Genomic DNA, 120,142 nt, shown 5'->3' with positions numbered 1-120,142 from the left:
TCACAATTCGTACACACCACTTTAACTTGACAGTACCTTTATTACTTACAATAAATATGACCCTGGGGTCCCCATTAATAGAGCCTAGTATATAACCGAGTTAACCCCTTGGTAAGAATGGAGCCATCAATTAAAGTCAGACCATGTATTAATAGAACATTTAAAACTTCTGGCGAAAGTATTCATGTTACATTATTTCACCAGCAACAAGAACTTCAATGAATTGAACATTTAATAACATGGCTAGTACAACCTTGGGGCAGAAATTAAATAAAAAACTTTCTATCAATCATCTTGAGGTATTGCTGTGGGAAATCTGTAGTATGCATCATTATGCAGGTTGGAATGTGTTACTTGAAGTAATTGATTGCCCAGGTATATCATTTCCATTATGGTATGCAAATGGAAAGCACTCTATTGAGGTAGTTGGCTGGGCATTCACATAAGCAGATTCACTGCATGATCCATTCGCTCTGATCTCTGGTTTGTTTTATAGAGTCTAAGTGCCTCATCCACATCATTGCCAATAGGAGGGATGTAATAAGGGTGGGATTTATTAACAGTATGCCAATTAAGTGTTGTGTTCCAATACACACAGTCAAACCACATTCTACACTTGGGGAATAATGAGTTGGAGCACATGGCTTTAAACCAGGCAAAACCCAAATAAGTTGTTGGTAAACTCTGCCCCCATTCCCTTCCAATGCAGTTCCCTTCCCATAGGAGTCACTCTGGCTCTGTTGAATCTTAAGGGATTGGATGAGGGAGTGTGCCCAGAAGGAAGAACCGATCCTGTTAAAAACCATGCAAAATACCACACACTTCTCATCTGCTGAGTGATGGAGTTGTAACTATCACCTGTCTATGCCGGTTTCACCATGTTAATTTAGTTTGATTTCCATTCAGTGACTAATCTTAGTAACTTACTAGCTCATATCTATGTTTTGTTTATTTGATCGCCACGCATTATTTAATTGCCGAAATGCATGTGATCACTGAATTTACAGGAGTTGTATAGCCAAAGTCTTTCAGAATGTTGGAGTGATTGGTTTGGAATCAGGAAGCAAACCCAGATCTGCTTTTTATACTAAGTTGTGATGCAAGAGTTTGTCATAAGCTAGACGTAGAAACAAAAAAAATTCCTTATTTTCAGAGAAAAAAAAAAAAGTCGAAGGAAATTGGCACACATTAATAAATCACATTGCATGCAGACATGATTTAGAAGATATTCTGTTTCAGTGTAAGGAATGAGGGTGGCATTACGTTACTGCCTGTGTGGATGATACATTGAATTAATGCTCAGTTTGATCGTTGAGCTTTCATGGGACAGACAGCCGCCATGTACAAGGATTTTATGCAGGGAGGAACGCACACACTCAGAAACTTGTGGCCTGGACCAGATAAGCCAACAGACCTTCAGATATAAAAAGGTGGTAACTTCCATATGTAAAGTTACAAAAGGTTTTCTGCCTTCATCAATTGAAACCTCTTAAAATCCAACACAATTTCCTCACACCTGGTCTTTAATTTGGAATAGGGCTCTTTAAAGATTGTTCAGTATTAACAGAGAAACTTAATAAGCTTCAAACAGAGAAACTTAATAAGTTGTGCCTGGACAGATTAGTATGTGAAGAGGAATTCTTTCACAGCCTTTGTATTTATATAAAAAAAATACCTTGTCAGAGTTCCTTCCAAAGATGTTCACACTCAAGGGATTTGAAAGCATTAAGAATTAAAGTTTTCGGGGCCTAGAATATTAGGGTTGTTTACTGGGAGGCACCTTTTCACTCAGGTGATCCATATTTATTACTCCTCAGTCATAGAACAATTACTGGATATTAATATCCCCACTAAAGCTCAATTTTGCTTACCAATACTTGTAGTCACCCAAGATCAAAAATAAATTGCAGGAATTCTTCGTTCACACAACAGATACCCAAACTCCAGATTTCAACAATTTAATCCTGGACTAGCCCGGCTATTAGCGCACAGCAAGGAATTAGCACAAGTAGCTTTATCCGCAAACACTAAGAGAACATACGAAAGAGCCATGGTCATTTTTCAGAGGTTCTCCATAGAATTCAACATTCACCATCATTCGATTCAAACCATGGTTGCATTTGCCGCCTTCATCTAAAACTTTCATACAACACTATCAAACTCTACCTACCAGGCATACAGCACCACATTTTGACAGCCATGCCAAATTACACTCCTTTTCTTTCAGCTTACCCGTAAAAAAAAAAATATATTAAAAGGGTATAAATAAATTAGATCACACTACTCAAAAACATTTACCCATAGATGGAGAGAGATTCCGGGCGTTATCAGTCTTGCTGAACACTCCATTTGAACCCCATACAAACTTGGTTATAAAAACCTCTATGTACATCGCTTTCTATGGATTCCTGAGACCTAGAGAATTCACGATTACAGCCCTACCAGGCACTCGATGTTTCATCGGGAAAGACTTAAAAAAGGTGAACGATTACTACCTCCTGTCACTCAGGTATTCTAAAACCAACCCATTATGCCGCCCTTCTACTCTACAGAGAATCACTGGTGCCCTGTTAAAGGGGAAACTCGTGGAGAGGTGGGCAGTCCTGCCCCTTTTATACCACAAACCTGTTCTAGAACAAAAGGATTAATTAAGGTTGGTCATACATCCTCTAGTATCTTTCTGCAGCCCCACAATTAAAGGTCAAAGAATGGACAGAAGTTGTTACACAACACTTAGTTTAAGATTTAAAAAAAAAAAAAAAAAAAAAAAAAAAAAACCATCCTTATACAACCTATGCCAGTTTTTCTAAATGATTTAGAGCTGAAATGCATTACCGAAAAACTCGTATTAGTCAATTTGCACGGGCTACATACTGAAACAATCTACTAAGATTTAAAAAAAAAAAAAAAAAAAAGTCATTTGTTAATCAGCCTTTTAAAAAAGAAAGATCACAAATATAGCCATAGTTACAAACTGGCATGGCTAGACATTGGAGTCCTCCCCTAGCCCTACTACAATGGTGGAAGTTTCTGATTGAATACATACAAGTTGACCACACATCAACACTGGGTTACATTTTCTTTTTTATACATCTACATATATTCTTTATAAAGCACCAGCAAGTTCAGTAGCGCTGTACAATGGCTTAACTAACAGACACGTCATTGTAAGTTGGACGCACAGGAACAAAAAGGGGTTGAGGTCTCTAGCTCATTGAGCTTACATATACTAAAGACACCGGATAGATTTTGCTATAGAATGACAGTGATTATGGTACAGATAAGCCACAATTCGCTGGTGTAAACTTTTTTCTTTTAAAACAAATGATACTTTACTACACCCCTCTGCCCCTCTTCATTGCCATCCAATTTCTACTTTCACATGCAAACAGCGAGAGTTTACACCCCTTTATAAAAATTAAAAAAAATTGACCAAAACCACTCAACTAGAAGACAAAACTAAAATTCCCTATATGCCTATCTTAATATACACTGCAAAAATCGAACTATTCTGGAGTATTCCCGCCCTAGCTATCTCCATTACTCAAACAGACTCTCTGACACTCAACCTCCCCCTTCTCCATCCTACGCACAACTAACATGTAACACGCCGTGCGGGCGTTTTTATATGTTACTTAAGGCGCACAGTAATTACGTAATCATGTAGTTTTTATGGCATCCTCTTTGCGCATGCGCGCTAGAGTCCCTTGTTATGGTCAGCGCATGTCGAGTACGTCACTGAGGCATCGCTCGGTGATTGGTTGTGTTCAGATGCTCGCTGGCGGCTCTGCCCGATGCCGAGAATTCTTACGTCATTTGTCTGCGACCGGCGTTTGGTGAAGATTAAAGATGTCGGAGCGGAAAGTATTAAATGTACGAAATGGGAGAAAGGAGTCTCAGACCGTTATGGGGTGGCTGATAATTGCTCTATTAGTGGGTTCCAATAGGAAAGCTGCTACTGCGGTTGTAACAATGACGGTGTCCCTTAAAGTGATTTTTTTTTATCTGTACCCCCTTATATTTAACCCTCTGAAACCACTCCACAGTGATAATGTATTATTGATTTGTAAAACTCCTAATTGTGTGATGTATTTTAAAAGGAATATTCCACTAATTCCTGCAAATATAGTAGTTATTACTTTAACCTCTTAAGGACCAAACTTCTGGAATAAAAGGGAATCAGGACATGTCACACATGTCATGTGTCCTTAAGGGGTTAATTGTGTGTATGCATTGTTTATTTTTAAAGAGAGAGAAGTGATGTGCCACAATGTGTGTCCCAAATATTACACATCTTACTCCTATCCTCTACCTACTGCTCTTCCTTAGATCATAACAACAGGGGTGCCCAAAAAGTAGGTTACCAGATGTTTTAACGCGAGGGTGGACTGAGAAGTCCTAAGTGGGAGCGTTAACATTAAAAAGTTAATGTTAACTCTCCCACTTAGGACTTATCAGTCCACTCTCGCATATACAGTTTATCGTGGGTTATTCCACCATCTCAGGGGAAAGTAACATAGGGCATCCTTTGGTACTGATCCACTAGCTCCCCATTACCCTGGGACTCTAGGATCAGCACCTTTTTCCTTACAAATTTTACCAGATGTTTTAAAACTACAGCTTCCATGATACTTTGTCATTCTAAGGGAATGCAAAGCATCGTCGGAGTTGTAGTTCTACATCTGGGGATCTACCTTTTGGACACTTCTGCTTTACGGAATAGCGTGTTTGTGCATTTCCTCTTTCTCCAGCTCTATGCCTACAGTGCAATGTCTTTCAGTAGTCATCTCCAAAAATATTTCTGCCACTAATCCCTCGTCCTACCTATACTTCTTCCACCTTTTTTATAGCAAGTTACTTTACCTGCCTCTTGTCTTAAACATTTATCTACTTTACACGCTATTCAGTAATAAATGTATGTCTGCAGATCTCTGGTCATTAACTTCAAACACTACCTGCAACTTTGTATCTCTTTAATTCACTATTAATACCTTTAGATTGCAAGCTCATTAACCCCTTAAGGACCAAACTTCTGTAATAAAGGGGAATCATGACATGTCACACATGTCATGTGTCCTTAAGGGGTTAATTATCTTGCTAAGCACTTTGTATAAAAGTGCTGTAATTGCTAGATCATTAGCTCATGAGCAGGGTCCATTTTGTGTTGTACATTGGTTGTTTATATTCTGTATAATTACCAATTCTGTCTTCAGAAATATTTTAAGGTATTCTGGATAAAAATGCTATATAAGAACTGTTAAATAAGAACAAAGGCATATTTCACTCAATGAATCTGTATTGTCATATAGAACATGGTCTTGCATCCCACTCTTCCGTAATCTGCCATTTAAGAGTTAAGTCACATTTATTTCTGTTTATTCTGCGATAGCTACATCTCCTCTGGCTGTGACTCACACAGCCTCCATGAACAAAAATGGTTTCATTTTCGATCAGATCTTCTAGCACAGTGTGTTTACTTTATCTCCTGCTTTGTTAATTGAACTTAAGTCACACAGAGGAGGCTGTTGCAGGCTTTTAACAGTGAAGGAGATGAGAATTTCTAAAGTAAACACCCTGCCTAATAAAAGCAGTTTAAAGATATATATTTTTTTTCTCCCAGCTGTCAGTCAATGCCGAGGCATTAGCTGACAATGGAGAGTAGAAAAGACCTCCCACAGTAGCGCATGTGGTGTGGTTGTTATGGAAACTATAGCGCTTCTAGTGCAACTCAGTTCCAACGCTGACATCAAAGCCAGCGGCACGCTGACAAGTTTTGTCAAATCAAAGAAGACTTTGGGAGGAGCGTTGGTGTTACACAAAGAGTAACACCCACGAAGCAGTGCTGGAATGGGGGGAAAAGTGAGTAAATCTTTACATTTTACATTAGATACCGTGTATCTTTATGTAATATGGGAAGCTGCATGCAGGATCATTTTGCAAACCGTGTACATACTTTTCTGGTGGAACTTTAATCTGTTATGCTTTTTTTCCCCCCCAATTTTAGAAATATTATCCCCCGGATTTCGATCCGTCTAAAATTCCAAAGTTGAAACTCCCAAAAGATCGCCAATATGTGGTTCGTCTGATGGCCCCATTTAACATGAGGTGAGTCCCGTTGCTGTTACTGTGCGTCAAACGTTTTATGTTGCCTTTCCACATTTTCCTATTTTATTGTTATAGGTGCAAGACTTGTGGAGAATATATTTACAAAGGGAAGAAGTTCAATGCTAGAAAGGAAACTGTGCAGAACGAATTGTACTTGGGACTCCCAATCTTCAGATTCTACATCAAATGCACCCGCTGCTTAGCTGAGATCACTTTTAAGGTTAAGTGAAAAAAATCCCCATTGCTTGTGTGGTTTTGTTTCTTATTTCATAACCTCAGTATTTTAGGGTTATGCTTTGTGATTAAAGGGACTCTATAGGCAACCAGACCAGTTAAGCTCATTGAAGTGGTCTGGGTACAGTGTCCCTATTGCACTTAGTGCTACAATGTAAAACATTGCAATTCCAGAGAAAATGCAATGTTTACATTGCAGCACTAAGTCTGCCTTCAGTGGCTGTCTACCAGGCAGCCACTAGAGGTGCTTCCTGGATGTTAACAGACTTTTGGTATAGTAACGGACGCTGACTGTCTACACACTCTGCATGAGGACAACTGCTATTTCTCCATAGGAAATAATTAATCCAATGCTTTCCTATGAGGAGGCCTAATGGGTGGTGTGCGGCAATCACTGTTCATGCACTGTTGTATTCCTACCACTATAGTATCTGATTGACTTGATAAAGGAGGACATTCCATATTTGTTGGCTATTTCAATCCCATATTGGTTGATTAGCAAGCATATGTGGGTTGAGGTATATTTGTCAATCTCTCACCTATGCAGCCCTCCACAAAGTGTAGAAACAGTTGTAATTAAAAAAACATAAGTAAATTGTAGTTTTTAATACGTGGAAAGTGCCTATAGAGTTAGAAAAAGATATTTGTAAACAAGATTTGGACATTAATGATATCATACATGAAGGGGAAGGTGGAGTCAAGAATGACTCAAAAGCATGCAAACTGGTTAGTTAGAGTCAATAGTAGCAGCACTGCCCGGGTCCTGCAATCCAATCCACACCACTGTTTTTCATACCTGTGCTTCATGTTCTTTCTTTTATATTTTTTTTAATGCAGACAGACCCGGAGAACACCGATTATGCCATGGAGCATGGAGCTACTCGCAATTTCCAGGCAGAGAAGTTAATTGAAGAAGAAGAGAAGAAGTTTCAGAAAGATCGGGAGGAAGAAGAGCTCAATAATCCAATGAAGGTATATTCATTTAAACCTAATTAAAAATCTGGTATTTCAGTTCACACGGCATTGCTCAATTTAACAACTGTCTACTACAATTGTGTCCATAGCGTTAAAGGAGCACTCCAATACTAGACATAAATATTATTTTTAATGTTCATGTTACCCTTTGAACTTTTACATTATGCACCCCAGGCAGTTTACTCCCAGCATCCACTCTCTGACTGTTCTGAGATTATCTGTCTGGATGATCTCTGGTCCAATCCAATGCATCAGCGGTATTGGAGATCTACTTTACATGTGCAGCAATCGCTGAGCTGAGCCGATTGGATCATTTTAAAGAGAAGCATTGAATCCATTGTCTCTCTATGAGAAACGTTTAGAGTTCTGTGGGATCATGCCCTGTGTGATGACACCAAAAACTACAAATTTAAATAATTGAAAGTCTTTAATGAGACACTGCCTCTTGTGGCTATCAGCTTGACAGTCACTAGAGGTGCGTCCCCATTTAAGACTTTCATTTTTTCATTTTTTTTTTTAATGTTCATAGTTTATATTTTTTAGCACTAGATGGTTTAGATAAGTTTACTTCTTGAAATACACAAAGCTGACCCAGTTGTGTTAGATTATCAAGCAATAACCCTTTTTTAAAACACAAAGAAAATTAATAACTGAAATTACATCAAAATATCCCACTCCACATTCTAAGCACCAACTAACTTTTCTCTGCATGTTTGTGTGTTAAGCTAAAGGTCTTTACACGTGAGTTGTAACTGTTATTGGATTATTATTGGTTTTACATACATTTAAGCGCCTTTAATTGCACAGTGCACCTTGGTTTTTTCTAAGCACCAACTAGCCCCATGCTGACCTGCACATATTTGTTGTCCCAGGTGCTTAACACACACTGCAATAAGTACTAGCCCAAACCATGAGTTTAAGAATATCCAACACACACTATAGAAAAGCTCCTAGCCTAAACCATAAATTTAAGACCATCCATTTCTAGACTGGAAAAAAGTTATTTAAAAAAAAAAAAAAAAAAAAAACTTGTTCCAAAGTACCGTATATACTCGAGTATAAGCCGAGTTTTTCAGCCCATTTTTTGGGCTGAAAAACCCCAACTCGGCTTATACTCGAGTCAGAGTCTGTATTATGGCAATTTGCATTGCCATAATACAGACTGGGGGAGAGGGGGCTGTCAGAGCTGTACTTACCTTTCCTGCAGCTCCTGTCAGCTCTCTCCTCCTCCGTGCCGTCCGTTCAGCACCTCGGTCAGCTCCCAGTGTAAGTCTCGCGAGAGCCGCGGCTCTCGCGAGACTTACACTGTGAGCTGACAGAAGAGCAGAACGGACGGCGCAGAGGAGGAGAGAGCTGACAGGAGCTGCAGGAAAGGTAAGTACAGCTCTGACAGCCCCCCTCTCCCCCCCACTGAACTGCCACTGGACCACCAGGAAAGGAGAGCCCCCCTCCCTGCCATATATCAAGCAGGGAGGGGGGACGAAAAAAAAAAATATATAAATAAAAAGAAATAAAATAATAAAAAAAAAATTAATAATAAAAAAAAAGGGGTATAAGGACCACTATGGGAGGGGGGGGGGGGTATAAGGACCACTATGGGAGGGAGGGAGGGGGTGGGTTAAGGACCACTATGGGAGGGGGGTATAAGGACCGCTATGGGAGGGAGGGGGGGGTATAAGGACCGCTATGGGAGGGAGGGGGGGGTATAAGGACCACTATGGGAGGGAGGGGGGGGGTAAGGACCACTATGGGAGGGAGGGGGGGTATAAGGACCACTATGGGAGGGAGGGGGGGATAAGGACCACTATGGGAGGGAGGGGGGGTATAAGGACCACTATGGGAGGGAGGGGGGTATAAGGACCACTATGGGAGGGAGGGGGGATAAGGACCACTATGGGAGGGAGGGGGGATAAGGACCACTATGGGAGGGAGGGGGGTATAAGGACCACTATGGGAGGGAGGGGGGGTATAAGGACCACTATGGGAGGGAGGGGGGGTATAAGGACCACTATGGGAGGGAGGGGGGTATAAGGACCATTATGGGAGGGAGGGGGGGGGGTATATGGACCACTATGGGAGGGATGGGGGGATAAGGAACACTATGGGAGGGAGAAGGGGGATAAGGACCACTATGAGAGGGAGGGGGTGGGATAAGGACCACTATGGGAGGGGAGGGGGAAGTAAGGACCACTAGGGGAGGGGAGGGTAAGGACCACTAGGGGAGGGGTGAGTCAGGACCACTGGGGGGGGGAGTGAAGGAACACGGGGGTGGGGAGGTAAGGACCACTGAGGGAGGAGGAGGGGAAGTCAGGACATATGGGGGGGGGGGGCGGCAAAAATTTTTTTGCCTACGGCGGCAAATATCCTTGCACCGGCCCTGCACACACTGCATTCACACACTGCATTCATGCACACACACACTGCATTCATGCACACACACACTGCATTCATGCACACACACACTGCACTCATACACACACTGCATTCATACACACACGCTGCACTCATACACACACACATACGCACACACTGCATTCATTATACACACACTGTAAATAAATATTCAATAAATATATTTTTTTTAGGATCTAATTTTATTTAGAAATTTACCAGTAGCTGCTGCATTTCCCACCCTAGTCTTATACTCGAGTCAATACGTTTTCCCAGTTTTTTGGGATAAAATTAGGGGCCTCGGCTTATATTTGGGTCGGCTTATACTCGAGTATATACGGTACTTAACAACTCATCTTGATTTTGACATAAACATTAATATCATGTATGTTGAACCTAGTGTTATAGTGATAGAGCCTGATGAATTAGAGAAGGATGAAAATAAAATAGCTCTCTGGTCCATCCTCTCACAATTTTCACGTTTACAAGAGACCTGTTTATAAGGGACTTAAGTCTCAAACCATCATCCTTGTTTGCAATGATACCTTTTTTGGACTAACGTAATATTTAAAGACAAGCTTTCAAGAGCTTTCCTCTCTTTCTCAGGTCTGGATCAATCTATATGTATTTTTTTTATTTTTAACTAAACATATTTACTTTTATCTTTTAGACTCATGGAATATTTTTTTTGAATCTGAATCTATTGGAAACTCCAATAGAATCTATTGTAACTCCAATAGAAACATATTATATTGTGCAGCTCTTACAGAAAACTAGGCCAGTATAATTTGACCCTGAGCGTCACGACAAGTGACCCTAACACGCAGAATATAACCCAAATAGAAAACGTATTACCGGACCTTAGAATGGCCCGGTTTAACGTAGGTAGAACAGTCAAAGAGTAGCCAAAGTCAAGGAAAACCAAAAATCAGGATAACTACAATAGCCAAGTCAGGTAACCACAAAACAGGATAAAGTCAGGATACCAGAACGAAGAATAGTCAATAAACACAAAGCAAGTAAAAATACCAAGATACACAGACAGATAAAGGATAGCACTAAAGAAAACAACCAGTGAACCACAATAGGGCACTAAACAAAAGCAAAAGGCGCTCTTTTATATTCGAGCGTCTTTTGCTTTAAATTCCCCAAAACGTCAGGGAGCGTGGAATATTTTGACTCTTCGCGGCATATCCGCTATGACGTCGGCGTCATATTCCTATAGGTTTGAGGGATATTCTGTTACTTTCACCCTTTTGATAGCTATCTGCTATGAGGAGTAGACTATTTTGTTGCATCTGGTCCTTAAGGTGACAGTTAAGCTAATAACCAAACATTCGCTATAATTAGACCTATGCCATATTATTCAAAGCAGGCATCACACTGCCAATTTATTTCAAGCTATCTTAGGGTTTGTGTGTTCCTTTAATTTTCATACTTTTGAATAAAGTTATACATGTATATAGTTTTAGTTAAAGGGCACATGTAAATAAAATTTGAACAATTGTTTCCAACTTTTCCCTCGCTCAAATACCTACCATAACCAATTAAGAGATATTTGTTGATTATTCCAATTACGTTGTTCATTTATTAAAACTACCAGCACCTTAGATCTCCCTAGTTGGAGATTACTTTCTTTTCTTACTTTATCAATTATTTGGGTCCAATCCCTTTTGGTGGAGCTGGTACCGCCATCTGACCACACTGCCTTGTACCTATCCCCTCCCCCCATTCTTCCTCAGAGTGGGGGAGTTAGTGACAAGACACCAATTTTTGTTAGAATTTTTATATAGGGTTATAATTAGTAAAACAAAGGGTTAGAGGTAGAATTGTATTGCTTTTGATCTGTAAAAAATATATTTAAATTTTTTCCCCATTTTCAACAACTTAGTCATACTTATAGAACCTCTAAATTCGCCTAAACCATTTCATCTCAGTGAAGTGGTCTTGGTGCAGTAGTCATGTATGTTTATTCCTTCCAGGTAAAAACATTGCTGTTTTTCAGAAAGTGCATAGTTTAACTTTAAGCAGGGGTCCTCAAACTGTGGCCCTCGAGATGTTGCTGAACCACAACTCCCATGATTCTTTGAATTACATAGCCAGAGAATCATGGGAGTTGTAGTTCAGCAACATCTCAGGGGCCGGAGTTTGAGGACCACTGCCCTTAAGGGTTAAACATGCCTCTAATGGCTGTCACACTAACAAGGACGCTTTCAGCCAATGAGCTCGCTCTGCATTGCAGGGCATCACCCATTAGAGCTAACAGAAGCTCCCTAAGCTTCTTCCATGCCCCTTCCCGCAGGCAGGAGGTGTGGAGAGGCACCAGGGAGACCCCAAGTAAAGAGGTCAAATCGTCAAGAAATGATTTGACTACTAACATTGGGTGGTGGGGGGACAGTAGTGGTTATTGGTTTTTTTGGTGTTCCTTCAAAATGTAAAATTGCTTTGTATTGATATTTTGCGTGTGCGTTTAGGTGTGTATATATCTGTGTATGTATGGAATACATACACTAGGATTGCAATGTCTCTTGCCAAAATTTGTCATGAAGGGGATTAACACATGAAGCTTGCCACATTAGATATTTTTCTAATATACATCAATATGCATAATTAAAATGTCTGCCATTAAAAGTCCTTGTATTGTTCTAGGTCTGCTAATTAATCACTTCACTGATTTGAAGTGACCATGGTGCCTGCAGTGTTTTCCTATGAAACTCTGCACATCCAGAGTTTAGCCCTTGTGCTGCCAAAGGTGTAACTCCACCTCTTGCAGCGCCATTGGGGTGTCAGCGGCCAGGACTGGCTAGTGTCAATTCTGTGCCACTTTCATTGCATTGGCATAGAGCAGTCAGCTCTGCATGAATGACAGCTACTGCTTGCTGCTGTGCAGAAGCTGAAAGCACATCAATGGTTTGCCCTCTTACCAGGAAACTGAATCGGGCTACTCTTTACATCAATGAACAGGATCAGCGGGCTGTGGTTGTTATGATAATTGTAGTACCCTTTAGTATGACCATTGTGAAGTATCCTCCTTTTGAGCTAAATGTACTGTATTGGATATGTGTGCTGTCAGGTTCTGGAGAACCGAACCAAGGATTCAAAGATGGAAATGGAGGTTCTGGAGAATCTACAGGAACTGAAGGAACTGAATCAGCGCCAAGCAAATGTGGACTTTGAGTCAATGCTTGGTCGTTACAGAGAGACTGAGGAGCAAATGAAAAAGAGGCAGGAAGAGGAGGATGAAAGCGAGATGAGGTAAATGGGATTATGTTGGTCAGAATGCACTTTGAATGTTAGGTTTTTGCCCTGCTTTGGAGCTGATCAACATTCTGTTTGTTTGTCTTTTTTGTATAATTGTATAATTTCTCTTAATTCAGAGCAATGATCGCCGAAGCTCAGAAGAAAAGGCTGCTAGAGGATTCTGACTCCGATGAAGAATCATCTGAGGTGAAAATTAAAGAGACCGTGAAGATAAACCCGACAGATATCCTAATCAAGGTGAGCCATCTTGCTTTTTTGACAGAATAATAATAATAATGACGATCTGGATGCTTGTTTTGCAGCCTGACAGAGTAGAACTCAGTGTTTAGGTTGTGTGGTTTGTTTTTCTTGTTTTGTAGATTTGTTTAAACTTCTCAATATTTTACCATATAAATGAATGGTAGTTGGTAATGCACAATACCTTCCATTTGCTTGTAGAAAATTACTGAGGGCAGTATTTATTGTGTAATTCTCTGTATAATACGGTTGGCTGGGATAGTGTTTCTCATGCGGTGTATGCAGATTCAACAACACAAAACGCAGTGTGTGGGCATGATTGCAATAGCACACAATGGGTGTGTGTTTGTGATTACAGCGGCTAACGATAAGTGTGTATGTGCGATTGTTGTGGTACAGGATGCAATGTGTGTGGGGTTGATTGCAACAGTTGGGGATGTATTGTGTATCTGAACCACAGTGCAGGATATAGTAACAGTGTTGTAATACCACACACAATGCAGTGTATGTGTGTGATTGCAACTGTTTAGAATGCAGTGTGTGGGGCTATGACACTGCAGAATGCACTGTGTGAGGCTACAACACTGCAGAATGCAGTGTGTGTGTGGGGGTGCAATGGCACAGGATGGATTTTTAATGTTTGGGGCAGCACAGAATGCATTGTTTGTGTGATGGTGCGATGGCAACTGATGTGTGTGTGTGTGTGTGTATATATGCGTGATGACTCAGTATGCAGCATGAGAGGATGAGATAATTAGTATTCAGCCTGTGTGTATGCTGTAATTTGAACAAAACATAAATGCAGTTTGACAGTAAAGGGTAATACAGTGAGTATGGTTTGCAAGTAATTTCAATCTGGAAAATGCATGGCACAACATCATGCACATCAAGTTACTGAGCTCTGATATACAACTTGATTGATGGACTTTATTGCAGATACAGTGCTAGACGCTATTTATTCTGTTACTAAGAAAACCTGAAACAAGATTAAGATCTGAGTACAAATTCCACAAATAAAATTGTCAAAAATTGAATAAACCTTTTAAGAGGAACTGTCACTTTCTTAATTTTAGTACACCCTGATGGCCAACTAGAAGAAGTTAGTTATTGGTTATGTAAAATTGTGTTTGTTTTGTTTTTTTAAAATTATCCGGTTATGATGTACATTCGTTCACTTGCAATGTCTTGTACATAGCACTAAGGCACAGCTGAAAAATATGCCGACTGCACATAAGCAGTGCCAAAAGCATCCGCCTTGGGGGGGGGGGGGGTGTACTCGCCCCAACATGAAAGTGCAGTGGAGGTATTTGCATTTATTTTACTTAATTTACTCCAATGCATTGTTCCGCCCAATGAATGCAGGAAAGACGCGTACTTGGCCGAAGGAACTAAAAACTCACTAGTCTGAAACTGACCGCTCCTCTTTAAATGTCACTTTAAATCTGCAGTTACTACTAAGCAGAACCACATAATCTCATAAATCTCAATACATTTTATTAGGTTGCTTTTAAAAACGTGAACCCCGTTTCATGACATTATCCCAACACTTTAGCTTGCCTGCCATGTGTGATTGTGCCATGACCTATATCACTAGGGGAAGGTCTGCCAGAATGTGTAACAGTTGTCATTCCGTGCTGGGGCTAAAATCTAGAAGCACTGAAAACCTCAGTTTTAAAATGTGTATGTGTGTGGATATGCTAAATGTGTGTGGATATGCTAAATGGGAGAGGGGAAATAACAGTTCAACAAACATGTACTAATATTTCTAAAATAACTCCAGATTTTAAACCCTTCCACATACAGGCAAATCCCATGTTGCTTATATGCTGGCTGAGTGGTTGGTCCTGGTGGTGCCAATGATCTCTGATGTTAATATAAATGATTAGTTTTTTTGTGCATGTAGTGTAAACATATAAAATATCCACAGAGTTCAGATGTGCAGAACAAAAGACAATGCAGTGAGACGTGGGAGACCAACAAAACCAAATTAAACAGCCGTCAACGGATATCGGAGCTTGTGGTCAGGAAGCGGGAAGGAGCAAAGCCTGATGTAAATGCATTACACAGTGAGGATGCCACACGTAACACTGACGTGTCACAGGGAAAGAACGCACTCTCCAACATGAATGCAAGCCATGGCACAACTGCAACGCAGACTTCTTCACATGGTAATTTTACATCGTCATAATATCAGAATGTATCAGAACATACATGATCGTCTAGTCCATTACCCTAGCCTATTATATGCAATAAACGTAAATTAAAAATATCAAGGTGTTTTTTTTTTTTTTTTTAAAGTCAAGTGATGGTTTTGCTAGAATGCTCAGCAAGGTGCTCAGTATGCAAGTTTGGCATATGTGTTAAACTTTCTTAAATTAATACTAGAGGGGTTCTTGGGGTCCCTGGAAATGATTTATCTGAATAAATGTGCATGGGGCCTTTAATTGATTACTGTGAGAAATTAGTAAGCATGCATGCTAAATTTCAACTATTTGTGAATGGAAGAACTCTCTGACGTTAATGTTCTTTCACCAGGTTGTTGTTCAAACCAATATAACTTTCATTTAAGATAACTGCAAAACAATGTTGCCTGGTATACTAAGGAGTACTGGTAAGCATGCTTTATTTAAAGGGACATGCTTAAGTACCAAAACTACTTTAACTTAATGAAGCAGTTGCAGTGCTTCTCTGCCATTTAGGAGTTTAATCACTTTTGTTTCTGTTTATGCAGCCCTAACCACATCTCCCCTGGCACCCTGCAAACACCTCCAGGGACATTGTGTGTACTTACAATAGTCAGGCAGCCTAATCCGCCCCAGAGAGTGCAGGTTACAGGGGTACACTTCTGGTACCATCACCACTAAAATAGACTGTAGTGGTTATGGTGCTTAGATTGCTTCTTCAACTTTGATATGTCTATATGGGACGTATTAAGAGTAGTGTTTCCATTCTGTTTTATATTACTCTCTACATTCTTTCCCCCTTCTCTCCTATTTATATTTTCTTCTAAAACTATTATGTTTTTTACTTATTGTGGAATGCCCATTTGCTTATTGTCTTTTGTTGCATACATAACTTGGGATTCCATTATGTAGAAGATGTCTGTCACACTTACAGAAAATTGTATAATGCTGCCTGGGTGTTACGTGATTAAGGCTGCTTAGTGTGGTTATTTCACCATTGGTGTTCTTTGTCCATTTTGGATTCAGAGCCCACTTTCTTTAAATTAAAGGGGGGGGGGGATAAAAAAACAGTTAAACTTTCTTGTAATCTAGGGTCCTTGCAGCAGATGCTCCACCATCTATGAGATCATCAGGACGACTGATGTCTGTCAAATATACTGCTTCCCATAGAGAAGCAATGGGGACATAGGGCAGATTCAGGTCAATTGTTGCACTCTGTCAGTCTAATGTTTCTCATAAGGAAGTACTGAATACAATGCTATAAGAGCAACTTATGCTATGCATGATGATACCACATGTGAAGACATCTTAAAGGGCTACCCCGAGTACTATAAAAATGGTTATGTTCTGGTACCAGAAAGTACCTGGTGCTGCTTGGCATAAGAGGTTAAACTGTTAACAGTTTAACCCCAAACTTTCAAAGACCATGCACAGTTCTATTCTGATTGGGGACCAACCCAAGTCAGAAGGCCAGGACCTTTAAATTAAGGGCAGTCACACTGTACCCGAGACAGTTGGGAGGTATCATGTTCACATCACTGTGATATGACCAGTTGAGTTTTGTTTTGTCCAGTTTTGTGTTTTAGATTGTATTAAGGGTGCTCTATACATTTGTAATGTACCTTGTGGTTCTGTGTGAATGAAATGTTAACACCTTTTGTTTTAGTGAATGTCTTTTATCCCAACAATAGAAAATCTTTTCCACTTTCAGTTCCATATTTGATTTTTATTTGATTTGAATAGTCTCAGATTTATATATACCGTGTCTTGGCATAAGCATTCATACATGTGTCTGTCTTGCAGGTGGTGTAGGAAATGAACCCAAACACACAGATGCTTCCAAATCGGGAACCTCTTCCCTGGCCCTCCTGGGTATGTACTCGGACAGCGAAGAAAGCGAGTAACCACCAACAAGCCCATAAAAGGATCTGTGGAGACAGTAGAGTTCAATGTGTGATTGCAAGTCTTGTGGAACATAACACTCTGCTATCCATATTGTTTTAAAAAGAAACCTTTTTATCGTTTGGCTGACTTACGCCAGTTTCTCTCAGGTGTTTCTTTTAATTGAGAATACAACTTCAGTATGAGTAAAGGATGCAGCAATATGTATGTAATGTTTTTAAGTATTTTTTCTTGCTCCTTTGACCCAGGTTTAACTGCATCGTAAGGAAACCCAATCTTCTGATAAAAAGATAACTAAATGTCTGTTTTCTAGTGCTCCTTTCTATACATGTCAAACTTTGTAAACTAAGAACAATGTACAAGACAAGATACCCATTTCATTGTCTGTACAGCAAATCGTACATAAACATTGCATCTATTCATTGTATGTATATAATATGTAATTTAATAAAGAAGGGATATTTTTTATGTTTGTGTATATTTATAAGGGTGTTTCACAGCATTAAACATAAGACCATTCTATCCTATTTTTATTTTATTTATTAATTCATTGTTTTGAGAAGATGCTTTGCACGTTAGACAAAGTAGAAACGGTTGCAGTAAACTACATGGCTTTGCACATACTTGCCTGTATTTACTGAATAAATGATACATTCGTAAATGGAGATAGAAATTGTGTAGCACGTGTCACGCTGGACAGAGGTTATCGGAATGTTCATCTTGTTAGAGTTTGACGCACAGTAAGTATATTTCAGTGTAGTAAAAGGCTAACTGAGCATCATACCGAGAGTTGTCCACCCATTTATCTAATCCCCAACGGCAAGGAAAAACTTAATGCTCTCCTACCCAAGAATATTTACCTGATTGCCTTCACCCTCTGCCTTTTGCAATGGGCTTACAATAAAAATAAAATTCTTACAAATGCAATGCAACTTTGAAAATGATTAGCCGATCATAAGGCTTGTTTAGTAACAGGGGAGTTGCTGTTGTTCTAGAGATGTGAGTTTAAAATTAAGCTACCCACTATTAAAAGGTTATGAAAGACACCTACCTACCTCATACCGGTTATATAGATCTATGGGAATGGGGAGCAGGTTTTGTATCTGCTGCTACTATTGGGTTGGGAAGACAGCCAAAGGTACATACAGGTGAAGTGGGGGGGGGGGGGGGGGGCTGGGAAATTACCTCACTGTATCAATAATTGTAACCCCCATCCTGTCTCCATTACAACTGGCCACAGGCTCCTCACCTGTTAAAACTCCATGATCCCACCAATATTTGTGCCAGTACCAAATCTTCCATATCCACATTAGTTGAGAATTCCCATCGTGGTGCTTTGTGTGGTTTTCACCATACTTTGTGTTAGATTACTGTCAGTGCTCATCATATTCTAATAAAGGCAAATCAAGGTTGTCCTTACTACCTGGAGGCATCTGAAATTAAGGACCCATTATGGTTGATGACTTGGCAACTTTTTAACCCGTAGAAGTCTTTATCAAGTATCTTATTGATTAAGAACTGGAAAATGTCCAAAGCTTCGATTTGGACGACTCTTGAAAACTGGATTGGAAACCACTGGTTTAAAAGAATGTATGTTTTCACTTTGATTTCCGAACCTTTAATCTTGCATTCCTTGTTAAAGCGATTTTGTTTATTTTTTATTACTGGTATGTATAAAGCACCAAACATATTCCGCAGCACTGTACAATTGGGGAAAAAGACTACAATAAGAACAGACCGATACATCCAACATACATTTCTATTAACTGAATCAAAAGAACTGTCTAGGGACCATAACCACAAAACTAATGTAATGGTTAAAGTGGCAGTAGGCTGTAGGCATCCTCACCTAGTTGTGGTTTAGTCTCATCAGCTGATGCACTTAGCCAATGAATGTCATTCAAATATGAAACTGATATTACAAATGTAGGAGTGCAACTTCCACACCACTTCAGCAGTTTGACAAAAAAAAAATGGTGAACGGTGCTTGCAGCTTAATGGCACCATAACATATAAATTAGCAAGTAGCAGATATGGTACCTACATTGCTCTGTTAAATTATGTAAGCTTTTAATATTCGGATTATAGAGTCTTTAAAAAATTTGGACTCTCTGCCCATTTCTTTAGCTTGAAATAAGTGCAAGAGGCAACTCTTGCTAGCTATCAGAAGATAATCCATTTTCATGTGTTTTCCATGCAAGATTGGAACATGCCTTTGTGAGTATCTTTCAATTCTGCTATTTTTCAATTCGGGTCCTCTTGGCAAAAATCGCCGGATCTTTACTTGTTATACCATTTATCCGTACCTCTCCTTTCCTTGACCTCAGCATTCTTGCTGACTCCTCTATTGTTAGCCCGGCCATTCTAAAGACCGGTAAACGGCTTGTCTATTTATTGTGTTATAGTCTGGATGTTTTCTTTCCACGCCGATCCTGACAGCTGGTCACAGGGAGATCCCATGTATCCTTAGATACCTGGGGCACTCGTCAGACACCTGAGGCCATATTTAGTGGCCGCAGACTGACCACTGCACTGAGTGCAGCGTTTAAAGTTGGCTCTGCATGCAGCTCTTTAAATTGGGGTTTAAACAAATCAATTGATACCTCTGGCTCCCATTTGTCAGCTGAGCACACAATTAGTGGGCCCCATACTGACCAATAAACTTTATGCAGCTGCATACAGCCCTTTAAATCTGGGTTTCACAGTATGTCTCTGGGAGACCTCCAGGGTCTACAAGCCTTTTTTTTTTTTTTAATCAGTGTTGGGCTTTGCCAAATGCCCAGCACCGATCATAGTGCAAGACCAATGCAGGCTTTTCAGCATGACAGTGTTCCCCTTGTCAAGCTGAAAATAACCAGTAGATGGCAGCAACATAACATTCTCTTTTTTATCTTACAATTCCATTTGCTAATATCATAATACCAGCTAATATTTGCTGGTTTAGGATTAGGTTTATGTTCAGGATTAGGGTTTTTTTTTAATTAAGGCCAACAAGGGAATACCTCAGCTGACAGTGTAATCCTTCTAACACTATTGCTAGGGTGAGGAAATGCTAATTGGTCACAGTGCAGCAATTGTCACTGATGCACACATTTCCAATTGGGAAGCATTGGATTGGTTCAGATCATCTGGGTAACTGCAGCAAGACTGGCACTCTAGGTGAAATAATTTTATTAATAGATGGGGCGGTAATAATCCAAATACTTAGGATAACATCTAACGCTAGGAATACATGTTTGTTTTCCTAATACTAGAGTATTCCTTTAAGGTAAATCTAAACAACTCCCCACTGCCCCCAAAAAATATTTATTTAGTAGATATACCCCTAAAGGAAATATGCATATTTTGGGGGGGTAGATGAAATCTTGCCTTGCAATAGCTGCAGAATATTTGCAGCTACTACAAGTCCTCCCATTATAACCCTGCCCATACTTTCTGTGGCTGTCCAATCACAGACTTCCAAATGCAGCTCAATGAGAAGTCTTTGCAAGGCAGGTGCTCGAGGCAATTGCTGCCTCTTGGTTTTAGCTCCACAGAGTAAAACTTCCAGGTAGTAACAGGACCAGATGTCTATAGGACAGCCATGGGGTGTAACAAGGTTAATTTACAAAAGTGCATATTTTTATTTACATCTGTACTTTTTGTAAATTGAAAAACAAGATACACTCTTTACACATAAAGCACTTCAGAAGCATTTTAGGGGTCTGGAGTGTCTCTTTTTGGACGGCGAATTATTTGAAGGGTTGTTTAGGGGGATAATATTCAAGAATTAATTGTGGACAGCAATGCCATTAGTAGTAATCAACATTTTTCTCCTGATCTCGCGATTCTTCATTCGCCATTCCCAAACGTCCTGTCATTTAGGCTAGGGCATGGAGAATTGACCGAATTTCGTCTTAACAGAACGTGGAGAGTTTGTTTCCTTTTAGAATTAATTTCGGCCTTTTTTAGGTTCGGAATTTCATTCGGGCAATGAATTTCCTATCCAGGCCAGAGCTGCATCTTGCATCCATTTAGTTGATAGCCCCGTCATTCCTAGGGGGCTATTTTCTAAAAAGCTGAAAGACCAAAATTGCTTCAAACTTTCACATCTCTCCTCTGTTCATGTAATATCATTTATCAGTGGTGAGTATACGAACGCTGCTTGTCCTCCATGGTGAATCTTCCTACCTGCTTCAGGATCTTCGGGGGGTGTCAGCAATTCTGGCAACCTTGGGTCTTCCACAAGACTCTTTTTCAAAAGCAGGGTCACGGAGGCCATTTCACTGCTGGGACCCAGAAAATATATTCCCATTTCCTTCCTCACAGAAGATAGCCCACTGGACACTTATGCAACTGTTACTACTTCAGCCCTCACTAAGATACGCTCCAAAAACTCATATTTTTCTTTTAAACCACCTTAGATTACAGCATACTGTGCCGTCCTGCAGGGCTTTAACGCTATTAGGGCGGCTTAGTATACCCCAACAGTGGGCAGCCCCCCAATATATCAATTTTCGGTTATTTTATTTTGAAGAAAGTGTTACGTTTGCAAGCTGGGGCTTCCACCACTATAGAGGTTTATAGGTTGGCTAGTGTATATATTTATTTATCCATCTCTCTCTCTCTCTATATATATATATATATATATATATATACCTCTTTAACCCTTAACCCTCCTAACCACAGCTCTTAAAAACACAGCACCTACTCTCCTACTAATGTTCTCACTTCTATTTTTCACTTTCTTTTTTTTTTTTTTTTTTTTTGTCAATCTTTCTTTTATTAAGGCATGAAAGATGGGGTACAGAAGAGAAGATGGGGGAAATGTTCAAGTGATTTTACAGTATAGGGTTGATACATCAATCAGTAATATGAGGTTACATTTCCAGAATAGCGATGCCTTATTTTTTAAATTTTTCGTTGTTAAACATCAAACTGATAACTACATGCTATGGATCAGAAGATCCGATTGGTAACTCATTATATTGTGAAAGTCAGGCAATTAGTAACACATGGATAGAACGTTAGCCCACAATTAAGAGTAAAACAGGAGTGAAATTAGATGCTGACACTAGGTAAGGGACGATAACAACCTTGCTTGGAGTGTGTTAGCATGGCTACAAGAATAAACATGTGAACATAAACAGTAGTTTATGCACAGGGTACGTGGGTAGTTACTTTTAACTCCGTAAGATGCAAGCTGTGAAAATACTGTTATAATAGGTGAACATGCAGTGCTCCCATGTCAGTGAGAGAATCAACATTCAATTTATCTGAGAGGCGCTAGACATTTGCGGCTGTGTAGTCAGGCTAGCTAAACATGTAGTCATATAGGCAGTGGGAACAATATGCCCCTGGGTATAGGCCCATGCACTGCAAAATGCGGGACCTGTAGGGTTAAAAATTATAGGTTACAAACTGAACAGAGCGAAGCTAGTAAGTCCTCGACGTCAAAAAGAAAAAATGAAAAAATAAATGGGGAGTCTCTTATCAGGCATGTCCCTGCTCTCGGTGTCGTCAGTGAGGCACCAGGAGCTCGGGGTGATGTCTCCAGTGCCCGGTCGTCCGGTCCCCGATTGCGGCAGGGGCGATACAAGTGTAGGTGAGTCCCATCGAGTGTGGACAGTGCAGTTCTTATAGCCCTTGGGACCGCTGCAGCGGAAAAACGAGGATCCTTCGTTCCATGAGGAGAATCACGGTTGGCACATTGATGGTACCGCTGAAGCGGTTCTTCTTGGGACAAAAGTCTCTGAGGTGGCCGGGTTCCAGGTGTGGGTGGCGATGGGCCTGATGGGTTGTTGTAAGGCGTCGTGAGGGAGGCCCCAGACCGTTAGGTGTCTTCTCGCCTCTGTTAGGTCGGCTATCAGGTGAGAGTCATCTCCCTTAAACACCCGTAGTTTATGGGGTGTGTGCCACTGGTATTTCAAGCCGTGTGCACGGAGTAGGGTGGTGAGCGGCCTGAGGGATGCCCGCCATGCCATCGTGCCTCTAGACAGGTCCGCATAAAAAGTGAGGGACATATCCTCAAATACGTAAGGAGTGTGGTTTCTAAGGGCGGCCATTAGGGTCGTTTTATCCTGACGCTTTTGGAATTTAATTATTGTGTCCCTGGATGCCGCCGTCGGGGCCGTTGTGGGTTTGGGTATGCGGAATGTGTGTTCAATGCAGATACCTTTGGCCTGCTTTGCGGGGAGGATCGTGCTCACCAGTCGTCGCATGAGGTGGGGCACTTCAGCGTCTGAGACTGAGTCCGCAATTCCTCTCACCTTGAGGTTGTGAGCCCTCCTCGTGTCTTCCATCACCGCCATTTTCTGCTCTGCTTGCAGTTGTTGGCGTTGTATGGAGGCTACGTCTCGTTGTAGAGCGGTGAGTTGTTGGGTATGGCTTTGGGAGTCACGTTCAGCTGCTCTCATGCGGTCCGACAGGCCCTGGATGTCTTTTTTCATACCCGCCATGTCAGCCTGGAGGCCTAGTCGTAGCTCCTTCAGCAGCTCTTTCATCTCGGCCTTCGTGACCGGAGACGCGTCCGAGGGCGTCTGAGGGTGTATCTGTGGTCGGGTATTGGGCATGGACGTCTCTTCATGGTCCGAGGTTGGGGCATCAGAGTTGGTGAGGTCGTCAGTAAAGTCCGCGTAGTCCGCCATGCGGGATTCTTGTACTTCGCATGCCCTCCGCCACAGGTCTCCAATAGTTGCACCTGGGCGAGTCCCGTCTGATTTCAGTTTTTTGTTCTTCTTCCCCATTGTCCCCTAGATCGTCGGGGTAAGCAGCGAGCTACTTTAGTCGATTTTGGGGGTGATTTTCGTAACTTTAGGCAGTAGTTTTGCTTGTACAGCGCGGAGCTCGCTGAAGTTGCGACCGCTCGCTTCGGCTGTTGGCTCCGCCCCCCTATTTTTCACTTTCTCTCTCACTTCCCTCATCATTAAAATCTCTCTATCATTTCACTTACCTGTTCCTGCTAACACCATCTTCATTGCTCCCTCCCTGCTCCCCTCATCTCTGTATTCATCACATGCACTTTACTCATATTTATCCAGCCTTTCTCCACACACCCCTCCTAAATCCCTTAAATACAAGCTCTCATCCCCAACATTTAAATCTTACTCGCACCTTCTCTTCCTTTCCATCCTACTACTCCTAGCAGCAGGTGATGTCTCTCCAAACCCTGGTCCCTCCACTACTCAGCCACCTGGTTCAAACACCAGAAACCACAACAACCTAATACCCATTCCATGTAATTCTCACTATAATTCCTCTTTTAAAGCTGCCCTCTGGAATGCACGCTCTGTGTGCAGCACCTTTAAATCTACTTCCATCCATGACCTATTTATCTCACACTCCCTAAACCTACTTGCACTAACAGAAACATGGCTCTCTCCCTCGGATACTGCTACCCCTGCCTCACTGTCCTTTGGTGGTCTTCACTTTACCCACAATCCAAGACAAGCGTAGATTAAAGGTGGCGGTGTAGGTCTTCTTCTCTCACCCCACTGCTCCTTTAAAACCCTGCCTACCCCCCCTTCCCTCTCTTTCTCATCATTCGAAATTCATTCAATTCGCCTTTTCAAACCCTTCTCTGCTAACATTGCTGTCATCTATCGTCCCCCTGGTTCCCCTCTCCTCTTCCTTGACCACTTTGCTGCCTGGCTACCCTACTTCCTCTCTTCCAACATTCCATCCCTAATTCTTGGAGACTTCAATATTCCCATTAACCCACCTTTAACCCCAGCAGCCTCTAAACTACTTTCAATTACTTCCTCCCTTGGACTATTGCAGTGGGCTAACCTTGGCATAATAAATCAACACGCTATCTGCAGAGTTGCTCCCGCTGTGCTGAACGCTCCTGGAGGAAGTCCTGCACCCAGGCAGACTATCTTCATTATAGATTCATGTTGCTTTCATACAGCGCAGCCCTTGCCCTCGCCAAACAGTCCTACTTTTCCTCTCTCATTAGTTCATGCTCCCGCAATCCCAGACGTCTCTTTGACACTTTTAATTCCCTTCTCCGCCCTGCTGTGGCCACCCCCCAAACTAACCTTACAGCTGATAGCTTTGCACATTACTTTACTGACAAGATTGAACAGCTAAGGAAACAATTCTCCCCTCCTTGCCGTTCTCTTTCTCAAACACACATAAATCATGCTTTCCCTACCCTTCAGACTTTCTCCCCAGCTACTGAACAAGAGGTGGCTGCACTTCTCCATTCCTCTCGCCCCACCACTTGCCCACTTGATCCTGTCCCATCTCACCTCATCAGATCTCTCTCCCCTTGTCTTGTGCCTATCCTAACACACATCTTTAACTGCTCTCTCTCTTCTGGCACTGTTCCTGCTGACCTTAAACATGCCACTGTAATACCTATCCTGAAAAAAACATCTCTTGACCCGTCCTCCCCCTCTAACTATCGTCCCATATCCCTGCTCCCTTACTCATCAAAGCTTTTGGAAAGACTTGTCTTTACCCGTGTGTCTAACTTCCTTAATTCCAACTCTCTCCTTGACCCTCTTCAGTCTGGCTTCCGCCCTCTCCACTCTACTGAGACCGCTCTTATCAAAGTGACTAATGACCTAATCTCCGCTAAATCCAAAGGTCACTACTCCATATTAATTCTCCTTGACCTCTCTGCTGCCTTTGACACAGTTGATCATGCTCTCCTCCTTCAAACTCTTCAATCACTCGGTCTCTGTGACTCTGTCCTCTCTTGGTTTTCCTCCTATCTCTCCCAACGCTCATATAGTGTCTCCTTTTCCAAGGATACCTCCTCCCCTCGCCCTGTCTCGGTTGGAGTTCCCCAAGGCTCTGTCCTTGGTCCCCTTCTATTTTCTCTTTATACTGCCTCTCTTGGAAAACTTATTGCCTCTTTTGGATTCAACTACCACCTGTACGCTGATGACACTCAGATATACCTCTCCTCACCGGACCTCTCCCCGTCCGTCCTGCAACGTGTCACTGCTTGCCTCTCTTCCATCTCTGATTGGATGTCGTCACGCTTTCTCAAACTTAACCTCTCTAAAACTGAACTCCTTGTCTTTCCTCCTCCTAATACTGATCCTCCTCTCTCACTCTCCCTTCAAGTCAGTGATATCCACATAAGTCCATCCCTACAAGCGCGCTGTCTTGGCGTCATACTTGACTCTGGTCTCACCTTTGAGTCTCACATCCAGTTTGTTGCCAAGTCCTGTAGGTTCCAACTCAAAAACATAGCCCGCATCCGCCCCTTTCTTACGCAAGATGCTACCAAGGAGCTTGTCCATGCTCTAGTAATTTCCCGCATGGATTACTGTAACCCTCTCCTGATTGGTCTCCCCAAAAGCCGTACTGCCCCGCTACAGTCTGTAATGAATGCTGCAGCTAGACTGATTTTCCTATCCAGTCGGTCCTCTCACACCTCGCCCCTCTGCCAGTCCTTACATTGGCTCCCTGTATCCTATAGGAGTCAATTCAAAGTGCTAACCCATACATTTAAAGCACTGAACAATTCCAGCCCCTCTTATATCTCTTCACTGATCCAGAGGTATGCCCCTCCTCGTACCCTCCGCTCTGCCCGCGACCACCTCCTGACTGCTGCTCGCACCCGTACGGCCAACTCACGCTTGCAGGACCTCTCACGGGCGGCTCCTCTCCTATGGAATAACTTGCCTACTGCCATCAGACTCTCCCCTAGTCTTCAATCATTTAAGAAGGGCCTTAAAACCCATCTCTTCAGGAAAGCGTATGGCCTCCCAGAGTAATCTCTCCCTTACATACCTGTCTCTTGCTCTCCTATGGGATAGTGCTTTGCTCTCTCCTCCAGCTCTGCTTCACTCCTACTTGATATTTCCTATCCTAATGTTTCTAATACCCCACCTCCTATAGACTGTAAGCTCATTTGAGCAGGGTCCTCTTCAACCTATTATTCCTGTAAGTTTTCTTGTAATTGTCTTATTTATTGTTACATCCCCCCTCTCAAAATATTGTAAAGCGCTACGGAATCTGTTGGCGCTATATAAATGGCAATAATAATAATAATATATATATATATATATATATATATATATATATATATATATATAAAAAATACCCATTTTGAATATCCTGGGTTGTCTACTTTTGCAAATGGCATGCCATGATGGGAGTAATTTTAATTCCTTGGCTGCCATTCGGTCTCATGGGCAACATAACCAATCATGCAAATTTCAATGTGTAAAAACTGAAATGGGCAAGCTTTTTATTTTACCCTATAACTTTCCAAAACACCTGTACCTGTTAGACATCACAGCATACAAATATATGTGTGTTTTATTGCAGTGAAGGGTATAAACAGTATTATGATATTAACAGTTAAAATGCCATGCAGAAGCTGGAAAATAAAATGTCTTAAAGGGACACTCCAGGCACCCAGACCACTTCTGCCCATTGGAGTGGTCTGGGTGTCAACTCCCAATACCCTTAACCCTGCAAGTGTAATTATTGCAGTTTTCATTGTCTAGTAGACAGCCACTAGAGGGCACTTCCTGGTTTCTAGCACAGTGCTAGAGCATGTGAGGACCTCCAGCGTCGCTCAATTCCCCATAGGAAAGCATTGCCGCTCATGCGCATTAGGTCTCCCCGGCCGGCGGCCGCACATGCGCGATCAGTCTCCCCCGCCGGATGACGTCGGCGGGGGAGGAGCGTGGGCAGACCCAAAACCACCGCCGAGGGACATCGGCGGGGTCTCAGGTAAGTCACTGAAGTGGTTTTCACCCCTTCAGCAAGCTGGGATGGGTTTGTTTTCCTGGCACTGAAGTGTCCTTTAATTTCTCACACTTTTTTATATGTTGTTCATATTAAATTGGGATTCATATATAATTATTTGATTTACAATATTACCTGAACAAAATGATATATAAGTAGGGGTACAATACAAAAAGGTAAATTATGGTTTAACAGACATAGTTCCAATTCTAGGTTTTGTTTTGGTCAGAACTTGTACAATTGCCTCGATCCTTAAAGGGTTCATTTTATAATTACTATGCTCATAGACTGATACAATCATTTCCATCCTCCCCCCTGCCCAACCCTTGTTTATAGCCTTAATAGGGTATTAAGGCTATTATCTAGCTTTTGGCCTATTGGGTCAGGTTCCATTTGAGAACCTCAAATTGTTTAACTTTTCTTTTCGACCACCTTATATTTTACTTTCATTTTATACACTTATGACCTTCCTTGTGCTTTCTGATTGCTGCATAGCTCCCCCACCAACCCCTGCTATTCAGAGGTATTCTTAACACTTGTTTTTAGTTTGTTTACTGACAATATACTGTATTGTACCCTAACATAGGTTAGCCATTTTCTCTAAAACGTCCCTCCTATTTCTGGAATTAAGGATGATGCTATTGCAGTCCTGCTAATCTTATTCGGAGGTGTCTTGGAAAATTCTTTGTTTATCTTTTATAATATAAAAACTCAGTCCATAGCCTGTTTAATATATATTTGTGAAGCTACCAGTTTACGTACAATGTAATCATTGTTGTATAGATGACTTCATTATTTGCTGTCCTGTCTATGGATTGAACAAAATAAAATAAAAAATACAAGCTGTAAGTAATTCTCAAAGGTGTAAATTGAACTGACAGTTCCTGTTTAATTCCACTCCACCACACCGCCTGTATACCTACTATTAAATCACCCATTTTTCTTTGAGAGCTAAGCTTGCTAAAGACCATTTTCTGGTTGAGCCATATGTTTATGAGGATGTCCTGGGCTGCTTCTCTTTCTAAATTAGAATTAACTGATTTTTTTAAGACGAAGATGATTCTTATTTTAACTCGATTCAGTGAACAGGATTTGCTTTAAAACACACACTTGTAAAATTGAGACATCACCTGAAAAAACGAGAGCCAGGGGTACGTACCATGGTGGTCCTGTTAGGCATATTATGACACACACGAAAATAGACAAATCAAGGATGCATTTAAACAAATGGCTCATTGCCATAACTAACTATTATACAATACATGTACATTCTATTTCATTTTAAAATACCTTCATTATTCAGTTATGAAGTATCTTGGTTGTTTCATTTTTTTCAGCTTGCTTCTTTGATTTAAAAAAAACTATTTAAAAAAAACTATTTTCTGTTTTTAAAAAATAAAATGTTAACTAAGAGACTTAACTAGCCAGGAGTCTCTCATTCTGGTCTAAGGAGCCTTATCTCATCTCATGAACACTTGTCCAGTTCTATTGAAATCTGCAATTTTTGCAAAACGAAAAAAAAAGAGGACACACTCTTCACACAAATATTTAGCAAGCTAAAGTTTTAGCGGTCTGAAGTGTCCCTTTAATACACGTAAGTAGCCATGGCTGGCTCAGGAGCTATTTAAAGCTGCATTCACAAGTTGGATTTGGACAAAGAAGGATGAAGTAAAGCTTACTGCTTTGATGTCAGTCACTGAAAAGGCAGGCTTATAGTTGCAGTGATGTTTGCAAATCAGTGCAGATATAACTGCGCCTCACAGTCAATGTAGAGAAAGCAAGAAAAAAAGAAACAATGTTTCTATTTCTTTAACTCATTTGCAATTTGTGCCCTGCAGTGCCCCTCTCCCTCCAACCCCCCATCCCATGTTGCTGAAGGGGTTAAAACCCCTTTCAGTGACTTACCTGAATCCAGTGCCGATGTCCCTCGGCGCTGGGTCAGGCTCCGCCCACGCTCCTCCTCCGCGCAGGCATTAGACCTCCCTATAGGAAAGCATTATTTATTACTTTCCTATGGGGATTCCGGCGACGCTGGAGGTCCTCATGCAGAGCGTGAGGACGTCCAGCATCGTTTAAAACACTTTTCGTGTTCTAAGAACACGGAAGTCCCTCTATTGGCTTGTCAGCCACTAGAGGAGGACTTAACCCTGCAAGGTAATTATTGCAGTTTATAAAAAACTGCAATACTTACATTTGCAGGGTTAAGGGTGGTGGGTGTTGGCACCCAGACCACTCCAATGGTCTGGATGCCTCGAGTGTCCCTTTAACGGAACTATTACTTCTTTTGTTGAATTTTTTATATACATTTATTTAAAAAACAAAAAACAAATATTAACACCAGCTAATTACAATGTTTTATTTGGTGGTGTAGTTCCCAGTGAAGTGACAGTTCCGTTATATGTTGGACTTAGTGTCCCTTTAACTCTATACATGAGAGCTGATGCCTGCAACTCGCATTATGTCCATATGTGTGTGTTCATGTAGACAGTACACTCTCTGTCTCTTCTCACTGCCCTATCCACAAAGCTTGCTGAAGTCCCTCACGTCTTTCCTTCCCCCACTTTTTTGACACTTGATGCCTCTGTTATATACATGCTTTGTAAAAGCAGCAGCTGTCTGCTGCCTCAATCTCATGCTTCCATCTATTTTCTTTCTCTAGCAAGCATCACACAAGAAGACCATTCTGACCCCTCCCTTACCACCACCCTCCTCCTTATTAAACATAACTTTAGCTGGATCCTTGTCGAATGGTGAAATAAATATTTCTTTCCTTCTCAGTAGAGGAGCAGAGGTTAAACATTCGGGATTCCATGTTTAAGGATACAGATACTTTTTAGAACTAAGTTTATAGACACAACACTTTTTGTTTTTATCTTCTATAAGCTCTCCAGTGTCTTTTTTCTTTTGTTTGACACGAACAATACATGTCTTCTTGGAGGCTGCTCCAGCTACCCACCCCCTGAACAGATGTCAGGGTGGGAATAAAACTCTTCCCTCGGGACCACTTCAGAAGGGGAGGTGAGATATTAAATTGTATGAGAAGATGTTTTGGAGTGTTTTTGGAGGATGGTAGATATATGTATCTAATTGCAATCGCTTCACTAATTACAATTCTTTCTATCTGATTATCTCATGGGTCATGCATGGTGTGGCCATCTACATGTGCTTCTCTAATGAGTAGATTGCATTTTGATGATTACTTCTTCTTTATATTCTCTTGGAACTGTGAAAGGTCTTGTACAGACGACATGTACCGCAGGATCTTATAATAACAACAGAATAGTAACAGAAAACCCAGTTCCTTGGGTAAGTACTCCTTTAATTCTTTGTCTTTAGCAGATGTGCCTTCCACACTATTCTTTTGTATCTCACATCATCTTGACTGTTCCTCTTCAGACTTCTTTTCTCTAGTCGATTGCATTCTAGTGTGTGCCATTTCTGTTTATATTATTCACTAGAGATAGATTGCATTAAGGTCACACATATATACACAGTTTGAACCTCTATGCTTTTGGAAGGACGAAGCGCAATAGACCAACAGCGTTATTCACGAAAGGTAGAATTCAAGTTGAATTCAGAATTAATTTCACATTTATGGCTAAAGTAGCTAAACTGAAGCATAGATGAGTTAGTGAATTTTTTACCTTAAATTTGAATTCTCACTTTAGCGAGTAACCCATTCCAGCTACTTCACTTGTTCATTTTAATTTCAGGGGAAGTGATAGCGGACGTCATAGAACATCTACGAATTCCATGGCGAAGTGGTTTAAAGAGTATCTTTATAGTTTTGGGAGCAGGAGATCTCCACCGCAGCCACCCAAACCAGATTACTCTGAAAGCGAAATTATCCGTGCATACAGAGCACAGAAAAATCTGGATTTTGAAGATCCATACGAGGAAAAGGAGCATGTGTTGGAACATGCAGAGTCCCCAGCTAGGGTTGCTGGGTTCCAAGTAACAATCCTGCCCCCTAGACAGAGACTTATCAAAGTGGAGCAGACAGAAAATAACTGGAGCAGGAGGCCTAGACTTGGAGCAGCCACTGAGGATGAGGACATGATGAATAAGGTTAGTGAAAGTTGCTACTGATTTTGTCGTGTAGGAAAAACACTTGTGTTAGTAGTTTTGACAGTAGTCCACCTATTGTGTTTATGATATGAACATCAAGAAAACGAAACATTGAAGTGGCTTCACAGAGCCCACTGTAGTGGTTATGGTGTCAGGAATGCCATGGCTCCATCGCACAGTGAGATGTCAAACGTGCCACATCAGTTACAGTCTTCTTCAGCAGGAGTAGCCACCATGCTATACTCCACAGAGACCTCTGGTTTCTCATGCAGTGTGTTGTAGTGGTTATGGTGATTTGAGTGTTCCTTTAACCCCTTAAGGACCAAACTTCTGGAATAAAAGGGAATCATGACATGTCACACATGTCATGTGTCCTTAAGGGGTTAAATGCATAGATAAAAAATACATATACATATTTTTTATTTTATTTTACTTATATGGAACCTGTGAGAAAGTTGTATATGCATTATGGATATGCTACAGACGCTCTGTTTTTGAGGGCTGCCAGTGTAAACACGCAGCCCCCCTTGTAAGTAGCCTGGTGCTATGATGGGGCCCTGTTATGACCTTATGCTCTCTAATTATAGTGATATCATTGGATTATATTAAAGCAGCTACAAATTACCAATCCCATAATGAGATTTTCATTGATTGTGCTTGTTTAGTGAAATCACTGAATACTTACATTTGCAGAGGTCTGACCAATTAGCACAATATGCAATATAGCAACATTGCTAAGAGTGCAATGTCTACTTGTGGAATTGGAATATCTGAGTGTGGAATGGTTTTGAATAAAGCAGATGTTTAGCTACACATATAATTGGAAATAATGCAATGCCATGTAAAATTTTCTTCGCTGGCATCGGAAGCAGTCGTTCATTTTTATTGATTTTATTACGTTTTGCTGAAACTGATCACTGTCCTCTTATTATTAACAGACAGTCATTACGTGCTGTGGCTGTTTACCTCCTAGTGAGTCATGAAATAATGTGACTTGCCGAGCAAGGTGTGAAGGACGTCCAATGCGCAATGTTCCACCAATGTCCTTCTGACTTACCGAAGATAGGCAAACACAGGAAGCCTAGATGGCGGCCTGTTACGTCCCCTCTAAATATTTCAGGTGGCGTGGGGGGAATGATTTCTGCTGGTGTCAGCGATACTATCCTGATCTGGAGACAGAATTCCATTATCCCCAGAGTCTCTCCAAGGTCTTAGCAAGTGCACATGGATGCATTTTAACCCACTCCCCCTAGAGAGAAGAAAACTTGCTCAAAATATTACGTAATGTTTGTTTGCAATTTGGTTTATAGATTGAATGATATGCATTTGTTTTTTGAACCACCTTCCTAAATTATTTTGTGAATCACAGAACAATGATAGATGATTATATTGTATTAATTATCTAATGTAAAGCAAAAAAATATTGCACTTAAATACTAAACAACACAATTAAGATGCACGGTTATAGTTACAGAGAATGAGACAGGAAAAAGAAATATCGGATGACAAATTTCTCCAAAATAAAAATAAAAAATACATATATTCACTAAACTAGGAATTGACTGGTGAATTTAAAATTTTACTCCAAAATCCACAGATTGCATTAATCCCTCGGGTCAGCTATGATTTCAGGACAGCTATGTTGTAAATAATATTTTACATTCTTTGGTCAATTCTGACAATTTACAGTTTAGTCAATAACAATAAAATCTGTTGTCACGGGTAATATATGCCTGGTTACAAAATGAAAAAAAGGACTACCACCACTTAATTATCCTCTAGCATGTAAGCTCATTGAGCAGGGCCCTCCACCTCCACCCCCTCTGTTCCTGTACGTCCAGTTGTTTAGTTACAATTACATGTCTGTTAGTCTACCCATTGTACAGCGCTATGGAATCTGATGGCGCTATATAAATTATAAAATAATAATAATAATAATAAATAGATACCATCTATTGCGGCAAGACTTTCTTTTTTTTCAGTGAGTTTCCAGAGGCTGCAATTCATTCTGCCCTCCACTGCTGCTAACACATATTTATAGCTCCAAGTGAATGTTCTTGCACTGTTTCTGTAATTGGTATGCGCTGTGGAATATGTCGGCGCTATATAAATGCTACTGATAAATAAATAATAAAATAAAACTAAATAGGATGAAGGCAGATAGAGACAGCTATTCGGTAACCCCCTTTTTGTTTGTTTATGTGCAGGTCTCAATTGGCAGTGAATATTCTGACCCATTTGATGTAAAGAATAAATGTATCTCAGAAAATGGAGAAATGGAACATTCTAGTTATATGGAACCGTATGAGAATGATGGCGAAATTGCTGGTATGTGAGATAGAACGGCTTCCGTCTTGGAATTCAAACTATCACTCTTGTCATAACAGTAAATGAATAGGAAATATTGCTCGTTATGACCTATCCTCAGATTTTCACAACAATAATATATAAATTGACTTTTGAAAGGGGAACTAATGAATTTAAATTAATAGTCGGGCCATTAGTGCAAGCCAACGGCCATAGATAAGACAGACATGGAATTAATGAGGACTCACTCAGAGATTTGTCTCCTGTAGTGTGACCTTTTAATTGCAGATTATCACTAAAGGCGCATACAGTATTGTATATTGTAAATGGGCCCTATTCAAACAGGCTTAGAGGGCTTTAGTTGTCACTTTGATGCACAGTGACAGCTTGAATAAAAATTGCAAAGACAGGAAACCAGTCCAAGGGTTTTTACTGCCCCGGGCAAAAATCAATTTTGCTATCCCTGGTGTATCCCACACCTCCCCTGAGGCTTTTTCACATTTCTTTTGTCTGTTTTTTTTTTTTCCGTCTGACAGCTTTGTGAGGTGTGACTGGATTTTGTATTTTGAGGTAATGTGTAATTGTGTGGTCGGCTGCATGTGGCTTAATGCCTAAAAAAAAAAATGTAAAAAGTTGGTTGTCTGGTAGTATGAATCAATGTGCTGGGCAGGTAACCCCACTGCAGTTCTTTGACTCATGGAGCAATGAAGCACTACAAACTGATTTTCCTTAACAATTGAAAGAGATGCTGAGCTGGTTAGTTAGGGAGATCTTCTGATCTCACTGCCAGCATGTGGAGCTGCCCAGTTTGCATTGTGGTAGTGCCGGCTTTGCATGCAGGCTCACAAATATATTTTGTGTCTATCCTGAATATATAATGACTGCCTGATAGCTGATTTATCGGACTAGGCTCCAAACGATTGGTATTTTTTATTAACAGTCTAAATCCTGCCTGGAGTTTATTTAGGTCTTTGGAAAGGATTTGGGATTTCGTGTGAGTAGAATCACTACCGTTTATTTATAATACTTAAAGAGTTATTTATTAAAGGAACACTATAGTGTCAGCAACACAAACATGTATTCCTGATACTATAGTGGTAAAATGACTATTTAGATCTCCTGGCTCCCTCTTTTTAGTTTAGAAAGGTGGTTTTACTCACGTTTTTTTTCCAGCACCGCCGCTGGTCCCACTCTGCCTTGACTCCATGGCTGAGACGATCTCAGCCAATCCAGTGCTTTCCCATAGGAAAGCACTGGGAGGTTACTGTGCAAAGCGCTGCACTATGCCAATCACCAGCTCCTCATTGAGATTATTTTAATTAATGCATCTCTATGCGGAACGTTCAGCGTATTCATGCAGAGTCTGGGCAGCACTGAGAAAGGAAGTACCTCTTGTGGCCAGCTGAGTGACTACAACTTGAGGTGGTGTTACTAGACTATAATGTAAAACCACCAAGGGAGCCTGGTGCTGGATAAAGGTAAGTAGCTGAAGGGGTTTTAACACCTTCAGCCCAGCGGGAGGGGGTGCCTGAGGGTGGGGGGACCCTAAGGATTATATAGTGTCAGGAAAACGAGTTTGTTTTCCTGACACTATAGTGATCCTTTAATAAACAATGCATAGGAGATTCAGTAGTTTAAAATGCCACACGATTTGTGAGTTCAATTAGAAAACGTCAATTGAACTCCCAATAAATAAATTAGTTCCTCTAACTGATTATGCAGACAGCAAGCATCCAGCAAAAACGGTATAAAGAAATAAGGGGGCAGCCTAGTGTCCTGCCTGGAGGGTATAGAGTACATTTAATTAGCAGGAGTAATAATCAATATTTGCCTCATATGATGTGCAATGTATTTGGAGCGATATATTTTATTCACAAAAGTGTCCTAGTTTTGTTTATTGTTTTTTTAAAAAGAATGCCTATTTAAATGCTCAGAAATAAGTATTTTATATAATAATTTAATTTTAATAATTTAATTTTACAGGTAGCAGGATTTGGACAATGTTGTTTGGGTACCCCTTTGAACTATGGATGGTGGCACAATTAGATGCTTTCGATCTCTGAGAATAGAATGGATTCCAAGGCTCCCTCATATTTAGAGGGCCGAGGGGAACACCACTAACTAATTTTAACACCTTACCTCTTGCACTATTATTGAGATAAATTTGAAGGAAATATGTGAGTGGAATAGGAGGGACTCCCAACTTAGTTGTAGCTGAACATAAATATCTTGAAGCAGAAATTAAGGTGCTGCATGAAAACTGATTGGCTGGATTTACTTAATTTGTATTTGTTCCTCAGGTCAACTGTCTTCAGCAAAAAGTGAGGTAGAGAGAGGGTTACAGTTGTATGACTGTCCTTATGAAGAACGATATCGGGGAATTTTTCAGGACAGTCGTCAGCCATCAGATGATGAGAGGCCTGCTGATGAATATGACCAGCCGTGGGAGTGGAAAAAAGAGGACATTAACAGAGCATTTGCAGGTACAGCAGGCACTAGAACAGTATTTATTTTATGTAGCCACAATAATAAATCTCAAAAACAGAATAAATAGTATTTCAGAAAAAGTAAACCATGAAAATGGACTAAAAAAATTAATCAGAATTACCACCACAAATATTCAGTGACAGTTATTTAGTGTGATCTCAAATGAATACGTAGACTTTAAAAGAATCTCAGCAAGAATCCACAGGGGGTGATGTTGTGTCAATTAATGTGAAATTATGATGTCTATTCCAGTGCAATTTGAGGGCTCGAGTTGGCAGCACAGTTCTCCCACAAGGAGACATCTGCTTCTACATTCCAAACCCAGGAGTCCAGGTTCTCACAATCTTCAAAGCACATCCACATCCTCCATCCATAGCTTTGAGAAGGAAAATGGGTCCACCTCAAAAGAAAGATTAAGTGCCTTAGGTGAGCCCAAGGACATCAGTCTGCCACTACACAGACAGGCGTGAGTATTTGTGTGGGAAGTAGTCAGTATAAGTCAAAATGTTTGTTGGTTTTTTATAGCACTGTCTCTTATTCCAGGTGGTACCACGGAGCTCTGAACCATGTAGGCGCGGAGAAACTGCTGCGTGAGGTGGATCTGGGTGCTTTTTTGTTGCGAACAGAAAATGAGAGTGTTCATTATCTCTCTATAAGGTGGGTTTCATAAACAGCATCTAACTTGTACTTGTACCCCGAGCACAAACATATTCTGATGACGCAGCTCTCAAAACCTTTCCCAATTTGCTAAAGAGGTACTCTAGGCAAAATCAAATATATTTGTATTTTTTGAGCCATTTACATTGAATTGTAATATAAAAAATGCCCAGTTTTAATTTTATATTTAAAAAAGTATAGTTTTTAAACTCACCTGCCATCCAGCACCACAATGTCCTCTTCATCATGGTTGATCCAAAAACATTAGGGTCATCAAGCTTCAAGAATAATTTTTCACTGACATGCATCTCATCGATAGCAATGAGGACACATGTGCAGGTCAGAGCACATACTGACAATCAAACATTTAATTGACAGTCTTCACACTTCCAGGCACACTCACTCTCAAGGAGTAGCATATGCGTAGTGTTGTAACCAACACAATAGATTAAGAACTAGGAAGTGTAATTCCTGGTTTGCTGACTTACATGGCTTCAGGGTCCATCTTTAAAAGACTTGTAGGGAGCATTGGAGCATCGTGAACACCCTCAATAAAATTAAGTGGTTATGATACCTAGCATGTCCATTTAAATATTGCATATTAAAATTGAATGACTGTTAATCACATATTGTTGTATATAGTTATATATTTTGTTTGTGTTCAAGGGGATTTCACAGCATCCTTCATGTTAAGGTGGCATGTATAGAAGATGGCCGTTACCAGCTCGTTGACAGTGGTCCATCCTTCCCTTGTGTTTTCGATCTGGTCCAGCATTACATCCAAAGTCCACTTGTTGTACCAGGAGAGGAAAAGTTGTGCCTTCAGTGTCCAGTGTCTGTAGTAGATAGGTGACAACAGCAGACATGCAGACAATCACAGAAAATTCCAAATTTATAATCTGACATCTGTGCCCGGTGGCTATTTCAGTTTTCCGTTTCCACTGGATTGTATAGGTGATAACCTGAAATCTCACCCAGTGAATGTCACATGGGGTTAGAGGAGAAAATGAATATATTATCACGTTGTATAAGCTTACCTTGTTAATACATTTGTCACATACTGTGAAATAAAAAAATAAAAAATACTGATCTATTAACACCGTGAAGCTTCTCATTCCATTTAGGTGGTTTTAGATTTTTTATTTTTTATTTTTTTTTATGGCGGGCTATTATGCAAATTGTTCTTATACAAATTCTGCTGTTTGCTATATGTCCCCAAACAAACTTGAGAACATTACAAATTTTCCACGTTGGCCTGAAAGGAAATCTTGGGCTGCACCGCATTCATGGATTGTGAGAATGTGTTTCCGTGTTTGTCTTTGCCATCAGGACAGGATATTCTTAGCCAGCTGTAACAGACTGAAAATTATGCATACAAAGGAATTGTGTATCACACCTTTGTGTTGCTTAATTAATTGGCAACACACGACACACAGTGATGATTGACTTCTGTTTAAATAATGCAGCTTCACAATTCATCATCCCTTTTATCAGCAAATATGTACACAATATTGGGATTCAGCTAAGAATCTACAAAGGAATAAATAAACAGCACATAGTGAAGTATATAAAAATAAAATTAATTCTGCGCTTTTAAATCTTTCTGTGAGTGCAAATTTAAAAGCGCAGAATTTATTTTATTTTTATATACCGGTACTTCACTATGTGCTGTTTATTTATTCTTTTGTAGATGTTTAGCTGAATCTCAATATTGTGTATATATTTGCTGTAAATTATACATATTTTGTATACAGGGCCGGCGCGTCCATAAGGCGGCACAGGCGGCCGCCTTAGGGTGCACCGGCTCTGGGGGCGCAAGATTTCAGTGACCGGCAGGAGGGAAGCGCTCCCTCCTGCCAGGCCATCTTCTGGACCCCGGGTCAGGGATGTATTTACCACAAGGCAAACAAGGCATTTGCCTAGGGCGGCACTTTCGGGGGGGCGCCAAAAAATGCCACCCCAAGCTCCCAGACAAATGCCTTGTTTGCCTCGTGTTCTGGGGCTGTCTACCTTACTGTGAGTGAGTGAGTGTAGCCGTCAGTGTGTATCTGTGAGTGAGAATGGGTGTGCCTGTGAGTGTGTGTATGTCAGTGAGTGTATATCAGTGCATGTATCAATGAAGGCATGTATCTGTCAGTCAAAAAAATGGTCTTGACACGAATTGGGGGGGGGGGAGGGGCAAATTTAGATTTTGGGGGTGCCCGAATTTAGTTGTGCCTAGGGCAGCACAAATCCAAAATACACCATTGCCCCGGGTGCGGCGTGCAGCAGTGCTGTGATCAGACGCGGCGAGGGAGCTCTAATCTCCCCGCTCTGCTCCCTCGCGAGCTGTCTGCTGATGCCGCGGGAGCCGGAATATGACGTCATATTCCGGCTCCCGCGGCATCAGCAGACAGTGCGCGAGGGAGCAGATCGGGGAGATTAGAGCTCCCTCGCCGCGTCTGATCACAGCACTGCTGCACGCCGCTCAGCAGCCCCACTGGACCCCAGGGAATGATTCATCATCCACATCAGCTCTCCAGGTAGGGAGGCTGGGTGGAAAATGTTTATTTATTAAAATAAATAGTGAGTGTATGTGATGTGTCTGTGTGTGAGTGTATGTGATGTGTCTGTGTGTGAGTGTATGTGATGTGTGTGTGTGTCTGTGTGTGAGTGTCTGTGTGTCTGTGAGTGAGTGTATGTGTGTCTGTGAGTGACTGTCTGTGTCTGTGAGTGTCTGTGAGTGAGTGTGTGTGTGTGTCTCTCAAATCAGTGAGAGTATCTTTGTCATTGAGTCTGTGTGTGACTATCAGTGTGTCTGTCAATGAGTGTCAATCAGTGTGTGTGTGTCAATGAATGAGTGTGTGTCAGATCAGTGAGTCTGTGTGTTTGTCATTGAGTGTGTGTGACTGTCAGTGTGTATACACCACTGAGTGTAGTGTGGCGGAGTGCAGTACAGGAGCTTCTGTTTCCTGTACTTGGCCAGACTGACCGGAGGTGCTCACTGAGAGAGCACTCCCTGTCAGTCTGGCGAGATACAGAAAATTGAAGCTCCTGTAGGGGATATCTTCCACTCTGCAATGCTAAAAGAGAGGTAGGAGGCACACCAGGAAGGGGAGTGCGACCACTAAGGGGGTGGCGGGTGCACCAAGGGACAGGGAGGGGAGGGTAGAGAAACACCAAGGGACAGGGAAAAGAGGGGGGAGGTTAGAAGAACACTAAGGGACAGGGAAGGGAGGGGACCACTAATGGACGGGGAGAGGGGCTGGTTAAGAGGCACATAAATGCAAAGTTAGCGTTCATATTTGTTTGTGTGTGAAAAAAGTGAAAAACTAAATTGAACGCTAATTTTGGCCAGTGTTTGTGACTAAGTGGTTACTAAAAAAGACTGGACATACCCCATTTGCAATACCTTGGGTTGTCTTCTTTTGCAAATGGTATTCCATCATGGGGGTAATTCTCATTCCTGGGCTACCATACGCTCTCAAAGGCAACGTAACCAACATGGCCCTTTTCAATGTAAAAATATTTGACCCATATATTTGACCCTGTAACTTTCAAAAACACTATAAAACCTGTACATGGGGGGTATACTCAGGAGACTTTGCTGAACACAAATATTAGTGTTTCAAAACTGGAAAATGTATCACAACAATTATATCATCAGTAAAAGTGCTGTTTGTGTGAAAAATGCAAAAAAAGTCACTTTCACTGACAATATCATCGCTGTGATATGTTTTACTGTTTTTAATCACTAATATTTGTATTCAGCAAAGTCTCCCGAGTAAAACAGTACCCCCCATGAACGGGTTTTAGGGTGTAGTAGAACGTTACAGGGTAAAATACAGTGCTAGCAAATTAAATTCTCTGGACTTTCGACCTGGGTTTGCAGGCAGGTCCCTCAAATTGCAATCAATAAAATTACTTGATTATGTAAAAATATTACATAAATACACACGTAGAATTTAAATATATATGCATATTTATATATTTGAAGTCTACATGTATATTTATATAATTATTTATGTAATTTTGTATATGGACATATATATATATGTATTCTTTTTATTTATTTATATATACATAGATATATATACAATTTCATTCTAAGTGTATTTTGATATAAATATATATATATTAATATCAAAATACAGTTAGAATAAAATTTCATATAGATATATAATTTTTTTTTACATTTTTATTATTATTTTTACATTTTTTTATTTAATTTAAATTACTTATTATTTGTATTTTATAATAATATATATATACAATATATATAGTTATTATATATATGATATATATACGTGTGTAATTTAATTATAAGTGTATTTTTATATTAATATATTTACATATTAATATAAAAATACACTTAGCATGACATTATATATATGATATATAGACATATATTATATAGGTATAATATATGTCTATATATCATATATATATATATACACATATATAATTATTATTATTTTTTATTAACATTGACTTTATTTTTTTTCTTCTGATTTTACACTAGCAGGGAGACTGCCTGTCAGCACAGGCAGCCCCCTGCAGGCAGAGACATGGACACCTATTGTGACCATGTGATCGCTCTGTTGAGCGATCACATGGCCCCAGGGGTCCAAATCGGCCATGGGGAGACTGTCTGGGCTGCAGACAGTCTCCCCACACTGGGAGCACCGCCGATCGCCGCTGGGGGAACGACAGCGATCGGGTAAGTAACTAAGACCGTTAGGACAGTTCAGGACCGTCACCGGTCGGCAATGCAAAAATGCCGATGACGGTCCTGAACCGTCCTCGGTCCTTAAGGGGTTAAATCACTTTGTTTCTGTTTATGCAGCCCTAGCCACACCTCCCCTGGCTATGATTGACAGAGCCTGCATGGAAAAAAAAAACTGGTTTCACTTTCAAACAGATGTAATTTACCTTAAATAATTGTATCTCAATCTCTAAATTTAACTTGAATCACATACAGAAGGCTCTTGCAGGGTCTAGCAAGCTATTAACATAGCAGGGGATAAGAAAATCTTAATTAAACAGAACTTGCAATAAAGAAAGCCTAAATAGGGCTCTCTTTACAGGAAGTGTTTATGGAAGGCTGTGCAAGTCACATGCAGGGAGGTGTGACTAGGGTTCATAAACAAAGGGATTTAACTCCTAAATGGCAGAGGATTGAGCAGTGAGGCTGCAGGGGCATGTTCTATACACCAAAACTGCTTCATTAAGCTAAAGTTGTTCAGGTGACTATAGTGTCCCTTTAAATATAAATCACACAGTTGTTATTAGTGGTAAATTTTCAAGCTGGACAAAAGTGGTAAGTGGTGTCCCTCAGGGTTCTGTTCTGAGCCCCGTTCTATTCAATATATTTATAAATGATTTAGAAATAGGCACTGAAAATCAAGTTTACAAATGATACACGACTAAGTAACGTAATACAATGTGAGCAGGATATTGCTTTTCTGCAGACGGATTTAAATTGGGGGACCGGACACTCAAATGGCAAATTACATTTTATGTAGATAAATGCAAAGTTATTTACTTTGGGGCAAATAATGCAGAAGCAACCGACACCATGAATGGCAGTGAATTAGTGATAGGAACACATGTGAAGAATTTGGGAATTCTAATAGACAGCAAGGTATTATGATGCATAAAAAGGTATTAAATCTCAGGATGAAAATATAATTTTGTCTTTCTGATCAATGATTAAACCACAACTTGAATATACCATGCAATTTTGGGCACCTTATTTAAAGAAGGCTATTATGTCATTACAAAATTAATAAGGGAAATTAAAGATTTTAGCTATGAAGAAAGACTAATAAATTTAAATGTTTAGCCTAAAAAAAATGTCACTTCAGGTGGGATATGATAACATTATACAAATATATTCGGGGCCAATACAGACCATTGTCTGGAAATCTATTCATAAGCAGGAATATTCATAGAACACGAGGTCACTCATTTAGGCTGGAAGAACAGAAGTTTAGTCAAATTAAAGGGTTCTTTGCTGTAAGAAGAATAAGGTTGTGGCATTCTCTGCCTGAAGAGGTGGTTTTATCAGAGTGTGTACAGATCTTCAAACAGCAACTGGATGCATTATTGAAAAACATAATTTTAGTGTATTAGCATGTTATATATTCACAAATGGCTCTCAGACATTGTAGTAAAATAGAACTTCTCTTTACTTCAGTACACACACATAATGACATAACACCAAAGAGACTAAACACAACAGAACAAGTGCATAACTTCACTATGCTGCCATCTACTGGAAGGTGGACTGCATAAACCTCAATACATAACACTCCTCCCCCCTAGACCTCAAAGTCTTTGAGATAACTGGGAGGTTTAATATTTCGTCTTGGGCGCCCCAAAACCGTGTTTGTAACTGCTTCACCTGGACCTTCAGTTGTGCCCATCCCTTCTTCCTGTGCTCTGTCAGATGGACCACACAGAACTGGTTCTTCAATAACAACTCCTGGAGAACTGAGACCTGTATCATCCAGTGGTTCCACATCATTTGGTATCACAGAAAACCCAGTATGACTGGGACCGGCAGCAGGCACAATCTCATCACTCCGTTCCCGAATCTGATCGACATGCCTTCGTAATATTCTACCATCAGGAATTCGTACTTTGTATGACAAAGGTCCTGTGGCCGTAAGTACTTTTGCAGGTATCCATTTAGGCCCAGAAACATAGTTCCTGACATAGACATCACTGTCAGGTGCAAATACTCTGACAGTAGAAGCATTATAGTTCTTATTGAATTGCAATTCTTGCTTCTCTTGTAACTCAGTTGTCAAATCAGGATGTAAACGATCCAAACAAGTTTTAAGACGCCGGTTCATAAGGAGCTCTGCTGGACTACTACCGGTGCTTGAGCAAGGTGTCACATGTTGTTGCAGAAGGAAATTTGCAAGTCTACGATTCCAATCTCCTTCAATAATTCTCTTTAATGAGTCTTTGGTAGTCTGAACCATACGCTCAGCTTGACCATTTGATGATGGGTGAAATGGTGCAATAGTAACATGTCAAATAAGATTACTTGCCATGAACATTTTGAATTCTGATGAGGTAAATTGTGTTCCATTGTCAGACACAATTGTATCTGGCAACCCATGTGTAGCAAACAACCTCCTTAGAATCTTTATGACTGTGACTGAGGTAGCAGATGTAACTGGAACAACTTCTAACCATTTTGAAAAGGAGTCAACAACTAAAAAAAACATCTGTCCGTGAAAAGGGCCAGCAAAATCTATATGTAAACGGGACCAAGGTGACCTAGTCACTTCCCAAGGATGTACTGAGGCTTTAGGTGGAGCATGACGAGTAGATTGGCATGGTACACAGTTCTTCACCCACTTTTCAATAACTTCATCCATTTTAGGCCACCAAACATAACTTCTGGCTAAAGCTTTCATGCGAACTATTCCAGGATGTCCTTCATGAAGAGCATGCAATACTCGAGCTTGTCCTGCATTTGGAATTACCACTCTGTTTCCCCATAATAGGCACCCTTTATAGGCAGATAATTCATGTTGGCGCACTACAAATGGTTTGAACTTGTCTTCCACTTTTGATTTTGGCCACCCCCTCCAAACCCAGTTGAGCACACGGGACAGCAAAGGATCCTTGGCAGACATACAAGCAATGTCACTTGCATGTAACGGAGGGTTTGGAATGGATTCCAACATGAGGACCTCAGACATAGGAGGAACAAGGAAGTCAGGAGAAGGCAAAGGTAATCTGCTTAATCCATCAGCATGTGTGATATCCTTGCCAGGACGATACTTGAACTCACAATCATAGGCATTCAGCAGAAGGGACCACCTGAGCATGCGTGGTGAAATTATTTGAGGAGTGGGAGTATTGCTGGTGAACTGACCCAGTAAAGGTTTGTGATCTGTTATAATAGTAAACCTCCGCCCATACAAATAGTCATGAAACTTTTTTACACCGGACACAATAGCTAAAGCCTCCTTGTCAAGTTGGGCGTAATTCCTCTCTGTAGTAGATAAAGTCCGTGAATAAAACGCAATTGGAGCCTCAACCCCATTTCTCAAAGTGTGGCTCAATACAGCCCCTATGCCATACGGAGAAGCATCACAGGTGAGGTTGAGCGGTTTCTCCAAATCATAGTGTACAAGCAAACTGTCAGAAGACAACAGTTTTTTAGCAGCGCTGAAAGCGGTAGTATGAACGTCAGTCCACTTCCATGGAGCATCTTTATCTAGTAGGCGATGCAGAGGTTCAGCAACAGTGGCTTTATCAGGCAGAAAAGAATGGTAAAAATTAAGCAACCCTAGGAAAGCTTGCAGTTCTTGTTTGTTTGTTGGAACCGGAGCTCTATGGATAGCTTCAACCTTAGAATCAGTTGGATGAATGCCCTGTGCGTCAACTCGGTAACCAAGGAAATCCACGCTGCTTACACCAAAAACACACTTTTCTTTTTTAAGTTTTAGACCAGCATCAAGAAAACGTTGTAAAACAAGTTGTAGCTGTGCAGCCAATGACTGTATAGAATCTGCTCCAATAAGAACGTCATCAAAATAAGGCACTACACCTGGAAGTCCAGATAAGAGGTCCTCCATTAAATTCTGGAATATGCCAGGAGCAATGGAAACTCCAAACTGCAAACGTCTTGCTCGGAAAGCTCCTTTGTGTGTTATTATCGTTTGTGCATCAGCAGCCTCATCATCCACAGGTAACTGCTGGTAGGCTTGAGCCATATCCAACTTGGCAAATACTTTTCCTTTTGCCAAAGTAGTAAGAATTTGATTAACAGCTGGAATTTGATAAGGATGCTCTTGCAACGCTTTATTTATTGTATATTTGTAGTCAGCACAGATTCTGACATCCCCATTTGGTTTCATGACCGGAACTATGGGTGTACACCACTTTGGGTGTGTTATGGGTTCAAGTATGCCTTGTTCCACAAGACGTGTAATCTCAGCATCTATTTTTGGTCTGAGAGCTAATGCAATTTTGCGAGGCTTCATACGAATTGGGGGTACTTTTGAATCTAATACAAAATAAACAGGAGGGCCTTTAAACATGCCAAGACCTTCTTCAAAGACTGCACTAAATTTATCAATCACATTCTGTAGAATATCTGTGGATACATTATTAACTCCAGTTAATGAAATTCCTAATGGTTCAAACCACTCTCTACCTAGCAAACTTGCTCTTTGTCCCTTAGTAATTATTAAACGTAAATGTCCTCTGAATTTACCATATTTTACTGGTATAAAACAAGCCCCTTTAACATCCACAGCCTGTTTGTTGTAGTCCACGAGATGAATATCACAAGGTACTATTGAAGGAGAATTATGAGGCCATAACAATGTAAATGTCTCTTCTGAAATCAAAGAATATGCGCACCCAGAATCTACTTCCATTTTGCACGGAACATCTTGAAGCACAATTTCAGTGTAAATCTTCAGTCCTGATGGTGAATTTTCCACTTTATTCACATAGTCATTTGAGTAAACACCTGCAGTCATTTCACTATCTGAAACGGTTTGTGGAGTATTAAAAGAGTGCGCTGTGGTTTGTATTTTATTCACATTCTTATATTTGGTCTGAATTCCACTGGCTTGACTTTGGCAAACTGTCTGTATGTGACCTGTATGTTTACATGTGTGGCAAACTGCTTTTCGAAAACGACATGTATTACGCCTGTGTTTTCCACCGCAACTATAACAAGTTCCTTTAAATGGAGCTGTGACATCAGTGTGTGGTGAACAGTGTTTTGATTTAACATCAGTCTTCTTCACTAGATTTACTTCAGGTGAGTTATCTTTGCTGGAGGATTGTATCTCTTTTGAATGGACATATGCAGCCTCATTTGCGAGCGCTTCCTCTTGTGCATTAATAAAAGTTAAATTCTGTCTTGCAAGCAGTCTCCTCTGCAGTGATTCATCTTGCACCCCACACACAAGCCTGTCCCTTAACAAGGATTCTAAGCTGGTACCAAAATTGCAATTTTCAGACAGCCTGCGCAGTTCTGCAATTTATGCTGCAATGCTTTCACCTGGTTTCTGATTTCTTCTATTGAAATGGAAACGCCTCACTGTTTCAGATGGGGTGGGTGCTAAATGATGTTTTAACAGTGCCAGTATTTCTTCAAATGAGTAGTCTTGTGGTTTAGCAGGAGATATCAGTGAGCGGACAATATCAAATGTTTTGGATCCAATAACACTCAGTAATACAGCTCTCTTCTGAATAGCATCCACCACCTTATTAGCTTCCAGGAAAAACACTAACCTGTCAGCATATGAGTCCCATGAGGCTGGATTAGCCAGATCAAATTCCTCCATGTGTCCCAGAGAAGCCATGCTGGAAATATTTGTAGATAAAAGAATTCCAAAAAAAAGTTTTACTTCCTCACTCAGGCTGATTTCATTTCCTTTATATATATTCTGCAGTGTCCATTTATTATAATCCCATCCTCGTCGCCAGTTTAGTGTATTAGCATGTTATATATTCACAAATGGCTCTCAGACATTGTAGTAAAATAGAACTTCTCTTTACTTCAGTACACACACATAATGACATAACACCAAAGAGACTAAACACAACAGAACAAGTGCATAACTTCACTATGCTGCCATCTACTGGAAGGTGGACTGCATAAACCTCAATACATAACAATAATTCATGGATATCATTTTTAATATGTCGATTCCTTGGATCAAGAATGCAGGTTCTTGCCTACCTTCCCCTCCCTCCCCTAACCCTGAGCACTCAGCTGGAGCCATGGGGGCGGGATGGGGGGTGACGCAGGAGATGCATAGCCATGAATACCCACATTGGGGAGCGGGGTGGGGGGGGGGAGCTGGAACCCCGACATGTGAAAGGAAAAAGAGGGTGGACCTAGGGACCAGATAGGCTAGCCCCAAGAAAACACAAAGGTAAGGCCCCATGGTAACGCACCAAAGAAGAGGAGCAAATAGATAACAAGCAACACTAGAGGAGGCAAGTGTCCGTAGAGTACCCGAGCATACCTGGCCCTATGCCACGCAGGTTCTGACTGACGGAGAGGGCCGGCCTTCTTGGGACCGTACCTGCATCGCTGAAGCGACGAGGGCAGAGACATGCCCGGTCTGCCAGTTACCTAACCAATGGGCGCAGTTGCTTCGTGTGGGCCGGTGTAACCCAAGATGCCCGACGAGACGAGACGGGTCACCCCTGTGTGACCCCCAAGCCAGGAAACTTTTAGGGCCACAGGCAGGTGGGCATAGACACGGCTAACCATATGCTGGCATATAGACCACTAAGCGTGGCAGAGCATGTGCAAACTCAGCTAACACTAGCACTAGCCTCTAGAGACAGCAACATAGCAGATGACACTAACCCCGAGAGTAGGGGACAACTACATAATGTAAGCTACATGAGACTACATTAATGTCAAGGAAAGTGCTTTTAACTTAGCCACTCACATAACAAAACACCACAGCTCTAACTACGACAAAGAGACGGTTAGAGGCAAAAAACCTCATAATGTCACTGTTTCGCTGAAGTTGCTTTAAATGAGACATTACGCATATCCCATGATACATGTTACACATTATATGTTGCTGTATTACCGTTCGGTATAAAACCATAAATAAAGATTGTCAGAAAAAAAAAAAAAAGAATGCAGCTTCTTGATCCAAGAAGAGATCTGAGGTTGAGAAGGATTTTTTTTTCTGTGCAATTTTAGGCATCAGTTTGTTGCAAAATTGGAAAGCTCTTCAAACTGGGTTTTTTTGCATTTTGTTTGGATCAACAGCAAAAACAGATGTGAGAAAGGATGAACTTGATTGACACAAGTCTTTTTCCAGACTATATAACTGTGCAGAGTCTCGGTACTGCAGATTAACCTGAAAATAAAAGCATGAGGATTCCAAGGTAAGTTTACCACCAAACAACACAACCCAACATAACGAATATGACTCTTGTGAGCCATGTATGCAGCAACTGGACCACATAATAGTTCAGTTCACATAGCTTAATTGTATAGTTCCTCTGCTTTGAGATAATCAGGGTGATATTATTGTACAGAACCCAATCAACACAGAGATTGCAGCAGGATTAGTACCACAATCTGTGCATGCATTATCTTCCTTGGCGTACTAAAGAGGAAATTGAAGAGGCTTTAGAAACTTCTGGTCATTTTTATTAGGTCAATTCTAAAACTTTCTCAATCTATTAAGTCTCCCATAAGTATAATCGAGGTACAGTTCAGTGTCTCCATGCAGAGGGTGAAGACAATGAATGCCAGTCACAGTGTGCAGCACTGCCCCAGGAAGCACCTCTAGCAGCCATATGAGGAGTGTCCAGTGGAGTTATCACTAGGCTGTAATGTAAACACAGCATTTTCTCTGAAAAGACAATGTTTACTGCAGATAGCCTGAAGGGAGTGATTCTACTCACCAGAACACATTCAATAAGCTGTAGTTGTTCTGGTGACTATAGTGTCCCTTTAATTGGAATAGGTTCTGTGGTAGCTGCCTTCTACCACAGCTTGTCTTACAAAATTAAACTGCAAATAAATATATACAAATCCAGCTGATCTTAATCAACCATATTACTTATGTCTGGGCTGCCATTAAAGCTATTTTATCCCCTTACGAAAGAACTGGATGGGGCCAAGTGACACTACCCAAGAAGCACTAAAGTGAACATACACATTATCTTGCATCCGTTTTTTTTTTTTTTTTTAAACCCCCCCCCCCTCCCGACTACACTACATATAATTGCCCCCCTAGTTATCCCCAAATGCCCCTAGGTTCCCTCATATTACTTTTTTTAACTTTATTTTGTGACCGTACCTAGGCCATCTTAGTGTGGGCAGATGAAGGCCCTGTGGGACACGTCAATTGCCCACACTAGATAGCGCTGTGAAATTCCCGCGTATGCCCAGTTAAACACTTGGGCATTCGGACGGAATTTTGTCCATGCATTGGTCAGAAAGATTAATAAATGAATAGAAATTTCAAACGAATGAACGAAGACCTCTCTGTTCGTTCGGTTTATTACAAGGAGGGAGCTACCGGCTCGTGGCTCCCTCCTTGTAATATGTGAAAATAGAAGCGGCAGGGAGCAGTGCTCCCTGCCACTTCCTAACTTCCCCCATGCTGCCCTGTCATTCTATGAGAGTTAATATGACCCCCATATTAGCATAAGGGAGATTAAAATCTCCCGAATGCCCCTTCTCGCTATGCCATGAGTAGGGGTATGTTTATTAAACAGTGAGCAGCCAGTGGCTGCTTACTGTTTAAAAAAAAAGACCCCCACTCCCCGAATTAAATAAAGGGGGACCTAGCACAGGTCCCCCATGGTATGGCATCTTCTAAAATAATTAACAGGGTAGGACATAGTGAGCAGCGGGTGGTGGACCTAAGTATCAATAGGGGGGGGGGAAACCTATTGTCTTCCTCCCTTTGAGCCCCATCCATGAGCAGTGGGTGGGGGCCCTAAGTAACAAAAAGGAGGGAGATCTATTGTCTGCCCCCAACCCCCACCCATGAGCGGCAGGTGGGAGCCCTAAGAAACAAAAGGGGGGTCCTATTGTCTTCCCCCTCTTCTGCTCTCAAAAAAGTGGGTAGAATGCCACTCTTTTACCAAACAATAATATTCAGATATACAACACAATATTGTTCTTGCATTCCGTGAACTCCTTGAAAAGATAGATTTAAAAGAAAAAGGAGAGTGAATTGCATCCTGGATAATTATTACAAATGCATATTTGCACCACTGGGCATTATAAGAGTGCTCAACTTACTGCAAACAACATCACTATGTAACATTCACAGACACACAGATATATATTCACGGACAAACAAAAATAAAAAAAATACACACATCAATGTACACAATATATGTGTGCAAATACACATTCATAGAATTCCTTTCTTTGTGGCGGCATTTTACTTGTGGCCTGTGGAACCAAAGTCATTGTGCACCCCAACAAAAAGAGTAGCAGAATAAAGAACAAAGAAAGTATTTTTCTGGCTTTTTCTGTCTGCTTACCCATTCATGATCCAATATGCGCCCCGCATACTTTCCATAAATTTGCATTATGAAAGAAATGGTGTAGTCCTGGGGCTTCAACAGGTCCATCCATCTGTGATGTAATCTGCATAAAAAAACTGTGATCAATTTCATCTATCGCTCTGTGGGTAATTGGGCAGCAAAATGTATTCAGAGTTGCTTATTAAAGTAAGAATTTAAATAGAATTTAAACTGAATTTCAAGTTTAAAGGGACACTATAGTCACCAGAACAACTACAGCTTATTGAATTTGTTCTGGTGAGTAGAATCATTACCGTCAGGCTTCTTGCTGTAAACACTGTCTTTTCAGAGAAAATGCAGTGTTTACATTACAGCCTAGTGATAACTTCACTGGTCACTCCTCAGATAGCTGTTAGAGATCCTTCCTGGGTCATGGCTGCCTAAAATGCATCCAAACATTCAGTATCTCCTCCCTCTGCATGCAGACACTGAACTTTCCTCATAGAGATTCATTGATTCAATTAATCTCTATGAGGAGATGCTGATTGGCCAGGGCTGTGTTTGAATCATGCTGGCTCTGCCCCTGATCTGCCTCTTTGTCAGTCTTAGCCAATCCTATGGGGAAGCACTGTGATTGGATCAGGCTACCACTTCTAATGATGTCAGCAGACTGCTTGTTTTTCTGAGACTAACAGCATGCAGAGCTACAGCTTCTGGCTTGAATACAGTAAGACTTTGCTATATTTATGGAGGCATGAGGGGCCCAGGGGGCTAGATGGTGGTGTTAACACTACAGGGTCAGGAATACATGTTTGTGTTCCTGACCCTATAGTGATCCTTTAAAGGCCAGAGTGATGACTTATAGAATGTTTCCAGCTTGGCTGTTTTGACCCTGAAGGGATTCTACAGGCATCCAAACAACTTTAACTTATATAGATCATGTCCCTGCAGTCTCAGTGCTCAATTATCTGGCATTTATTGGTTAAATCACTATAACCTTATCTATTAAGGTTTCCGCAGCCTATGCTTTGACTCTCACTGATAACCATTTTTTTTATTTCTTTAATTTGTGATTATAAAGTCCAAATCCAGAACTTTACATTTTGTACACCTTTTTGTGCTCTTTATTTGGTAAATCCATGAGTGAATAACACCTAGCATAACTATCTGTGAGCTAACATACACATTAAACTTAAAAAAAGGAAATTGACAAGCAGTTATGGAGCCAGGAGGTCAGGAGGTCCGTGGTGCTGGCTCACCTTTAGGGGTTAAGCCGTTCACCAACAATTCAACCCCAATCTGTGATCACCGGAATTTTAACCCCCGCAGGGCCGATCCTTGGCAGGTGCACCGTGCCCATGTGGCAGGACCAACATCAGCTCTCCCAAAGGTACGCCCTAAAAAAAAAATAAAGCCACAAGAAATAATATTAATTTGTGAGTGTGTATGTAAGAATGTTTGAGTGTGTGTCTGTCAGTGAGTGTGTGTGTGTGTGTCTGTCTGTCAGTGTGCGTGTCTGTGTCAGTGAGTGTGTTCCAAATCAGTGAGATTGTATATCTGTCAGTGTGTGTATCTGTCAGTGAGTGTGTCTGGGTCAGTGAATGTGTCTGTCAGTGAGTATGTATCAAATCAGTGAAATTGTGTCTGTCAGTGAGTGTTTCAAATCAGTTCATTGTGTCTGTTGTTGAGTGTGTCTGTCATTCTGTGTGTGTGTGTCTCTAATCAGTAATATTGTGTGTCTGTCATTGAGAGTGAGTGTGTGAGTTTGTGTCCGTCAGTGTGTCATATCAGTGAGTGTGTGACTGTCAGTGAGTGTGTCTGTTAGACACACACACTCACTGATTTGACAGACTGTCAGTGAAAGTGTGTCTGATTACAAAAGGGGTGGGGCTTATAGATGGAGAGGTGGAGTTGTTGCCATAGAAACATGCATGCCTGGACTGACATTTGCAAAGGGAAGGAGTTAGTAAGATGACCAGACTCACCTCGGGGCGCCAAAATGAATTCTGCACACAGGCAGAAATGTGACCCTAGGATCAGTCCTGGACAAACTGTTTGTATGCTGGAATCTGAGATAATGGAATTCTCGTGCAGCAGCAAAGCATATTGGTTTAGAGCGGTCAGCTGATGCCCTAAGTGAATCAGTAGCTCACCATTGATATAAAGGTACTGACTGGCTTAGATTGTCAGGTTTCCATCTAAGCCAATCGGCAGCACGGCACCCCTACCCGTGCCTTCCATTATCTAAAATTTAAGATAGCAGGACATGGGGAGGGCAGAGCAATCTGACAACGCAACGCATACTATGGGGTAAAACTGTTTATGCCAGGGACCTCAGGGCACTGTAACATCTTAGTTTAGATGAATGGTGCCCAAACTGGTCCTTTAATTAGTCGGGGCTTAAAGTGTGCTTTTAAGAGTTTTAAACCAAGCATTTTTATCTCTTGGTTGGAACTCCCCGATATAACTACGAGAGGCATGACACACCTGCCCAATGACAATGATGCTTAATTAGCAGTGCATCTGCATCATAATAGGACATGACAGTGGGTTCCTATATTTTATTAAAGCTCTAGACTCAGGGCCGGATTAACATAGGGGCTGATGGAGCTGCAGCTCCAGGCCCATGGAATAGGCCCATTGATTAAAAAAAAACAAAAAAACACCTTTTTTTTACTTTGTAAGTTTTTTACATTTTTATACACTATTCTTAGGTTGCCACCTGGCCGGTATTTATTTGAGGCTGCCTGGCCGGTGTCGATATTGCAGTAATACCGGGAATACATATGCCGGTATTTTTCTCAGTACAGTATAAACAGAGATTACACTGCAATACCAGCATCAGACAGTAGGGGTCGCTGTGTGTAGAGAGAAGCAGGGATAGGAAGTTACAACATATACCTGCATCTTTCTACTCACTGATCCGCAGGGGAGCAGCTACACAGCACAGAGTCCATACAGCAGCTCCCAGCCTGCAGAGACAGCCTATAGCTCAGGGAAGTGAGGGATGGGGTAAAGGCTGCAGGGAGACTTGGGGACACTGAGACACTTGGGGGCACTTGGAGACATGGGGACACAGAGAAACCTCTGGGGAAGCTGAGACACCTGGGGGCACTTGGAGACACGGGGACACAGGCACACATGGGGACACAGACACACATGGGGACACATAGACACTAAGGGATGCTGGGAGACATGAGACACAGATACACTTGGGAACACTGTCCCCATGTCTCCCAGCCAGTGTCCCTGGTGTCTCAGTGTCCCCATGTGTCCCTACTGTCTGTGTGCCCATATCCCCCAGTGTCCCTAGTGTCCCCATGTCTCCCAGTGTCCATGTCCCCATGTATCCCAATGTCCCCAAGTGTCTCAGTGTCACCAAGTGTCTCAGTGTCCCCATGTCTCTCAGTGTCCCCTAGTGACATGGGGACACAGAAACTAGGGGACATTGGGCGACATGAGGACACTGGGTAACATAGGGACACAGAGACATGGGGACACTGGGAGACATGGGGCACTGAGACAATGTGATACATAGTGACACTGTGATACATAGTCTCAGTGTCCCCCAGTGTCCCCAAGTCTCCCAGTTTCCCCAAGTGTCTCCGTGTCCCCATGTCTCTCAGTGTCCCCTAGTGACATGGGGACACAGACACTAGGGGACATTGGGTGACGTGAGGACACTGGGTAACATAGGGACACAGAGACATGGGGACACTGGGAGACATGGGGCACTGAGACAATGTGATACATAGTGACACTGTGATACATAGTCTCAGTGTCCCCCAGTGTCCCCAAGTGTCTCAGTGTCCCCATGTCTCCCAGTGCCCCTAGTGACATGGGGACACTGGGCAACATGGGGACATTGGGCGACATAGGGAGACACTGGGAGCAATCCATTTATACAGCAGAATCAAACTTTACGTAGTTTTTTGGTGATCTTACAGAATTTTCTCTTATGTCACTCCTTGTGATTTTATGTGATGTCACGCATACATAATTAGTTATGCAAATTAGTAAGGCCTGTATTTTTTTCCCAAGAAAGGTGGCAACCCTAACTACTCTTTACATACTCTTGCTTAAGTATGGAAACTTGAGGGATATATGGAAACAAAACTTGTGTGGAGTAGGGGAAATGTAGTTTGTTAAGGTAATGCTGACTTTGGTCTCTCTAACACTGTGGCATATTCCATTTCTTCTACACTCACTACATAGACCTTTTCTCTGTCTCAGACTGTATACCAGGCGCTTCTGCCTGCTAGTAAGAAGGTAAGGAGACAAGCGGACATGTAAGTGCTAGGGGACAGTCCTTAGAAAGCATAGAGCGCATCATTGGACGCATTTATGTCAAGCTCAGGATGCTGTTGGCCAGCATGCATGATTGGCAGGCAGCCTGACATGCATTCATGCCAGGCTAGCCTTCCAATTCTTTGGGCAGACACGCCTCCTTTTTGGGCATGTTCGTCCCTTTCAGGAGTTCTGGTTACATGATCCAGTTCAGTGGACCACCCTTTTACCCCGCCTATTGACTTCCTGCTTCACTGGACACCGCTGTTAGGGGGTATGGATTTACTTGAAAGATGAAAGCATGAATTAGAGAGAGATTAGCATATTTTAAGAGAAACTGAGTTTTCTCATAGCTGCATCCTAGGAGTTTCCCTCTGGTTTTAGTGTTTTTGGTCGATAGGATTCTGTACGTAGGCCCCTCATAATTGTCAGCTCCACGCCCACTGGGTTCTTAATCTGGCCCTGTCTAGACTAGACTATCTCTTTCTGTTGTACTGTGAATACGAACTCCTGGTTCATTAAATGCCAATGGCATAGACTGCCTGTGAAGGACCGGTTAACAAGTGAGGACCGTGTATTTATATTGATTTTTAAGAAAAATTATACATTTATTAGCAATTCTGACAGCACAATGTATAGATGAAATTCTCCCTTCTAGCACTTAATAAAGTTGAGTTAAACTACCTAATAATGAAAAACATAATTTCATGGCACAAAGAGAAACCATCAAGAATTAAAAAAAAAATAAGATATGTCTTAAAATGATAAAAGAAACTGGTGAATGTCAGAGAGCAAATAAAGTGTAGTTAATCACATGAAATAATTTCTTATAATATTCTCTATTTCATACTAAAATGCGGTATCCCCCTTAGTAAATTGCACGAGTATACACGCACGCCTAGTCTATAAGCAGCCGCCAGCATTTTCTAGTCACTTAGCGACCGCATTCTAGAACACCGAGCGCACGCGTGTTAGACGCGAAAATCTGCGCGTGCGCGCGGGTCGGCACGCGCACGCGCAACATTCGCGTCTAACGCGCATGTGCCGCCGCCTGGATCCTTCTGAGCATGCGCGGCACGTCCAAGGCAATCCTTGCAGACTGTGTGCATCCCATCACTGAGGACCAGAATCAGATTAAAATATTGGGATTCCTCCCACCGAAATTCTGACCGTTAGCAAGCAGGATGGGAGACCAAAAGGTGATCCTTTGTAATTATAACATTGTATCTCTTTGTATTCCAGTTTAATTTGTATTTGGGGGTTCATGCATTTCTCTACTGCTCTACTTTTGTCTCATAGGAAGAGTTAAGGACAATTATCACCACCCTGGCTTTAAAAAATGAGGAGACTCACAATTTTATCTACAGTCTGAAACAGATGTTAGAGAATGTGGAGGTAAGGTACCATCAACCATCACTATGTCTGATACCCCATTGTACAGCGCTACGGAATCTGATGGCGCTATATAAATAATATAATACCGTCCCCAGTGTTCTTTACTTTAAATTGACCTGAGGTTTCTCATACAGAATAATTCTACCAGAGCCCAGACTGAATTGGAAGGAGAATTCCAGTCCCTGTACAGCTTGTTGGATGAGCTGAAAGAGGGTATGTTGATGAAGATCAAACAGGAGCGTGCGAGCCGGACATATGAACTTCAGGTAGAAAAACTGTTTATCTTCTTCACATACTTGTATTTTATATATAGATAGATATTCGTTCATGTCTGCGTGGGATCACGTGTGCGTTCTATGCCCGAGTTGTGTACGATTTGTGAGTGTGGTGCATGTACATTTGTGTGTTTGCAAATTATAAGTGTTTTCATTATATATGTAATAGAACATTGCTTCTTGTAAGATTTTACAGGATAAATTCGTGCAGACATAAGCAGGACTGTACACCTATAACAGTAGGATGATCAAACCTACTCTGCGTGAATAATAGGAATTATATAATTAATTAACGGGACATTCTAAGCAGCATAACCACTACAGCCTGTTCTAGTGGTTGCCTGGATTGCGATTGTGCCTTCTCAGTGTAAGCAGTCGAGGTGTTTTAAGAATGGTTTGACAACATGCACTTTATTGACTGACAGATACACAGTCATGGGCACACACACTGTGTAACTAACACACACTTTCACTGACACACACACTCACTGACAGGCACACGTTCTCAGGTACACATACACTGACATATACTCACTGACAAGACACACATTCGCTGATCTGACACACACATCTTCACTGATTTGACACACTCTGATAGACACACACATTCACTCATAGACATACACAGATGCACACTAACAGCTACACACTCACTGACAGACACATGGGGGGACCACGTAGTGGAGCTGGCGAGGGAGCTGCAATTTATTTGCTCTGCTCCCTTGTACGCCGCTTAAAGAGGCCGAAGTGGTGTCATATTCCAGCTCCCGGCATCACAGGGAGGGCTCGTCGAGCACCCCAGGTGGGGCCTTAAGTGGCCAGCTGGCCAGTTCTTGGGCCCCTCATGAACAAGGCTGACAGGGCATCTGCCGGGGCATTTGGGTCCAAATTTCTTGCCGGGGCATTTGCGAACGGCATTTCTTGCCACCAAATGGAAAGTACTGCCCAAGGCAAATGCCTTGTTAACCTCAGGGAAAATATAGCCAGAGAGATAGTTCTAACTGGCCAATCCAATGCAACCTTTCTTTTTTCTCTTGGTGGACTATTACAATTACCTCCAAACAGGACTGCTGATTCCAATCCCTTTTCTCTAATTTATAACCTTAATCCCTAACACCTTACCTGTAAATTCAAAAAATAATGTCACTCATTTAGAACTACTGTTCTTGTATGAAGGTTATTGGGCAGGAGTATAATTAGCAAGTATCCAAATATTTATCCATATATTATCCATATAAGAATGTCACCTATGTGTTCTATACAAACTATGCATAAACCATCGGTAATCTACTAATGAGTCACGGTTCTAAAGTGCATTTTTGTAAATATGGTTCATAATGTAAAACAGAATGATATGTAAAATTGCAAGAAAACGTTTTTTTAACCCTTTGCGATTACTATGATTTGTATATGGATTACAATAAAAATAAATTCTCTGTCTAAGTCATAATTATGACACAGGTTGACTGAACTGATAACACACAAACAAAATTACTTTTCAAAATGTTATTGAAGATATTGAGTAATAATTCACAGTGTGGGCTAGAAGAAGGAAGTAAACCCTTGCATTTAGTAACTTGTAGATCCTCCGTGAGAAGCAATCCGCTCCACCAAACATTTCCTGACGCTGCTTGTAAGACTTGCACAACACTGAGGATGGGATTTGGATCATATCTTCCTATAAATGTGTTTCAGTTCATCAGTACTCTTGGGTTGTCTTAATTGCACAGTCCTCTTCAGGTCATGCCACCACATCTCAAATGCAATAAGGTCAGGACTCTTACTTAGTCATTTGAAAACCCCGGATCGTCTTCCTTTTCAGCCATTCTTTAGTTGATTTACTTGTGTGCTTTGGGTCATTGTCTTGTTACATCATCAAACATCTCGTAAGCGTGAGATCCTAGAATCCTGCCCTAAAATTCTCCTGTAAAATGTCTTGACACACTTTTTAGATCATTGTTCCCTCGATGATTGCAAGGCATGCAGACCCTGAGGCGGCAGAAGCAGACCCTTAAATCACGATGCTCACTCCTCTATGCTTTACATTTGGGATGAGATTGTGTTTTTGGTGTGCCGTGCCCTGTTTACGCCACATACAGAATTGTGCATTTTTGTCATTAGTTAAATTTTTGTCTCACCTGTCTACAGCACATTTTCCCAGAAGCATTGTGAGACATCCAGGTGGTTTTGGACAACGTTGATAGGTACCGCAATGTCCTTCCATAAACCCCATTCTTTTTCAGTGTTTTCCTAATGGTGGACATATCAAGAAAGACACTACTGGGGAGGGTATCAACAGTCATTCATTTTCTCAATTTGTAGACATTTTGTCTTCCCGTGAATTGACAAATCACAGGTTTTTAAGCAATGTCTATAATGTGTCTTCTAAGGTCCTGTGAAAGTTGTTGGGGTCTACTCTTGGTTCACTCTGGAGAAGAACAGATTGTCAGTAACCACCACAGTTCTACTCAGATACCCTAGGCAGATGTGATCTAGCATGTTTGTGCAGTCCATAAGATGAATTTTACAGAAAAAAGCAAACTTTCACGTTCTTGCACTTAGTACGTCTTTTGGTTTTGGCACATTGCAGAGATATGAAATGGAGCTGATTATATTACAAGTGCTCTCTGAACCTACTGAATTAGCCAAGTTTTATTTCTTCATTTGACGCAATCCATGACAATTTGTGATCACTGACTTTCTTCTCTTCATCCATAGAATCAGCTGACGGCATGCAGCAAAGCCCTTGAGAGCTCAGAGGAACTCTTGGAGACTGCTAACCACACACTGGCAGCCTGTGTAACTGATGGCTTTTCTCAGGTGACTTATGGAACATAATTATTGTCAATGGAGAAAAAATAAACTGTCGAATTTCTTCGTACATTTATAGTTTAGCGTCTTTATTAAGTATCCCCCATTCTATCCGTTATCTCCTAAATTTATCATACTGACACACCATGTAGCGGTGCTAATTGTTATAGTATATAACAAGTTGCCCCGTATAGTGTTATTTTATTATTATTGGCATTTGTATAGATGTTGTAATTTTTTGTGAAAATGGTGTATATTTTCATAACTACAAGAATATAGTTTGATGGTGTATAACATTTATAGATTGACTATATAGAAGTCTTGGTTACCTGTTACTCCCTACGTAGGGAATGACAGGCAACCAATTTGAACGTCACTTTTTCTTGTTTGCTTTATGTGATCCATTATACATACATTTATAAGATTGCTACAGAATCATTGTATACTGGAGGGGAAAGAGGAGAATTTAAAGTGGTTATGCAATTGTTTTAAAATTGAAGCAATGTTTGTTGTTTGTTCTTTTAAATCTTTATGTCTCTTGGCAGCTTCAAATACAGAGAACGCAACTCTTCACAAGTCAAATCAAATATAAATCCACGTATTCAACTAAATTAAGCTCATCAGTCGCATTTCTAACATAAATGAATAGAGAACAAAAAATGGGGATCAAACATTTTATATCACTGGTCGGAAGGGGAGGAAACGGAGAAATAAATACAAATTTTAAAAAGGGAGGAAGCCATTTATCCCTAACAGTCTCCCTACTTTATCCCTCTTCTCTCCCTACTTCTAACTCAAAATAAAACTCACTCACTCTCTCCCTACTCTGACCCCTACACATCCCTACCCTAACCCCTACTCTAACCCTAATCTATCCTATTCTATCCCTCGTAAAGAGCATAGAGGGGAAAAGCAGGAGGGAGAGAGGATCGGTAGGAAACCAAGAGGTGAGAGGGAAAAGGGAGAGAAAGAGAAAAAATATATATAAAAGAGAAAAAATAAATAAATACCGTATATACTCGAGTATAAGCCGACCCGAATATAAGCCGAGGCCCCTAATTTTTACCCCAAAAAACTATTGACTCGAGTATAAGACTAGGGTGGGAAATGCAGCAGCTACTGGTAAATTTCTAAATAAAATTAGATCCTAAAAAAATTATATTAATTGAATATTTATTTACAGTGTGTGTATATAATGAATGCAGTGTGTGTGTGTGAGTGCAGTGTGTGTGTATGTGTGCAGTGTGTATATGAGTGCAGTGTGTGTGTGTGTGTGTGTGTTGCAGAGCCTTGGTGGGGGGTGGGCATTTGTATTATTATTATTTTTTAATTATTATTTAAATTTTTTTTTGGTTATATTATTTTTATTTTATTATAATTTATATATATATTTTTTCTCGTCCCCCCTCCCTACTTGATACATGGCAGGGAGGGGGGGCTCTCACTCCCTGGTGGTCCAGTGGCATTGGCAGTTCAGTGGAGGGGGGCTGGCAGAGAGCATTTACTTACCGCTCCTGTCAGCTCCCTTCTTCTCCGCGCCGGTCCGATCAGCTCCCTCTGCAAGTCCCAGTGTAAGTCTCGCGGCTGCACTATGACCCTGCGGCTCTCGCGAGACTTACACTGGGAGCTGACAGGGGAGCTGACCGGACCGGCGCAGAGGAGGAGGGAGCTGACAGGAGCTGCAGAAGAGGTAAGTAAACGCTTCCTGCCAGCCCCCAGTCTGTATTATGGCAATGTAAGTTGCCATAATACAGACATTGACTCGAGTATAAGTCGAGTTGGAGTTTTTCAGCACAAAAAATGTGCTGAAAAACTCGACTTATACTCGAGTATATACGGTATATACGTCTCTGTCTCTTCCCCTTCCCCTTCCAAAACCATCAAAACACAGATTAATTTTGTGAGTGCATTCTCATCTTCAATACATTTCTAAAGCCAAGGTGTTTTAATCCTACACCATTTTATTTACAATCACACAGTAACTTGAGAAAGAAAGAAAGAAAGAAAGAAAGAAAAAGAAAGAGGGGGGAAAAGAAAGAGAAGATAATACCCCGATATCTTATAACTATCCCTGCTCATGCTTATATTTAAATTCAAGAATCCTGCTCCATTTCCATCCCGACCTCTGCACTGTTTTTATCTTTTATGATCTGACATTTCTTTGCAGAGTTTGACATTTTAGTATAGCTGAAATATATGCCATTATTGTACATTACATTGTGTGCAGTGTGTATGCATGTAGCAAAAACTTGTTAAATCATACAGTAGTTCTCAAAGTGGTTCTGGGATTTTAAGGGACACTATAGTCACCAGAACAACTACAGCTTATTGTATTTGTTCTGGTGAGGATAATCATTCAAAGCAAATGTAGTATGTACATTACAGCCTAGGGACAACTCCAATGACCACTTCTCAGATAGCTACTAGAGGTGCTTCCTGGGACAGTGCTGCACAGTGTGACTGACATTGAGTGTCTCCACCCTCTGCATGGAGACACTGAACTTTCCTTATAGAGATGCAGTGATTAAGTGCATCTCTATGAGGAGGTGCTGATTGGCCAGGGCTGTGTTTGGCCTGTGCTGGCTCTGCCCCTGATCAGTCTCAGCCAATCCATTGCTTTCCTATGGTAAAGCATTGTGATTGGCTTTGATCAACACTTCTGATGATGTCAGCCAAGCAGGCATGTCGGGGCAGAGCCAGCACCAGCAGACTGGAGTAAATATAAGATTTTACTATATTAAGGGGGTGGGATAGCGGACAGGGGGGGCTAGATGGTGTTTTTAATACTAGGGGTCAGGAATACATGTTTGAAATTAAAGAAACACTGTAGGTTCAGGAACACAAATATGTTTTATTGACTTTATAAAGCACTATATGCCAGATAAAGTGGATCTGTCTGTCATATTTTTTGTAGAAAAGATTATATTTATACACAGAATAGAAGAATTATCTATTTTCTACAAATCTGAGCCTGTTGATAGGGAAGCAGAAGGGTTGGGTTACTCTTTCTTTACATTCCTAAAATCTTGGTTTGTTTGAAATTAATCTAAGCACCATAACTACTACAGCTTTTTTTTTTTTTTAATATAGACCCTACATGTTTTGTTTTTTTATGATTTTTTTTTCTACACTTTGATGGATTTGGTTTGGATAATAGATAAGTAGACATTTCAGCATTTGGTTGTTTTTTTGTTTGGTTTTGTTTTAAGAGTCAAACCATCCAGAGGGAGGACATGGCAAAAATCTGTAGTGGTTATAGTGACTAGAGTTTCCCTTTAACTACCATAACTGATTCCCCGGCATTAAAAGTGGCTTTTGCTGAACTGTGTGTGTTAATCAAGGTTTCTCCTTTCTTGTTTTTTCTCTCTGTGCAAATTTGCTTCCAAGGCTGCCAAGCAAATAAAGGATAGGTACTGTAACTTTCGGCATTAATATAGATTAGGGAGAGCCAGAGAAGCATTGTGGCTAATTCAACTTACCATGTTAATTGTTCTATCAACCCATTGCATTAACCTTCACCTGTACTGTTATTTGGTTGTTTTTGTGCTTTTCCTCTGCCCATTTCTCTTGTTTATTCACACGTTGCCATTTTTGTGTCCCATTGTTAACCTTATGAGTTTGTCATTCATAACATTAGTTTTGACAAAAATAGTATATATTGCGTTAGACTTGCTAGCTGATGCACAGAAAAGATGAGATATCACATCTCCCCATGTTTTTTGTTTTTATTTTTCTGGGGAAAAGTGGTAAACGTGCTGTAATCCTGTCATTCTACACGTGAACAATACTTTAACCTATTTACTACAAACAAAAACAAATTAGCCTTTACATAGTATAAACTACTCCAAATAACATACTATGTGCCAGACTAGTTCTAAGTTAAATGATCCCTTTTCTCTATATGTCCGCATTTTCCAGCAAATCTCTCAGTACATATATATAGGTTTTTGTGTACATCACCTTTTTTGTTTTTATTTTATTGGTTTTTTTTGTGTAACCTACCTCCATCTATATTTTGAATGCCATTTACAATAAAACCTACAGGTATATTGACTATTTTATGTTATCCATTTTTTTTCAAATCATTCCCACCCTCGTTACCTTAACTTTGTTTCTTCATTCATTATGCACTTCATGTTCTTCATCTACAGCATTACCATGGCCCCGGCATTTCGTCTTTCCCTGAAGGCCAAAGTTACTGATAATATGAGTCACTTAATGGTGGATTTCACCCAGGAGAGGCGTCTGCTTCAAAATCTACGTTTCCTTCCCGGTAATATTTTCTACGTGTCAATCCCCAATGTATGTGATTAACTGTTACTCTTTTCATTGCTGTCATTTAAGTTCTAATTCTTTGTCGGATACTAGAATTCCGCAGAGCGGCTCTCTGGTCTGTCTGTATGAGACATTTGCTTCTTGTCCTAGAAAACTTTTGAAGGTGAATGGTACTAAATGTCTTTATCAGATTCACACACTTTTTTTTTAGAATACTTCTTCAAATTAAAGCAGCACTGTCACAAACTCTCCCCCCTTCCACTTTGAAAAATATCTTATAAAGATTGTAAAAACCCCCCCAAAAAGTTACCTGCGCTCTTCCCAAGTCCCTATCTATATTGAAACAAATGGAGGTTATTTAGTTACTACAATGACCATTAGAGGGATGCCCACCTGCCACGTCAAGGCAAACCTCTACACTGACTATTCACCTTGCTTCCTTCAGCTCCTGGCAAAGAAATCTCTAATGAGACAGAGAGGGGTATTTTTTATAAACCCCTACATGCTTATTAATCCTTAATAGGGAACGCATCTTATAAAGATAGAATCTTTATGAAATACTTGTATTGAGTGTGTTGACATTTCACTGAAATTCCATCACAGTCAATAGATATACTGAGACAAACTAAATACTACCTCGTCTCTGTATATTTCCTCCGCCTGACACTGAGCAAAACTACCGCCATATAGAAGTGGCAATGCCTCCCAGCCACCACCAGGGAATTGACTCTGTGGAGGGTCTTGCGGGATCTTCCATAGACCTCAGTGCTGTACTCTCGTGCATGCAGTGATGTCTGCTTTTGCTGCTGAAGGACCAGTAGCTGAAGAGGACCGACCAGAAGAAGATGGCCATGCCAACGAGGGACAGGTTCGGGTAAGTAGAACTCACCTTTACCTGCCTTTCACACCACCCACTCACCAGCCACTGGACCCACGTTGGTGATGTCACCGTCAGTGGTTTTTGCGAATTCTGCAAAGTCCCCAAACGATGACAGTGCTACTTTAAATCACTAGCTCTCCCTGTAAGCATTTAAACTAGTGGAAAGAAAAGCTAGATTTCTGTTACTTAAATTTGTTTTATGTTTTTTTTTTTTTTATAAACACTGCATCTTCCAGCTTTAATCATCAGTCTTTTCCCAACTCTCCCATTTACCTTTCACCATTATTGTTTTATCTTCTCAGTGCCCAGCACTCCAGAGATTGTCGCACCAGAGTGCCTTGTGGCCGATAACTGCGTTCACTTGGTCTGGAGAATGCCGGAGGAAGAGGAGTGCGGAATACAGCATTACCTTCTAGAATATCGTAAAACTAACTTTGCCGGACCGGCCCGTCCTAAGGAGGAACAACCATGGATGGTGGTTGAAGGCATACAGACAACTGAATACACACTGTCTTGTGAGCAAATTAACAAATGTTAATGTTTTGGGGTGTGTGAGAGTTAAAGTCAGGATTACCTGTCCGTAAAATTGAGATTCTAGTGATATGAAATTACATTTTAGAGATGAATAGGTGACATAAAGACCATTTTAGAATTTCTTTGTATATGAAAATTTCAAAAATAAATTTATGGCAGTTTTACAGAACAAAATCGTTTTTTTTTTATCTTGAAATCCAACGCGTTTTTCTTACAGGTCAACGATTCGACATGAAATATATGAACTTCAGGGTCAAAGCCTGTAACAAAGCTGTGAGTGGGGACTTTTCAGAAGTTGTCACACTGGAAACTTCAGGTATGCTGGGACATAGTTTAGGGGGTGTTAATGTTGCTGGGACATAGTTTAGGGGGTGTTAATGTTGCTGGGACATAGTTTAGGGGGTGATGTTAAACACTGAACAAGGGTAGTTACGGACGCATTTGCAGGGCTTAAAATTTCCAACCACCTTCCACGACAGAGAAACTGGAAAGTGAGTTAGGGAAAGGGAATTTTTATATTACCCAGGGGTCGGTGGCCTGCTGGATAGGAGAGAAGCTGGTGGGGATTCTGGAAGTCATTCTGTTACAGGGAAGCTCAGCTACCCAGGAGTTTATGTTGTTGTGATGTTTGACTTCACATCCATCTGAGTGAGCTTCTCCAGTAATGTGCTTGTCTATAATTAGCAGCCAGCTCTGTGTGGCCCACATCAGAAACCAGGATGAGACCTTTACCCTCTGATTAAAATAACAAAATAGGGGGTGGGGAACTCCAAAAACAGGGAGATGAAGAATCGGAGCAACGGAGACAGTATCACTTAAAGGGTCACTCTAGATGCCTAAAGCACTTTAGCTTGCTGACATGCATTATGTGTGAAGATGCTATCCTGACTTACATCTCCCTTTGATGTCAATCAGACAACCGGTTACTTCCTGGTTATTTAGCTCAATGTAGCTAAACAAGTAGGTGATTGGACAGCAACAGAAAATCTGGGCGTGCTGAAGGGGAGGGCTTGCAAAGGCTGCCAAAAAGGGATTTGCAGCTTTTGCAAACTGTTTTTAGATATACAGACTGTCCTCACTTACCGACCGGGTTCGTTCTTATGACCCAGTCATAAAACGAATTGCGGAATTCCCCCCGAACATAGACCAGTTAACTAGTGCATAGAATCCTATGAATCTATGTTCGGGGAAACTTCGTACATAGACCAGCTCTCTCTAACGTGTGGAATCCCTCGAATTGCTGCGCTATAGAGCTGGTCGCAAGTGCGAGCCATCAGAAAAAAATGTTTTTTATTTGGGCATTGGAATTACCCTATGAAGAAAAGGAGAGTGTAACAGGGAAAAAAGAGGTTCCGTAATATGTCATTTTCCAGTTGGAGGAAAGTGATTAGTGACATGGGAAGGGCCACACATACATACCCGTGCACACAAACCCCTGTTTTAACGGACATATACAGTCACCCTTTATTTACAAACACACATATACATAATTCACAAACATATTGACTCCTCATGCTTTGGGAATGTGAATAAAGATGTGTTTTTTGTGTCTAGTAACGTTTATTTATGACTGGTAGGTTGTCTTGACATTGTGAACCCTGTATTTGCATTCATGTGAATTAGTAATATGATTTATTTGGCCTGCACTGTAACATTTTGTTGTAAGGAGTTTTTCTCCTCTGGTGTCTGTTTTTTCTTCTTTGTACTCTTTGGCTTCAACCTGTATTTGTTTGTTTTGCTCTTTGCAAATTCAATATTTGCATTTTTTTTTTTTTTTATTCTTTATTTTGGTTGTGCACAGATTGAACAAACAGCCGGCGTGTGCCACAACAGCGACATCCGGTAGAGTAGGTAAACATTGGTATGACATGTTATGGCATTAGATATATAGGCACATTTTTTATATTATTTGAAAACAGTAGTTCAGGATTACGTTTGATTGTAACTATGGTAACATTTGACATGTCATGGAGAAACCGATACAGAAGAAACATATGCTGGGAACATGGCTTGTGCTTGTGAGTGTACATAGAGTGTTAAATAATAATAGGGGAAAATTAACTGGACAACGATATTCATGACTAGCGCATATATGTTAATGATTAGGGCAACTGAATATTGGGTCGCTAGGGTCAGGCACAGTTTTAAGAGGACATACAGACAGGTCTAACCACAGGCTGAGGTGAACCTATTGGGACATACTGAGTTAGTTGCATTGTGGTTCAGGCTAATACGAGTCGTCTATAGAACATTCTACAGTGTAAAACAATATACATGCCGCTACGAGCAAGAGATTGCTCAATTATTATTAGTTTACCACGTTAGTTATATGAGCAGGCTGGAACATTTTCTAGGATAGCGTACAAGGCAAGATATATTTCTTCAAAGACATAGGGACGTGGTTGATCTAACTGTGTTAACAGTAGGAGGAGCAGGCCCTAGTCGCTGAATAGCTAGTGCATTACAGTTTACATGCTATGTTTATCTAAATTGTTGTTGCAGGCACAACTATACATATTAATCTAACATTCCACTGTTGTGTGTAACTCAGCAAACATGTTGAAAACAGAGTTTTGCCATCTCAATTACAGTAGATTATAAATTTTAGTAAGCAGTAAAACATGGCATTGACATGCTTATGGTTAAAGATGAGCATGCCAGACCACTCAAGCATATTATAAGATTGTTGCATTTAAGTATATATCCAAAGAGGAACATATATGAATGATAGGTTGCCATGCATGCAGGCTAGTTGGCACGGGAATGGCCAGTAGCAAGCTGTCTAGGGATACAACCAGAGGGTGTGAGAGGGCATAGTGACATTATGATACTTAACGTGAGAGTCTCGTGTAGATTGTTCTGCTCATCCTAAAAAAAATGTAGAAGGGATTAGTCCAAGAGAGTCAGTAGGGCAATATAGCCGGGTGCACTGAGAGTCTGTGTTGGTGCTTAGGCCTCAGTTTGTAGTTTGTCCAGGCCTCAGTCTGCATAGATCTCTGTGTTCAGCCGATGCCTGCTCTGCTGAGCCGCTGGCAGCGTGTATGAGCCTCTTGGGTGCTGGGTGTACCTGTGCGGCAGGGTAAGTACCCCTTCAGGGTTTTTCCTCCGATGGGTCGTGGCTGGGCTCTCTGTCTGTTCCGTCTGCCAGTAAGTGATCTCTGGGATCCCTCCCCATTGGGCCGTGTGTGGGCTTCCCGACAGCTTTGCCTCCCTGGGATCAGCTTCGCTGCGACAGGTACTGCTTCAATTTGGGCTTTGTGGTCGTCAGCGTGGGGTTTTGTGCTGTGCTGGTTGCCGGTTTCCGCAATCGCTGAGCGAGGAATTGGCACCCTCAGTGGCGTGGGGCCACAAGATTTTGCAGGCGTTTCAGCGGTTTCCCGCGTGATGGAGCTTCGGTTCCTGCTTAGTTTAGAGGTTGCTCTGGAGTTAGGAGGAGGGCACAATAGTAGGGTGTGCCGAGTGGTCGGACGGATCCACGCCACCACCTTTTTCATCGCCAACCGGTAGGATTGTCTCCGGGCCTTAAGCTTTGCCCATAGATGGGTGCGCATGAGGTCCACGAAGTCCCCTGTATGCTTGGGAGGTGTGAGGCGTGGTTGTTTGGTCTTAGGCCGCGGTTGCGCCGCCATCTTGGCCGAGTCTCGTGAGTTCCGCGTAGTAGTTAATTTCGCCGCTTGTACGGTTATTAGTGTGGGGGTAACCGTCCCCAGCGGGGACCGGGATGACCCCCGCCGGTCCACAAGGGGGGGTAGCAGGGCTGCAGTAGGCTTCTGTTCCGGAGCACGTCCCGTACCGGGGAATCGGCCGCCTCCCCCAGTCCGCAGGCTTTGCTCAGAATTAGGCCTCATGATCGGATGGAGGTTTTCCGTGGCGCTTCGGTGGAGGACCGGTACCGGTGTGTTCAGGATGCTTTACTGCGTTTGATCCCGGTCTCCGTGTGCCGTTGATGCCACTTAGTCAGTTGGTAACCTCAGAAGTCCGTCCGTAGTCGCAGGAGCTCTGAACAAGTGCGACTGGCCATCTTTGCTGTCAGGCCCCGCCCCCCAATATTTGCATTTTTGACTTTTGTTGTTCTTTCCTACTATGAAACTTTACATCTCCTATTACACCCTCTGCTCCCTACCAGCTTTCTGGTTTCGTTTGGATTCTGGAAGCTCTCATCAAAACCTAAAAGTGGAGGACACGAGTGTAGAATGGGATGCCTTGGGTGGCAAAGTTCAGGAAGTAAAGAATCGAGAGAAAGAGGGAAAGGGGAGGAGTGCCTCACCGTGCAATTCTCCTGCCAGGTAAAGTCATGCAACTTTTTTTTTTTAACTCTTGAAACGTCTGGCATTTATCAACAGGCATTTTCAGCAATCTTACAGTTTTGTTGTCTATACTATAACCTGGTATAGGTGCGTCCAATCTCCAAAAAGAACATCATCTCTCCGCGGAGGCAGAGACCGATTTACAGCGGAATCCTACACCGTATTAGGTAGGCATTCTGTGTTTTCAAGTAACTATTCCTCAATAAACTGTATTTGGGGTTTATCAGGGTGAATACAGAGGATATGACACATAGACATTTACTTCCACTTCACTGTCCCATGATGCCTCAGACACACTCATGCAGACTTGAGCGTCTAATTCTATTCCAGCCCTGCGCGGTTGGCAATTTCACCATCAGTACCATACAGCCTGTGTATATGGCACTGCAAGCGAAAAATTAATTTACATAATTTGCCTGGTGTTGCATGTCAATGTTTGTCAAATAATGAATCTATTAAACAAATAAAAATATAGAACATATAAATTGTAAAAATCTATTAAAAACTAGAGCATCTATATAATGTTTTGTTAGCTATATGACTCTGCTGAAATTGGAGAACTGACAGTTACTCTTTAATTCAGGATAGTTCTGCATTGATAACCATAATTTTGGTTTTATTGGCCTTTGTTTTCTCTCTGCAGGTGACTGTTTGATAGATGATGGAGAGTGTTATTGGGAAGTCCGCTTTGACCTGGACAGTAAGGCCTTTGCAGTGGGAGCGACATACCGCAATTTAGGAAAATTTGACCAGCTGGGAAAGACGTCCGCCTCTTGGTGCCTTCATCTCAATAACTGGCTGCAGGTGGCATTTACCGCTAAACATGCGAACAAGGCGAAAGTGCTGGATGTTACAGTTCCAAATAGGATCGGGGTGTATTGCAACTACCAGGAGGGTTAGTGGAATCAGTCAATACCTTTCATTCAGATCAGTGCCTTTTAACAGGGAGAAGGGGTCATCAGTACATAATACAAATTAAAACAAAAATAAGAGCAGGGAAAAAAAACACATGCTTTTTATATTGCCGTAGATGTGGGTTGAATGAAGACAAGTTTGAGATCTTTATTTGCTTTCCCACATTTTCTATTTGTTCTTTTGTACGTATAAACTTTTCTCCATGCTTCTATTTTTTTCCACATTTCCGACTGTTTTTCCTTTGACTTACTCTGCCCAGTGGTTTGTTTCTAACCGGACACGCAGTGTATCTGGCGTTCTAGTGCATCTCACAAGGGAAGCATTGCTACATGTGCTGTGATGGGTGCTTAGCATTCCTACTTCACTTCCAGAATGGGCTGACCATCCTAGTTGCCTCCGGCTGTATGATCTCTCTCTAGAGTTTTTTTTTTTTTTTTTAAAACAGTTTTCAATTCCGAATTCTCAACTAAAGGAGGTGGGAACATTCCTCGCTTTGAATCCTGTGACCTTGCCACAATGAAAGAAAGCATATGGGCTTTTCATGTAGATCTAAAAACGATTCAACATATTAAATAACATCAGAATGTTAGGGTAATTGTACTTAAACATAAATCTACATTAATCTTTATCAGTTTTAACTGCACTGAGTGATTACGCCAATGTGCATGTTGTAAATGCATATGTAATTGCTTTGGTTATTTCAATATAATTGTCAGTGCTTAATCTCTTTTGACGTTTGCACAAAGCATGCACACTGGCCAGATTCATCTGATTGTTTATCACTAGTGAACATTTTGCCCGATCCCTAAATAGAAAGTGTGAGAGGCAATCTTCTTGTTATCAAATAGAAGTTTATTGAAGTTTTATTTCATACAAATCAATGCCAAACAATTGAATTTCAAATGTCCAACAGATAAATCAGTCATACATGTAAGATCATCAGAATGTATGTAGTGTCATAGAATAACATAGGATGACTGTGTGAGTCATTCAAAATAATCCTCGTTATTAATGATTAACACACACTTATGAATGTCCCTTATTACCCCAATTGGGTCAACAGCAAAAACTGATGTGAGAAAGGCTGAACTTGATGCCCATGTAACATTTTGATAAAAGGAAGCTTTTTTTTGTTTTTTGACCTCACTGTATAACAGTTTATGAACTTTTTTTTTTGTTTGTTTTTTTAGGTATATTATCTTTCTATAACGCTACCAACAAGCAGTTGCTGCACACCTTTCGGACAAAGTTCACACAACCTCTTCTGCCAGCATTTATGGTATGACACTGCTACTTTTTTTTTTTATTCATTCAAGTCTTGTATTTATTTGTGTTAATTTTAGCAACCATTTATTTAAAATACATAATACAAAGATACGTCTCCCGTTCTACAAATACGTTTAGGGGATTCAATTTAAAATACCTTGCTTCCTTCTCAGGTTTGGTGTGGCAATTTCTCTGTGTATACTGGACTCCAGGTCCCCAGTTGCGTGAGAAGCTTTCAGAAACGCAACAGCACTACAAGCAGTTCTACAACAAGTCTTTCCTGACTCTCGGCTTTAAACAGTGACCACCCAAATTGATCTAGACACCATCTACTCACTACATGCTTCTATCAGTATTTATTTATGCTTTTAAATACTCTACAGGGGCTTGAATGTAATGGACTCCTATTACGAGACTGTTACTAATATTTCCAGTTCAAACACCCTCGATATCCTTTTCTTTATTTCCATACAGAGCATAACAGCGGGTGGCGAGTGCTTTCTGCTAACGGTGCAGTTTTTGGCCTTAAAATAATTGTTTAAATGTAATGTATCCTCACTAAAGGAACTGTGTGAAATGACGCGGCTTTCTCACGATAAAGCACTTTTTCCCCCTAGAGTTCTGTTGTCAGTATTTTGTTGCGGATTATCACCCACAATGCACTTCACTTGTTTCTTCTGAATAAAAAGTGTATCATTTCCTCACACGCACTGTCTCGATATGACTCTGGGATTCCGTTATCCTGGGGTATCAGCCAATACAGTCTCTAATATTTGATATTATATTAATCGCATAGAACAGTTTGGATGCAACTAGTTTTTGCATGGTGCATGCAGAATTAAAAAGCATGCGCCCAAAACATTTAGCAACACTGTGAAGCTCACTATTTGCCTCAAATTTGAGATGATCATTCAACCATTGCTCTTCTCAACTGCAGCTTCCTTTTCAACTCCTCGTCCAGACCTGAGTAGAGTACAGAAACGGTTTGAGAAAACTGAAGCCGACACCAGCAGAGTTATTCAGTAAAGTGACAATTGTTGGGTATTTTAAATCTAAAGGCCAAAATAGCTCAATTAGAAAACATCTCCATATCAGCTATGCTTCCTGTTTGGCTATTTGGTAAATTAAATACACTTTGAACCCATGACAATTCTCACTTTAGTGTATAACCCTCTTGGGCTGTTCTACACAATAGAGTTTGAGAAAAAGCTTGAGGTTGAGTTGGTTAATAGGGTGAAGAGAAGTTTTATTGTGCTATGGGGTGACAACAATATAAGGGGCTTTGATAAGTGCTAGGCTGTTCTAATTTGTATAGTTTAGAGTGGGTTTTATTATCAGCACACTTATTAGAGGTAGTGGTAATTTTATTGATGTAATTTGTGTTAAAAATAAGTAACAAACTAGATGCAAGAATATTGGATGGATTTTTCCTCCCAACCAAGTATCATAGATACTGCTTGAGTCCCTGGTTACTCAAGTTACATTGGTGCATATGTAACGGTTTGCCAAAAAAAAAAAAAGCAGAGAGAGATCTCAACTCTGGCCTCCAGCTGTTAATAGCTTACAGCACCCATAATTCTTTGAACTTTATAATGGCCGCAGAACCATGGGAGCTGTAGTTCATGACCATCTGTGGGACTGGAGTTTGAGATGCCAAGATTCTGCAAACATTATTGTTAAGATACAGAAAATGTCCTATTGGCATTATTCTATATGCTTCCCCTCCCCCAAATAAATGCTCAAAGAGCAAAGACGCCACGTCTGACGTCATGCGATCTGTGCCGAGGACCAATCAAAGGCTTTTCATAAAGAATCCTTTGAATTTGAAGGGCTTGGCATCCGCGCACTCGGAGCTCGCAAGGGTGGTGGAAAAGGGAGGCAGGGCGGGGTTCAAAAAAATAAAATAACGGATGCTGTTGAGAGGTAGGAGGGCTTCCCTCTGTGTGGGTGAAAGGGTGAAAGGGCGGTAAGAGAAGAGAAGAAGTAGTCATGGTTGGAGTAACCTTGAAAAGTAACTTATAGAAAATAGTCACTTCATTTTTTAAAACAAAGTTAAATGTATCTTATGCAAACGCATATATTACATATACTTATTTATGTTGACTACATCTCTATACAAGCCTCTGTGTTTAATTGAGCACTCAATAGAGGAACTCCATTTGGGGAATTTGATGGGATGATTCAAAGTGGCTCTCCTTGTAAACTGAGAGATTTCCGCTGATTAGGCACCACGCAGCGTTTCACCCTCGTGATAAATCCTAGATAAGTTAAATTCAAAATGTTTACATTTATATATATATTTCTTTTTCTTACATATCCTGGATTAGCAAGTTTATACAACTGCTGTTAATCTGCCAGTTATTGTTCACAGGTTTTAAATGTAACTATTTTTAATTTCTATTTATTTTAAGGAACACAGTTATTAAGGGGTTAGAGAACATGCCTTTTTTTATATGTAGTTGCTAATACTGTAGTATGACTTGTATTTTGTTACTATGTTTGTGGTTGTTTTGTATTGTAAGGTGCAAAATTGATCATTACATGTTTTATTTAAAGCGGCACTGTTATCATCAGGGGACTTTGACGAAGTCCTCTGACAGTGACATTGCTGCTGGGGGTCCTGTGGCCGTGGGGGCAGGTAAGTGTGAGATTAGTTACATGAACCTGTACCTCGCAGACGCCGCCATCTTGCCCATCTTGCCGACGTCACTGCTGTACTCTTGGTCTAAGGAGGATCCCGCGAGACTGTGGGATCCTCCTCAGACAAAGTTAATTCCCTGCAGCCATCACTGGTGACGGTTGTTGGGATTGACTACTAGACTCAGATATGAGTCTAAGAATGTCTGGTGGAGGAGAAATACAGTAGACCCTACTCTGTCTCAGTAAATCTCTTGACTGGGTTGGAATTTCAATGAAATTCCAACACAGTCAAAATAAGTATTTAATAAAGATTCTATTTTTATACTTATTTGTTGGGGGAGGGGGGTGGTTGACAGTGCCGCTTTAATTATCATAGAGTCAGACGTTTAAAATAAAAGGGGGGAGTAACTCCAGGCTAGGGAGCCCTTTTTATTTTTCAAATGATTAAAATTGTGCAGAGAATGTATTTTCTCGTTCAATACAATTACTGTATTCCTGCTGATTCTGGAGAGACTACGATGTGGGGTATTTTTTTTATATTTTTAAAATTATTTACTCTTATGAATAAGAAGCTGCCTGTAGTTAAGTGCACATGCTGGTGTATTATTGTCGATAATTAACCTTACACAGCTGGGATGAAGGCACCATACATATTCCACACACACAAAAAAAATCTAAATCCTTGTTTGTATGGTGATTTATTAAACACATCCCAGAATCTTACATGCCCAGACTTTCTCTTTAACTTTCCTAATTTATGATTAGTGATGTACCGAACTGTCCGCTGGCGAACAGTTCCCGGCGAACTTAGCGTGTTCGCGTTCACCGCGGCGGGCGGACACATGCGCAGTTCGATCCGCCCCCTATTCGTCATCATTGGGCAAACTTTGACCCTGTGCCTCTCGGTCAGCAGACACATTCCAGCCAACCAGCAGCACTCCCTCCCTTCCACACCCTCCAACCTCCCTCCCAGCATCCATTTTCGATTCATTCTGAAGCTGCATGCTTAGTGAGAGGAGGGAAAGTTTAGCTGCTGCTGATTAGATAGGGAAATTGATAGCTAGGCTAGGGTATTCAGTGTCCACTACAATCCTGAAGGACTCATCTGATCTCTGCTGTAAGGACAGCACCCCAAAAAGCCCTTTTTAGGGCTATAACATCAGGCTGAGGAAGTTCGCGTTCGCCGTTCGCGAACCGAAAATTTCGGGTTTGCGACAACACTATTTATGATTGATGTTGGGTGGATTTTACTGGTAAGGTTTGTAAAAAATTAGGTATGTATGGTGCAGTTGAAGTGTAGTTGCTGTGATTGCAGAATCAGGGGGAGATAGGACAAGTAATGAGAAGATATGGGGACAGAATGAAAAAAGGTACAGATATCAATTCAGTTGAGGACAGCCATCAGAATAACACATAGGGTGTGATATGTGTACATATATTTACCTGAGTTTAAGCTGGGTGCTCCATGCCTTGTCCCTTCAGGTCCTAGTAAAAGAACAAAACATCTTTAATAATTTAACTTCACAGTTTACCAGGTAATAACATCAATAGGTAAATCACGTTTTCTTACATTAACGCTGACAGAGTTTTTTTTTTCTTGTTGTAGAAACTAGAACTACTTAGATGAGAGAAGGATTAGTAACTTTTGATTCCCCTGTAGATGTAGCTAAATTAATTCCCTCACCACGTTTATAAGTTCATAAGCTTATATATATATCGCACCTATATCCGGCACCTACTAAGCATCCAGAGAAATGTGGTCCCTTGTAATTATAATTAACTTTGTAAAATGTAATAATGATTAATCTTACATCTGCAGATGTTTGTGAATTATATTTCTACGTTTAACTAATATGTTATTGATCTGGAAGGCAAATAGGTTACGAGATAAAGGTTTGGGATTTAGTTACCGACCAGATCAAGTTCTAAATCTTCAGGGGTAGACAACTTTCGACACCAAATGTTATGGACTACATCTCCCATAATGCCCTTACAGTTGTAATGGTGGCAAAGCATCAGGGGAAATGTCGTCCATCACATCAGGAGTGCTGAAGGTTGCCTACCCCTCCTCTAGTTTGTGCTTTGTCTTGATGTTCCACTTCACAATGCTTTAAAATGGAATGTACGTTAATACCTTGAGTTACAAGGGCTTCAAACCCTGTCTTGTTTGGTTTAGCGAAGATATTATAAGCTAGGAATTATTGTTCCTAAATAATAAAGAACATTCATCTTCAAGACACCTGTCCTACCCAGTCATGTGATATTCACAATGGTTCAGTTCGTGCTCCTAAGTGAGATTAGACTACAGCTCGTACACACTAAGGCATTCTCATCACTTCTTCGGTATCACTGCAATGTGTGTCTTTTTTTTTTTTTATAATTTTTATTTGGTTTTCCAAAAAACATACAATCGTAATTTTGTAACATTGAGTCCAGTAGTTCAATCTTTTACATAGTTTTCAGATCAATATTTCACAATATAACATATAACAAGTTAGCAAACTTTAAAAAAAGGTTGGTTGTGGCCTTTGAAGCTGGGTGTAGGTGTTACGTCATGTCATTGGTGTATTATCACATGTTTACAGTAAGAACCGGCATAAAATGAAGCATCAACGTCGATAGTGTTATCATAGTGACTGTTGCAGTTTTGCATCTTGTCATGGTAATGTTATGTGTAAAATCTTACAAAGTCTGAGCATAAGAAGTTGGTTAGTTAATGCTCCAGTAGGGGTTAGTTTGGGTTACTAAAGCGTGAAGTAGGTGTGTGTTTAATTAAGTTTTTGGTATCAGAGGGTTTACTCTGTGTCTACTCTCCTATTTTATGGTATTGGGACTTCTTTTAGAAAGTTGTTCCAACTATTCCAAGTGGTTCGTGAATACTGATTGTTTTTCAGGAGGGCATGGGAGATTTCCTCCATTAGTTTTATCTGTTCCACCCTATGGATCCATTCCCTAATCGAGGGGGGGGGTTCGCTTGTTTCCAAGATTTAGGAATCAATTGGTTGGCGGCCGTGAGAAGATGGGTTAAGAGAGTCTGGGTATGTTTATTTGTGTTTGGTACGGGTAGTAGAACGATTATATACTTTGGAGAGAGTGGGACCGTTACCTTTGTGATAAGTTTCAGAAGTGTAGTTATTCTACGCCCGATAGATTGTATTTGTGGGCAATCCCACCAAATGTGTGAGGAATGGGCGTTGCTTTGATGACAACGCCAACAGGTGTGGTGCGTGTTGGGAAAAAACTTGTGCATTTTGGCAGGGGAATAGTGCCATCGTGTTATTCTCTTATAATTGCTCTCCTGTGTGGCATTGCATATGGAGGATTTGTGTGTTTTTATGAATGCAATGTGTGTCTTGAGTATACTTTTCAATGTTTGGTCCAAGAGCACACCAACGGCTTGCCACATTTATTGCCATTTTCATAGAAGGTATTAGTAAGCTTAGAGGTGGAGCAGGGGTGGACCTCTCTAAGGTGATGGCGGCAGGGGAGCGGAAACCAAGGTAAGTGGCTACAGGTTCCCTTCAAACTTTCATATTTTGTTGCCTAATTAGATTCGTTTGCAAGGTGTGTATGTGGTTGTTTGTTTGGATTGTTATCTTTTTACCTTTGTATTTGTTGACAGGTTGGAGAGGGATGTGAACTCTCCTCGTGGTCATTTCAGGGGCTAAGGGAGAGAAAGTAGATAGCAATGCTGTTTACAAAAAATATTGTGTATTGGAGAAAAAAACACAAAACCAAATGCATGTCTGATAAAGCTAACAACGTGTGATTTAAAATGGCCCAAATGCTATTACATAGGATTATATGCTAAAGTGAGTATTCAAAGTGAATTTCAATTTTACGATCAATATAACCAAACTGGATTTAAACAAAAATCAAGTTAGCTATGCTTTCAGATGGCTACTCTGGCCTTACATTTGAAATTCACTTTGAATTCTTACGTTAGTAAATAGCCCTGACAGCATTTGCTTTTGTTCACTTTCATAGGGACCACGTTAAAGTGTTACTCCGAGCACCATGACCACATCTGTGATTTAAAGTAGTCATGGTTTCTGGACTTTATATGTGCAGTGTTTCTTTAAAATGTTGCACACACTGAGTTTAGCCCCTCTTCTGTCTGAGTTATAACTCCACCTCCAGAAGTGTCATAGGAGCATCATTAGCCAGCCTGTGTCTAGAGTTCCGGGCTGGCTAATGTCAATTCTATGCATATGTTTTTATACAGTGTGCCATTCATTGCGTCAGAACGATCAGCCAGTGAATGGCGACTGGATTGACTTCCGCATCTCTGCAGAAACCGGAAGCACGTCAGCTGACAAGCTTGGAGCAGGCTGTCATGGTTAGGATGCTTTGAGTAACCTGTTAAATATTAAAGGACCACTATAGTGCCAGGAAAACATACCGGGCTCTAGGGGGAGGAAGGGGTTAAGCGGGGCACTCTCCTCCTCCATAGCGACGTCATCGGCTGAATGCGATAGGAAAGCATTCTCAATGCTTTCCTATGGATGCTGGCATCTTCTCACTGTGAAAATCACAGTGAGAAGCGCGGAAGCGCCTCTAGCGGCTGTCAATGAGACAGCCACTAGAGGCTGGATTAACCCTATTATAAACATAGCAGTTTCTCTGAAACTGCTATGTTTATAGAAAAAAGGGTTAAACCCAGCTGGACCTGGCACCCAGACCACTTCATTAAGCTGAAGTGGTCTGGGTGCCTATAGTGGTCCTTTAAGAAATTTCTTTGAAGTAAAATGATTATGTGTGTCTTTAACTCTAGTTAACTAGATTACCTTGTCTAATCATTTCCTGTGCTGTATACCCATCATTTGGATTCTCATACGTTTCTTGAGGTATGGGTTCACGTGGAAGGGGAGGAGGAACATTGCACTTGTTCGATATCCGAGTAGTACCTGATATTGGACAGACACATTGTTAGAGATATATATTGGTTCAGGCCAGATACTAAATTGCAGAGCATTTGAACCTTCAACAAATGTAGACATTGCCTGTCATTATGTGGACATTAGAAATGAAAACACAGCATTAACTTGAAACATCCATTGATGCAATTGTTGAGGAAAATGTTTTAAGTTAGACCAACTTGAATACAAGTGACTGAATTTAAAGGACCACTATAGGCACCCAGACCACTTCAGCTCAATGAAGTGGTCTGGGTGCCAGGTCCATCTAGTGTTAACCCTGCAGCTGCAAACATAGCAGTTTCAGAGAATCGGATGTGTTTACACTAGGGTTAATCCAGCCTCTAGTGGCTGTCTCATTGACAGCCACTAGAGGCGCTTCCGCGTTTGTCACTGTGAAAATCACAGTGAGAAGACGCTGATGTCCATAGGAAAGCATTGAGAAATGCTTTCCTATGGACTGATTGAACGCGCACGCGGCTCTTGCCGCGCATGCGCATTCTGCGCTGACGTCAGAAGAGGGAGGAGAGTTGCCTGGCGCTGGAGAAAGGTAAGAGTTTAACCACTTCAGCCCAGTGGGAGAGCGACCCTGAGGGTGGAGGGGAACCTAACGACCCTATAGTGCCAGGAAAACGAGTTTGTTTTCCTGGCACTATAGTGGTCCTTTAAGTTAAATCTTAATAGAATCTTAATATCGTTCATCATAACCGCTATAAATCATCTGCCAGTATAAGAAGAATTATGTCTCCCAATAAAAATTTTGTGATCTCCTCATTAGGGGGTTGCCAAATGCTTCCCTCTGTGCATCCAACCAATGTGGGTAGTTATTGAATATATTCAATAGAAGACTTCAGAGATTCCACCAAAACAAAAACAAAAAATCATAGTTTTAAAAAAACAAAACTTTTTTTTTTTCTTTTATTGTAACATGTTAAAAATGCAAACTCAGGAGACCACTCTCAGAGAGACATGGACACCTACACCATCTAACTCGTTTTGTGTGGTAAATCCACATTTACTCATAGTGTTACCCCATTCAAAAAATGGAGTGAAAAATTATATTTTGCTAAAATATTACTATCTTGGCTAAACACATTTCCTATTAGAGGACCAACAGTTCCTTTTAAACATACTGTATTGTATTGTCATCGTATTTAAGCCTTAGTAAACTATTATGGTAATATGCTCACACGCCATTTTGTAAACCATTACGGTAATATGCTCACACGCCATTTTGTAAACCATTATGGTAATATGCTCACACGCCATTTTGTAAAAGAAAAAAAAAATAAACAGTCAAATTTATAAAATTTAGTCCTATATCGATGTTTCTGCTGAATATATTTAGCATTTTACTCTTAAGTTATTGCATTTAGCAGCTGAATTGCGACAGATTTATATATTTACTGGATATAATAATTTCTGCTGTTGAAATTAAATTTATTTTCTTAAAAGTGTTAAAGTGTGCCTGTCATGACAAACATGATTTAGTGGCACATTATAGTGTGTGTCTAGTTAGACAGGCAGTCAGACAGACAGACAGACAGTAAGGAACGTAATGATGCCAACCTGATGTTTCTGTTGGATATCGGACTGTGGCTACTCCATCTTCACCGTCTACTTCAAGAACTCCTGCAGTAAGAGAAGTTAATTTACTCATCATTCTTCAAAAATATTTGTATAGACACATAAAGAGAGGCTGTACATTATGAGTATGCGGCCCTGAATCACCGTAAATCCTGTTGGTGTAACCATAGTAACACAACCTGGAGAGATTTCAACCAGAGCTTCCTTTTGACGTAACCATACCACCCAACACTAAGATTTATGCAATGGGGACAGGTGTGGCAATTTGCGTCACTAGCGATGCAAAATTAGGGTGGGGCCACCGACAGGAAGGACATAGTGTGCCATCAATGCACGCCATGCTGACTGTCATCATCCCAACCGGCATCACTTGGGGCAGACCATCAGCCCTCAGTACAGTACAAGCATGTCTAATATATACATTGCTGCTGCCGAGGAGTAATGGGAGTTTGAGCGCAGGGCTAGTTTCTTTGTATGTCTAATATATAGTTCTGTCCTTTTTGGGAGAGTTTCCTGTACACCAAGAAACAAAACTAGGATGGCAAAACAAGACCCCAAAAATCTGGGGTGTCCCTCCTAAATCCGGACAGTTGAGGGGCCTGCATGACCAGTACAATAAACTGTTATGGTAGCTGACATCTACATTTAACTTTGCAGAGGTTACAAAACAGGCTCCAGTGGAGTGAGACAACCCACCAAACCCCCAATGGGCTTCTAGCAGAAAATGCTAAAAAAAAAAAAAAAAATAGGCAAAAACATGTACAGCAGCACATTCTACCACCAGCAGGGAAAATTATGGTAAATACCCTAGCACAGGGGGTCCCTAAAGGTCGGTCCCCAGATGTTTTGAAACTACAGCTTCCATTCCATGATGTGTTGTCATTCTAGAGACATGCAAAGCATCATGGACGTTGTAGTCCTACAACATCTGGGGATCTACCTATTAAGCACCCCTGCCCTAGCACTTGTTACATGCCATTTTTTTTAAACCAAGATTCAGCCACAAAGCAGGTATACAGATACATACCAATTTTGTTCTCATATTCATTGGCTTTCTCAAAAGGGATCAACAGGTTTTTTGTTGTTTTCTTAAAATGATTAACAACTTGAGCAAGCGTGGGACAAGTAACCTGCAAGAACACAAGATTATTAATATTCAAGTAAGATAGTAGAAAATGTTCATCATGACATAAATGTACACAAAACTTTAACAGAAACAGAGCCCAAGAGCAAACTTTGACAAAAATGGGGCTCACCCTGGCCCTCATTTAACACCCCTTCTTTAGATGTTTGGTAATGCAAAATGTATCAGCAATATATATATACATAGTCATGGGAAAATAACATACACCCTTTTAGAATTCTATGGTTTTACATATCAGGACATAATAACAATCATCTGTTCCGTAGCAGGTCTTAAAATTAGGTAACTACAACCACATGGCTTCTTAATTTTGGCTTTATTTTTGTTCAATAAATCATGACACGGTATAATATGTAATGTGTTGTTGTTCATCTGAGATTGTATTTACCTAATTTCTAGACCTGCCATGGAACAGGTGATTGTTATTATGTCCTGGTATGTAAAACCATAGAATGCAAACAGGGTGTACTATATTTTTCCCATGAACATATATATATTTATTTTCTTTTTAATGAGTACCGAACATTGCATTTGTACCATTCCACGAAGGAGACATGGAATTAATAATGAATATTGTGTCAAGAGAACAGTTATGTCCCCTTCAAATTTTTTTGTACAAAAAACATGCAGCATATTGCATAATTTACGCTCACACTGTTTGACCTTATTATGCTAATTATCTATATTGAAAATCCTTACCGGTGGCTCCACTTGGATCACATATTTGTTTTGCTCCTGAGTGACTCTATAATGTTTCAAGACAAAGGTTCTGTAATGAAAACAAACACCCTCATGATTCAGTGGTATATATAACAGGACACATTCCATATGCCTGTATATATAGTGTTAGTTACAATGTTAAGCAGGTAGTAATAAGACCCAATGTCTGTCAAGGTCACCTTCACCCAAAAGTGTCACAAATTCAAGAGGCAAATAGAAGGTTCTCGCAAAATAGAAAGGTTCTTTTGGCTGAAACGTATAACTGACAAAACACTGAATTCCTCGAGGGAGGGAGCACCATAGGGCTATAGGTCATCAATATCTGGGGGAAGATGAGGTTAAGGTTATGGGTAATTTTAAGACCTCCTCTGCTGTGGGTTGTCAGATCTATATAACTCTCCCTCCATAAGCAATGAGTCTGGCTTTTCCAACAGTGGTATGTCCACCATGTTTTCCTGGACACACATAACTTGTGTGATGCTGCCCTGCATTATGGACAATGCATATGCTGCAGGATTTTTGATTGATTTATCACCTGATTTACTACCTGCAGCATTTGACTTTTACATAATGTAGGGCGGCACTTTCTGTATGTTACCCATCAATTTGTACAAATGATATGTGTCCCAGAAAACATGGCGGGCGGATATAGTATTGCAACCGATAAGGAGTGTCCCTTTAACCATACAATCCCTGAATTCTCTGCTGTATAATTACCCAACATTCCGCTGGCAAGTGGTAACAGAAACAGTTTGTGGACTTCCTCCGGGGCGCAGTAACAGGCTTCCGCACTCTGGAAATTGCTTCAGTAGGGTCTCTGCTTCGGACCGTGACACATTATGAAAACAGCTGTGGATCAAGCAATATGTGGTGTAAATAATTAAATAGGATGCAAGTGCAAAATATTTGAGGATAGAGGGCAGTATAGAATCAACAAGTAAAGTCATAACAAGATGGGGGCAAACGTGAAAAATAACTATGCAGACCAGGGCCAGCAACCTATGGCACGGGTGCATGCATAGCACTTGAGGTGTCTTTGCACGGCACTCAAGGCTGCCAGAGTCAAACAGGCTCTGGCCAATCAGGAAACCCAGAGAGACTTCAGATATCTGCTGGTGAGAATCGAGTGGCGATTGCAGGTGGTTAAGGATGATCCCTCAATTTACGCATTGCAGCACTCAGAGAAAGTGATGTCAGTTAATTTCCTCCCAGCACTTGTAAAAGGGAATTTGCACTGGAGTAGGGATATCAGAGCTCCTGCCCTTGACTTGTGTCTGGCCAGCCCAGTCCCCACTGGACCCCAAACACACTGTTAGATATTCTCAGAGTTGCAGACATGCACACCACCACAACACACAATGTGACATATTATCCACACACAATACCACAAGCAGCCCCCATACACAGCCCACATTCATAAGTATCACACACAATACCACAAACATACACAATATAGCCAACATACTCACAAATGCAACACTACAAAGCAACTGCAGCACCCATAAATAACACAAGCAGAATACGGGAACACACACATCTCAATTTAAAAAAATAGGACTAGCACGCCAAGGGTCTTCAAGATCTTGTTTCGGCACAGAACTACTAACCCTGATGTAGACAGTAGACAACGATTGGTGATTGGTTAATGGGGACATTCTTATGAGGATTAACCTAGTTATTCACTAAAGTGAGACTTCAAAGTGAATTTTAAAATTAAGGCCAAAGTAGCTGAAATAGAAGCATAGCTGACTTAGAAAAAGTTCGGCTATTTTTACTTTTAATATGAAATTCACTTAGAATTCTCACATTAGTGACTAACCTGATAGTGTGAGGGCTCATCTTATTTTCTCTTGCTAGCACATTCATCCTAACCATCTCAATTTTGGCAGGACAGTCACGATTTTCTGTTCTTGTCCTGCCATCCCAACTATCCCCAAAAAGTGTTGTGCACCATTAGAAGCACTCATGCTACGCTCAGGGCACTAGGACCCTGCAGAGAACACTGTGAAATTGCTCCCTTCAAGTCCTGCCCAAAGTGCTTGATTGGCCACTGATCTGCCAATAATTTTTTCTCATGGATCCGCCCACCTTTGTCCAGAGCCACTGGCCCTATACCCACCTCCCATTGCGTCCTCAGGATGCCAATGTTGGGGGATATGCTACCACAATTAAGATTGCCATATCCACTATGTTTTCCAAGGACGCATATCACTTCAACATATCGATGGCCTGCACATGAAAAGTGTTGCCGTGTGGTATATAGCATCCAGAAGCTGCTGTATCAAATAAAGTAGTTAGCCATTAAAGAATCTTGCAGCATAAACATCATGCATACGGCAAGGCGGCACTTTTCATGCATTAACATGAAGAAATGATGTGGCTCTTGGAAAACACGGCGAATATGGCAACCTTCTCCGATCCATTTGTCACATTCTCACCTGGGCATCTCCTCTACATCTTCCTGTGACCTTCTCAGCTTTTCCTTCTCAAGAGCTTCCCTTAGGGAAAGAAGGGGTCCTGGGAGCAGAGTCACAGACTGAGGAATATTAAGCTGTAAAAATAGAATGCAAACAATGTTTTCACAATTTCTCTACGGCTAAGAATTTGCAAATTTAGAATAATAATATGAACAGTAATTTTGGGGAGTAAAACCAGGAAGGGATAGAGAGACATGTTAGACACAATTTAACCTCAAAGATAATGGTCAATTGGTTTAACCCCTTAAGCTGAGTGAAGGGAAGACAGTGAACAAATTAGTCTTGACGACAAAACAAGATTTTTTAAAAAAAAATTACCTCCGCCACGGTGATGATATAAGCCCGCCACATCTCCCGACTCTCCAAGGAGTCTGTCTGTAACAGCACATGTAACAGTGTGTGTTATGTATGTTTTAAGGTATTATCATCATCATTATCATCATTTATATAGTGCTATTATAAAGAATATTTATGATCATTTTATATTTTCAGATTTTTGCATAATTCAGTGTGGCCATCAGAAAATGACCTAAATTTCTAAGTCACAAAACCCACACTGCAAGGGAGAAATGTAAGTACACCTAAACGACCACCAGGGAACTACAGCCTTAGGAAAACAAAAACTTGTATTCCTAATGCACAGTGTTCATTTTGGCAGCAAATTTCTATTTTGTTTTAGTCATAGTCTTTTGACTAGAAAGACGTTTTAGTCGTATTTTAGTCATCTGAATTGTTTTAGTTTTAGTCTAGGTTTAAAGCCTTTACCTGTCTCTTTTGTCCCTTCCCCAGCCCCTCTGTGTCTTTTTGTGTGTCCCCAGCCCCTCTAGGTGTCTCTCTCCTAAGCTCTGGTCTCTCTCTTTTGCCTGTTCCCCAACCCCTCTGTGTCCTCCCAGCCCCTCTAGGTGTCTCTCTCACAAGCCCTGGTCTGTATCTTTTGCCCTTTCCACAGGCCCTCTGTGCAGTGTTAATTTTGGCGGCAAATTTCAATTTAGTTTTAGTCATAGTCTTTTGACTAAAAAGCCATTTTAGTTTTAACAAAAATTTGACTAAAATTGTTAGTCGACAAAATTAACACTGCTAACGCTATAGTGTTCCTTTAATATGTATTCATTTGCTTTGTGCAATCCTGATCCTGTGTCTGGCTGTACTATGTAATATGTCAGACATGTCTCACAATTATCCCTACAGATATTGCATATAGTACAACCAAGCAATGGTGGCTCTTGTCCCAATTGGTGCAGGGAACTCCGTAACTTGATGGTTTTATAAATTATACTTTATTACCCTCATAGTGCCAGATTGCTGATATATGTTTACTGTACGGTGCTAGAGGTATTGCTGGTCTTCTATAAATAGTAATAGCTCTAAACTAATTTTACTCACCTTGAACTGTACCTCCCGACCTGTCATGCATAATGAGAAGAGGTATTCGGAAGGCAAAGTAGTCGGCTCCTTAAAACATATAAAGTTCTCCAAACTGAGACTGTCCACGCGCTGCATGGAGCAAAAGACAGGGTTACTCTTAGCACCACAACCAATATCTCTGCTAAATTTTAGTATGACATATTTTGGAAAGGGGAATTCCACAAAAATAAAATCAAAGAAGGACTTATAAATGTCAGAATTATAAAATTTACTCGAAAACATTTTGACAAAATGGATCACAATGTTAATTGGCTAATGGGGATCTAAGACCAGACCGAGCAAATAACACTTGATTTAAACAAAATTTATTCAAGAAGGTGCCACTGGAGCTTAGAATATTCAGATTAGAACACATACTTCACAACGTGCAGATTGTGTTGGTGATAGTCCAACTTTGTCTCATCTTTGTAAAAACAATTAAAATTGATACTGGGAGGAGGTGTGTTTTATGTTGCCATCTTCCAAAGGTGTCCCACCCATGGCACGATTTTCCCGCCATTAACTAGTTATACATGTGCATTTACAGGCTTGTTGCAGAGAATCATGGGATTGGTACATTTGCATTGGGTGCCAGACTATACCAGCTTTGTGTTCTTTGCAAATACACAAACAAAAAAGAAAGCTACCTTAAAAACATTTTTTTAAAAATACAAAATAAAAAAAACTAACTAATGCCAAACTTTACGTTAGTTATAAAAATGTGCCATTACTTCTATACTGATCAATAGAAGAAGGCTTTCTGTCAAGGTACCTACCAAACTGTTCATTAAGTCCAGTGAAATCTTTTTTCCTGTTTACCTACAATTTATTTAGTATTATTTATACTGTCTATAGCTCTTTGGAAGCCATCTCATTGTTTATATATTATCCTAGTTGCTGCAGACAACACTTTAGAACTTGCTCCCAGGTAGTAACTTTCTGGACAACACGATGTTACGTCTCATTACTTCCCCTTTTTAATATGAGCTTTGACCCGAAGTGCTATCTAAATTAAAGCCGGCGGCAGTACTCTGTACTGTCACCATTATCACCTTAAATCTCAGTATGGCCTATAGGGGAGCCCTCAAAATGAGTTAGTCATTTCCTATAGTTGTCCTGGGTTTACTCTTATAAGCCAGGCTGAAGTTTTTATGTAAGTAAAATAAAGCTTTCAGTTTGCTGTAAATTTTTCAATTGAGGGTGATTTATAGCATACCCTCAGTGGATCTAGACTTCAGAATTATTTGTACATGCGCAGTCAAGACATTCTAAGCACTAATACAACGTAAAGGACAACTGTTACTTCAAAACTATTTAATATAATACTCCTTTCATCAAGTTTTAACAAGAAAAATTTATAATTTTATATATATTTTTTTAATGAATCAAAAAAATAATAAAAATACTAGAAAAACTAATCCCTACCATTATTAAATGACAAGAGCCTTCAGCCATATACATGAAGAGCGTTTGAAAACCAACAGCTAGTCTCTATGGTCTTCCCTGCTTCTGGGCAGGAAGTGAAGCAGGGAAGACCATAGAGACTAACTGTCGGCTTTAAAACACTGTCCGACCCAAGGTGCATGTTTATGGGTCAAGGTTCCTGTCATATACTGAAGGTAGGCATGAGTTTTTCTCCTTTTTTTTTTAAATATATATACTTAATTTCTCAAACAAATTAAATCTATCTCCTTTCAAATCTTGTGTAGTCCACAACATCTGGAGTGCAAAAGGTTGCCTACCATTGCTTTAGCAGTTTCCAACCTACTTGCTATGCAGGACATGCTGTGTGAGGCTTCAACTTTTCCCAACTCTTCCTTGAGTCCGTTTAAATGTAAGTACCACAAATACCAGTAGAAATGCATGGAGTAAGGACAGTAGATCAAACTGCACCTTTTTCCTTACCTTTATGCAGTTTGCTGTGCCATAAACCCCTTATTGAGGTCAACCGTGCTTCTAACTAGATGTGACCTTCAAATGGCTTCTCTAATGAAGTATCAACTAAGACGCCCTCAGGCCAAAATTGAACAAACAGAATGGGTTTTGTATTTTTATTTTCACATAATGCTCTTCACCAGTTAGCCTCAAGAATGTCCAACCAGCAGGCAAGCACTTTCAAGCAAAATAAATAAACAATCAAGTACTTAGGCACTGTGGGTTTTATGAACTACGAAGGCTGGTTGGGAATAATGGAAAATTGCTAGAAGGTCAAGTAGATAATTTATTTTTAGAAACATATCATGAGAATAAGGTTAGCCAACGCTGGTCTAGCAGATGGCTATATATGTTTCTTTTTGTAGATATGTGTGGGTTTTACTAAGTATGGAGAAAGAGAACGAGCTGTATAATAAACCCAGCTGGCGCAGAGTTAAATGTATGGAACGACAAGTGCTAAAAAGAAAGAATAAAACAATACTGGTATTTCGGTGGAGAGGAAGAAGAGCTGCAATTAGAGAAAGAAGGGAAAAAAGCATGAAAGTGTTGGAGAGAGGTAAATGGCTAGTTAAAGAAATAAGAATTGTAGTAGCATTGAGTGGAGAGATACAATGGGCAAAGGGGCTCGAGGAAAGAATGGATTACAGAGAAGAGGAAGAAGTTTTAAGGTAAATAAATAAAGAAAGTGGGGCAAAAAAGGAATGGATAACGGAAAGGTGGAAGAGTTTTTAAGGTGAGAAAAAGTTACATATCAAATAATATAGGATGCACACTATAACTTCAAACAGTAATTATGATCCAACTTTATTATGTACAAAAAGTACTATAGTGATAAACAAGACCAGAAATAAACAAAATAACAGAAGTAGAGGCAATACAATAATACAATGGTACAATACCAAAAAATCTTACAAGCCACAAGACAGAAACACGAGTCACCAAACCCCCCTTTTCTTGTTTATCACTATAGTACATAATAAAGTTGGATTATAATTACTGTTTAAAGTTGTTATAGTGTGCATCCTATATTATTTGATATTTGGATATTCAAACACTTGGGGGAGTGTTTATAGGGCTTACACCTAGCTATTTAATATAATTGTGTCTCTCCATGTAATTTTGATTTGTGAAAAAAGGTTCCATACCACAGGTGGGTGGGGAAGAATGGGAAGACATTGAAAAATGGAAGAGTCTGTAGGTATATCTCTGCACTTTTACAATATTATTCCACCTGGACGGGCACTACTGCACAGCACCCTCTATATTCTAGTAGGACTGAGCAAATGGTAGAGCTCCAGATGTTATAGAACTGCAACTTCCATGATGCATTGCCATTCTATAGGCTGGTAAAGCATCGTCGCAGTTGAAGTTCTAGAACATTTGGGAATATACTGTTTGCCCAGCCCTGCCTACAAGTTTGGGTGTCTCAATCTCTTCCCATTCCCTGCGTACAGAGAAATGAGACAAAGAGAGGAAAACCATGGGTCTCAAAATTGATAAAATTGGAGATAGGGGATGTACTAGAAAAAAAAGGAGAAAAAGCATAGAGTGATGGATAAATAAATAAGAAGATGTCATAACATTAAGGTAGAATAGAAAATGGTAGTGGGATAGGAAATAGTAAAAAGGTGATGGTAAATCAATCTTACAAACTCCCATCAGGAATGCCATGAATGTAGGACTAGGACTATCATCCTAGTCCTATCATCCTATCATGGGTTCCATTCGTCATTTTCAGCTATAGAGGTACTGCCGTTGGTTTCCAAGGGATCCAATTGTAAATTGCTTAAAATCCAGTCTAGAACCCCCTCCCCCCCGACTTTCCTCCTTATTTCTTGCTGCCTCTCTCCTTCTGTTCTTATCTTATACGCCAGTGTTCTACGTAGGCTCACCTATTGCTGAAATGCCAAAGTCTTATTTGCTTATTGGATATATTACTGCTTTGATAAGCCTATGACAGACTTAACACATTGCCGTGGCATGCAGGTAATACTAAAGTACTAAAATACTAAAGTATAGGCTAAAAAGATAAAAAAGAAAAGACAGAAGTCCACCTAGTTGAACCTATCACACATCTGATTATATTGCTGATCCCAAAGTCGATAAACCCAATTTAAAAATATTTTATAAATGTGCCTCAAAAAGTGGCTAAAAATATATATATTTTTTTGCACTATTATGGTATCAGATATCTCCTTGGATGATTTTAAAACAGATATTGAAAAAATAATTTGTACGTTAGATGCTTTTTTAATATGTGCATAATTAATACTATGAAACCTGTAACCTTTTTTTTGCGTGTTCAAGCTAAGAATTGACCTGAAAAGCACATAGTATTTAAATTCATAATGACTTTTATGAAATCTGTTCACAAACCGGACTTTACATAGGACACAAGGTCATGCGCGCTTAGACTGGAAGAAAGAAGATTTCGTCTAAGGCAAAGAAAAGTTTTTTTTACTGTAGGAACAATAAGGATGTGGATTTTTCTGCCTGAAGGAGTGGTCTTCTTTTGGATCAGCATCAAAAAACAAATGAGGAAGGCTGAACTTGATGGACACGTCTCTTTTCAGCTATGTAACTATGTAACTTTTCATTGAATAATAATTAAAGCATTAATAAGAATGGATAATAATACATCTTAGAATGTGGCATACCAGTCAGGTGCATGCGAGCGCCGTACTGGCAGTCAACATTGCCAGCTAGACAACGGGCCTGGACATAGACAGAGCACCAAAGAAGCATTAATGCACAGGCAAAAATGTATCCCAGTGGGTTGGGGCGACCAAAAATTTTAGTACTGGGGTTCTGAATCTGGACTATCCCCTTAGATACGGACTGTTTCTACCAACCTCAACACGCTGAATTAAATAAAAATAAAACGTGTTTTACCCTTAAATCCTTATGGTTCGAGTAGAAGCAAAGACAATTCCCAAGGAGCCCGACCCAAGTCTTCTTATAAACCTGAAAACAAACAAAAACCAAAAAAACAGCTGTATTAAAGAGAGAGAATGCAAAAACAAAATGAAGAACAAAAATAAAAAGCATTGAAAAATATTGTGATGATGAGAAGAAGGGATGGTCAAAATTTCCCAGCAAAAAGGCAACAAATGCAAACAATAACAGCTCTTTTTTGTTCTTCATGGGAATTCCCATGGAAATCCCTGAAAGAAAATACCTGACATCCACTCATCGGTGATTTTTCTTTTCCTTGTATAACAAAAAATCCACCATAACAGGTAATACACAGAATGTTATTTGGCTGCCAAAACATACACAAACTGGCACATTTCACTGTCAGCTGGTATTACTGCGACATTAAGGCGCCACTAGAATTAGCCCACGTAACGATTTCCCCATTTATTATTTGCAATCAGTTAGATATTTACTCAAGTTCTGGGTGAGATTTAAAAGAATTTTAAAAGCAAATGTGATGTGCAGATCCGAAAATTCCCATCCATACCAAAATCAGGAATATGTTACAGTATGTTCGACAATGTCGTGGTGAATTAACAGGGTAGTTCACTAATAGGGAAAATGTAGCAAATTAAAATCCAAACGGCAAAATATGAGCCAAATTTTCTTGTTCTGATCATATTATCCAACTCGTTCGATTTGCTAAAATTAAGACATTTGTAATTAAGACGGTGCGAGTTAACAGAACAGACTCCGTAATAGCGAGAGAAGGTTCATTGGAGGATAAAACCAGAATTGTCATACAGTTAATTTAATATCAAACGACATGTCAATGTAATGTTTTATACCTGTCATATACTAATGCCAAATACCGTATGTAATACGCAATGTAACTTTATCTATCTGTCTCATTGTCAAAGCATATCTTTTACATATGTCAATATGAAATAACAAAAAAACTAAAACAAAATTGGCAAACAGGGCTTTCTTACCTTATCGTTTACATCCTTCTTGTAAAGGTATTCCTCAAAGTAATGCTCTGGTGTTGCGTTTTTTATACGAGACATGATCGGTGCCCAAACTGCAGATCAGGTATACACAGAATAACTTTATTTGAGTTGTAGATAGACAGAGTTACACTTTGGACCTACTGACTATTTCCCTCTCAAATAATGAGTTCTAACCAGGAAGTTGGCAGGCATGCCTAATAAAGGGGTGGAACAGGTTGTCTGCTTGCATTCCATTGTCTGTGAATTATGGAGAGGGGTTGACATAACTGAAACCTGTTTTTTTTGTTTGTTTGTTTTTTCTAACTGTAGTTTCATTCATAGACCGAAATGTATATGTCATGTTAATGTTGCATACCAAATAACAGGTATGTAGATCAGACCCGTTGCCCCTGAAACAAAATAATATACATTTATTTTATTGTGCAAAGTAAGCTTGCAAAATGCATTTCTCCATAATGAATTCTCTCTGTCAATTTCATTGATCCCGGGCTGTATATTAGGTATAACGATGATACTACTTGCTATATGTTTCATGGTTTTGTTTAAATCCATATTACATAAGTTTTGCACATTCTAGCACCAATTACAAATATATATGTAGTATTAACATAGTTTGCATCACTATACAATAGCTAAAACAAGACAGACAATTATGTCTAACAAAACACATAACATTTGCATTGTGAGTTTATTACTCCAAGCACTATCACTTTAATTTTTTAGTTTTGACACTGTATTTTAAAGGCACACTAAAGGCACCCACACCACTTCAGCTCATTGAAGTGGTCTGGGTGCAATGTCCCTTTTGCACTTAGTGCTGCAATGTTTACATTGCAGCTCTAAGTCTGCCCTCAGTGGCTGTCTCCCAGACAACCACTGGAGGCGCTTCCTGGATCAAAACGAACCTTTGGTCTGGTATCTGACGCTGGATGTCCTCACTCTCTGCATGAGGACATCCAGTGTCACATTTATCCCCATAGGAAAGCACTGATTCGTCGCGGGACATCCGAGGGAGCTGAGCGTCGACCCAGCGCTGAGGGACATCAGCCCTGGGATAAGGTAATTAAATAAAGCGTTTTTAATCCTTTATTTACCGCAGAGGGAGGCGCGAGGGAAGTGGAGGCAGGGGAGCTATACTGCAGAAATACAGTTTTGTATTCCTGGCACTAAGGTATTCCTTTAATTGCTTGTCACGTTAATTTTGCATTATATATACTCACAATGCTCTTACAATAGACGAATTAAATACACTTTAGCTTATTTAGCACTAGCACTATTTAATTTGTCTCCCACATTTGGAATTAGTGTAGGACCCACCGATATTGGGGTAGTGTGAAGTGGTGGTGGGCGTAACATAATATGGCCATATGGTGGAACTGAATACCCATATTTATTTGCTGAGATAGGCGATTTTTAATAGAGTTATAAGATTTTAAAATGTATTTTTATGAGTGCACTGTTCCTTAATCTGTATAACAAAACACGTTGTACATACAGGAACAATAAGTGTTTAGGGCCCTGCCCAAACGAGCATACATACTAAAAACACATGAACTGTTTTCATGGGTTAAAGCATGGTTCGTCAACCTGGTCCCTACCGCCCACTAGTGGGCGTTTCAGGATTCCAGGTGGGCGGTAGGGATTTCCAGGTTGATCGGGCGGGCGGGTGCGAGCCGGCGGTACCCGTGCGACTGGGTACCGCGGTGACCATTTGCGGCTCCGGCCCGCCCGGTAAACCGCCGGGGCCGCCTTCCAAAGTGTCCATCGGGTGGCCCATGCTGTCAGGGCCACCCGATGGATGCGGATTGTAAGGGGGCCCGGTCGCGCTGTTAAAGCGCCCAGCGCTGACCGGGCCCCCTGTGATGACATCAGAGCTGGGAGGAAGTGATTCCCCGGTCACTCCTCCCAGCTAAAACTGAGAGCCGCGCGGGAGGAACACTAGGGAGTGTCTGTCTGTATATATATGTGTGTGTGTCTGTCTGTATGTATGTGTGTCTTGTCTTTGTATGTATGTGTCATTGTGTGTCTGCATGTGTGTGTGTCTGTTTGTATGTGTGCCTGTCTGTTTGTATGTATGTGTCTTGTGTGTGTGTGTGTGTGTGTATGTGTGCCTGTCTGTGTCTTTGTGTGTGTATGTATGTGTGTCTTGTGTGTCTGTATGTGTGTCTTGTGTGTCTGTATGTGTGCCTCTCTGTGTCTGTATGTATGTCTTGTGTGTGTGTCGTATGTGTGTCTTGTGTGTATGTATGTGTCTGTCTGTATATATGTGTGTGTGTGTCTGTATGTGTGTCTTGTCTTTGTACGTATGTGTCATTGTATGTGTGTCTTGTGTGTCTGCATGTGTGTGTGTCTATGTATGTCTTATGTGTGTGTCTGCATGTGTGTGTGCATGTCTGTTTGTGTCTGTTTGTATGTGTGCCTGTCTGTTTGTATGTATGTGTCTTGTGTGTGTGTATGTGTGCCTGTCTGTGTCTTTGTGTGTGTATGTATGTGTGTGTGTGTATGTATGTGTGTGTCTTGTGTGTATGTGTGTCGTGTGTGTGTCTTGTATGTGTGCCTGTCTGTTATAGTGGACTATAGTAAGTGGGCTACCTAGCTCAGCCTTCCTACTGGGCATTGCTATAAGGACGGTTAAAAAATAGAAAAAAGGGGAAAAAAGGTGGTGAGGGGAATTGAGGAGGGAGAGGAGATGAGCTGACGCACAAATGAGAAATCATATTATGCGCAAACAGAGAAGTCGTCTGAATATCACTGAAAGAGACCTTCGTTTGTTCCTTACGAAAATCGAACCAGATATCAAATATTTAGTCTCGCAGCATCAACCTCAAGGATCTCATTAATCACTAGTAAAGGTAATTTCAATTTACTTTATTGTTTTCTCATTAAACTTTATAAAGTTAAAAACCTTATAAACCTGCATTAAGTAGAAATAAAAAGATAAATGTACGTACATTTTTTTTAATTTTTTTTTTAAACACCCTCCTTTCTTAAAAATATTCTGCATTTGCGCGAAAACTGGTGGGCGGTAAGGAAATTTTTTCAACCAAAAAGATGCATTAGTGGGCGGTAGGTAGAAAAAGGTTGACTACCACTGGGTTAAAGAGACGCATGTGGAACTCGGACACGTTCTCCGCTAATTAGCTCTGTCTTAAATCTTACATATCATGCCTACTATTAATGCATGTACTCTTAATATGTAGCATGTTTTAAGGTCGGGGAAGCTGCACAGATTTACTGCAAAGATTTGAAAAGAACTTGTAATGCGATTAACCTTTGGAAGGGGAAGTCCCCAGATACAATAATATATTTTACTTCCTGAACCTTTTGTCAACATATTATTAACCTACTATAGGCTGTATACTTAATGAGCCACGACTGTGTAAGACTTTACTTTGTACCCCTGTGATTTAAAAAATGATGTCGAGGGAAAGTCCATTAGCCTTCTATTATTAATGACTTAAAATACACATTATTACTTTTACCCCGAGTAAACTTGGGATTTCTATAGACACGATGATGTATAATACATAATGAATAAAGTACACCACCCAACCAAATTGACAGAGGGATGCTTTAATTTTAGGGATTTGAGTGGGGATGTAGCCAGGGTTGGGGTTGTTCTGAGAAATTTTAGGTGACTTAACAATTTGGGCAACTAAAATTTAATTTAGAACAGGAACAATGTATCTTATTTACACAGACTGCTTTCTAAACACATTCATTGTAGTTTATTGTAGCTTAAAGACACATTACTGTGAGTATTATTGCTGTGGAGCTCTGTTATACACATATAAAAAGGGACAGAGGCATTTTGGCTCAATATAAGGACTGCTCCTTCTAAATAGGAACACTTGGGAGGTATGGATAAAGTATTGTACGATACAGATTAATAACCTGTACATGAATTGTAAATACAGTCAAACAGCCAGGCAGTTGCATGCCTGAGGAAGAGGGTGGCACAACGGGTGCTACATCAGCATCATACGCAAAAGTATTTAAATTATAAAAATTATTTTGGTTATTACATCATTCAATATTATTGGTAGAAACGTAATCTAGCTTTGATAATAGGGGGTTTAAACAGCAGCCGACGAATGCTTTAGGACATTCTCAAATTCATTTGCTCTTTAAATGTTGCAGATAGAAACCTTACCTGTGGAAAATTCTGAATGAGTATTTTTTTTCCTTATGTATTCCTAAAAACTGAACTATAAAACTGAAAGGAAATATTGAATATGTATTCTCTAAAGCCACTAGTCAGCTTTAAGCACTGGTTAGACCTCCCTTGGGGGGTTGTGGGGGGGACACCCTGGGTGCAATAGCATAAAAATCTTTTTTCGCAAATATGAAACACCAAAGAAAGGCAAATATAGGAGGAAATAGATTTAATTCCCAAAGATGTGTCTGTCACTCACTCGTGGATTCTGACCTTGCTTTGGGTAATCAGGGTCCCAGGTACAAGAGATGCTCATAATTTTAATAAAAGTATGGAGGCAACTAGTAAAACTTGTGGGGGAAAAAAACAAGAAGGGTAACCAATACTCAATGCATCAAACTGGTTAAAATAGCACTCCAAGCAACATTATAGCCCTTTGTAGTGGTTATGGTGTCAGGCGTGCCCTGTTACTCTGTCAGCCTTGCAACCACAGCTGCTTCCCCAATCCGACATGTCACCAGCTTTTGCTATTCCAACCTCCCATACCACAGATATATCTCATTTCCATTACACACCCAGTGGCGGATCATGGGGGGGGGGGCAACGGGGCAATTGCCCCCCCTCCCCCCCCCCCCGAGATTCTCCCCTGCCGGCTAATGCAGGGTTGGCATTGTCCTGCAATGAGCCTGCGTACCGGGGAGGGAGATCAGATATCTCCCTCCCCGGTCCGCAGGCACTGTGCTGACAGCCGACAGGGGAGGGAGAGAGTCTGATCTGCCAGTGGAGAGAGGACCCGGGAGCTCAGCCTGCAGCTCCTCCGGGTCCTACTCTTGCGAGCACTGAGTGTTGCAGCGGTTACCACAGCAGCGCTCCAAATCTCGCGAGAGTGAGAGTGGAACGCGGGCTAGAGTTCACTCCTACCACTGGAACCACCAGGGATTCCCCACCGGACCCCCAGGGATCGAGAAATGTCCCCCCCTCCTCCTCAATAAAGGTAAGAAGGGAGGGGGGACATAGAGTATATTCATTTTATTAATTAAAAAAATATATTAAAAAGCCTCCCTACCCTCTTTCCCCGCATACAAACACTGCCCCCCATACACACACTACACACACTGCCCCCATAAACACACTACAGACACTGCCCCACAAACACTGCCCCCATACACACACTGTCCCCATACACACACTACAGACAATGCCCCACAAGAACTTCCCCCCATACACATATTACACACACTACCCTCCATACACACACTACAGACACTGCCCCGCAAACACTGCCCCCCATACACACACTACAAACACTGCCCCATACACATACTACACACACTGCCCCCCATACACATACTACACACACTGCTCACAAACACTGCCCCCATACACACACTACAGACACTGCCCCACAAACACTGCCCCATACACATACTGCCCTACAAACACTGCCTCCCCGTACACACACTACACATACTGCCCCACTCACACTGCCCCCCATACACATACTACACACACTGCCCCCCCATACACACACTACAGACACTGCCCCCCATACACACACTGCCCCACAAACACTGCCCCCCATTCACACACTACAGACACTGCCCCCCATACACACACTGCCCCACAAACACTGCCGCCCCCCTACACACACTACAGACACTGCCCTACAAACACTGCCCTCCATACACATACTACACACACTGCCCCCCATACACACACTACAGACACTGCCCCACAAACACTGCCCCCATACACACACTGCACACCCATACAAACACTGCCCCCATACACACACTGCACACCCATACACACACTGCTCCCACACAAACACTGCCCCACATACACACACTGCACACCCAGACACACACACTGCCCCACAAACACTGCCCCATACACACACTACACACACTGCCCCTGCCTCCCCTACAAATCCGGTCCACTTCAATCTCTTCTCTGCTTCATTACCGACTCTCCTTTTACTTCAAAGAACCCTTCTTACCTCAACTACAGATTCCCTTAAACAGTCATAGTTTACACTTTCTATTACAGGATCCCCTCCAAATACTGATCTTTTCCATGCCCGTTTTAAATATTTATAACATAGTTACATAGTTACATAGCTGAAAAGAGAATTACGTCACACTTACAATTACGTCAAGTTCAGCCTTCCTCATATTTGTTTTTTTTTGTTGATCCAAAAGAAGGTAAAAAACCCAATTTGAAGCACTTCCAATTTTGCAACAAAATAGGAAAGAAAATTAATTCTTGACCCCAGAATGGCATTCAGATTTATCCTTGGATCAAGAAGCTATTACCCTACATTGAAAAATTATATCCTTGAATATTCTGTTTTGGCAAGTACGCATCTAGTTGCTGTTTGAACATTTGTATGGACTCTGATAAAACCACTTCTTCAGGCAGAGAATTCCACATCCTTATTGTTCTTACAGAAAAAAATAAATTTCTTTGCCTTAGACGAAATCTTCTTTCTTCTAGTCTAAATGCATGACCTTGTGTCCTATTTAAAGTCCGGTTTGTGAATAGATTTCCACACAATGGTTTGTATTGGCACCGAATATATTTGTATAATGTTATCATATCCCCTCTCAGGCAACGTTTTTCTAAACTAAAGAGGTTTAACAGATCAACCTATCCTCTACCTGGGCACAAGGCCTGTTTATTGCCAGGATAAGGTACACTGACATTAAGCACCATGCCACTGAAAACAGCCTCAGTGGTCATAGTCCAGATTGTATATCTTCATTACACAAACAATATTTATAAGGAGTGCACATTGTAACAGCTGCCGGGAACACTTAGCACCATCCGCTCCTCCAACACTGACAACCTTTCTAACATTTCATTGCTGCACAAATGAGAGTATAAATAAACTCCCCTCTTTCGCATTGATTTGGCATTACCAAACTGCTTTAGAACACACATACACCTGTGACTTCCAGTACAGTCGCCCTGTGAAGATTTAGAAGGAAACAATTTAGCGACCTTGCATTCAATACGCCATACTAAGGACCAGTAAAACACTGCTGTCCTTTATTTCTCTGATGCTGTTTTCTGAGTAGGTATTGCATTTTGGGGTAACCTCTTTACCCTTGATATTACAAGAGGGCTAAGGGACCCTGCACACCTAGGTCAACAACTGATTTCTTGTGAAGTGCGTATCGAGAAGTTGGATCACCAGTCGGATTAATATGCACACGGTTTCGCTGACTCTGTTGACCATAACTGCCTGCGCGCAGAATGATGACCCACCAGTTACAGTTACCAATCCTGTGGCCACTACCGCAGAGTTAGGAGCCGGCTGGGAGCACTCAAAATGACTAAACCTGCAACATAAGAAGGTGAACCAGATGGTTGTAGAATCAACCTTAAAACACAATATGTGCTGGCACTCAATTATGTAAGGTGCCGGTATTCGAGGTATAACCCCACAACAACCTCCTAATCTCTATCATAAACAAAATATGAATACCGCACTCAAAAAAATGGCAATAAACCTGATTGCTAATCCTGTACAGGATTAGCAATCAGGTTTATTGCCATTTTTTTGAGTGCGGTATTCATATTTTGTTTATGGTAGAATCAACCTTAATCAGGTAGGTATACAATTAAAACAATCTATTCTGAGTCCTACCATCTTTATTCTCCAACAAGGGAATATCGGCTTTGGCCAATCTTCCCTCATCTTAGGAGCAAGTTTAGCACACAATGACCAACAGAGTAGCTATTGAGAAAGCTTAGGCCAATCACCGTGCAGCTCCTGTTTATCATGTGGGTGACAGCGTTTGTCTCTCTAGTTATAAGTTCCTCCCCCAATTTCTTGGACCTTATAAAGTGATCCATTGCATCAACCCAGAGACTTATAATCTAATATTGCCTCCAGTACAGTGAATTCCTAATTTATTTAACTTGTCCTTACTCAAGCCTTTATTTTTATAATCATTTCACTACTCCTCATCTCCTTCTTACCCATTTCTGGTTAAAAGACAGAAGAAATATAAGATTCACTCAATGACAATTTCCATAATCTTCAGACGAAAACTCTAGTACCTGGTTCATTGGAGACACTAGAGACCTGAAGATAATTCATGGATCATAGCATGGGATATTCATGATTTGCCAGGTTTGCCAGGATAGTCCTCTCTTCTTCTAGGGAGGGTACTGTCATGGCTAGTGTCATACCTACCCCTATACACTATTACAATGCAAACATGGCTTCAAACAGTGCGTGAGAGTACATATAATTCCTTTTGACGCACTACTTTGGCTTTTCTGAACTGCAATCAGACATGGTCACCCTTGAATTCAGGCGCAGCTGAAGTGATGTGATACAGTTGCAATTCATCAGGCTATTTAAACTCTTGCCCTGCATTAAGCCAGTGCCACATTGAGGTTTATTGATCCTCTAACAGGTTATATTGCATTTGCTTATATTGTTATGAACTTCTTTTCTTGATTTCGTTTATCCTGATCTTTTTTTTCTTTATTATTTTTGGTTTATGATAAGACATACAGAAATGACAAATATGACTGCATAGACAACATTGACATTCAAAACAAGAAAATTCACAGAAAAATTACTTCCGATATCCACGTCTCCAATTCTCTTTTTGACCATATTTTTTTTTAATAAGATGGAGCCATGTATTCCTTCAGAAATGGATTTTACAATATCTTTGAATATACATAATTACAAAACAACATCACACCTGGCTAAAGGATCTATCAGAGGAGAAGCGTATCATGAATTCAGGGTATTCATTTAGATTATAGGAAATTTATTAAGATATTTGTCCCATATGTTTTATTTAATAAGGTCAATTTCTGTTTATTGGCATAATATCCTCGTTCCATTATACATTTATCCTGATCTTTGGTTCCCTGACTTGGTTTGGTATTATGTAATTTTGCTATCTAATCTCCCTGGCATAGTTTGGCATTAAGTTTACCCGTACGTCCTTGACCAGTGTTTCTCTGTTTATTCTAACTTTAGACCTGGTGTTAATCAACCCATTCTAAACACCGATAATACGCTGCTATCCTATATTTCTCCTGTGCTGTTATCTGACTAGGTTCTACATGTTGGGGTTAACTCTTTACTTTTGACACATGCCAAATGATTAGAAGGTTGAATAAACAGCAAGAGGTGCAAGCTACTAAAAAAAAATGTACTCCACAAAAATTGAAAAAAGTGTTTTTGGACATGTCCCCGAAACACGTGTTCGAAAAATAATTGAGACTGTGCAGAGAATTAAAATATTCTACTCTAACCTCTGGAAATACAACTTTAATGAGTAGTTATTAGCACCATAACAACTAAATGCCATTTTATTGGTTAAAATGATTTTACTATACGGGCTCTATCTCCAAGTTCTTTGTCAAACTGATTTTTGGTGGTTTGGCCAAATCACGGGTGACCTGGCCTCCTGCTTGCCTACTGCTAATGCGTTACGCTGTTGAGTTGTAGGTTAACAGGAGGCCCATGCAGTGGATGCTCTGGGAACCCTGTTTTTTGGCAAAATTATGCCAGTGTTCAACTTGAATAAACAAAAACAAAAATAATGAAAAAATATATAATAAAAAATGTAAATTAAGAAAATAGATCTCAAACTTATTTTAAAAATGTAAATGTAATGTAAAGTGCATGGGGGCGGGGCCTGGCCGCCATGCTGACCGGTTGCATGCGGGAGAGGCTCCTACACAATCTGGCCCTTTAGAACGCAAAACATGGCACATCGCACCTGAAAGCAGCCAGAAATGCAGCACAGTGTGGGAGCTACTGCTGGCCCCAAGATCGGGAGTTTTAAGGCCCCTGAAGGCTGCGAGAAACTTTGGGGCCTGCGGCCTACGCGGGAGGGAAGCAGGATGGACGGCCGACGTCCTGTCTCCAACTCTAGCAACCATGTAGCAGCACTGAAACACTCCTCACGGGTACCGTTCCCCCCCTCATGGACCGGCGGGGGTTATCCTGGTCCCCACTGGAGGGATCCGACACCACCACTCACCGACCCTGCTGCGCCTCCCATGCTATCGGAACCCAGAGTTTTACTACAAAATGGCCGCCTCGCGGTCAACCCTGGGCACAGACCGACCGTCAATGCGAGGAACCGCCAGACACACCAATCCCAGGGCTTCCTCGCTACACCAGCGCCTGATGGAGCACATGGAGTCCCAAGCCTTGGCACCCAGAGACCGGACCCCGCGGCCGCCTGCGAGGTTGTCCCTCACACCGCAGCCCAACGAACACACAGACCGTTACTGACCACCAGAAACGACAGAGAAGCGGACACAGGCTAAAGGCTCACGCGAAGCCTAGTACAAGCGGAATGACACTCACCGGACGCCCCCAGCTGCAGGAACCCTGCTGACAGGCTGCGGTCGCTTCCCACAATGGAGCCAGCGGCGACAGTGAAACCTGTTAATTGGCGGGACTAACAAGCACGCACATAACAGCCAACACAAAAGGACTGTGCTCAGGGGACTGTGGGGCTTTAATACCGGGACACCAGTGGTCTTTTCCTATTGCTAATAGTTACTAATACTGGCAAAACGCAGGGTTAGTAGATATGCCAATCTAAGACCTAAGCATATGTAACAAGTAGGCTATATAACCTCACCCTCATACAGTCAGCTCACATACAATGACTGGCAACTAACCCTGAACACAAACCTCTGACATCTTTACAGCGCTCTGAACCTACTCTGAATCTAATCAAAATCGTGCTATTAGCTAATGCCATACAAATGCCTAATACGTATTGTCTCTCTAGCTAGTACCTACTCAACTTAACCTCTTAGAAATGTGCAAGTAATATCTAAATGTCCTAAATGTGTTTCAATGCATGATATGATATCCAGCCGGTCAATTGCTTTTGGGGCATGACAAGCATATATGTAATGATGATATGCACAAAAAAAAAAAAAAAAAAAAATGTAAAGTGCATTTATTCCTGGATCAGGACATTCATCTTGGACACAGCAGAGAAACTGGCACAAACAGGTGACTCTAAAACATTGAGTGCTTTGGCAGCACTTCGTCAGAGAGGTTTGACCATATCAGCAGCAGCCTGGCCTCCTGCTTAGCCTGATGCTAATGCAAAAGTTTGCATTACCAAAATCTATTTTGTTCAGCATTGGCTATGCACATCAGCTGACACAATGAATGCCACCTAAATACGGATGGAAATTATATTGCTAATAGAACTTCAACTTTAAAAAAAGGTGAGCAGAGGAGCCATTCAGTGGGCGTCTTGGGGACTCCGATTTTGGCAAAACCATTTAAAAATGGCTTGACTAAGCACCACAAAAGTTTATGGTGCTTAGACAACCTTTTTAGCCTTTTATGTACTACATTACACATCTCTTATTTTTCAGACTGAGACTCCATATCCCAGAGTTAGAGGCTGCTAATTGGCCAAGCTATTTCAAGGATGATTATTTATGGGGATTCAAATAAAAAGAAGGAAATTAAAAAGCGAGTATTTTTTATTCTTTTGGATTAGTTATTTTCAAATATTTTAATGCGTGATCAATATCATATATTAAAAACAATGTGTCAATCCTGGCTTGTACTGCCCCTTTAAAGCAGAACTGCTGTTACTGAGAGTGTTTCAGTATTTAAAGGAACACCATAGTGTTAGGAATACAAAACGGTGTTCTGTCACTATAGTGTCCCACTGCCCCTGTAACACCCTCTGTGCTTGAAAATACACAGTCAAAAATATTTTTTTTCACTTACCTGGTTCCAGTGTCGCGGTCCCACAGAGGTGGATCGGGCTTCTCCTCCACCGATGTCACAGAGAGCCGGAAACCTAATGTGCACCTTCGTCCAGTGCCTCACGCGCATTAGTCCTTCCCCACAGAAAATAATTGTATCAATGCTTTCTTTTTTGGGGGGTTTTAAGATGCTGGATGTTAAACTTGTGAAAGTGTAGGAAGAGCCTCTAGTGGCTGTCTACTAGACAGCCACTAGGGGCAGTCTTAAACCTGCAATGTAAACATTGCATTTTCTCTAAAACTCTCTATGTTTTACATTGCATGGCTAAGAGGGACAGAGACACTGCACCCTGAGAAAAGCCAAGGTCTCTAGAGGTGCTGATCTCATGAGTACTTTTGTGTCTAGGAGTAGTTGACTCCAAAGTTGCCAAGCTTGTAGTAGGAACCATGAGCATTGCAGCATGAGTACCCCATAAGTCTGGGGAATTGTATTTGCCCACAGGGAATGTGTAAGGTCATGCGGATGCAAGCATGCATCCTCTAATGGTAGCCATATTGGGTGTTGAGCTAGGTGTGATCAGGGCCGCCATCAGAAATTGTGGGGCCCGTAACACAGCTCAAGGTCTGGGCCCCCGGATGCCCACCTCCAAATCCCGCCCACAGGAATACACACACACAGACACAAAAGGACACAGACACACACACAGAAAGATACACACATACTAACAGACACAAATACTGAAATAGACATACACACATATAGAGACATACACAGATACAGATACACACACACACACATACTGACATACAGACCCACACACTGACGTACATACATACTCACATACTGACACACACACATACATACAGACATACATACATACTGACAAACATACAAACTGACATACAAACATACATACATACTGACAAACAGACATACATACAAACTGACATACAGACATACAAACAGACATACATACACATAAATACATACTGACATACATAAATACATAATGGCATGCATACACATACATACTAATATACATACATACACACACATATATATACATACACAGATACATAGAGACATACTGACATACACATACACAGACATACATACTGATAGATACATACATACATACATACACACATACATACTGACATACACACACACACAGACATATATACATACTGACATACACACACACACACACACACAGATAGACACATACAGACATGCTGACATACACACACAGACATACATGCATACTGACGTACATACAGACATATACATACTGACACACACACAGACATATATACATACTGACATACACACACACAGACATACATGCATACTGACGTACATACAGACATATACATACTGACACACACACAGACATATATACATACTGACATACACACACACAGACATACTGACACATGCATACTGACATACACACACACAGACATACATACATACTTGCAGACACATACATACACACACACACTTCATTTATCAGCCACCCTCTTCTTACCTTTAAGTTGCAGGAGGGTGGCTGGGGATGATGGGAGAGGATGCCTCTCTCTGCTCCGCTCTCCCTCTGCTCCGCTCTCCCTCTCTCCCCATGCGGAGTAAGCTGGAAGGAAGGGACCGGCCGTCACTTCCTCCCAGCAGCACTTGCGGTGTAGCCCGGTCCCGGTCGCGCAATTACACGGCCGCAGCGCTGACCGGGCCCCTGAAGATATAGGGCCCATCGGGTGGCCCTAAATGCTTGGGCTACCTGATGGGCCCCAGTGCAGATGCACCTGTGGCAGTTTCGCCGCTCCACGTGATACCCTAAGTAGCTGCACACCCTGCGCCAGTACCGAAGCCCTATAATAGGTCCTGATGTCTGGCATACCTAAACCCCCTTTGTTATATGGGAGCCCTAAATTATGCTGGGCCAATCTTGGTGGTTTCCTCTTCCAGACATGTGCATTTATTGTGGCCTGGAAGAGTTTAATTAGCTTGGTTGGCAGTGCAATGGGCAAGGTCCGAAATAGGTATAGAATGTGCGGGATCGCCATCATTTTGATAGAGTTTATGTGGCCAAGCCAGGACACCTCCAGTCCTGCCCACTTTTCTAGGGATGATTTCAGTTTAAGTAGGACAGGGTAGTGGTTCTCTTTCGTGATGGTCTGGAGAGATTTTGTCAGCTTTATTCCTAGGTACAAAGGGGATGTTTTACACCAGTCAAAGGCTCCAGTCGTGACACTATGGGGTGTGGGAGATTTATAGGTAATGCCTGGGTCATGGAGGTATTATTTTTTCAATAATGTGATGTAATTCCAGTAAAATACAAGTTTAGCAGGCTAAGATTGCCACAAGGCATATGTATGTATATGTGTTTGTAGTATCAGTTAGTTAATAACACGTAGCTAAGATACTGTCATCACTGTACTGACCAGGTGCAGGAATGTAAGAACTGGAATTACGCGTCCCTCTCCTTTGTATCAGATGAGCCACGTGGTTAGACCGGATGGATGAGTTTAGACTCTATTCATTAAATAGGTTAAGGGTATGTGTGGGTGTAGTTAATTGTGGGAGGAGCTACAGTGCTATATAAGGAATGTACTCTATGTATTCAGGACTCAGACTTTGCTGTATTTTGGTGACGCTAGTCCCTCTGAGTCCCGATCGGTGATCCAATAAAGAATCTCTTCCTTCCTGAAGAAACCTGTGTCCATCTCTCTGTGCTTGGCTTCCGTCAGTTTCTCCGGTATCATTTGGTGCATTGGCCGGGAAGCTCATCGTTCAACGGTAGCTGAGAGGCAGAGGCGTGAGACGGTCTATCTTTGCCCACGTTCTCTACGGCTGCACCCCTGAACTTCTGCGTGGACCTCCCTTCGTCTCGGCGCCACTGGTCTGTTGTCCAGGAGATCATCGGCCTCTACGTGAGAAGTGCTGGGGTGTCCCCGTCGATGAGTGTGAACTCAGGTTCAGGAACGAGGAGGTAAGATAACTGCTGTTTTAGACGGCAGGACCCGCTAGGGGTATACCGATTGTGCGGTAGGCCCAAAGGGGTTTTTGAATCTGTATCTGCCCCCTCTGTCGGAGGGAAGGAGCGAAGGCGCACCGCTCGATCGAACGCTCTTTAGTCAGACCGTTTGATTTGGTTAGTCAGGCGGGGTCCTGGTGTAAGATAGCCCTAGCCGGACACCGGTGTCTTGTCTAGACTAGCGTTCTAGGGTGTATATTACGTTCGCTAGGTCGGAGGGACCGGGAGACTAAGCGGCGCCTGTGTAAATTCGGTTCGCTAGTTCTCATCCTATCTGGGCTAAGTGGGAAGGCGTGTAAATTTGGAACCCACTAGACTTTTGATAGTACGACTAAGAGGCGCCTGTGTAAATTCGGATCTCTAGCTCGTTGTATAGTGCGACTAAGAGGCGCCTGTGTAAATTCGGTTCTCTAGCTCGCTATGTATATGTGGTGATTGGGCAGTGTGGCTAACCAAAACGGGTGTATATAGTTTTAGGTAGTCCATTCAAGGTACTGGCCAATAGTTTAGTTGGGAATTGTAAATGTGTTAACGATTGTTTTAGTAAAGTGTATATCTTGTTAGATAGCGCGAGCTCAGCCGTCTAGCGAGAGTGTTAATAGTGTGTTGCTGTATTATAGTGCACGGTACCATAACCCTGTATATTTACTGACATTATATAATAAGTACTAATCATTGTCGTCCATTGCATGTTTAACACCATAACCACTAATAATTGTATTGTGACCTTAACTTGTGCTTTGACCTATGCTAACCGTACTGTAACCGCTATTTGTAAAAGACGATGTTACTGGGGTGTGTTATAGACGGGTAATTCGTATATAGAGAATTATAGCGTGGGTGACTGTGTAGTTACGCCAAAGGGCATAATATTGATTATATAGTGACTGGTGTAGCAGCTGTGTGTGTACGGGAATTCCCTGAGTGTTTATTGTTATTGTGTACGTTTCACTTGGTAACCGTACCACGTGGTGCTGTTGCCAGAGGAAACGGGTGTGACTGTTGAATAGTACGCGTGTATAGTAATCGTTGTCGACGACGTTCCACTGTTAAATATGGGTGCGTCGCAGTCAACGATTCCGGATCCCTTAGGATGTATGGTTAAGAATTTTAAAAAGGGATTCAAAGTTTGTGATTTTGGGGTTAAGATGTCCCCTGTACGTTTGGTCACTTTGTGCACTAGGGAGTGGCCTACTTTGGTTGCGGCATGGCCGCCACGTGGCAGTTTGGATCCAACTCTGGTACAGCGCTTACACGTGGCTGTATCAGGTAGGCCTGAACTTTACGGCCAGTTTCCTTATATTGATTGTTGGAGACAGGCCGTAAATGACTCGCCAAAATGGCTCCGGACATGCCACGAGGAACAGTGTCGCCTCATGGTAGCTAGGACTTGTTCGTCCACTAGGGCTGGTGTTAGGCCCATTTTGGACACGCCCCCTGAGTCCGAGATCCCTTTGCCACCCCCTTACTTTCCGGTAAGAGGAAGTGACGCAAATACAGGAAGTCCTGTAACCCTTCCCTCATTACCCTCATCCACTTCCGCTTCCTCCTCCAGTACAGGATCCACCCCCCCTCGTACTAAATCTCCCCTTCCGGAACCAGAACCCACCCCCATTAGAAACGAATATCCTGATTTGGCGCCACTTCAGACTTCCGGTCAAGCTTCATCTAGCTCGGCCCGAAGTGTTCTATTTACCACCTTTTCCCAAAACCAACCTCCCACATCCCCATACCCTATCTCTCCCCGACCGGAACCCATGACTGACGCCCCTCCACGTAGCCCCATACAGACCCGACAGTTGACCGGTGCCCAACAATTGAGACACTATCAGATGCCTCTTCGTCTGAATCCCGGGTCAGCCTATATTAATGCCGCAGGTCAAATGGCACAAGCTGACCCTGTCTTCGTATATGTTCCCTTCACTACAACCGATCTTTTAAACTGGAAGACCCACAATTCCTCGTATACTGAGAAACCACAAGCCATGACTGATCTGTTCACCTCAATAGTACAGACGCATAATCCGACATGGGCTGATTGCCAGCAGTTATTAATGACTTTATTTAACAATGAGGAAAGGACAAGAATAAATCAAGCAGCCATTAAAGCATTAGAGGATAGAGCCCGTGCTTTGAACCAAGCTAATCCAGCAGCATGGGCCGCAACACATTATCCCAACACTGATCCCGATTGGAACGTAAATGGTGCTGATATGGTTCAACTCAGAGCCTATAGAGACGCTATAATTGCTGGCATGAAAGCCGGAGGAAAGAAAGCCATTAACATGTCGAAGACAGTTGAGGTGATCCAGAAAAGCGATGAAGCGCCCAGTGTCTTTTATGACCAATTATTGGAGGCGTACCGCTTGTACACCCCCTTTAATCCGGAAGACGCAGACAATTCCCGAATGGTTAACTCCGCCTTTGTCAGCCAAGCTTACGGAGATATTAAGCGCAAGCTACAAAAGTTAGAAGGGTTTGCAGGTATGTCAATCTCCCAACTAATGGAGGTAGCTAATAAGGTCTATATGAATAGGGAAACAGAAAGCAAGAAAGAGGAGGAGCGCAAGATGCGTAAAAAGGCTGATATGCTAGCGGTAGCGATCGCAGGCGTAGATAAACGGGGCCCAGATAGAGGCAATAATAGATGGAGTAGGGAGCCTTTGAGTAGGGATCAGTGTGCGTATTGCAAGGAAGAAGGGCATTGGAGGAACGAATGTCCGCAAAGAGAGCAGTACGAGAGAGACCAACCCAGGGCAGGCTACGGAAACTTTAGAGGCAGAGCGAGAGGTAGAGGAGGCCCCGGAGGGAGTAATGGGTATAGAGGGAGTAATGGGAACAGAGGAAGTGTTAGGGAAGATAGGTATATTCCAGCAGCGCAAAGGTCCCGCGATAGAGAAGGTAGGGACTTCGTAGGATTGGCTGACACGGTCATGGAGGACTATTGATACCGACCGGGCTCCATCCCCCTTGGTCGAGCGGAGCCTATGGTCGATGTATCAATAGGGGGGAAAAGGAGTGCGTTCATGATCGACACTGGTGCTGAACATTCAGTGGTGACTAATCTAGTTGCTCCTCCATCTGGAAGGACTATTACTGTGATAGGAGCAACTGGAAGAAGTGCTGAAAGACCGGTTCTTAAAAGTCGACTCTGTACATTGGGAGGCCACGTAGTAAAACACCAATTCCTTTATATGCCTGAATGTCCAGTCCAATTGCTGGGACGTGATATGCTATCCAAATTACAAGCGCAGATTACGTTCCTACCAGATGGAACAACATCTTTAAAGTTTAATGGACCTTCAGGTATTATGACTTTATCCGTACCAAAGGAAGAAGAGTGGCGACTTTATACAGTGTTGACTAGCCAAAACCCTAGGAGTGATGAGACATTGTTTAACATACCAGGAGTTTGGGCAGAGAACAACCCACCAGGACTGGCCCGCAATATTCCACCAATAAAAATTGAACTGAAACATGGGGTTTATCCAGTGAGCCTAAGACAATATCACATTCCGCAGAAGGCTAAGAAGAACATCCAATCCTATCTGGATAAGTTCATACGGTATGGTATCCTAAAATTCTGTACTTCCCCCTGGAACACCCCATTGCTGCCTGTTCAAAAGCCCGGCACAGATGAGTATCGACCTGTGCAGGACTTAAGAGCAGTCAATGATGCGGTTGTTAGTATACATCCAGTTGTACCCAATCCATATAACCTGCTTGCTTTAATTCCGGGCGGGGCTACTTACTTCACAGTCTTAGATCTCAAAGATGCCTTCTTTTGCCTCCGAATTGCCGCAGAAAGTCAATGTATTTTCGCTTTCCAGTGGGAGAACGCTGTAACGGGCTCAAAACGCCAAATGACTTGGACAAGACTGCCCCAAGGGTTTAAAAATTCACCTACCCTATTTGGTTCAGCCCTAAGTCAAGATCTATTGGATTTCGAGTCCATCCCAGGAGAGTGTGTATTGTTACAATATGTAGATGACTTGTTGATAGCAGCAGTTACAAAAGAAATCTGTCAGCAAGCAACGCACGATCTACTACACATTCTCTGGAAGGCAGGATACAAGGTGTCTAGAAAGAAGGCTCAGTTGTGTTTGCCAACTGTCAAGTATCTAGGATTCCATATCTCTGAAGGTCAAAGAATTATGGGGCCAGAGAGAAAAGAAGCTGTCTGCCAAATACCAATACCCAAGAATAGAAGACAAGTGCGAGAATTCTTGGGGGCAGCAGGCTTCTGTAGGATATGGATTCCCAGTTATGCGATACTAGCAAAACCTCTGTACGCAGCTATCAAAGGTACAGAGCACGACCCCTTCTTATGGACCCAAGAACAGCAAACGGCATTTGAAGATGTGAAGAAGGCTTTGATGAGTGCCCCAGCATTAGGTCTACCTGATCACACACGACCATTCTACTTATATGTACACGAGCAAAGAAGAATGGCTGTGGGAGTATTGACACAGTACTTGGGATCATGGCAAAGACCTGTTGCCTACATGTCTAAGCAACTGGATGCAGTGGCCAGCGGACTTCCACCTTGTCTAAGAGCCGTAGCTGCAGCCGCCCTGCTAGTAGCTGAAGCCGATAAACTCACTCTGGGTCAAGAACTTTATGTACGAGTCCCACATGCAGTACAGACGTTGTTGGATTACAAAGGAAATCATTGGTTTAGTAACAGCCGTATGACCAAGTATCAAGCAATGTTGTGTGAAAACCCAAGAGTGCATTTAGAGACTGTAAACACCTTAAATCCAGCTACCCTTTTGCCACAACCTACTGAAAGTCAACATGATTGTTTGGAAGTAATGGATGAAGTATTCTCAAGTAGACCAGATCTTCGTGATTTTCCCATCCAGAACCCCGATGTTCAATATTACACCGAAGGCAGTAGTTATGTGAAAGAAGGGATCCGCTATGCAGGATATGCAGTGACAACAATAGACAAGGTGATAGAAGCTCGGCCACTGGCGAAAGGAACATCAGCACAAAAGGCAGAATTAATAGCACTAACACGAGCGTTACAATTGGCTGAAGGTTTAAGAGTAAATATCTATACGGACTCTAAGTATGCGTTTTTAACCACTCATGCCCACGGAGCTTTGTATAAAGAAAGAGGACTACTGAATTCAGAAGGCAAAGAAATCAAGTACGCAGCCGAAATCCTACAACTATTGGAAGCAGTGTGGGAGCCGAAAGAAGTCGGTATCATACATTGTCGAGCGCATCTGAGAGGAGATGGTGATGTAACCAAGGGAAATCGGATGGCAGATAGTGCAGCTAAGCGTGCTGCTGAATCAGGAAGACAGGAGTATGTAGGGCATATAGCTGCTCTTATACCAACTCCACTGTCCCAATGGACTCCAGTTTATACAGCTCAAGAAGAGGAGTGGTTAAAGACTGAACCGGGAAAGTATCTGGAGAACAAGTGGTATCAGCTAGAAGATGGAAGAATAGTTATACCAGCATCGCTAGCGGTAGAAATTGTCCAAAATTATCACAACGGGACACATTCTGGGAGAGACAGTACTGAAGAATCTCTTAGAAAACATTTCTACATACCAAGATTGTCCAACTTGACTCAGGCCATTGTACGCAGATGTGTAACGTGTGCTAAGAATAATGCAAGACAAGGACCAGTAAAGCCACCAGGAGTTCAGTTTATGGGGGGACTCCCCATGTCCGATCTACAAATAGACTTTACAGTGATGCCTAAGTCGGGTGGACATCGTTACCTGCTGGTAATTGTGTGCACCTATTCAGGCTGGGTAGAAGCATGTCCTACTCGTACAGAGAAAGCAGGAGAAGTTGTGAGATTCCTGCTACGAGAAATAATACCCCGATATGGACTACCCTGTTCTATAGGATCGGACAATGGTCCAGCTTTTGTTCACCAGTGCCTACAACAACTGACTCATATGCTTGGTATAAAGTGGAGGCTTCATACTGCATATAGACCCCAGAGTTCTGGTAAGGTAGAGAGAATGAATAGAACTATAAAGAACCAGTTGGCTAAAATGTGTCAGGAAACCCAACTTAAGTGGAACGTTCTCTTACCTATAGCCTTATTGCGAATCCGCAGTACCCCTACCAGAAGGATGGGCCTCTCTCCTTTTGAAATCATGTATGGGCGACCACCTCCCGTACTTGGTAACTTAAGGGGGGACTTGAGTCAGTTGGGAGAAGGAATTACTCGGCAGCAGGTTGTAGAGTTGGGTAAGACTATGGAGGAGGTACAGAAATGGGTACAAGATAGATTACCTGTGAATATTTATCCCCCTGTTCATAGTTATCATCCAGGAGATCAAGTGTGGATTAAAGAGTGGAATAATGTACCGTTAGGGCCCAAGTGGAGAGGTCCTTATGTTGTTCTTTTGTCTACCCCTACAGCGATAAAAGTAGCAGAAGTGACTCCGTGGATACATCACTCCAGGGTTAAACCAGCAGCAGTCGATTCTTGGCAAGTTACAGCAGATCCAGAGAATCCCTGCAAGATCCGGTTAAAACGCACTACTCAGTCGGAGTAACGAGGAATTATTGTGGATTACAAATTTTATTGTTACAGGTGTGAGTGAGAAGGCCATAATAAAGCCTGTCCGCTTACCATCACATAGTGTATAAGCCAGGCAAGTCTCGAAGGGACACCTGTGAAGATGAGCAGAACTCCATTCCCTGCAGCCCCTCACATCCTGGAAGCTGAGGCGCCATCGCACGGACGAAGACTGAGGATGACGGCGAAAGATGTGCTTTTGATAGTGTTTATTTATATGTGTTTTTATATTCAGGAAGGTAGAGGTACCGACACTCCTAGCTGTGAGGTATGCATTAAGACTACGAGAACAGGTAACCATATTTCCCAAACCCTAATTTGGCATTCACAATACGAATGTAAAGGAGATGTATCGAGATGTAAATACTTAAATATAGATTATAGTGTGTGCCATTTAAGAGTAGGAGAACCTAAGTGCTTCAGTCCGGAGTATCAGCCTCGTACAATCTGGTTGACTCTCAGGAATGGAGATCCTCAGGGGACCCTAATTAATAAAACGGTGTTAGAATCCGTACATTCTTCGGGTGTTCTGCTATTTGATGCGTGTAAAGCGATATCGAGTGGTAGAAAGCCGTGGAATGTATGTGGGGATCTTAGATGGGAGAGGACGTATGGGTCTAACGATAAATATATTTGTCTCAGTAGCAAAAATAAATATGTAAGTCCTAGATGCCCAAATAGAGATTATAACTTTTGCCCATATTGGTCTTGTGTGGGGTGGGCAACTTGGGGACAGACAGTAGACAAAGACATGATAGTGACTAAGTTGCCGACTAGCCCTTATTGTAAGTCTATGGAATGCAACCCAGTCCATATACTCATTAATAACCCCGACAAGTTCTTAGATAAGTATGGAAATTTATTTGGGTTTCAAATATACGGGACGGGTTTAGATCCTGGGACATTATTGTTTATAGGAATAGAGACTGATACGGTATCCTCCCAGACTCATCAAGTATACCATTCCTTTTACGAAGAGATGAGTATAGATAATAAGATCCCCCATAATGCTAAAAACCTGTTCATCGATTTAGCTGAAAGTATTGCCGGTAGTCTTAATGTTACCAACTGCTATGTGTGTGGAGGTACTAACATGGGAGACCAATGGCCTTGGGAAGCAAAGGAGGTAATGTCCGGTTCTGAGGCAGTTGACCAATTAATATCTACACAAGCCGATTATCATATGAGTGTTAGAGGTAAATCTGAGTGGAGATTAAAGACCTCCATCATAGGTTATGTTTGCATAGCAAGGAAAGGAATAATGTATAATACTTCTGTAGGAGAATTAACTTGTCTAGGGCAAAAAGCTTATGATGATGATACAAAGAATACAACTTGGTGGTCGGCTTCAAATGTCTCAGAACCATCTAACCCGTTTGCTAGATATGCCAATTTAAAGGATGTGTGGTTTGATCTATCCATCACATCTACTTGGAGAGCCCCAGCAAATTTGTACTGGATCTGTGGTAAGAAAGCCTATTCGGAGCTGCCACAGGACTGGGAAGGGGCATGTGTGTTGGGTATGCTCAAACCATCCTTCTTCTTGTTACCGATTGAAACAGGTGAGACTTTAGGTGTTAAAGTGTATGATGTGAATCATAGGAAGAAAAGGGGACCCATAGAGATAGGCACCTGGGAAGATGATGAATGGCCTCCCCAGCGTATTATAGATTACTATGGGCCAGCCACGTGGGCTGAGGATGGTACCTTTGGTTATAGAACCCCTATTTATATGCTCAACCGTATTATAAGATTACAGGCGGTGGTTGAGATTATCACAAATGAGACATCACAAGCGCTCAATCTTCTAGCGAAGCATAACACCAGGATGAGGACAGCAGTCTACCAAAATAGATTAGCCTTGGATTACCTTTTGGCAGTAGAGGGAGGTGTATGTGGGAAGTTTAACCTAAGTAATTGCTGTCTTCAAATAGATGACGAAGGGCAAGCAATAGCTGAGCTTACTAGCCATATGGTTAAACTAGCGCATGTGCCTACTCAGGTATGGAAAGGGTACAATCCAAGTAGTTGGTTTGGTAGCTGGTATGAGTGGTTTGGAGGGCTTAAGGCAGTGGTAGGTGGAGTCCTACTGATTTTACTGTTGTGTCTACTCCTACCGTGTCTTATACCCTTAGTAGTTAGGTCTGTGCAAAGCCTGATAGGAAGTATAGCAGAGAGGAAGGCTGCTGCACAGATAATGGCGATATATAAGTATAAGGCTCTAGATCAGGGAGAACCAATGCAAGAAGATGAATGTTGAAGATTCACATCATAAGATAAGTCTGGTCTGGTTCATGGTAACCTGAGGTATATGCAAACCAAGGTTAAGTGATGCCTCAAGTAATTGTGAAATATCAGAGGCATCAAAGGGGGGAATGTGATGTAATTCCAGTAAAATACAAGTTTAGCAGGCTAAGATTGCCACAAGGCATATGTATGTATATGTGTTTGTAGTATCAGTTAGTTAATAACACGTAGCTAAGATACTGTCATCACTGTACTGACCAGGTGCAGGAATGTAAGAACTGGAATTACGCGTCCCTCTCCTTTGTATCAGATGAGCCACGTGGTTAGACCGGATGGATGAGTTTAGACTCTATTCATTAAATAGGTTAAGGGTATGTGTGGGTGTAGTTAATTGTGGGAGGAGCTACAGTGCTATATAAGGAATGTACTCTATGTATTCAGGACTCAGACTTTGCTGTATTTTGGTGACGCTAGTCCCTCTGAGTCCCGATCGGTGATCCAATAAAGAATCTCTTCCTTCCTGAAGAAACCTGTGTCCATCTCTCTGTGCTTGGCTTCCGTCAGTTTCTCCGGTATCAATATGACACCCTCCCGTAGGTCTGTAGGAGGTCCAACAGGCCGGGTATAGAAGTTTCTGGGTCTGTGACATTTAGGAGGATGTCATCGGTGAAAAGAGACAGCTTTTGTGTACCTCCTGGGGTGTTTAAATCTTTTATGCTGATGCACTGTTTAATGAGACACGTCAGGGGTGCCGGGGACAGTGGGCACCCCTGATGTGTGCCATTGTGTATGGAGAATGATGTTGATAGAAAGCCTGTGCTAAATAATCTGGCTGATGGCTGTTGATAGAGAGCTAAAATTCTAGACAGGAAGGAGGAGGGAAACCCCATTCTGGCCAGAGTCCGCTGTATGTAACCCCAATGCAGGCGATCGAACGCCTTTTCGACGTCAATCGCAAGAACCAGTCCCTGCTGGTAGGAATTGTTGGGCCAGTGAATTAGGTCGAGAAAGTGTCTGGTACTGTCCCCCACCTGTCTCCCGGGCCCAAACCTGCCTGTTCTTTAGAGATGAGCGTAGGGAAGAGAGTTTTAATTTGCGTCGCCAGCAGTTTGGAGTAAAGTTTGATATCTGAATTAAGCAGGGATATGGGACGTGGGATGGTGCAATGAGTGGGGGGTTTGTTGGGCTTGGGCAGAGTTACAATGAATGCTTGCAGCATTTCACAGGGAAGATTGCCTGTCTGTTTGATGTCGTTGAAGAGGTTTGTGAGGTGAGGTGTCAGTTGCGCTGCAAACTTTATATAATAGTAATTGGATAGCCGAACTGGTCCAGGTGATTTATGTTTGGCAAGAGATTTTATCGCCCCCACAATTTCCGCCTCGGTGTATGGGCTTTCTAGGGAGGAGCTTTGGTCTCGGAATATGTCTCTGGGTCGGTGCGTAGCTCATACAATGTGGCATAGTACTCTGCCAGTTCATTAACTATGTACTGAGGGTTATAGAGTTTGTCCCTCCGCTTGGATGTTCTGTAGGGAATTTTGGACTGGAGGTATTTTTGTTTTAACCTGCCCGCTTTGTTGCCTGAAGTGTACTGAGATTGCTTTAGGTAGCGCAGATGTTTTTCAGTGATTTGTAGTTGTAGGGAGTGAAGTTCAGCCCTAAATGCCAGCAATCGTCTGTGGATTTGTTTGGAAGGGTTAGTTTTGTGTTTGGCCTCTGCTGCAGAGATTTCTGATGTGAGCCTTAGTTTGAATTAGTTTGCCCCTCATGACTGCCTTATGTGCTAGCCATTTGGTGGTAACCGAACTCACACAGTATGTGTGAGCCTCGAAGTAATCAGCTAGGCATTCTGGTTTATCTAAAAGAGCTTTGTTTAACCGCCATGCTCCTCGACCTCTGGCAGGGTGTGGAATTTTTATGGTTATCACTAGCGGGGAATGGTCCAACCATGCAATTGGGCCAATATGCATCTTAGTTGCATGTGGCAGTGTTATCTTCTGGTGTAGGTCAAGTAAACCGGAGAGTAATATGTGTAGTCCCTCGTGCTAGGAAATAGGGTATGCTAGACATTGTAGTAATCGTGTAAGTGGAGCAAGGTGGTTAGGTGGTGACTTAGAGAGATTGATGCGTGTTTGGGAGATCGATTGTGGGCTCTTTGGATATGCATTAGGGGGTCAGGGGTGCCTTTGAAGTCCCCACAGATAATAGTGTGCCCGGCTTTGTGCTTTTCTATATTGCAGAAGGCCATACGTAAGAAGGACTTCTGTGTATCGTTCAGGGCATATAAGGAAACAACAGTTAACTGAAGGACATTGAGGGAGCCCACTAGGTTCAACAACCTGCCATATCTGCTAGCATATTGGTTAGAGGGGGAAATTACCCAGTCTCTGTGGAAGTATATGGAGACACCTTTCAACTTGGTGTGGGACATGGCATGGTAAGCTTGGGCATACTGTTTGACGTTAAACGTGGGGGGTTTTCAGATGCAAAAATGGGTCTCCTGCAAACATGCAATGGTCGCCTTGCATTTGGTCATTTCCTGGGTAGTGAGTCTGCGTTTATGAGGGCTATTTAAGCCTTTAACATTCAAGGAAAGAATCTGAAGGGAGTCAGCCATTGTCCCTAAATGGTTGTATTCTTATCTTAGCCTTGAATCCTGAAATGTCTCTAGTGTGTAGTGCATTTGGTAAAGCAGGAAAACAAAAATAACCTTACAACATAACTAAAGTATATACATAGCGCCATCTTCACAGTTGGCACACCTCTTGGGTGAGGCACATGCCGGCCATCACGTCTAGCTGTTGTGCTCATCCTTGGGGGGTACGCTCAGTGTCCGGAGCCAGGCGTGAATTACCCCAAATGCTTTGCCTAGTAACACTGCCTTAGGGTATATACAAAGCTTTGCCCCTATTTAGTGCCTCTCGGAGTCCCACCTCCCACCATAATCGGCACGCATCCAATATGAACGCTATTGTTCTCTCAGAGGTGACGGGTAGTAGGGCTTAACCTTTGTATATGTGGCGCCACCCCAGACCCGGCCGCTAAACGTGCACCTCCACGCCTCAGCGCATCACCCTGCACCGGCTTGCAGGCCATGGCCAGGCGGCCCAAGCGTTGGCACCCCTCCCCTCCGTCTAAAACACTGTGCCCATTTATAGATATCACTTTAATCCGTGTGCGTGATAGTCGCCACAAGAGAAAGGTGGATCAGTTTGTTGTAATAGTCCCTA

At 41.4% G+C, this 120,142-nt stretch overlaps 4 protein-coding genes across 7 annotated transcripts; 3 read left to right on the top strand and 1 right to left on the bottom strand.

Annotated features, from left to right (window-relative positions):
- Nucleotides 1-3,831: 3,831 nt before the first annotated feature.
- Nucleotides 3,832-17,756, top strand: YJU2 (YJU2 splicing factor homolog). The gene is made up of 8 exons (XM_063453302.1): nucleotides 3,832-3,873; nucleotides 6,005-6,105; nucleotides 6,181-6,325; nucleotides 7,177-7,311; nucleotides 12,779-12,960; nucleotides 13,083-13,203; nucleotides 15,131-15,371; nucleotides 17,190-17,756. The coding sequence occupies exons 1-8, from the start codon at nucleotides 3,850-3,852 to the stop codon at nucleotides 17,288-17,290; spliced, it is 1,050 nt and encodes a 349-aa protein (XP_063309372.1). The 5' UTR covers nucleotides 3,832-3,849; the 3' UTR covers nucleotides 17,291-17,756.
- A 12,633-nt stretch (nucleotides 17,757-30,389) lies between these two features.
- SHD (Src homology 2 domain containing transforming protein D) lies at nucleotides 30,390-38,538 on the top strand. 2 transcript variants are annotated; one of them, XM_063453300.1, is made up of 8 exons: nucleotides 30,390-31,001; nucleotides 31,216-31,289; nucleotides 31,697-32,051; nucleotides 34,259-34,379; nucleotides 36,659-36,841; nucleotides 37,098-37,311; nucleotides 37,389-37,502; nucleotides 38,169-38,538. In XM_063453300.1, the coding sequence occupies exons 3-8, from the start codon at nucleotides 31,737-31,739 to the stop codon at nucleotides 38,353-38,355; spliced, it is 1,134 nt and encodes a 377-aa protein (XP_063309370.1). In that variant the 5' UTR covers nucleotides 30,390-31,001; nucleotides 31,216-31,289; nucleotides 31,697-31,736; the 3' UTR covers nucleotides 38,356-38,538. The 2 variants fall into 2 exon arrangements, with proteins under 2 accessions (XP_063309370.1, XP_063309371.1); XM_063453301.1 differs by having other exon boundaries at nucleotides 30,390-31,052.
- Nucleotides 38,539-56,858: 18,320 nt separating this feature from the next.
- FSD1 (fibronectin type III and SPRY domain containing 1) lies at nucleotides 56,859-72,720 on the top strand. Of its 2 annotated transcripts, XM_063455934.1 has the most exons (13): nucleotides 56,859-56,977; nucleotides 57,078-57,173; nucleotides 57,308-57,439; nucleotides 60,167-60,268; nucleotides 63,647-63,669; nucleotides 64,411-64,532; nucleotides 65,717-65,929; nucleotides 66,166-66,264; nucleotides 70,075-70,234; nucleotides 70,343-70,422; nucleotides 70,899-71,150; nucleotides 72,361-72,449; nucleotides 72,610-72,720. In XM_063455934.1, the coding sequence occupies exons 1-13, from the start codon at nucleotides 56,963-56,965 to the stop codon at nucleotides 72,718-72,720; spliced, it is 1,494 nt and encodes a 497-aa protein (XP_063312004.1). In that variant the 5' UTR covers nucleotides 56,859-56,962. The 2 variants fall into 2 exon arrangements, with proteins under 2 accessions (XP_063312004.1, XP_063312002.1); XM_063455932.1 differs by lacking the exon at nucleotides 72,610-72,720 and having other exon boundaries at nucleotides 72,361-72,455.
- A 447-nt stretch (nucleotides 72,721-73,167) lies between these two features.
- STAP2 (signal transducing adaptor family member 2) lies at nucleotides 73,168-93,358 on the bottom strand. 2 transcript variants are annotated; one of them, XM_063455936.1, is made up of 13 exons: nucleotides 93,168-93,358; nucleotides 92,152-92,223; nucleotides 87,304-87,414; nucleotides 86,239-86,295; nucleotides 85,882-85,994; nucleotides 84,161-84,292; nucleotides 83,423-83,492; nucleotides 82,607-82,709; nucleotides 81,562-81,624; nucleotides 79,864-79,983; nucleotides 78,681-78,740; nucleotides 76,520-76,561; nucleotides 73,168-73,399 (listed from the first exon to the last, which is right to left on the bottom strand). In XM_063455936.1, the coding sequence occupies exons 1-13, from the start codon at nucleotides 93,240-93,242 to the stop codon at nucleotides 73,344-73,346; spliced, it is 1,074 nt and encodes a 357-aa protein (XP_063312006.1). In that variant the 5' UTR covers nucleotides 93,243-93,358; the 3' UTR covers nucleotides 73,168-73,343. The 2 variants fall into 2 exon arrangements, with proteins under 2 accessions (XP_063312006.1, XP_063312005.1); XM_063455935.1 differs by lacking the exon at nucleotides 73,168-73,399 and adding an exon at nucleotides 74,304-74,694.
- Nucleotides 93,359-120,142: the final 26,784 nt, after the last annotated feature.

Source organism: Pelobates fuscus, chromosome 5 (assembly GCF_036172605.1).
Source record: "Pelobates fuscus isolate aPelFus1 chromosome 5, aPelFus1.pri, whole genome shotgun sequence".
Lineage (NCBI taxonomy): Eukaryota > Metazoa > Chordata > Amphibia > Anura > Pelobatidae > Pelobates > Pelobates fuscus.
This window is presented reverse-complemented; position numbering and strand designations above follow the sequence as displayed.

Coding starts and splice junctions, on each gene's coding strand:
- YJU2 (XM_063453302.1), top strand. CDS start 3,850: ATGTCGGAGCGGAAAGTATTAAAT. Junction 6,106..6,180: donor ATGGCCCCATTTAACATGAG/GTGAGTCCCGTT, acceptor TTATTGTTATAG/GTGCAAGACTTGTGGAGAAT. Junction 7,312..12,778: donor AGCTCAATAATCCAATGAAG/GTATATTCATTT, acceptor GTGTGCTGTCAG/GTTCTGGAGAACCGAACCAA.
- SHD (XM_063453300.1), top strand. CDS start 31,737: ATGGCGAAGTGGTTTAAAGAGTATCTTTATAGTTTTGGGAGCAGGAGA. Junction 36,842..37,097: donor CATTAACAGAGCATTTGCAG/GTACAGCAGGCA, acceptor TGTCTATTCCAG/TGCAATTTGAGGGCTCGAGT. Junction 37,503..38,168: donor GTTCATTATCTCTCTATAAG/GTGGGTTTCATA, acceptor TTTGTGTTCAAG/GGGATTTCACAGCATCCTTC.
- FSD1 (XM_063455934.1), top strand. Junction 64,533..65,716: donor AAATCTACGTTTCCTTCCCG/GTAATATTTTCT, acceptor TTATCTTCTCAG/TGCCCAGCACTCCAGAGATT. Junction 66,265..70,074: donor TGTCACACTGGAAACTTCAG/GTATGCTGGGAC, acceptor GCTCCCTACCAG/CTTTCTGGTTTCGTTTGGAT.
- STAP2 (XM_063455935.1), bottom strand. CDS start 93,242: ATGTCTCGTATAAAAAACGCAACACCAGAGCATTACTTTGAGGAATAC. Junction 87,415..92,151: donor CGAACCATAAGGATTTAAGG/GTAAAACACGTT, acceptor TGCTCCATGCAG/CGCGTGGACAGTCTCAGTTT. Junction 76,562..78,680: donor ACCTGTCAACAAATACAAAG/GTAAAAAGATAA, acceptor TTCTTTTACTAG/GACCTGAAGGGACAAGGCAT.